At 43.2% G+C, this 144179-nt stretch overlaps 2 protein-coding genes, 1 long non-coding RNA gene and 1 other non-coding gene across 6 annotated transcripts in view; 1 reads left to right on the top strand and 3 right to left on the bottom strand.

Moving 5' to 3' along the window:
- Nucleotides 1-8660: 8660 nt before the first annotated feature.
- LOC124181505 lies at nt 8661-10162 on the bottom strand. Its single transcript, XR_006870481.1, has 4 exons — nt 9942-10162; nt 9769-9876; nt 9396-9600; nt 8661-8790 (listed from the first exon to the last, which is right to left on the bottom strand). It is a non-coding gene; the product is annotated as an uncharacterized LOC124181505 (long non-coding RNA).
- Nucleotides 10163-30529: 20367 nt separating this feature from the next.
- Nucleotides 30530-128742, bottom strand: LOC124179812 (toll-like receptor 6). Of its 3 annotated transcripts, none has more exons than XM_046564575.1 (2): nt 124302-128742; nt 30530-34345 (listed from the first exon to the last, which is right to left on the bottom strand). In XM_046564575.1, the coding sequence occupies exon 1, from the start codon at nt 127982-127984 to the stop codon at nt 124319-124321; it is 3666 nt and encodes a 1221-aa protein (XP_046420531.1). In that variant the 5' UTR covers nt 127985-128742; the 3' UTR covers nt 30530-34345; nt 124302-124318. The 3 variants fall into 3 exon arrangements, with proteins under 3 accessions (XP_046420531.1, XP_046420530.1, XP_046420532.1); XM_046564574.1 differs by lacking the exon at nt 30530-34345 and adding an exon at nt 105301-105762 and having other exon boundaries at nt 124302-128741; XM_046564576.1 differs by lacking the exon at nt 30530-34345 and adding an exon at nt 122741-122814.
- A 10941-nt stretch (nt 128743-139683) lies between these two features.
- On the bottom strand, nt 139684-139834 carry LOC124181762. The gene has a single exon (XR_006870567.1). It is a non-coding gene; the product is annotated as a U1 spliceosomal RNA (small nuclear RNA).
- A 3384-nt stretch (nt 139835-143218) lies between these two features.
- The window catches only part of LOC124180714 (trichoplein keratin filament-binding protein-like), a 1759-nt gene continuing 798 nt past the window's right edge, over nt 143219-144179 (top strand). The window contains exons 1-2 of the mRNA XM_046566459.1: nt 143219-143507; nt 143617-144179. The exon at nt 143617-144179 is cut by the window's right edge and continues 798 nt beyond it. Of these exons, the coding sequence (XP_046422415.1) occupies nt 143219-143507; nt 143617-144179 (852 nt within the window). The remainder of the gene's footprint in view (nt 143508-143616) is intronic.

Raw genomic sequence — 144179 nt, 5'->3', positions numbered from 1 at the left:
CGTGGGATCAACAGGGTCGAAATCACGACGGCAAAAGCACCTGCTGAAAAATGTCGAAATCTCAGGTTTTCGTTTTTTTGCTGTAACTTTTTATCCGCTGCTCGCAGCGTATCGGGACTGCGCTAAATCGATTCGTCTCGCAAAATTGCGTCCGTATAGTGCCAGAAAAAATTGATTCCAGCACTTTTTAAATATTAATCCTCACGTAATATTTTTGATATGTTCTGATACTGAAAATATTTATTGCTATTTCAGGTACAACCCGAGGTGGTTATCGGTGGTTGTTCGAGGTGGTTAGCGATTGTTGGAGGTGGTTGGGGGTGGACAAGGAGGAGGACGAACTGAACTGAGTCTCATAGCCCTGTTGACATAAAAGCAGCTATTCGATAGAAATTATAGTTTATAGTTTACACAGCCCATTGCATGATATTTCATTACAAATACATATGTTTCAATGTATTTAGGAATAATTTATAAAATATACGATATAATTGATGCACCGGATCATCGTCGACTTTAACTTTTGAAATGTCCTACCATTTTCGAACACCTCCTACCTCCCCCTGCCACCTCCGACCATCAATGGCCACTTTCGACCACCCCCTATCACCTTTTGCCAGCGCCGACCACCTCCTAACACTTCCGAACACCTCGGACCATCCTATTTAGCTATATTACCAGATTGGCTACGATATGAAAAGAGAAGAATTATTCATTTCGAAATGGAATTCTATTCGACGCGCGCTCGATGTATTCCATAACATTAGTATTCATAATTATTCCAACAACTTTTCATTTGCTCTCTTGATCTTGAATTTTCATAGGCATAGAATCGAAACGTTGTTTTAGCTGGTCGCAAGTGAAGTATCTGCGTTGGGTAGAGGAGCAGAATTGTTTTTCGAAAAGTATTCGGATGGAAAAAAATTCAGAGTAACTGTCACGGATGCGCTAATTTTGAACGAGATGAAATAGATGCTTCGTATATAAGACGGTATTTAACGCTGCGTAGTGGTTTAAAGACCTAGAAAGGTGATAGGGAGAGAGAGAACGACGCTTCTTAACACTTCGAGTGTATTTTAACACACATTTGAAAGATACGAGCGAAATTTTTCATCATCCAACTGTCGCAGAACGGCAGCGTTATTAGCCGACTCGTTCACTGAAGAATATATCTTGAGTCAACGGCTGACCATCGAAGGGCCTGGCCGCTTGAGTGTGGAATCGGCAGGAGAGATAAAGTGCGTATTTCTTGTATGAAATGTGAAAGCTAAAATCATTATACATCATATCATATCATCATACCTCATACATCATACATCATACATCATCATACCTAGTATTACAGTTCGAAACCAAAGTTTGAATTTTCGGATGTTCGGAAAGTGACGTCACCAATCTAAAATCGGCTAGCCGAGTTCCTCAGTCTGGTAACAACCGCGCAGTAGAGCGGACGGTTGAGAGTCGCGCTCCGCAAATTTCGAGTACCGGGTTCTCAACCTCCCGGATCCCGCGCTTCGGGTCCGCTACGTATTTCGAGTACCGGGTTCTCAACCTCTCGGATCCCGCGCTTCGGGTCCGCTACGCGGTGAAACTCGACTTCCAGGATAAGCGCTCCGTGGTTCCTGGTTCATGTTTACAACAAATTATTTCAATTCGTTTTTCGCGCAACCCCAAATTCGGTAGCTGTCAGTCCGCTGATAAAATTTCTCGACTTCCAGGATAAGCGCTCCGTGGTTCCTGGTTCATGTTTACAACAAATTATTTCAATTCGTTTTTCGCGCAACCACAAATTCGGTAGCTGTCAGTCCGCCAATAAAATTTCTCGACTTCCAGGATAAGCGCTCCGTGGTTCCTGGTTCATGTTTACAATAAATTATTTCAATTCGTTTTTCGCGCAACCCCAAATTCGGTAGCTGTCAGTCCGCTAATAAAATTTCTCGACTTCCAGGATAAGCGCTCCGTGGTTCCTGGTTCATGTTTACAATAAATTATTTCAATTCGTTTTTCGCGCAACCCCAAATTCGGTAGCTGTCAGTCCGCTAATAAAATTTCTCGACTTCCAGGATAAGCGCTCCGTGGTTCCTGGTTCATGTTTACAATAAATTATTTCAATTCGTTTTTCGCGCAACCCCAAATTCGGTAGCTGTCAGTCCGCTAATAAAATTTCTCGACTTCCAGGATAAGCGCTCCGTGGTTCCTGGTTCATGTTTACAACAAATTATTTCAATTCGTTTTTCGCGCAACCCCAAATTCGGTAGCTGTCAGTCCGCTAATAAAATTTCTCGACTTCCAGGATAAGCGCTCCGTGGTTCCTGGTTCATGTTTACAACAAATTATTTCAATTCGTTTTTCGCGCAACCACAAATTCGGTAGCTGTCAGTCCGCCAATAAAATTTCTCGACTTCCAGGATAAGCGCTCCGTGGTTCCTGGTTCATGTTTACAATAAATTATTTCAATTCGTTTTTCGCGCAACCCCAAATTCGGTAGCTGTCAGTCCGCTAATAAAATTTCTCGACTTCCAGGATAAGCGCTCCGTGGTTCCTGGTTCATGTTTACAACAAATTATTTCAATTCGTTTTTCGCGCAACCCCAAATTCGGTAGCTGTCAGTCCGCTAATAAAATTTCTCGACTTCCAGGATAAGCGCTCCGTGGTTCCTGGTTCATGTTTACAACAAATTATTTCAATTCGTTTTTCGCGCAACCCCAAATTCGGTAGCTGTCAGTCCGCTAATAAAATTTCTCGACTTCCAGGATAAGCGCTCCGTGGTTCCTGGTTCATGTTTACAACAAATTATTTCAATTCGTTTTTCGCGCAACCCCAAATTCGGTAGCTGTCAGTCCGCTAATAAAATTTCTCGACTTCCAGGATAAGCGCTCCGTGGTTCCTGGTTCATGTTTACAACAAATTATTTCAATTCGTTTTTCGCGCAACCCCAAATTCGGTAGCTGTCAGTCCGCTAATAAAATTTCTCGACTTCCAGGATAAGCGCTCCGTGGTTCCTGGTTCATGTTTACAACAAATTATTTCAATTCGTTTTTCGCGCAACCCCAAATTCGGTAGCTGCCAATCCGCTAATAAAATTTCTCGACTTCCAGGATAAGCGCTCCGTGGTTCCTGGTTCATGTTTACAACAAATTATTTCAATTCGTTTTTCGCGCAACCACAAATTCGGTAGCTGTCAGTCCGCCAATAAAATTTCTCGACTTCCAGGATAAGCGCTCCGTGGTTCCTGGTTCATGTTTACAACAAATTATTTCAATTCGTTTTTCGCGCAACCACAAATTCGGTAGCTGTCAGTCCGCCAATAAAATTTCTCGACTTCCAGGATAAGCGCTCCGTGGTTCCTGGTTCATGTTTACAATAAATTATTTCAATTCGTTTTTCGCGCAACCCCAAATTCGGTAGCTGTCAGTCCGCTAATAAAATTTCTCGACTTCCAGGATAAGCGCTCCGTGGTTCCTGGTTCATGTTTACAATAAATTATTTCAATTCGTTTTTCGCGCAACCCCAAATTCGGTAGCTGTCAGTCCGCTAATAAAATTTCTCGACTTCCAGGATAAGCGCTCCGTGGTTCCTGGTTCATGTTTACAACAAATTATTTCGATTCGTTTTTCGCGCAACCCCAAATTCGGTAGCTGTCAGTCCGCTAATAAAATTTCTCGACTTCCAGGATAAGCGCTCCGTGGTTCCTGGTTCATGTTTACAACAAATTATTTCAATTCGTTTTTCGCGCAACCCCAAATTCGGTAGCTGCCAATCCGCTAATAAAATTTCTCGACTTCCAGGATAAGCGCTCCGTGGTTCCTGGTTCATGTTTACAACAAATTATTTCAATTCGTTTTTCGCGCAACCACAAATTCGGTAGCTGTCAGTCCGCCAATAAAATTTCTCGACTTCCAGGATAAGCGCTCCGTGGTTCCTGGTTCATGTTTACAATAAATTATTTCAATTCGTTTTTCGCGCAACCCCAAATTCGGTAGCTGTCAGTCCGCTAATAAAATTTCTCGACTTCCAGGATAAGCGCTCCGTGGTTCCTGGTTCATGTTAACAACAAATTATTTCAATTCGTTTTTCGCGCAACCCCAAATTCGGTAGCTGCCAATCCGCTAATAAGATTTCTCGACTTCCAGGATAAGGTTGCTGGGTGAGTAAAACACTTTTATAATATTTGATGGCAATTGTAATTATATTTCATCTGAAATATTACAAACTTGTCACGTTCACAATAAATTATTTCAATTCATTTTTCGTGCAAGCACATATTTAGTAGCTATGGATAATCTTATACAATTTATTATATTATTATTTAATCAATTAATATTCTTATAATATTTGATGGCAATTGTAATTATATTTCATCTGAAATATTACAAACTTGTCACGTTCACAATAAATTATTTCAATTCATTTTTCGTGCAAGCACATATTTAGTAGCTATGGATAATCTTATACAATTTATTATATTATTATTAAATCAATTAATATTCTTATAATATTTGATGGCAATTGTAATTATATTTCATCTGAAATATTACAAACTTGTCACGTTCACAATAAATTATTTCAATTCATATTTCGTGCAAGCACATATTCAGTAGCTATAAATAATCTTGTACAATTTATTATATTATTAATTAATTGATTAATTACATTAATCCTTACACAATATTTTTGATGTGTTCCCATACTAAAAATATTCATTACTATCCCAGGTATTACCCGAGGTGGTCGGAGGAGGACGAGGAGGAGGACGAGCTGGACGAGGAAGAGGACCAGGTGGACGAGGAGGAGGACCAGGTGGACGAGGAGGAGGCGGGGTGGGTCGTGGGAGAGGACCGCTCCTCTCCTCAGAGGAGGGGAGGGGGAGGGGCAGGGAAGGGGGAGAGGAGGGCGGGGAAGGGGAAGGGAAGGGAAGGGAAGGGGAGGGGAGGGTGGTGGGGAGGGGGGGGGGGGGGGGGGGGAGGAGGGAGGATGGGTGGGAGGGAGGGAGGGAGGGCGGGGAGGGAGGGAGGGGGCGGGAGGGAGGGAGGGAGGGAGGGTGGGTGGCGGGAGGGGAGGGAGGGAGAGAGTGGAGGGCGGATGTCGATGCGAGTCCGTTAGAGCTAATAGAGCAGTACACACCCCCCCCCCCCCCCCCCCCCCCCCCCCCCCCCCCCCCCCTCCCTTCCACCCACGCCACCCGCCCTCCCTTCCACCCATCCTCCCTCCTCCCCCCCCCCCCCCCCCCCCCCCCCCTCCCGCCACCCACCCCTCCCCTTCCCTTCCCTTCCCCCTCCCTGCCCACCTCTTCCCCTTCCCGGCCCCTCCCCCTCCCCCCTCCTCTGAGGAGAGGAGAGGTCCTCTCCCACGACCCACCCCCGCCTCCTCCTCGGCCACCTCGTCCTCCTCCTCGTCCACCTCGTCCTCCTCCTCGTCCACCTGGTCCTCTTCCTCGTCCAGCTCGTCCTCCTTCTCGTCCACCTCCGACCACCTCGGGTGATACCTGGAATAGTAATGAATATTTTTAGTATAGGAACACATCAAAAATATTGTGTAAGGATTAATGTAATTATTCAATTGATTATTAATATAATTAATTGTACAAGATTATTCATGGCTACTGAATATGTGCTTGCACGAAAAATGAATTGAAATAATTTATTGTAAACGTGACAAGTTTGTAATATTTCAGATGAAATATAATTACAATTGCCATCAAATATTATAAAAGTGTTTTACTCACCCAGCACAAATCCTCGTCCTCCTCGTCCTCCTCCTCGTCCACCTCCGACCACCTTAAACCACCTCAGGTTATACCTTGAATAGTAATAAATATTTTCAGTATAAGAACACATCGAAAATATTGTGTAAGGATTAATATAATTGAGTAATTGATCAAATAATTAATTAATAATATAAGAAATTGTATAAGCTTATTCGTAGCTACTGAATTTGTGCTTGCACGAAAAATGAATTGAAATAATTTAATGTAAAGGTGACAAGTTTGTAATATTTCAGATGAAATATAATTACAATTGCCATCAAATATTATAAAAGTGTTTTACTCACCCAGCAACCTTATCCTGGAAGTCGAGAAATTTTATTAGCGGACTGACAGCTACCGAATTTGGGGTTGCGCGAAAAACGAATTGAAATAATTTGTTGTAAACATGAACCAGGAACCACGGAGCGCGTATCCTGGAAGTCGAGAAATTTTATTAGCGGACTGACAACTACCCAATTTGTGGTTGCGCGAAAAACGAATTGAAATAATTTGTTGTAAACATGAACCAGGAACCACGGAGCGCTTATCTTGGAAGTCGAGAAATTTTATTAGCGGACTGGCAGCTACCGAATTTGGGGTTGCGCGAAAAACGAATTGAAATAATTTGTTGTAAACATGAACCAGGAACCACGGAGCGCGTATCCTGGAAGTCGAGAAATTTTATTAGCGGACTGACAACTACCGAATTTGTGGTTGCGCGAAAAACGAATTGAAATAATTTGTTGTAAACATGAACCAGGAACCACGGAGCGCTTATCTTGGAAGTCGAGAAATTTTATTAGCGGACTGGCAGCTACCGAATTTGGGGTTGCGCGAAAAACGAATCGAAATAATTTGTTGTAAACATGAACCAGGAACCACGGAGCGCGTATCCTGGAAGTCGAGAAATTTTATTAGCGGACTGACAACTACCGAATTTGTGGTTGCGCGAAAAACGAATTGAAATAATTTGTTGTAAACATGAACCAGGAACCACGGAGCGCTTATCCTGGAAGTCGAGAAATTTTATTAGCGGATTGGCAGCTACCGAATTTGGGGTTGCGCGAAAAACGAATTGAAATAATTTGTTGTAAACATGAACCAGGAACCACGGAGCGCGTATCCTGGAAGTCGAGAAATTTTATTAGCGGACTGACAACTACCGAATTTGGGGTTGCGCGAAAACGGAATTGAAATAATTTATTGTAAACATGAACCAGGAACCACGGAGCGCTTATCCTGGAAGTCGAGAAATTTCATTAGCGGATTGGCAGCTACCGAATTTGGGGTTGCGCGAAAAACGAATTGAAATAATTTGTTGTAAACATGAACCAGGAACCACGGAGCGCTTATCCTGGAAGTCGAGAAATTTTATTAGCGGATTGGCAGCTACCGAATTTGGGGTTGCGCGAAAAACGAATTGAAATAATTTGTTGTAAACATGAACCAGGAACCACGGAGCGCGTATCCTGGAAGTCGAGAAATTTTATTAGCGGACTGACAACTACCGAATTTGGGGTTGCGCGAAAACGGAATTGAAATAATTTATTGTAAACATGAACCAGGAACCACGGAGCGCTTATCCTGGAAGTCGAGAAATTTCATTAGCGGATTGGCAGCTACCGAATTTGGGGTTGCGCGAAAAACGAATTGAAATAATTTGTTGTAAACATGAACCAGGAACCACGGAGCGCTTATCCTGGAAGTCGAGTTTCACCGCGTAGCGGACCCGAAGCGCGGGATCCGAGAGGTTGAGAACCCGGTACTCGAAATACGTAGCGGACCCGAAGCGCGGGATCCGGGAGGTTGAGAACCCGGTACTCGAAATTTGCGGAGCGCGACTCTCAACCGTCCGCTCTACTGCGCGGTTGTTACCAGACTGAGGAACTCGGCTAGCCGATTTTAGATTGGTGACGTCACTTTCCGAACATCCGAAAATTCAAACTTTGGTTTCGAACTGTAATACTAGGTATGATGATGTATGATGTATGATGTATGAGGTATGATGATATGATATGATGTATAATGATTTTAGCTTTCACATTTCATACAAGAAATACGCACTTTATCTCTCCTGCCGATTCCACACTCAAGCGGCCAGGCCCTTCGATGGTCAGCCGTTGACTCAAGATATATTCTTCAGTGAACGAGTCGGCTAATAACGCTGCCGTTCTGCGACAGTTGGATGATGAAAAATTTCGCTCGTATCTTTCAAATGTGTGTTAAAATACACTCGAAGTGTTAAGAAGCGTCGTTCTCTCTCTCCCTATCACCTTTCTAGGTCTTTAAACCACTACGCAGCGTTAAATACCGTCTTATATACGAAGCATCTATTTCATCTCGTTCAAAATTAGCGCATCCGTGACAGTTACTCTGAATTTTTTTCCATCCGAATACTTTTCGAAAAACAATTCTGCTCCTCTACCCAACGCAGATACTTCACTTGCGACCAGCTAAAACAACGTTTCGATTCTATGCCTATGAAAATTCAAGATCAAGAGAGCAAATGAAAAGTTGTTGGAATAATTATGAATACTAATGTTATGGAATACATCGAGCGCGCGTCGAATAGAATTCCATTTCGAAATGAATAATTCTTCTCTTTTCATATCGTAGCCAATCTGGTAATATAGCTAAATAGGATGGTCCGAGGTGTTCGGAAGTGTTAGGAGGTGGTCGGCGCTGGCAAAAGGTGATAGGGGGTGGTCGAAAGTGGCCATTGATGGTCGGAGGTGGCAGGGGGAGGTAGGAGGTGTTCGAAAATGGTAGGACATTTCAAAAGTTAAAGTCGACGATGATCCGGTGCATCAATTATATCGTATATTTTATAAATTATTCCTAAATACATTGAAACATATGTATTTGTAATGAAATATCATGCAATGGGCTGTGTAAGCTATAAACTATAATTTCTATCGAATAGCTGCTTTTATGTCAACAGGGCTTTGAGACTCAGGTCAGTTCGTCCTCCTCGTCTGCCTCCGATCACCTCCAACCACCGTCAACCACCTCCAACAGCCACTGATAACCACCTCGAGATGTACCTTGAATAGTAATAAATATTTCCAGTATGAGAACACAGCAAAAATGTTTTGTAAGGATTAATATAGTTAATTAATCAATGATATAATAAATTTTATTAGCTCATTTGTAGCTACTGAATTTCTGCTTGGGCGAATAATGAATTGAAATAATTTATTGTATACATGACAAGTGTAAAAAACTTTCAGATGAAATATAATTACAATTGCTATCAATTATTATAAAAATGTTAAATTCACCGACCACAAATCCTCGTCCTCCTCGTCCACCTACGACCACCTCCAACCACCTTCAACCACCACCAACAACCACTGATAACCACCTTGGGTTATACTTCGAATACTAATAAATTTATTCGGTATTAGATCACGTCTAAAATACTGTGTATGGATTAATATAATTTTTTGATCGACACATTTTACCAAAAAGATTATGAGAAAATTATAAAAAATTATAGAAAATTTCACTAGCGTATTGATAGCTACTGAATTTGGGCTTGTGCGAAAAATGAATTGAAATAATTCATTGTCAACATGACAAGTTTAAAAATTTTTAGATAAAACATAATTTCAATTGCCATTAAATATTATAAAAATGTTATACTCACCGTGCAGAAATCCTTGTTCACCAGGTAGCGGACTTCGAGCGCAGGAACCACGAAGCGCTTGCCCTGGAAGTCAAGTTTCACTAGAAAGTGGCCCCGGAACGTAGGATCCAGGAGAGAGACAACCAGGTACTCGAAATTTGCGGAGCGCGATTCTCATACGTCTGCTCTACTGAACGGTTGTTTCCAGACTGAGGAATTCGGGTAGCTGATTTAGATCGATGACGTCAAGAAAAAAAAAAATTTGGGTTACGTCACTTTCTGAACATCCGAACATTCGAACATCCAAACTCTGGTTCCGAATCTCAATACCACGTATGACATGACATGAAGTATAATGATTTTAGTTTCTACATTTCAGACAAGAAATACGCACCTCATCTTTCCTGCCGATTCCCGACTTAAGCGGCTAGGCCCTTCGATGGTCAGCATTAGACTGCAGATATAGTCCTCAGTTTACGAGTTACCTAATAACGTTGCCGTTCTGCGACAGTGGGATGATTAAAATTTTTGTTCGTACGTTCCAATTGAAGATTTGATTAAACTTACGTCGTTCTTGACGCAGACAAAGTTCAACTGAAACGAGAACATATCAATCCAGATATCAGGGTATCCGGACTCTTCACCGCGCACCTAACAGTCGTAACCTTGAAGTGTGAGATGCTATTTCTTTTCTCCCCTTGCGATTTTGATCCATGTCACACGCATCTTTGAAGATACCAAACTGCTATCGCATAGGCATGTACTGTCTCTGGTTGTGCCAGAGTGCGTGAGACTTGTCATGGCGGTAAAACTTCCCCTATTGCTCTGTTTGCGTAGAGCCAACCGTAACGTTCATGCTTCCAGGGAGAATGTGTGGCACGAGGTATACGGCTCTGGAAAATCCAAATAAAACTATATTAGCAAAGTTATTGCTGTGGGGTGCAATATCATGCATACCAGGTACCTTTCCTTGTTTTGGACAAATACGAAAACATCCCTACTGCGAAAGTCAAATAAAACCAGAATGCGTGCTAAAGGCTACTCGAGCTTCCCAAAGCCACAAGATCCAGAACATGTTATTTAATTTAATGACGATGTGATCGGAAAACATTTGGAACGTTTCGATGCGTTACATTGTCTGAATTCCGGAACTGATCCTTTCAACTATCGGTGACGAATGTATATGGCAAAAGAAATATTTCACCATTTGGAATATATCCTGCGTTCAATTCTAGCTCACGTGAGATCAATTCAATCGTTCTCCATGATTTCAGATCACCTTCGAGAACCTTATCGGTTATCGAGAATCTCTTCAGGGTGACGGCACCTGATCGTAGATTCTCCTTATTTTAGTTCGACGGTTCTTTCCACACTTTACAATTCTTTTAAACTATCAGCTATGACCCGTTACAATCAAAACTTGCAAATCCTTTTACTATAAATAAAAAAATTCACGAACGAAAGCCTTGCATCTAGATATACGAAGAAAGTGGCCGTAAATTTTTTTTTACGAGACAATTTTTCTATCTCGTATCAAGTACGGTGGCGCATTGAATTGACTGCAACCCATCGCGCAGTGAACACGGATTTATCGAAAAAAAATTACTGCACAAAAGACGTATAAACGGAAGCCTATAAACTCTTTCGGTTACACTGTGCACGACTCTACTTGTCTGACTCGACTTCGCCTCGAGGCGCGCATACACACGCGGGTTTTACTCCGTGCCAGGCAAGCCACACAACCGCTACCTGATACTAAATTCACTTTTTACGCTACCCGGCAGGCGAAATAAAATCTCCATGCATCCCAGCGCCACGAAAAATCTCAGATAAATATTAGGAATACGCGACGGTGGAGCGCGGTGTACTTGCCGTGAACTCTGCTCCGACTACTTTTATGATTGTGCGGATTCTCAGCGATGTCATGAGCTTTCGGCCCGTTGGCTTCTGCGGATCGTTCAATAATATACATATATATATATTATATATTTTTTTTTCTGTTCCACCTTCCTCCGTCTTTTTTGCACTTGTTCTGTCTGCTCGCAGATGAAACGTTCACCGAGACTATTCTCTTCGGGCATCCGTTTGCCATTGTCTCCTCGGTATAACTCGCCGTATAAGATATTTGACAAGCCTCGAGCAGCCTCAGGCTTCCTTCGATTCCCGTCTGGTTTCAACTCAGTAATCGCGTGTCTCCTATGCACAGATCTATAACTTATCGTCTGCTTATGGTTATAATCTTATCGTACGTGTGCAGCCTGTGTCACGGATGGCTCAGCGCCATTCTATCAATCAAACTTCCGCGTGCACGGGGTACTGCTTAAGGGTATCGATAAAGCATCAATTTAAAGTTAACCAACCCCTTCGAAGTTGGCCCATAAGAATTTCGTCGCGTATACCGCCTTGTGTCAACCACCACGTAGCCTTGGCGCCACGACGCATTATAAGGACGCGCTTATGCGGGTCGCTTCGTCGAGACTCCGTCAGTATTCGAAGCTCTCTCAGAGGCTGCGCTCTCATCAATCATCGTCGTGTTTACACGGCCCGCCCTCAGTCATCCTCCTCACGTCACTTTCCATTCCTCCGCATCGTCGGTTTTATCCTCTTTCCTATTTTCTACTTTTTATTCCTCCCTGATTCCTTTTCACCGTCGCCGCCTGTACTCATTTCGATTGAAAACACCAGCTGAGATCAATTACTCACAGTCAATACAAAATCACGTTAGATATACTCGCGTCATGTAAACGATTTCATCTGTGATCACTTGCGACACCTGAAAAGTACCCGCTCGAAAAAATTATTGCGTCCTTGAATGAAATGAAAATCAGCCGAACAATAAGTGAAATGCAGAATTTCGAATTAATTAATAACTTCCAAAGCTAACGAAATTCCTTGCAGCTATAATTGTAGCAGAATATCGTCAGACCGGGGTCTTCAGCGGTCTCAAGATGTAGCGAGCGCAGCTTCGTAGTTGCGTCAAGTTTGCTCTCCTCTTTGGGAAAGAAAATAGAGGCAGACGTATTCGAGAGTAGGAGAAACAATTGAACAAGCAACAGTTGCTTTCAATTCCGTTCTACAGCTTCATCTGAATTCTCAAGGATGTATAGAAGAGGGTGGCAAATTCTGAACAATCCTTGAGTGGTGGACGTTGAAAACTTCTTGCAGACATTTCCTGCGCCCTAGATATGTCGGAGTTAGTGCCGAGGCTAGGGCTGCCCTTCGTGCTACGCGAGTTGCTTGGCTTACGTGGGTGGCATACAAGGAACGATGTATAACAGCGCGGTAACAGCGTAACAGGGGCTTGAATATGAAAGTTCCGCAATAAATCAGGCATTATATGAAGCGGAACGTTCGGAGAACGGGGGCACGGCGAAAGAAACAAAAAGACGGAGAAAACTGCTGTACATTACCCTGATTGACTGTCATACACTAATAATAATTTCGGTGCCTCGCCGTAATGGGGTTATAGAATCGACTAACGCCTGTAGAAATCACTACTCTTTCTATGGAAAATCGTAATCATACGGTTGGCACGCGTAAGACAGAAGTTACGTAAGTCTCTTTGCGGGGTGGGATAAGAGAGAACTGGGAATGGCTGTTGGTTCAGTATTCTTATTTATTTGCTGTCTGGATCTTGTTTGAAGAAAGACGTCACGTTTCGACAAACAAGGTAGAGCAGCTGGTGGCTTAATGTTTGATGAATCTTGGATGAGGAGAGAACGATTTATCAACATCGCCAGTGTGAGCAGCAAGAAGATGAATTTTCACAAAACACAAGAAATCAACCGTTGATCAAGTTTCAGTCGTCTCATTTCTTGGAAAGTTTCAACAAAAGCTCCGTAATTACAATGAAAGATAAATTGTGATTCGAGTGCAACTTGGATGACTATGGCAAGATTATGTTTGCAGCCCCGAACGACTCTGTAATTAATTAACGGTCATTCTTCGAGATCCCGGTGAGCTCATTTATAGGGATTCAGAGTTTTGCAGATAAAAACTCCGATCCAAGATCGGATAGCGCTTGTATTTCGGAGTTTGTCTTCCAAGTTACATCCTCTTCCTAGCCATCGGATTCTATTCATCAGAATCCTTTCAGCTACTTCTAGTGTCGGGGAAATTTTTGTTGATCGAAATTATACTTTCTTCCCGCCATGACAATCAGCGTGGCGTATTACTTTCATCAAACCGCAATTTGGAAATATATGTATATAAAAATTGTCATACATGTCGCTTTGATCTTACGCATTTGCAGAACGTTCTATTAACCGTAAATTCATTCACAGTGATGTTATTCAAAGTGGTCAGAACCATCAGCAGGGGTAATGAATAATTGAGTAAGGGTTATTCCGAAGCGTATGGTTAAGGAAGCTTTTATTGACATTAACCTGAGCCTGGTATCTTCATCGCGAAAAAAAGTCCAACGTCGTTATTGGACTGCTAAATTTCACGTACTTGGTTTCTCATTGGGAATTAACTAGAAAGTTGAAAATTAAGTTAAAAATCATATTACCTACCTAAGAGAACAACTATAGCAGTGCATTATTTAGCAAGTTTGCGGTTGAGTACATTTCTGAAAAGGAAGCCGTGCTCTTTGAAATATTTTAATTTTGTGAGATCGTATTCATGATTCACGTCATTTCCATACCCGCAAGATATAAAATAAGCTTATTTGAAAGACTTTTTCTTTCACGTTCCGGGATTGAGATTCTAAAGCAATTTAGGTAATTTCATACAGACGAACTTGAAACGTGTTTCAAATAAAATTGAAGAAAAATTACGAGAAACGTGTGTAGTCGTGCAAGTACATAATTTTAATCACTAGAATGTATTGAAATACAAATAAGCAATTTACGAAAACGAAAATATGTAATTCCAGACTCCGTAAAACCATTCCTACGTTTCCAGCTTACGTATTGCGCGACGTAACCCATTTTCATAACGTAGGGAAAAAATAGATACGTTGCGTATACATTATAAACTTAAACATCACGCAGATCTCGTTCTTGCTCATTTGTCTATTTCAGCATCCGAAACGAGAATATTCCACAAGTAACTAGAATTTTACACGTGTTAGAATTAGAAGGAAGGAAATGGAGTCGGGAAAAGACTTGTGCGACGATGTCGCAGCTCAAGAAGACAGCATACATTATTCAAAAAATAAAGTAATAAGGGGGGTTTACTCGAGTGCGAGGAAAGAGGCCACGTAGTTCCATGGTGAGGATGATGCAGGTTCACGAAGTAGCAGGAAACGGAAGTGAGCCTGGCTGACGGCCATCAAATCTTTCTTGAAGTGTACATCATGGCAAAGAAGAGAGAACTTTTCAGTCTGATCGTCAAGTAGAACTGGCTCAGGTGTCAGTGTGAACGGATATCCCGGCATCCGTTTTATAAGCATCGATTTAAACGATGCACAGGCCCGAAGACAGTTCCGCAGTTTTGGAAATGATTTTCACAGCTTCGGTAAACTTCAATTGATAATAATCGCGAGGCACGGGCTACAACCTTATTTGTCGTTGGGCGACCCTCGGCAGAACTGACCCAATTTGGTTCGCTCCACCTCGGGGAATTACGAGCAGTGAAGTAGCAACCGTGTATTAATTGTTAGTGGAATAAGCATTAGCTACTGCGGTAGAATCTTCTCGCGGTTATCTCGAAAGTGGTATAGAGGGTCAGAAATGGGATCGGCGCGAGCGTGGAGAAGGGATGAAAACGGGAGCACGGGATCTCCGCGAGCCCGCAAAGTTATTACGAAGCAATTACCCGGAATCCGGCAATCTCGCAGTACAAAACTCGCAACGCCATAGCGATATCAAAGAATGCCAGGATGGTTGATGCAAACGTAGAAGAGAGAACGGCAAATTCTGCCAGGGTGATGAAAGGGACCGAGCACGGTGGATTAAATGATAAACCTGTTAGAGAGGGCAAAGATGATAGATGCATTTCTCGGAAATCTTTGCAGCTCTGCAGGTAAGTCGACTTCATGGTAATCGTTTTTACTCTGCATAGACGAAATAATACTGTCTGATAAAGTGTTCTTTGTTTTTTAATTTTTTTCAAATGCACACGTATATTATGAAGGAGAATTAGGTAGTCGGAGAAAGCTGTTACATTAATTAGAGTTCGCAGAGGCCCCAACTTCATCAAATACTGGATGGAATTAAAAGTAAATGGAATGGATAATTTCTAGGGTGAACAACTTTCTTGTCATTTTTGAAAACTTTCTACGGCGCAAAGTTTGAAATTTTATAATGGCGCCAGGGTCGCCCGCAGGTAATTTCTGCCTCTCTCACCCTGTCAACAACTGAATTAAATACAAAATTTCACAGTATTTCATTACCAAAGACATGAGGTACGTGTAACTTATATATTAAAGCCTTTTACTTATTCAAAGGCTTCTCGGAATTCCTGATCACTGAGAGAGCAGAAATTGCGACCTCTTTCTCGAAACTCTGATTCAGCTCTTTGATATCATCAGACAAAAACTGAGGATACAAATTTTCATTTTTCGGCCTAATTATTCCGGATACACAAAATATCACTTCAGACATCCGCGAGAAGTAAAAAACGCGGTCTTGAAACCAAGTTTCAACACAGCGCAGGTATACAATAATTTATTCTTTCCACACGAGCATGAGTACCCTCCGAATAGAATGCAACTGTTTGATTCCCAGGATATCGGTTCTACGTAAATTGAAAACTTTCCCCTTCCACACACTTTTTGCTCCTTCCGACCTCACCATCTCTAGAAATGTTCGATACTTCAACACTGGTTGAAACAACGTGTCGCATCTGTGCCCAAATTCAGGAAATTCCGATTAGGCAGCAATCGCATAAAGTCTTCAAACTTTGAAGTGAGTTATTTAATTTCACATTGGGTTGCCAACAGAACAACCCGGAGATCTCGTTGCGTTACCTTCGCGTACACAAGGAGTATTAAAGAAACGTAATTGCATGGTGACGGTATTTTTTCGTCATGTATACGTTATGCTTCGGAGGCTGGAACGACGCTGCAGAGGAATCGGGTTGATGCCGTCTCGGTGGGAACTTGGGCAGGTGTGTGTGATGCGGTATGTTGACTGACTACAGCTTCTCATGTTGCCCCCCTCCCCCCGTCGCTCCTTAAACCCTCAGGAGCTTTGCTTCGCGAGGGTGTGGCTAATGCACGCCGAAAGGGTTTACCGCGCTCTGCTCCTAACCTCGACGACCCCCGCCGCCCCTTACGACCTTCCGGCGCTCTTCCTGCTGCAGGGAAAGTGCAAAGTGCACTGGAAACTCCAGCTAAGCCACGCGCGACGAATCTCGGCAACACGTCGATGTTACGCGCGCGTATCCAGGTTGCGCTTGAACACAGGATATGCGCATTTTGGGTAAGCGATGAAGAACCGCTGACCGATCAATTCCATTACATCTCAAAAATAAATTTTTATCACGGTTTACGGTTCATCGGCGTGCGGGTAGAGTTCCTTGCTTCATAATACGTACATATCCTATCCACTTGTTAATAAGCGAATGAATGAACCATTTTCTTTTTTTTTTTTTCATTTCACAACGAGAAAAACTTGGATCGACAAAATTTTTTCACGCATTATTCAATGCATAACTAAGACTTGAGTCGAGAACGTGAGCCAAATTACCCTTGGCACAGTAATTACATTGTTACGTACGAAACTGACGTTGATACAGCCACTGCACCGTCCTGGTGAAACTGTTTTTTTTTTTTTTTTTTATAGAAAGCGCGTTACTGCCAGAATCCGGATGCGATCGCATTGTAATTAGACATTAATTATGTTACGTAATGAAATAACAATTGGGGTTGGCTGGTGAATCGGATATTCAGAATATTTTCCCAGTCTCATTTGCATGTCAAATTTCAGACATGTTAGCAACTGCAATGCTTCGGAAAAGCGCAATTAGGGTTGAAATATCTGATGAAATACTTCATCCGCTGAATTCACGTTGCCAAATTCTCTGTAATACCGTGTCTAGTGACAGTCATCGATAGTGATAAGTGCATCAAGAAGTAGCGGAATCGTTCAGCATCAGCTGCAAATTTGTATAAATGCCTTGTATAAAAAACTGATATGAGGACAGTATAATATTGGCAGGAGTAAAGTTTATTGGCTTTACGAAAATCAATACCAAATAGTAATGGTCGTTTCTTCTTTCTCAGGTCCGTTGATCGTTCAATTCCATCATATTGGATCCGTTGAGAAGGCATTAAACGGAAGCAGCAGAGAAACGGAGCGCAAGGCGTTAGGGGCTGTTCACACCAGAAACGACTGGGCGACGTCAATACGACGAAAATCCAGGTAGTAAAATGCTAATATTATTTCCACTCGACCAAAATCCCATCTCGCCTTTCTCATTTCTCGCGATAACTCGGAATGGTACAAAATCCCGCGTTGTAGGTGTCAAGATATTCAGTCCGGTGGAAACGAGACTTTATCGGCATCGGTGGTATGGCGGATGAAAAAGGAAGGGTGCTTCGCGGAGCTTAATAAATCCCTAATTTCAGCAAGGCTATTGAATTTCGCTTAAGACAGCGGTTGAATACCGTTCCCCGTTTTCCAACCAACTTCGTATAGGTGGGGCACCCTAATCTATTCCCGGTTAGCGTCCACGCGATCTCCTTATACCCGAGTCTCTGCCCCAGCAGACTAGCTGCCGTGGATTATTGCATGTGATTAACGCCGTCGTTATTACTCGAAGAATCTCGCGCGCGAATTGAAATAATTAATTAACCACGTTACGCGGGTGCATCGACGTATATCTTTTCAACAATCGTCAAGTGATTGTTGCAGCCCAGACTGAGCAAGTCTCGGATTCGTTTTCACCAAAGTTTCATGCGGGGGTTTCATTGACTGCGAATGCGACTTCGACAAACAAGCCAACAGAGTCTGAAATTGAGTTTTCTCTGTCGAGCCAATTGCCCAAAGATACGCTTTGTTTCGCGTGATTTCAACCAAGCCAGAACCCTGACGCTTATCCACACCGACGACTTGGCTCACGTTCAAGTTCTCAATAATAATCTCAGAACTCGTTGCTATGATCAAAAACTTCGTTGAACTGTTCAAAAGAGGCATAACATCACAACGGTAACGATTCAAAATGAAGTCTGCCCGCCGGGGTGAAATGAATAACACTCTGTGTATTACCAGCACATTTATTCCCTGGAATTCGTTCGTCGCGAACTAACCTGGAAGCCGGTTTCAAGCACTTGGTAATAATATCGGGAACGTAGATATGTTTTCAAATCCCCACGAGCCTGCGGCGGTTGAAAGAGTTGGGTAAAAAATAACATTGTGAAAAACGTAACCGCGAACTCACTCGTCGACGGAATTCTCTATTCAGCCTTTCCTATCGTTAGAACGTCTAAAGTATTCCGTGTAGTTATCTCAGCTCGGCGTTAAATTACGAAAGGATGAAGAAAACCGGAGTAAATTTCATACGACGGTGAAAAAGAGTATAACGGCCGACCAGACGAGGACGCGGCGGAAGCGCGGAGGCATTGTATGACTTGGCGACACCCTAATGACGCACCTTAATGAGATCAGATTCCCCGCTACGTGAACACTTGCCAGCATGCATTACTGCCACCCAGGCACTGTACAAGATCGGATCTCTATCGAGTGAGAACAGCTATACATACACCTGCAGCAACTACAAAGTAAGCAAGGCGTACGCTTAACGAAGTGAGAATAATGCAGAACAATGGGGCGATGGAGTGTTTCGAGAGGATGTTTTTCTGACGAATTGAACCGAGTCGAAACCCTTTCACTAATTCGATCATCGAATGTCCGCACTCCGATTGCGTAGAAATCCATCGATGGACACGCTTCAAAATTTTATCGGCGATATTTGAATGGATTGCTGAATCGAGCACCGAGTTGCCAGAGATCGCATTCAAGTACAAGCCAATTGACGGTAAACAAACGGCAGCGCCTCATCGATCACCCCCAACTTTTCCAACTATTATACCTTGGAGGAGAAACGCTTTGCCAAACTCCAGCCTCTCCGAGATGCGCAGACCACTGATTATGTCCAACTTCGCATAACGGGTCAGAAATGCGACCCAATAACCAAACGCCAGAAAATTAATCCCTTAACAAGTTCGGCCACTCGCCAGCATTCGTCGTTCCGAAATTCTCCTTGCATCCCACCGGCGCGCTGATCTACCGACATTGATTTAGGTCCGTTTTCGTCGGTGTGGCTACCAACCGCAACCAATCTTATTATCGTCTAGCGAATTTCCGTAAAGTTATTGCAACTATGTCGTAACTGCTTAGATACAAATTGTGAAATATGCATGCTCGGGTATCAAGCTCCGAGTTTAGAGACGATTTTACCTTGCCGCCCGTAATAACTCTCAAGGTTTCTCAAAACTTTCCAGCCACTGCTGATGTAACTCAATATACGTGGACGAACGGCCATTTTCGCTACGTTGATAGATAGTTCCTGAATGTTTGAAATCTTTGCAATCTACTGCAAAGCCATATTTACTGTAATCGAAACAAATGCCAACAAGAATCCTGACGGCCATGGTTAATGCAATTACCTATTTATTACATCTCGTAACAAGCAAGCGCTATTTCAAATATAGCTAAATTTATTCAAATCTATTCAGTCCTAATACGTAATGATACCCGACGGCACCTGACCCGAGTGAACTTATGAATATAACGGTGAGAGGATTCTGCGTCGCCACGTAGTTGCCGTAACACTTTGGATGATTTTTTCACCCCGTCATGCTCCATCGTCTTGAACGAATAATTTTAATTCGGATAAAAAACTGTCTGCACCATCTTTGAAAATGCTTTTCAACTTTGTAAATATGTACAAGTATTACGTGCATAAAGGCGCGACGCGACGGTACGTAAGCTTGGGTGCGGTGGCAACAGCGGTTCTTGCATTTTCATTTGTCACTTTTATTCCACGAGTTTCATAGAAACAATGTTTGCGCTTTAGAATAGCGTCGTTCTGCTGGTAGCCTGCATAAAATCTTTCATGTTGCTTTATTCGGGTCGTATTTTATTTCCTAGAGCATGTTGAGACGAGGTAGAAAAATATTGTGTCAGCCAATCGCGCGTCGTACTGAACCTGACACGTGTTACGTAATGAGTATAAACATGTACTCTGCCCATTTCCCAAAAACTTAAGAGAGAAATACATTTCTATTTGGTTCTCCTGTGAGACTGTATTTCTGCTTCAATGGTAAAAATATATTATTAGTGAATTATACTTCGAAACTCATTCGTTTACTTTCTTTCGTCGAACACGCGGTGGTGGATGTTGCCTAAAAGTATGGTTCAACTTCTGAAACCAGAAAATTACAGAGCGTTGTTTTACAGAAGCCTTTATGGGTTCTGAAAACCCGGGAAGGTTCATTATAAGAAGATAATTAATTATAACAATGATTACATTTGAACGTAATGTGTGATACGTCGCGGAAGCCCAGATTTTTTATGGCAGGCACTCTTTAAGGGGATGCTTTACTCGGTTTCGACGTAGAGTGACATATTTTCAAATATCTGTGTCAACGTATCTCAAATGCTAAAAAATGGCTCAACAGTCCAATACTAGATGCAACTCTGAATAAAAACGTGCCCAACAATTCTGGTGTCACTCAAAAATAAGAATATAACATGAAAATTCCGAAATCGTATTAATCGTTTATCGTAATTTCGTAGTTTTCATGTGTTTAATATAAGGGTTTGGCTCGGATGAATCGTTTAAAGGACCAATCTGAGTCTGCGTGAAGAAAATATATATTTGAAAGTTAATTACAATAAACCAGGTAAGATAGGAAAAGTAATTGAAATCGGACGAATAATCGTGGTGTTTTAACGTTAGTAGATCTGTATTGGAAGAATCTGAGAAGTATAGAAACAGTGTTAATTCGTTGTTGATCGAGTAGGTTTGTCCAGAGATGTAGGCACAAGTTAGTTATTTTCAAAGGTGAATATACAACATATCCACACTTGAAGGTAGCAGTACATATAATGCGATCCACGATTGTAAACGAACGAGTCGTTTAGATAAAATAGCGCGAACTAGGCGCTGCGGACAAGATTGCACGAACTAGGTGCATTGACGACAGTGCACGAACTAGGCGCTTGAACGAAAAATGCACGAACTCGGTGCGGTAAAGTAAAAAAGGGTACTCACCTGTTATTTAACCAAGATATAGGGTCTTTCGATACTCAAGGCTGATGTAAACTCGGCGGTGGTCAGACTAGCAGTGAGCGTCGCTCCGCGGTGGCGCTTTTATAAGAAGTGGTTGGTCGTATCATCGAGCGTTCGGCAGTCGTTCGGTGAAGTCACAATTCTAGGAATAGCGACTGACAGATTATCTGCTCCCTTGCCGAATTATACTCTTAGGTGATCGTTCATTCATTGTAGGCGGAAGTGAATTCGATAGTGTAAATTTATACATGCAGAAATTTATTAGTTTAATCACAATAAAAGAAAAAATATAACTGCAAGGTTACTGAACATCATGCTATATCTTTATTTTTGCCTGACGGCAGAATTGTTGGGCATGTTTTTGTTCAGAATCGCATGCAGAATTGAGCTCTTATATTTGCGATCCATGGACTTACGTGTTTCGAAATAATACGTCAGTCTATGTCGAAATCGGGTTCAACATTCCCTTAATCCATATTTCCCTGTGATAAAAATGGTCTTGAACTTAAAAAATAGTAGTTGTGCATTTATTGCCCAAGGAATCGGCTGGCTTAATTATTTGAACGCCCGTTAAAAGCTACGTATTTGCCGACACGACGGACGAATGCAGTGGTACTACTACTAGAAAATATCCGTCTGAACGGTCGGAACGATCGCAGGCTGTACTACTTTCTTCTTGGTGCGATACAAGCGTTCGAAATCCAAGAAGCGAATACCATTTGAGCATCGTAGCGACCCGCTCCGATGAGAGATACTTGAAGTGAGCTTCTTAAAACTCGGCAGGGTGTCACATCAAAGGAAAGCTCACTACAAATTCTGTGTGAAGTTGTTTGTTTCAAGCGACATGTCCATAGAGCGGAATAAATTGAGTTACCAACGAATGCCGGCGCTCCTCGCTAGATCTTCATCTCTAACAACAAAACGTCTCCGCAGCCTTTGCATTACTTTATTCTTCATCTTCCTACTTTTCAAGGTCTGAGGTTGGCAGTGAGCGGCTTTGTTCCCATGCAGCAGCGGCAGCAGTTTTTGCACAGTCGATTTTATTATTTAGAACGAGGGCCGTTAAGTGGAGCTTTCCAGAAATCGGTGAAATTTAATCAAGCGCTGTCTCCAGCTTCGATGCTCTCAGCAGTGCCAGTTTTGAATATACGTCACGGACGAGATTGACTCGATATTGAAAGGAGCCCCTAATGCTTTTCAACTGTAATAAATACGAATAATTTTCACCTACAGTTATATTGGCACGTATTTCGTTGCTTTCATTCTCTGTTTACGTGACTGGTATTGTTACTCTCAGATTCCCGTGCTATTATTTTTATTCGATTTTACTTCACACGGTGAGAGAAAAGAAAACAAGACTATCGGCTCGGAAACTGCTCCCCTCTGCTACCCGCTTGCGAACTTCGCCGGGTCTCGTGCGAGCAAGTGAATTGCCAATGAAATAAATTGTTGAATAGGCTATAAGCAATTCCGATACTGTCCAATAAACCGCGAACAAAGGTGGTCACTTGCATAGCAATTCATTGTTGGAACCCATTTTCACCCCACCCAAAGGAAAAGGAGCGGCGCACATTAGAGGGAATTCAGATTTATCACAATTTCGTGGAGCAAATAGGCAAAACAGGCAATCAACGATTGCGAGATAAGGCTAGTGCCGCGAATCGTTTCACCAGAGCCGCCGAAATATCGAATGACTGATTGATTGATTGATTGATTGATTGATTGACTGATTGATTGATTCCTCTGCCTAGCTCACCCGGAGGAAAAAGAATTCGCAACCGTAACGTCTGAACGGAACCACAGAGGTGGGAAAAAAGACATCTTGAGTGATTCGGATAGTCTGCCTCGTATCACCCGAACGGAAATTCATCGTGTCGAAGCTGCAGGCTTTCGTTAACCGTGCGTTCCTCAATCTCTCTCAAACATTTTCGCGACCTTCTTTCACCCTCGCGGATTTTTTCCGCAATAAAACATATCGCATGAGTAATCGTTCGTAGAAATTGGGTTCATCCAGCGGCTCACTTTTTCCAGTAGCTGAATCAACCACGAAAAAAGCGCCCGCCGATATTCTAAAAACTTTGTCAGCGTTACTGCGGAGTTGAAAATGAAATTGAGCGTGTGCATAATACTGCATATGAAAACTGCCCGGCGTGTTACTGCCGATATTGTACGCGGAGCCGTGTGCTAGGTGTGTAAGGACACAGTCGTAACGCCTATCGGCGTGCCGGTAGTCAGGCCGACGTGTTATTAGAGGAAACAGATGTGGCCGAGTGGAGACACAGCCTGCACGACTCGAATATTATTGCCACTGCAGGCTAAATATACATCTGCGAGCCAGACGCAAAAGGGTGCGAGTCAGATTTCGTAGCGAAAAAATCAAGCTGCACCAGGTGAATTTGATTCAATTTTCGACTTGAAAGTTTATCGTGGGTATAGTGGATATAATGGAATGGAATTAGATAACGGGTAATGTTTGCATGAAATTCCTGATTTGATTGATTTCGTTGGAACCCAACGCGAGGAGACACAAGATGATTTCTCTCGCTTCGAAAAGTAGGTTAGTGAAACGACGTCGAGATGAAGAGACACGATCCGCGTTTCGAGCACTCAATTCCTTTTCACAAGCCAAATTTTCCGTCACTTGGACGTCGAAGGGAGGCTCGGGAAACGGTGGCGCCCCAAGGATCAATTTACGAGGGAAAGCGTAATGTGCGTGATTCACGCATCCGGGCTCTTCGATTCTCGCCTCATCCCGTACTGAAATTTCGGAAAAATTCGCCTCCCTGATTTTCCGTCCGACGTTCCCTGACGAAATGAGACAATTATTGTTAATCCCGTGGCGCGATTGAGAGATTCGAAAATTACTTCGCTGAGCAGGTGAACGAAACTTTCGCCATGCAGAGTCAAAATGTAGGAATGAATATTCTCCACGTGAATTTACCTTAGATTTAACGCGGATTAAGCGTCAGGTTCAGCAGAAGGTTCCGGATCATGAGGCACAAAGGCGACATCTCAGTTTAGGAGTAAACACAATCAGAGGTTACTAAACGGGAGAAATGGGAACCATTCCGCAGAGCACACTCGAGTCCAGTCCCGATCACACCCAGACGCGGATCTACCGTTTGCCCATGACCGAACTTGCCACAAACAACCTCGAGGCTTGTTTTTCTTTCTTTTTTTTTCACCACAATCCTCGTGCTCGGCGGACGGCAACTCTTCCCAACTCTCTCTATCTCTCTCTTTCGCTCTTGGCTCGACTCACATCAGTTTACCTTTGATATCCTGTACGATTCCCGGGGGATTTCAGACCCAGGTCCCGACCGTCAAACGTTAAGGTGCCGGCCTGTTCCCCTCCGCTACCTCTTGCGCTCTAACCGCCACCTCACAGCTTTCCCTGACCCGCGCCTCGACCTCCTCAGAGCTTTGCCCCGCCCGAAAATCCGGGAGCAACACAAAGAGCGACGAAGGCATCGATAATTAAATTTCCGGACTAAATTAATGTTCGAAACTTACTTAGTCGGCGCGAGGTAGAATTCTCCTGACATATTGCCGCTGCGTCGCGACTACCAGCTTGGGTCAGTCTACGGATTAATTAATTCGCCTTAGTGAAAGTTATTCAACGTTTAGCCTACGCTCTAAGCCATTGCATGAATTCTGCTTTTGTCTTTTGCAACGCCTGAGCTTTCAAGTCGCGATCCCTGAGACGCAATGCCGATCCTATCTGGTTGGATTGGCAATACCACCTTGTTCACTGAGAATCGTAGACCTGTGGATTCAATACATTTGTTGCCCAATGGCCCGCGGGTGCTTACTCTCGGCCCCCTCGGTCCTACGTTTGTTCCTCGTAACGCCGCTCTACAAAACTGAGAGAATTCCACGAATGATCGGCGTTCCTGCATTTTTCTTCACCTATGAGGTAACATTTTTTATACCAGTACAGCAATCCGTGCGAACGAATCAATGACAATCTGCCGCAGTCGAAGTCACGCCGTACGGAATGACTCATTTTTAATTATACCAGGGTGGATTATTCGGCTGACACGAAATTGCTTGTCCTCCCACAAAAACTTACCGTATCCAGAAAACATGCGCATATATCTCCGAGAACAAACATCTGCCAGAGATAACGAACACTTACAAACTCTTATTCGACGGAGTCAGCTTTTATGCTGCCTCTGTCATCTCCTCAGATTCTCTCGTGTATTTCCACTAACGAGGAATCGCGATGCGTTGATGATTTTCACTAACCATAACGATTCGCAACTGCACCTCGATCATGAATGACGGTTAGTGAAAAATGAAAAATTATGGGTGTCATCCGGAATTTCACCGACAATCCGAGTCCACGGTTTTGAAGGGGGTTCCTGGTGGCTCTGGTTTATTTGCGGGTATCGGAATATCTGGTTCACTGGCAATCGGTGCGGTGAGCACAAATGCTCCGCGGTCAGTGCCGACGAGCAGCTTTGGCAGTCGCATTTTCGTCAAACATCTCTCTTCCTCCCACGCTAGCCACCCTGTTTCCTGTTTCCTGTTTCCTCCCTCGCAGACCGACCGACCTACTAAACAATGGTTAACGAGCCCTTCCGAGATTGACGTTTCAAAGAAAATCCGCGCCCCATCCTATATCCCCTTTCTAATAATGAGCTAAGTCAGAGAGATTCGCTAATTGCAGCAGACCGTTAATTTAAGGATCTATTGGCGATTTCTGAGAATCGAGAATATTGTGTCCGATTCGGGCCGAGCATTCGTTCAGCGTTTGTAATCAATGACTGCCGGGTGTTTTTCACCCCTCATCACGTAGTGGCTGATTCATCGGTTCGTTACTCCTAGTCAAAGCCCGCGGTGCGTGCGTCGCTGGAGAAATTCCGATCAGCCAGCTTCTGCAAGACATTGGAATGAAAGACCTCCCCCTAGGTACCCCAACCTATATCGGGGCGAAAAGACATAGCGTAAATATATGTCTTTCGCAGTTGGATTGCGAAGCAAAGTTAGCGGCCAGCCGCCCCACCTCGCTACCAATGATATACATTTAACGCGGCGCGCACATACCATAAATTCAATAAACGTACGATTTCAGTCTTATGGGCTGAGTGCGCGGTGGAAATAGTAATTAGTGTGTGGCGTGCTCGGATTACCGACAAGGCTGCATGGCGGCCGGGAATTTCCTTCGAATCGGTCTCCCATTCCTTCCCTTATCTCCGTCCGCTCTATCCTCCGGGTTCCCCCGGGACTCCGACCAGCCATCGCCAATACCCAATGGGTTTATTTAATTCCAATTGAATTTAGCTTCACGCGGTACGAAGGTGTCACTTAAACTCAAGAATCACCCGCCAGCCCGCCTGGGCACGTCGTGTCGAGTTACTCCATTATCTTTTTCCACCTCGCCTTATAGGGCGTGGCGCAAGGATTATGTCTCAAGGGGCTCGATGCACCGGCGGGTACTTCGGCGATAATCGAATCCAAGATGAATCATCCTGACGAGACGCGACGGATTCCGTGCAGGCAAACGCAACCGGCGTATAAAGACTGGATCTACGCGTCCTGCTCTATTATCGATACTATGCTGCACTAAGTTACGCATTATCGATAAAGCAAGAGTGCTGACGGGTGAAATCTAATTTATGATCAACCCCCGTGTGCAAGGTAAAGCACTCAACTAATGAACCGCACACTGCAGCGGCGCACCTACGAGCGTATAAGGACCGTGTTGGCTCGGTGCAAGACATGAGCACATCGTGAGCTTCTTGTAGTGGTCGGTATGAAGTAATTAACGGTTAACAGTGAAGTGAAATTGGAACATACGCATGCCTGGTTGATCAAAGCAGATACACCTGGGTGTAATGGGCCTGGTAGGAATTCGCGAGGCGTATATCTGATGCATATTATATTTGAGAAAAAGAGATAATTTAATACAACGATTATTCATCAATCTTAAAAGTTCGGCCGAAGGATGCTTGCTAAGAAAGAAGAAAAAGTTCGTTATTTTGCAACTGTGCCGATGAATATTGATGAAATTTTATATACGAAATCAATTACGCTGAGAAAGTTCTTATCCCACAGGCTCGTGTAAGAAATCGAAGAAAGACTCTCGTTTCTGTCTTCGTCCTTTTCCCTCGCAGAAAAACTTGATATAATAACGCCTGCCAACTATTTGTCACTTCGTTCCTGCAAAGCTGCTCGACTTGTTTTCAAGCAGGTACTTCCTTTGTCTTGCAGCCGTCATCTCCACCTTTTCTACCTTTTCCCGGCTGCTTTGGCTCTTCTCGCCCGTTTCCTACGTAACCACAGTCGCTCGCCCGGGAACAATAAGACGGTGACGTCTGCACTAGCCATTTTACAAATTTCATCGAATTATATCGCACCTTTCCACCTCTGGGTGAAAATCCGTCATCTAAATCTTATTACACCGTTATTACAGCTTCCTTTGTTTGCATATAGCGCGGTTTCACGCTCCCCAAATTACGGAACCCTTACCGCCAACTTCATCACACAAGATTAAGCCGAAGCACTGCGCTTGACATTCCAAATTCTACTACAAACTCTTAATGATTTTCAATAATTTGTATGTTCATGCGGATAGCCGGAGAAGCGAGAAATTTTTACTCTGTCGTGCTATTTGATTCACAAGAGACTTTAATTAAAGCGCTAAGCCCTGTTTGATCAGCTCTCGAGTAAAGTCCTCGAATTAGTTGGTATTGAATCGGGGATTATCCAAGTTCGTGGAATATAAAGGGAATGAACAGCGATCGGTTTAACTGGGATAAATGACTATCCATTAGACAAATCATCCGGCATTCCCTCCGGACTGCTTTGTGATTCAGCCAATGTCACTGAGACATATTAGTGATCGTTGCACTACTTCAGCAATGCTCAGTGGCTCGTGACAAATGCTCACTGTTTCCCTCAGCAACAGGAAACGAAAGAAAAATAAAACAAGTAACATCGACTTTCATTGACAAATTTCAAATTTGGTCATCCTAAACAAATTTCAAACTTGTTGTACAGTCGAAACGTACAACGGGTTCCAACGATCCGTAAGCCCGTCCTACTCCTATATGTGTAGAGTTATATTATTAGATACGATTCAGGCGATAATAGGTTTGGATGAAACTATACTTTTATCCGTGGAGCAAGCTCGTTTCTAACATTTACGAAAAAGTATGAAACACGATGGACCGACGGCTCTTTTGTAAAGCGATTTCTTCCTCCACCCCAGGAGAGAAAGGTGGAAATGGGAAAAGACGCGGGTGAGTAGACGGAGGGGACGATATCTTTGAGGTTTATTTCATAATTCATGAAAGCGAATAAGAAAAGCGAGGAGAATGGGGCGAACAGGGGACACGAAATAATGGAAAAATCAGAAAGGCAAGGCTCTCATTCTCTCTCTCTCTCTCTCTGTCTCTCTCTCGCCCCGCGGCCTTACTCCCCGAATGTTGGATATATCCCTCCACCTTAGGGCTGTAGAGGTGAGGGATAAGAGAATTCGGTGCCAAATTCTTTGTTTTGATGGATCAGCCGGTGGAGCTGTTTCATGAAGTTTATCTATAACATGAATAATGAAATTTCTCACTTGGCTTGGAGTCCCGTTAACCTTCCACTCGATAGTAGCGGTGCAACAACACATTTCAAAACTAAAGCCGAACGATTTATTTTCTGTTTTCATTGCCACTTTCGCCGATTTATACCTATCGCTGTATGTCGCTGAAGTATAAGGTCAATGTCCGGATGAACGCGGATCGCACGTGTGCCCACCGGGACGTAAGCTTCCTGCACTGGAAGGTTTGACCATCGAGTTACGTTATCAGACATCACACCTCCCTTGACTAATAGGATTCTGTCAACACCGCTGACGTGTCGTAAGCGAACATACGGTCGAGGTGCCTATTTTTGTCTGTGTCCGCTCATCCGTTGGAGCGATAATGCCAATAGATGCATGTATAGCTGCTGCCGCTGGCCAGAAAACTCGCCAATGAAAGGGGTAGGAGTTCGAGATACGCGAACGTTTCGTCCACACCTCACTGTCTGTCAGCATTTTATCTCTGATCCGTGATATCTGGTGGTAAGAAAAAATTTAACACATTTCTCAAGATGCAACGGGACTATCGTTTAATCGCGATAATCTGTATAAGAAAGCGTAAGCGGTAAATTGTCTCTGTTATCTCAACTTCCTGTTTTTCCAAGAGTAATACGATTGATCGAAACGTTCCGAGTGGGGTCACTGAGTCAGGGGTCGATGAAACTTTCTATTATTGCAAGAAATAATTGTTTACTTCTCGTCGAAAGCTAATTAATGAGGGGTGCCAGGAAGTGGAGAAACAACAGATAAGCGACAGTCACGTCGTCATTAACGCGAAATAATTTAGTACGCAGATGTATTAACACTCCATCATTTCGTTCCAAATTTTCGCAGTTATAGTATCGCTCTCGTTATCCCCAAACCGAGAGATGAATATCATCAACTGTTCGCAATCATAGAGAATCGCTTTTGGATTCAGCTTACACAGGAACAGTGATGAGTCCTTAATGGTCCTGCGATGTGAACAGGCGTCAGGCGTGCAGGCGGATCGGTACAATTCGCTCAGGCCATCCTCTCAGATTTACCTTGTTACATGGCTTACAGCAGCCGTGTTACACCGCTCTTGACTCAGCCCTGTTGGCTCGAGTCGAGTGCTGTAACGCTCCAAAATAATGGGCATTGCGATGGGCCGATTGCCCATCGTTTGTGCAATGCCACCCCGCTTCGAGTCCGCGAGTCGATGAACGAGCATCCTCTACTCATCCATGAACATGTCCAGGCACAGGTGGGCATCCGAATTTCGTGTTACGTGAGTGATTGGCTACACCCGTTTCACGGGAGAGGCTTCTAACTGTCTTCGTGAATGTTGCAGACTTTGATTCTTAATCGTAGCTTTAGAGTAAAGGGAAAATTGGATGAATAGTTGAAAATATTGAAAGCCTCGTGCAACAATTGATTAGAAATCAAGTAATAACTAGAAATCTTTATTATTTGTCGTGAATCGTGTTACATTACTTTACAATACAATATTAATACGGGTCGACTAAATGAGCAAGGCTAAATTATTCACGCAATAGGAATTGATTTTCATGTAATTGCTTCCTGTGAGATACAACGATGCGTGTGCATCTTAAATCAGTTGCTTAGTGCACAACGTCGTGACGGTTTTGTAAGAAAGAAAAGTGTGATTGAAGTTCATGACTTCTCAATTCTATGAACTCTGACGTTTCTTCTTCTTTTTTCATACGTACATACACACCGTTACAGATTAATGGATACATCGATGAGTATTCAGTCGGTACAAGTCCTAATATTAATAATGATAATAATGATAATAGTACAACGCGTATTACGTTATATATGTACAATTTCGATGTTGAAAAAAGCCACGTGAACGGTAACAACATTAAAGTGATTGAAGCGGTAAGTTGCAACGAACGCAGATGTGAGGAGTGAAAAAAAAACGTTTTCCCAGCGGAGCTTTGAAAAATGTGTTGAAATCGCACACTGGGAATTTTTTGAAATTTATGTCAGATCTTATTTACTCTATTATATACACATTGCGTTCAGATTAAATATACAAAGACAATTTTTTTTCTTTGGTTCTTACGTGATAGGATTACTAATTTGCATGATAACATTTTCTATACATATATGTACTACTATAGCTTATAGCAGTAATTAAATATTTGAGACGTTAAAGAGCAGTGAGAACAATAAAAGTTTTATAATCATACGCTTTTGTTATACCGGGTGAACGAGAATCAGGCTTACGTTTAAATTCATCATAGCTCACCGTACAGGCTATAAAAATAAGCGAATGACGTAAACGACGTTACTGTGTTACAATGGTTTGAATCGGCCAAAATTTTCCCGAAAATCAAACCAGCCATCTTTTTCCGATCACCCCGTATAACTAATAAGTTTTATGCATGACAACAAATATTTACAAACATCATTTATATTCGCTTTGTTTTTACTCCATCCTTCCTATAAACCTTTAACCATTTTTTAATTACATTGCACGGAAAATATAGAAGCTCGTTTTTCATCCCTTTAATCTTATAATTCAAGTACACCGTATCGCCCACCGCTATACAGCCAGAAGACGAGATCGCGCATATATTTGTTATCTTGTCGATAAATCGGAAAACGTGTAACGCGGCTGTTTAGACGTAAGTGCGGGGATTGCAGAATCGAATATCAAACTACATATGGGGAAACTACGGCTCACGCTTTACTGTAATCGTGTACACATTATGGTATTTATTTCCACTTGAATATTTTACGTCTGTATGTAAACGAAGAAGCAACAATTGTCGTCTAACTGCGCGAGGCCTCGAATTTTTCAACGGTAAATTTAACAGCAAGGTGTTATCACTGTGATATGAATGAAGCAGTGTTATCGTTGTCTTTCGAAGTTTCGTGAATATCCATCGTCGATCATAAGACAAATTGAATTTCTATTAGACGTAAATAAGCAGGCACTGAGTATTGTGGGTGAGTATTTCATTCATTCATCGATAAATTACACACTTGTCAAGATATCATCGTATTTTATGCCTATAAGTTGAATATAAAAACTATTATGTCAAGGTTAACATTTCAAAATTATCACTAATATTCTTTACGGGTTGCGTCTAACATCTACAAAATATCATTTTTCGAATCGTTGGAGTCTGGCTCAAATTTTCTTTATCTACCTCTATCGTCGATCATTCTGGATACTGAAAGCTGATAGTGTTCGGGGTAGGTATAATATAATATGTACATTGTCTTTTTTACACTATAATTATATTACATCTTATAGTATTGAATAATACGTAGTCTTCATTTGATCGGAGTATTCCAAAGTGAATAAGTTTTACCGGGGTATTAAATCATTATGCGTGTTTGACACTCTCTAATCTATTTACTCTTATCAGCAAACTATATCAGTACGTGTAAATATCACTAATGTCAAATAACATGTCTGATTACCGGAATCGAACTGATTTTCACTTTTTTTTTTCTTCGCTAGACGTATCTCAAGAATTTCACTGACTTGACAACAGATATATAAAATTTATTATCAAAATATCTCTTTATACCGCACCGCTAAAATAGTATATATACTAGTCACGGAGTAGTTTTCGTGATATTGAAAGATAGACAAAAGAGATCGTTTCAACTTAGAATTGTAATTCGAAGTTGCCCGACTGCAGTAACTTTAACTGTTGAAGTCAGTTGAGTGCTCAATATTTTTGAAAAGAGGTTCACGTCTTGCACCAAATCGATGTCTTACAATTACGGAATATGTAAAAAATAATGATTAGAAAGTATTCAACGCAATATCATCGACTACAACTGATTGTTCCGATGATTGATAACAGATACCACAGAATTGAAAATAACGAAAATAGCATCCTTTTCGGTAAAATTCCTAATTGATTAGCATGACCTTTTGCATGAATGTCCAATCAGCGTGATACGGAATGGCATTGTGCTATGTAGTTTGACAATCAAGATCTACCGTAATTCTGTCACTAGATTGCAATCTGATTGGGAGTTTCGTGTTTCTATCAGATAGATGTTTTGTAGACGTGATTGCGAGTAGTGCTGCTAGTGTAATTTGAGATATAGGTCAAATTTAGATAACTGCGCGCCTTTAAATCATAAATAATTGTAAAACGTTGAACGTCAGATATTCCAAATGGGATTTAAATTAGCCGTGCCAAAATCACGAAACTACTGGAACTGTTCAACCACTGACGGTAAATGCGTTTGCAGTATTTACTGTACACCACAAAGCACTGCGCATACCATTAAGAGTGACCCAGTGGTAACCTGTACCGATAAATTTCACGAACGAAATCGTAAATTACTTTTATCCGCTTTTGCCAAAAATGAAATCATACCTAAATTATTCCTATATTCAAGCGACAATACTTCAATATACGAGACAAATTGAATTTGAGAGAAGTTTTCAGTTCAGTGATTAATTAGAATACCCTTTTACTTGTGTTCACCCTGAAATAGCTATTGCGGTTCGATCTGGTCATTCAAATATGATTAAACATAATCCAGTGAACAGTGATCGAACAAAAACCCACAATAATAAAGAAGGTACAAGCCGTAATCTCATACCGTATTTCTAAAATATTTCACTGCAAAGGTTGGGATGAATATTTACTCGCAAACAGCAAGCTCCGCGAGCTCAAACAGTCCAGACATGAAGCTGTACAGAGATGATATTTATTACATTTGGACTTGTCGTCAATTAGAATAAATATCAATTAACAACAAGCGAGACGTAGAAATTTGACAATTTTTGTTAGTTACGTATAAATGTACGTACCCTTGGTGGTACGTAATGTATTATTTACATGGATCGATTAAGCTACTGTTATTAATTGAATAACTCCAACTACAAGCAGCTCGTTCAGTATCTATATCAAGAAGTTCATTTGCGTCTTTCTCTTTTTACAATAACACGAACATTCGCGTCAATATGTTATATCATTATTCGATACGAATCCTCAGCTTCCTCAGTCATGTCTTTTTATTCGCTGCAGAATTTGAGGCTCGGGCTGATTTGCTCGGTCCCCGAATGACCCCCGGATATGAGAATAGGGGCCAATTTCAATATCCACTTTCGCAGAACCTTGCACAGGGCGATTCTTTGCCGAGGTCTTCGTACTCGTCCGAGGATATATTCGGATTCAGGATATCCCGGCGGATCATGTGATAGCTGCAGCTCAGCTCCAATCGTTCCAACGGCCAGAGTTCTCGGCTGGAACATAAAATAGTTTCATTGATACCTCGCGGAAATAGAATTGCCTTCTGGTCGGCCATTACGCGCAAAATCGGTTGTACTGAGAGCGTTTGAGAATCTGTAGATCAATCGTACACTACGAACGCCTAACCGAGTTTATTTTCAAGCTAAGTGCGTTTTCTTTCGATTCGGTGTTTGTCCGTATGTCCGTGTATCCATGTGTGTGTGTGTGTGTGTGTGTGTGTGTCTGTCTAGAACCTACGGAATCTCTTATCCTGGCGGAGATTACACTTCACCGTATTGCCAGGAATTTCAATATTAAAAGCCGGAGTAAACGCAATACCAAGGAAATTACCATCGATTGCTTTCCCAACAGGATGCGCAACCGCAAGTTGCGATGCACGAAGGTGCAGCAGAAATAATACGTGCAGCGATCGCTGACACTCGCCGTAGGATTTTGCGTACAGTCCACAGATTCTTGTATGTTTCCATTTTCTTAAATAAACAGAAGAGGTGGAGAAAAATCTGCCCCTTGACAGTGTCAGATGCACAAAGGTTCGCAGAAATTTACGAACAAGAGGGCACCCTATACCCGCCTAGATTTATAGAGACACTTTGTTCGACTAACGTTCTCGAGTCATTCACGGTCGTTCGAAAGCAGCCATTGCGCCTAACATAATTACGACGTTCCCCCTTAATCTTCAGTTCGAATGCCTTGACGACTCCCTCATGGACGCTTCTCCACCCATTCGCATTCAAGCCCATGGTTTTTCCTAGTCCGATGATAATATAGCTGATAGTCACCGGTAATGACTCCGCTAGGATGAATCTAACCGCAACGTCTCTATTATCCACTCCCCGTTTCCTCGTCGTGTTTTTCCCCCCGCTCATCTCAAATATTTAAACCATAAACGATTAACGTATCGTCCGATTGTTTGTAGATGCCAATGAGCGAGGGTATTTAATTTTAAGACGCCGTAAATTCGACTTACTCAAAAGCGTATCAAATCCCTTCTGTTTCGAGGCAATTGTCCAAAGCCACGTTCTTCCGCCTTACAGGACCGCCCGCTGTGTAAAAAGCCAAAACCCCCCCGCATCTTTCTCGAAATAATCCGGAATCCGGGGAGCTTATCTTGGGTATATTGCCTCCCGGCGATACGAGGTGTCTTTCAGACTGCTTTGGCGCTACGTCAGAAGACCCTTTAATACTGTGGTACGGTTTAATCTTTTTTGCGGCATAAGGCGGATGAGAGGACGCCACACGTCTTGCTTTTGCCAGACTGAATCCATTTTCGCATACATAACGCACAGCGTTTACTTTGTCAATGATTTTCACATTCGTCTCCAACATATGTTCCTTCGTCGGGTTATAACATTGCACAAGTAACCACACGCGCGTGATTGATTGCGATGTTCGAATCTTGAACATCAAAAGATGACGAACAAGTCTGTATAATCGATTGAATTCGTGTGTTATATGTCTATATTTGTATACGCAAATACGGGGAGGACAATCACGAAAGGACAGCAAATGATAAAATCAATACACATCCGCAGAGAGTGAGAGAGGGAACGAGAGGTCGGACTGGCTGGCCAATTTTGCACGTAGCTACCACGCGCAAGGGTGTGAAATTAATTGTGTAATTTTATCATTATAACGAGAATACACTGTTTGATTTCTGTCCCATGAAATTTTGCAATTAATACCGAACAACTGCTGCGTAGGATGCAAAGGGATGAGAGCGGCGCGGCAGACAGTCGGGGGTTCGAAGAGCCACCCTCTCAGCCAATATCAGCCGAGTAATTGCTGACAGATTTATATATTTTAAACAATATTGACTGCGCCAGTTGGCGAGATTTCAGATTGGACGTAAATCAACAAATTAATAATCCTATCAACGGTGAATATATTTCACCTCCACAGCAAGTTGCAGTACAACAAGAGGAAATAGAATGGAAGTTGTAATTAAAATATTATACCTATAGTATGATGGTATTGTGAGAATTGCTTTTTAATCATAGAATTTTTCATTGCGATCAGGTTGTAACGCAGATACGAGTACACGTTGTACAAGATCGGATGTAACTGGAGCAATGCGAGCTGCTTTCAAAACTAATTTCTCAGAAGAAAGTTCAACGTCATTACGGTTAGAAAGCTCTCATATAAAATTCTGAAACGAAACATTAACAGTCTTACGAGTCAAACTTTGCTCCACTTAAATCGTTCCTGGTGTAACTTATTCGGATCTCTTTGAATATTGCACTTGGACTGATCGTCGTGCATAACCTTATACTTCTTCAAACGGTTTCAAACTCGTATCAGTGACGATTCGAATTCCGTCGCATTGTGGAGCCATGGTTCGTTTCACAGGGTCCAGACGTCTTTTTTCAAAAAATAATTTCTCAGACGATAGTTCGCTATCTATAAAAATAATACAATAGTTCGAGCAATCGTCCGTCATCCAAATAATCTGTGCTTTGACAAAACTCGGGAAATGCTTGTACCAAGGACGATTCAAGATGTTGTTATGATTATCTCCGAATGGCGTGCAAGAGACTCACCTAAGCACGGCGGGACTCAATGGGTGGAAGATCGCCTTTCCGGAGCCCCCACAGCAGAGCTTGGAGCCCAAGAATGGTCGCGTGCTTTCTTGATTGTAGCTTCACCCCATTCTTCGACATTCCGCGAAGCAGAAATACGGGAGCCACCGACCAATGGAGATGCAGGCAAAGACATTACCGAGAATCTCTGAACCTTCCGTTCCACCGGCTCCTTTCGCAAGGTAAATAAACGCTAATTTCGGCTCGCTATGTACACCAGCAAAGCCCACATAGCCACACGACTCGGCCCAATGAATATGGATGCTCTCTACTGTTAAATATGAATTATTTAGGACTGGCGAACTCACCAGGTCTAATTTCGCCCTGCACCGCGTGTACAGATTATAATACGCGTGGAACGTTCGCTGGAAAACAAAAAGTACTCACGACTCGGAAGTACCATTATATCATTGTACCACGAAGAGTATTATAATCATGACGCATTAGAATCCAGAACCATGTTTACCGTTACAGGGAACATAAGGACATCAAAATGATAATTGATGCCAATACAGGAGCGACGGCTAGACATAGAGGTATAATACGTGTATAAGATGCCCCCGAGACCAGGCGTTACGTATCCATATAAATCGTCGTAGGGGCCATTATCTCTAAGAAGGATAGAAACTTTTATCGATGGTGGAAGAAGTCAGGTACTTAAACTGGTTTACAGGTGCTCCATAGATTCCGTAGTGAAACCGCGGGCTTGTGAGGAATATTTTATGTGACGGTACAGAACCCCGCGCCAAAGCACCAACCTACGAGGATGCATGCGATGTACGAGTGGATGTTTGCACGTACACACATGCCGCGTGTGCATAACGTATAATCTGGGAGCGCGAGAGTGGGCTGGAGACGGAGAGGGAAGAATAGTTATGGAGGCATATGTAGCCGCCACGTACGCCAGCATCCACATTTCCGTGTCGACCACGAACGGTCTGCGGTCCAAAATGTTCTTCGTAATGTCCGCAGTTATTACACTACGTTGGGTCACGTGCGCTACGTTCGCCTACCTGACTCAGACGATTTATCTATGTGGTTGTACTCCGCATCCGTGTGTGTGTGGCTACACAGATCACACAGAAGTCAGTAAAGACCAAGACAAGAATGATATTTAGCTGAATACACCGCCCCGTTCTACATTCGACGGTGTATGTCTCCCTAAATTTATAATCGAGTCTCCCGTCATCTCTGCGTAAAGGTGGACGTACCTTAAATCTCTGCTTCTTTCGTTCGGTCAAATATGGTAGAGTCTCCTGACCGCGCGGTCTAATTGCAACAGTGACTAATTAGCTCGACGCATCGATCGACGAAGAAGCCTCGCGGAACTCCGGGCATTTATCAGCACGGTTTCGGTCCTTAACCGTGATCTCTCAGCTCTCACCCAGTCGTGTCAAACGGTGGAAACAATGCTACGTCTTACGGTTCCACGTCTCTACGAATTACTTTGATAGTTCTTGGCGCTCGACTAATCCAGTTTAATTGGGTCCAAAGGCTCACCTTGTTTACCCTAGGGGTAAAATCTTTCCCCGGAATTGACGTCCTGCGCAAACACACCTTATGCCGTATCCTCTATTGGTCCTTTCAATCTACACCACCCGGGGCAGGGATCCCTCAATTGCCTGCAGCGACAACGTTGTCGAGATTAACTTTTGAAAATGTACGGAAGAAAATATTTTCACTCCACAGTTCTGAGGTTCTTTTATCTTTTCCTTCATTTCATCATCAAGCCAAGATGGAAGTATAAGAAAGAGGAAGAACGACAAGAAAGCACTCTTACGGACGACTTCGAGACTGATTGGGAATGCATTGATTGTCGCATTCTCCGAGATGGAGCGTGACAACAAAGATATCCATCAAGTATTGCTCCATCTCCTGTAAATATCCCATCCGAGTTTTCCGCGCGAGTATATATCGATATAATGTAAAACGTGCGAGCAGCAGAGCTGTGCTGGTATAAAGTCGTGGCTGACAGAGAGGTTTTCTCGCGGTTTGAGAAAAATAAAAAGAAATGCACGGAGCCGTGCATAGAGCGAGATTGAGGGGTGGGAACTTGCATCGATACATACATCATATCGGAAGCGTGATCATTCGAAAAGGAGGTCGAGCCAAGACTCGGGTGCCGCAGGCAATCCTTTTACGTATGAATAAACTGAGGTAGCGCGCAATTATTTTAACGCTATAATTATTATCCTCGAGATAAACACCCATGGCGGATATACCGTGAATCGTTGTTTCCGGAGGGCTGCATGGTAACCACTCTGCTCTTTGTGGATGTGGCTAAACAGCGCTTGACCTATTCTCTGACCAGACTGTGCACGCCGCGAATGGCCGCAGAGGTTAGATTTTGAACAGAGCGAATAAAACATGGAAATTTGGGGTGCACCAGCAGTGGCACTAGCGGCCGCCTCGGTACAGTATATAGTGCCTGTATAAACCAGCTGTCAACGAATTATATATGAGACTCGTAAAACAAACGGTCCTGTGGGAAGCCGGGGAGCGTAAGCGGAGGATTTATGCTTCGGTTCTCTATTCCCAATTCTCAATATAATTACAGTTGTACCGTTATGCAAATAACGTGTTTACATCGCTGATTGAAAACGCCTACCGTCCGATCGTATTATACCTAATTCGTTGTCGAACCAAAGGAGGTCAACGTGGAAACGGTGCTCTACTTTATCGACTTCTAATCAACCACTTGTGGGGCCAATCAGCTTTTGTGATTGCCTTTCCGCAACTCTACTCGCGGTTCTCCAGTTCTCTCGTTCTCGGTACCTCCCTTACTCTTCTTTCTTCTCCCCATCATCATTCCTTTCCAATTATTTTTAACCTCAGTCGATTCTGCCGCCCCAATTCTTAGCTGGTCGGGTTCAACTGCAATTGATGCGGGACTTTCACTATAGTTCGACATTTGAAAGAAAAAAGTTAATCCTACAAATGGGGATAAAATTATTCGACTCAAACGATGAAGAGATCTCGTTTGGTCCGTACTCTTGAATTGAGACGGTGCCGTCGAGTCGTCGAAGCAACCGGAATATGAAAGTGTGTATCGTTCGATTAACACGGGAGTTACAGTTAAATAAACGCTTACGCCCAAATGAGTGCAGTGGGGTGTGAAAGGGGTTAAGCAGAGGACAGAACGACTAATGTCGAGACCCTTCCTGCAGAGCTGAATGCCTTGACGTAGCTGAGGGCGAAACGAGGAAAGAGAAGAGAAAACAGAACGGAGCGGAAGTGAGACGGGGGGAGTGAAGGGTCTATGCCAAAACGGGATGAGCGGACCGGGACAGAGCAAGCGTAATATATGTACGCCTGAGAGAGCTTTGCGTTGTTCCATGGCGAGAAGGAAGGTGAATGGGGGAGGGAAAGCGGGGCGGGGCCAGCGGAGAGGGAAAACCTCCTTCTTTTCTTCTCCACTTCATTTCGCAGCACCTTCAAAATACTGGCTGTCTTGGAAAAGCCCCATAATCATAAATACTGTACACCGTTATAACGCGCATATACCATTAATATTGCACCGCGTGATTTGCGCGTCTATCTCATCCGGGTGGACTTGCCATTACGGAGGAAACTCGCATGGAAACGTTTCATTCTCTTTTTCTCTCTCACCTCAACTCGGTCTTTATTTTTCATACCAAGATCTATATTGGTTAAGTGCATGAGATTCACAATAGATTGGACGTATTGTCATTCGGATGTAAAAAACGAGCCGTATCTCAAACTCGAGCCAGTTCTGCTCGTATTTTCCGATTACTCAGACATATGTATGCCAACCCGTTCCATCCCTTGATCCCCTGCCACGTAACTGTACAACTGACAAGTAAATGTTATTTGAGGGACTGATTTTGTGCTAAACAATGGTAATGACGATCCACCAAATCCTCATCCGGTGTTTTCAGCTGTTCTCGTTAAATCAACCAGTGTTTCTCCTACCATCTATTTATACGCAGAGCCTGGTCCGTTTCAGACCTTTGACGATCCTGGTCGGGGCTGAAGAATCTTGTTGCGGTCGATTCCAGTTGATTGTCAACGAGACTAAGCGACACGAATCAGCAAATCCGACTTTACCAGCATTATTGAATCGTGAGCTTTCCGAATTTTGAAAAGACGTGCGTAAAAGCAGTGTCAAAGATTTCCAGTACATAAATCGCTTGCCTGCTGATACGGAAAATTCCTATCGCATAAAAAAGCGCTGTGATAAAATTTGCTCTCGTGAGTACAGAACCACTTCAAAATCCAAAGAATAGAAACTTTGTTCAAATACAGAACGGAACAAGCAGATATAATTGATTTGCAACGTATGCAAACCGTCGAATAGTGCTTCCATTTTACTAAATCCAAAGCTTAAGCTTGATTGCGGTTTCATTCGCACTCGCGTTTGAACCATACCTATATGCACGATACACGTGAGTAGCCTAGAAAGCGTGAGGTAAACAGAGCCTCTCGCTGATCAGCTCAATGCAACATTGCGAGCATCATGAGAGCGAAACGAGTCACTGTAGCAGAGCGGAGTATAATCACGGGAAAACTAGCGAACAGTAGCTGTTATTATGAGTGCTCTACGAATTGCTGATGCTGTGTTTCCCCAGCCGTTGCGAATATGCACACGCGCACGTATAACGCGTGTGTGTATCGTAGATACGAGAGGGATTTCGGATGTATTACGGGCATTTACTTTGTGCCCTCGTCCTCGTTAGAGGCATGCCTGTGAAAGGTCGATCGTTGGGTTATGGCGGCGATCACATATTGATAACATTCGGACGACGTAACATTGTTAACCCGGAAAAGGTCTACCGGCTGGATGTCTCTTTGATTGGCGGTAGATCACCCCTCGGGAATCAGGTTAAAGCAGCCGATTTGAAGTCGGAGCGGCTGCCACTCTAAATTACCAGAGTAAGGAGACATTAGTGGGCGCGAACACGTAGCCACCGTGAAATACAGAAAGGGAGAAGGAAGGAGCGAAGGAGCAAGACTGGGTCGACGCAGAAGGGGAATATACGTGCAACGCGATGGAATCGAAGGCCTTCGATAGGCGGCAAACGGTCCTATATCGGTATTTTCATTGGTATACATTTATACAAATACAAATATGAATATACCGTGCCATCTTGATCTACTGTGAGAAGTGGCTTTGCGGGAACGGTATGCAAAGCAATGGCCTGTTACCTGGAAACGAGTGATTGCAATGTATACGATATGTACAAGATGCGTATTGGCAGCTGGTGGATTTGAAGGGGCTCGAGAACGACAACTTATTGTTAGCGGTGGTATGAAGGACTTAGTGTATCGAGGAAGTGACAAACGCGTTGGAAACTAATTAAATGGCCCTTCCGGCTGACGCAACGGGATCAAGGGAAAATAAATTTTCGGAAGTAGCAGGGAGGGAATGTGCACGGCTACTTTCCTAGTACCTCGATCTCAAAGAATCCGAGAGAGGACGGTATTTATACCGTAATCAAGTACAATCTTAATTAAAATCCTTAACAAACTCTCAAAGATAAAGCTCAAATTGAAATAATACCTGAAAGTTGATTCTTTTAATCACGAGATAGGATCGGAGCATTAACATTCACTGAACTTTTTGGTGTTCACGCTGTGTTGTGAACCGAATACAACCCATTCCCTTCTTCCATTATCTTTTTTCTTCAATTTTCACAAAGATGTTCAACCTGAGGATGCTTCGTACCGGAATACCTCTCTGTAATTAACAACGTAATGGAAAGAGGTTTCAGATTCGGTGGAATGTCTCGTTTCGAATAGGATATCGAGTGCTTGTACCGGTTTCATCTTCAGCCTGGCGTTGAAAATTGCTGAAACGTGTCTGGAAGAAAAAAAATGGGAGAGCACCGAATGCGGTCAAAAGAGCGCGACAGGCATTTCACAGTAATTCACGGGGTGCAGGGCCGTCGAGGAAAGGGTGTCAGGGTTTCCCGCAAGGAACCCCGACACTACGCTGGTGTGTAAAGTGCGTAACGCGCAGAGTGGATTTGGAATTCGCGGAATGACGCGCGAGTCGACAGGGAAACCGAGAACTGTGTCAAAGTGCAAACTGCAGACGGGTGCGTGTGATTTAAGGGGTATGGAAGCAAAAAGCTTGTCCGCAAAAGCGGGAAGCTTGAGCTTAAGACGAGAAAGAATTTCTTCTTCATCCTCTTCCTGTTATTGAGACGTTCCTGAATCAACAGAGCATCCAGAAAGACGGGGGTGCGAACAAGCTATAGGTCACAAAAACTCTTCAGTCCTTGCGAAAGTATGGCTCCTCCATTCTTTTTGACATCCAGTTCTCGCCCATCGTGAATTCAGCTCGCAAGTTCCCCTGAAGGCTTTTCTTTCTCCATAGGTCCGCGCCTTGGACCCGACACCACTCTCTCCTGAGAATCTTGTTCGGAAAAGTTGCCACTCTCTTTCATATTAAAGCCTGCGATAACTCAATAAGTCCGAAAATATAGACCACGGTAACGTATGGCTCTTTTTTTTTCCTCTCTCTATCAAAACTATAGAGAATTCACAAAGTGCGGGCACGGACACAGGGTATAAAATTGAAATTAAGACTTGGATATTCTGTCATCGGGTTCGAATATATACGATTGCGACAAATCAAAGTGTTCTCAAAGAAGTATAAGTCTCGATAGGGATCTCTCAGGTCCGCGATGTAGTTTATGAAGAATGAGAGGAAATAAGGGAATGAAAAAAAGAGACACAGAGAAAAAATCTCCCGTCAATAGTAACTAATCTTAAACTTTGTGACATTTATCTTACCAAGGATTTTCAACATCCTCTATCTATCAAAAAGTTCATATAGAAGGGTGAATGAATAACAGCATTTTCTAAACAGAGAGGAGAAAAAAAAAGTCGAAGAAGATAGATGCCAAGGAACTCGACAGCGTATCGAACAAAACCGTGGTCCAGACGAAACTCCTTCCCCCCGGAACGACTAAATCAAACTCATTAGATTATTGTTACCACTAGCGGTCCTCATTAATACTAAAGGTAAAGTTTGCGAACCCTAATCAAGATCCATCACCGGCAGCCTAGCGCAATCAAATCGTCTGATGAAAGGTCTACTTTGATTTCACCCCCGTAGAGAAAGTTTGTTATCCAGGCTCATGATCGCTCGACTGAATTAAGGCAAACACCATATAGTACGTAACGTAAGTCATGGTTGTGAGCAAAGTACAAATTATAACGGTTCGCTGTTCAAAACACCAGCGGTACTGCTTAGTTTAGAAATATCTTCACGAGGCAACAATCTATTTGGATTTGTTGCGATACGTTTCTTGTTCATTCGTTCGAAGGTAAACTGCAGGCATCGCGTGAAAGCCTTCAGAAGCTTCCGTACACTGGCGGTTCATTGTATACAATAATGATGGCCTCTAAGTACAGGTTCTCAACACACCATGAAACGACGTTTCAGCTTAACTTGACCACTGTGAAACTCCAAAGTTTGCCATCTCGTACGCCAAAGGGCAGATGCTCTCCAGATTACACTTGACCATACTAGCTGAAACTCCCTCGACCCCGTTGAAGCTCTATAGTCAGAGTGGCTAACTTGTGCGAACTGAGGGGTGTTAGTGACTCGAGCCAAGTGTTGTTTACTGTAATTTTCCACAGACCCGAATTTATGGTAATTGAAGTGATTGGTAACGTAAGAGTTTAGAATAATTCCTCTTGCTGACTTCAATACGAGTGACTTGCTAAGTGTGCACTGTATGGTATGATCTTCGTTCGGGTGAATGTTTTGTAAGCTGATTCATACAACCGTGTGCACTTGTTAACAATAATGAGAGATCCGAGTAGTTTTTAAGCGACTTGCGCTATGAAGTTATGTAAATAGAAATTCGGGTAAACATAAATTTTGTAAATTATTGTTTAGTCAAAACAATGGGTACTGACCGGATCATTGGGGTATCAGAGGTGACCAATGAGCTAGGAGAATATTGACAATTTTCATATATATCCCGGACGAAATTTAACGGCATGAGATAAATCCATGAGCATTACGGGCAATTGATGCACAGATCAGCTTATCGTTTTCAATTAATGGGAATTGTTCAGCTACTTAGTATAAATATGCCAATAAGCTTCACGCTGCAAGGTGGAAGAAATATCAATTTCCGAGAACACTGTACATAGGCCAGAATCCCATCGCTGTGATCCGTTTAACTTTTAATCACTTTGCGGTGATCCGGCTGGCCGGGCGCAGGCTGCAGCAGGAGCTAGCGAGTTTCCATTTTCATTCGAAAACTCCGAGTTTCATAGGGTGCGAGGCAAATACGTCAAATGAAAATCCATTCAATTATTCCATATTCTGTGTCGAAATCCTCTCAATTTACCATTTCACAACTTGAATTGTATAGGAATGGCCTCCAAGAAGTACTCCAAATCATGAATTGTGAATTTCAATGACTGGTCCCCAAAGTCGGTCCATTTTCTTCTGTCGAAAACTACTATTACCTAGTCTGCCTATTCTGAATGGAGATAAATCGTTTATTTCGTCGTGTAAAAGTTCGTAAAATGTTTCAGGGAGTGAACCGATATCTTTTTACCGTCGATCGCGAGCTTTAGAACGGTTTAGCTTAGATTTCCGGCCACGTACAGAGATCAATTTTACAGCGATCAGCTATTGGTCACCGGTAGCGATTATCGGTTCTGAAATACTGGGTTACGGTTGCCGGATGAGGGGATTTGCTTCATGCCAAGGAAAGTAAAGATTGAAATTCCGGAGAGGCTGATTGACTCGGAGTCTAATTGGACTTCTCGTTCCCGTTCCCGTTCCCGTTCCCGTCTCCACTTCGGGGATGAGGGAGGCGCACCGCAATTATCCGGCACAGGGCGTAAGCTCTCCAGATTTGGGTGATCGGTTGTTTCGGACACTTGACTAGTCCCTCGCCCTCGGGCTGGCTGTCTGGTGCCAGAAGCAGCGTGAGGATGGAAGGAAGAAGCGGCGGAGGAGGCGGTGGAGGGATGAGCGCAAGAGAAACGGGACTTGTTTAACGGATGCGGATGCGGAGCAGGGCGGTGCAGGGAAGCGGGGATCAGCAATTAATCTCCCTGGCAAAAACCGCAGCCGGATTATCAGCCCGTAAATCCCTGGATAGAACCGCCGCGAAGGACGTCTAGAGGAACCGAAACACGAGGCGCCGGGCGTGTACCCCGAAAACATGCTATTTGATAGAACAAAACTCGGCTAGATTGCATTCCTGATGTCCGAATACGAACGGAGTGAAATTCAGTGCCGCATCGGAAACATTGCGGTGAAGATTTACTCGAAATTCCAGCGAGTGTGACAAATTCGTTTCCATGTTAAATTCTTTAAATTCTAATCGTCGAAACTTGGATTCATCAACTCTGTAATATGTTTCGAATTTGTAGAATTCATTAGAATCAATCGATGATTCGACACTTCGGTGACTCGAATCATTCGAAACCAGCTTCGTACGTACCTGTAATGGTCCACCCGAATATCGTCTATTCGAAATTTCGACCCGCACTCTGACTCCTTAGATCAATCACAATAATGCTTCATATCCCTGGGGGTGAAAAAAAGATTGCCAGCCGTAAATTCAGCCATGCGGTATGTATGAGCTCAGCGTTTTATTTTTTAGCATACATTTACGTTGCGCGCATAGGTAGGTGCGGTACTATCTCTCTGCCCAAAGTTTTCCGCACAGCTGCCAAGGCTTTAGCCTGCAGTGATGGCCGTTTACATGCCCCGTTGAGCCTGCTATAACGAAATTGCTCCGGTATAACGACGTTTCTCACTTGTTTGAACGGCTTCTCGTGCGGTTTGTTCGTACCATTAATTACCTCTTCGCTTGAGAGACAGACGTAACTTGCATGCATAATTAATCTGCAGCTCAAGCCCTCGCGAATTCTGTCGAATCTCGCGACAGGCACCTGCGTCAAAAGCCTATCAGAACACCGTTGCAGTACTGGGGAAAAAATTACAGCTGAATCGATTTATCATTTTATTCCAAGGTTTATCCGCAAGCGGATTTTAACGTTACAACCACTACACGTTTCATCACACAATTCTACCGAGTATCCTCAACTTTACTTGCACTTGCAGGTTTGACAATGGGCAATTCACTGACGAACTCTTATCGATGACACGCATGAATTATGGTGTCTATTTCCGACTCGCAATTCTAGGAAACTTCGGGAAGTCAACGTTTGGCAAGTGTAGTTGCTGCAACCGGTTCTATACTACATCGTTTTGCGAAATAGAGAGACAAATAAATCTCTGCGGGACGAAAAGTAAATAAAAGTATGCAACAAATTTATTACCGGATCTGGACTACGTCATTTGCATGCCGGATTTTACTTTGGCGAGAAATTTATCGTCGCTCGACGATCGCCCTCCGACACACATATCAAGAATCGAAAAATACCCCAAACGCTGAGTCACCGAGGACGATTTACATATCGAATCCAAAAGAGACGGTCCACCGATAACGAAATTTGTTCTCTGTTTTAGAAAGTTTTGCTCGGGAGACCTGCAGGCGGACTCGTGACGAGAGAGCAAAGAAACTTCCGCTACACCAAAAGAACGGCAGACTTTAATTACCGAAACTCCTGAAAGAGTATCCGCTCCCTATCTAGCTGCCTCTCCTCTCCTATATAGCTCTCTGAGAATAACTGCACACGGAAGCAAAGACGGTCTGCCGAGTTTCCAACTGTCCAACAGGTCGATACTGATACTTTCTTTCTCACAGCGGAGAACTTCTCTTATTTCTCTTGTTTGTCGCCAAAGTATTTAGCTACGCTTTCTTCTTCCACTTCTTCTTTCTCTTGTTTCTTCTCTTGGCACTCTGGTTTTTCCTCATCAGACTTGCAGCCAGTCGCGAGCTGCAGAAGTAGTCTTGGTAAAAATAGAGTCTATAACGGATGGACCGAGATCTCTTCCTGCTTATATACGTACCTAAGTAAGAGAGGATGTAACCACCCGCCCGTCGTAACGTCTTTATAGACCGAGTCCGAAGGGAATATTAGGCTGAGAGCAGCTGACATGAAGGAAATGAGTTTATCGTCGGAGACGCGATCCCCTACTTTTCCCATTACGACCCACCAACGACTTTTCATAATCTCTTTTCCTTTTTCCGGACCCTATTCTTAACCATGGCGCCGTTGTTGAACGAACCTCTTCTTCGGACGCGCCCATACATATCTTGTTCTCCTTACTTTCGTTCGGGGGAACGATCCTGAGTCAATTTCATCACCTCGAGATTGAGGTCTTCTCGCAAGGATTTCATTTCTAAGAATAACGAGGGCGCAAGGATTATGAACGGAAATCGTAAAATTCATTAACAAAAGATCTCCGGTTCCAAAGTAAACTGAAAGTAGATCAGCTGTTCCCTGACTTTGTATAATCAAGGTTTCGAAGAGAGAGAGAGAGAGAGAGAGCGGCAGGCCTAAAGTTTGTACAACTTTCGTGGCTCGGAGAGTCCTCTCAAAGATCCGCAAGCACTTTCACATATACACAAGGAAATCGGTTAAGAGACGGCAAGACGAAGGGGTAGTTCAAGCGCCACGCCCTCGCCTGGCTGTTTGGCCGAATGAGTGGATCTTTGGAACACTAGGTCGTTTGATAGCTGGATCTCTCGATCGGCGAGTCTGACTGCCGGTAATAGTTTTACCTCCCCGCCGGGCCAAAAACCCCCTCGAAACTTCCAATACCATAACTTACCTCCCTCAGGATTCCATTGCTTACAATGGGCAGGCATTCTGCTTGCGTGGCATTCGCACATCGACCGCTACTCAATTGTCCCGCACTCCTGAGAGCGGAGTAAAATCGCTTCCTCCAACTTTTCTTCAAATAACCGTGGTGCAGGCAGGGCAACAATCGGTCATGGAATGGCTCTCCGTCGTCCGTGCCGAGGATAAGATAGCTGCCACCGAAGATGGAGATACAAGACACGTATGAGGCAGAAGAGGGATTTTCCTCGTTTCCACATTTCCATACTACGACGATAGTAGTTCCGTTTCGCCGAGAGGAAAGGTTCGATTTAACTCAAAGTATTTTTCTCCTCGCTTCCACCGTATACGTATAATGTTATACCTTTCTATTCGTAACGCATCAAAGACGCACCGCTGCCAAATTATTTTTTCCGCTCATCATCCTGAATTTTGCATGCGGTAGACGCGATTCATAATCGGTGGGTACTCAAGCACTTTTTTCGTTACTGTTTTTTTACTTTTTCTTCATTCATCTTTTTTCTCCCCCACTCAGACAGGGGTAATTTAGTCCAGCAGTTTACAGCGGGGTGAAGTAATATTCCCGTGAACAGGTGGGCCCCCGTTTGCGTCTAATGGAAGTTATTATTCACGCTTTGATAAACGGTCCATGAAACTATATCAGCTGTTGCAAAACGACGCGACGCGACGGGACTATAACGCAAGACTGGTCTGGCGGTTGATATCTGTCGTATTTACCGACGAATTGTACACCGCGTATGAATCGTCGTAGGTGTAACCAGCTACGTGTTAACTGCAAGAGCAAACAGGTTTTTGGGGGTAATCTACCATAAAATAACGCCCTTGTACCCACCGTGAATATAGAACACGTGCTCCGACACTCGGCTCTCGTATACCTACCTATACACGACTTTGCCACGCCCACGATACACACGATTCAGTGAGCGCGGAAAATCACTTTGCAATTGCCGTTTTCTCGAGAGATTTCGAGTACCTTGACGGTTCTGAATTCTCTGAAGCGAAATATATTCGGTACAGTCTTGTCTTACCCGTAACCTTGCCAAAATCTCCGCTCAATGAACAGCTGGACTGGTAGGGCTGTTATCACTCTTACACTTTCCCGGATACGAGTTGCCTTGACTAACAATAAGTAGCGGGTCAATAAAATCACCGTCGACAGCAAGAAAACTCGTGCCAAACTTGGCTGATCTGATTATTGTATATTACGAGCGGTAGGATGTGCGTTTCTGAGAATTGTTCAATGTACCCAAATTAGTCACGCATTGTTGATAAAGCTCTCCTCGAATCGTTTACCCATAGGTATATACAATTAGGACCTTCCCAGCTTCCGATGAACATTCCTCCCGGCAGCATGAACCTTCGCTGAACCCGAACATCACAATACAGTCCCATAGATAAGATATTGGTTAATTAACCGAAAGGGAACTAATCTCGAATGTACATTAGTTGGGTACAAATTAGCACTTAGCCTTGAACTGTAAGAGCGAATTCAATGTTACAGTAGCACACGTGTTCCGCAGGGGTTGCGATTACTAACAGGAAGTAGGTCGCGTGGGAAAGTTTTAACATGAATTAATTCGATATTCGTTCGTTGCCGTTACTAAAATATGCTGCCGGAATATTACCTTTCATACCTTTCTTCACCAAGCGAGAGGCGTGTATTTCACTGCAATTATAAGGAAGAGGCTTTCTGCGATATTAAGCTTCAATAATTCGCTCGTAAGAAGGGGCGGCGTAGGGAGGGCCTGAGTCGAAAATCCTCAGGGGATGATTGATCCCTTCGCCAATAACCGAACCGGCCTCATCTTTAAGGTAACCGACCATAACCTTCGCTCCTCGGCTCACCTTCAAGTTTGAACCTCAATTTCTGGCTTGAAACAAACGCTCCTTAGTCTCAGTCATCTATATCCACTGACTATCCCTGTCCTTTGCAGGGCTCGAAATACGAGGGCCGCGAGTTATTCCGAGGAAACTTGAGAATCAAAAAGGGGTCTTCGGTAAGGGCTTGGCCAAGTTTAACGGGGAAAGCAGCGACCTCGATGCCTCGCAGCACGTGGCAGTTCTTAAATGTGAAATTAAAGACGCCGCGTTGAAGTGCAGGCGCTGCCGAGTTCGTGTCTTCATCTTCTTTGAAGTACTAATCCTGCGTACATCTAAAAATAGCGTCGGGAAAACTTGACGAATGATTAATTGGCGAGAAAGAAGGTATGACGAGAAAGCAAGGAAGTGGTTCGAAAATCATTTTGAGACCGTTTTATCGTATATTAAGTACTTTGAGAATTCTGTAAACACGGGGATATCTCTCGCGCGTTATTAAAATATAATTCCTGACGCGCGGCTTAGAAACCCACCTGCTCGTGGATGAAGAAGTTCTTCTGTGAGTCCCTCTTCGAGTTCTCTGGATGGCGTCGCCGCAGGCACGTCGGTGGCGCTTGTGCACTCCTTCCTCTAATTATCAAACTTAGCCGCAAACCCTCCTGGGTCGCGTTTAACCTACATTTAAATTATATCTCCCGAGTCGTGATCAACTTCCTGATGAATAATCTATCCCGTTCCAACTCGGATCTCCGCCAGTCTTATAACCTTAGTTTCCAACCGACCGCTTCTCGACCTTCGCAAGAATCTCTCACTCTCCCCCCCCCCCCCCACCCTTCTCTCTCTCTCTCTCTCTCTCTACCGCTTTCTCCTGGCATCTCCCAGCATCTCTTCTCCTGTGCGATCCTCTCATTTTCTCACTGTTTTTCCCCACTCCTCTTCCACCGTCCTACGGTTCAAAGTTTCGATTACGTTTGCCATGCTGAATAAATTCCACATTCTCCCAAAGCAATCTAATTAGAATAAAACTTTGCTTAGTGCATATTGGCCGAGTCGCAAGTAACGAATGCAAACCGGTACCACGGCCCTAACTTAATTAGGAGGTCGCAAAAATTAAAAGACAATGTTTCGTGCCCAGCTATTCCACGATTTTACGAATTTTACCAAGAATCAACGGCGTCGTTCTCACAGACTTTTTTTGAAACTGTTGTCTGCAATTTACTGATTGAACTGTATACTTCGAAGCATTTGCTACCAACGAACAAAAAATATTGCAAGATTCGGATTTTTTCTATCCGTTTTAGAGTCAACGAGCACATCTCTTCAATTATTTTAATTGGGGGTTTCCCTATTTTCGGATTCGGCACTCTGTAGCAAATTTGAAAATTGAAGTTGCATCAAATCTGGAATTAGCGACTCATCTGCGGTCATGTCCTGAAACTTGATACGTCGATTTGTTGAATAATTTAGGCTTATTTTTAATCGTGCTTCATAATTTTTATCTCGGACAACATTTCAGCCGATAACAGTTTCAAATCTGACGCGTGCCGAATATACGCAAAAACGTATTACACAATCAAGGCATTTGTTAAAGAATCAACGAATCGTGTAACTGCTTAAAAACATGCGCAAAGGGGAAGCGGTTCTGATACGCGTACCAATATCATAATAGTATCACGATAAAGTATGATAGCGGGTTTTGGGATGTAAAGGGAAGAGGTTTCGTCAGCGAAGGATGGCGCAGCGTGGCAGACTGAGTTTCGATAGGATTTATCCCCATTGTGTACGAAAGTGGTCCAACAAAGGGAATTATGTGTAAGGACCCAGGGAAGACAATGTGCTTTCACGGATGTAAGACGCCCGGAGGCTTTAAGCAGTAAAATGTTGCGCAATATAATGCCCTTGGAGATTAGGGTAATATTGCCGCGTACACTGTACAGTACCGATTAGTACAGTTGGTTCCCTTCGTTTCATGGGCTGGAACCAGGGAAGCGGGAAAAGCGCGCTACGCCTTCGCATATTATATCTCAGAGCTCGAATCCCTGATTTATTGAAGGGGCGCCGTACAATACGTTCGAAAATTAAAAACACTTGACGCAACTTCGTTGAACATTCAGGCAAGTGGAAGGGCTTATCGAGGACTTGTTTTGTTTGAAGCAAACGTGCTCGATCACGCGAGTCTACGCAACAGACACGGGAATAAACGTACTAGTTTTATGCCGCGGTGCCCGGTGGATATTACTGAATTTGAAAGCGAGCTTTTATTCATTAATCACATGATCTGTAGTTATTCGTAAGTTAGTTCAAAGCAATTACAATACAAATATTTAAGAAAATGAACAACAGATGAAGAAAAAATAGAGATAACGCAAGAGACGCTGAGGTTCCATTCATCGCTTGGTTTTCTGGGGATATGTTTATCTTTACGGGTATTTCAAAGGGGATCCCCGCTAAGCTGGATCGATTCGTCAGCCTCACGTATAGATTTGGGTGTTCTTTTTTACACCCAAGTTCTATTTTTCGCGCAATATCACAGAAAGGGAGAAAGGAACGGGCAGCGCTCTCGGGCATCGAGCCGTTAGTCACCAGGGAATTATACCCACGGGTTGCGTGAATAACACAAGGCTCATGGGGCCCTGAGGCAAGGCTGAGTCCGTCGAACGATCGCTGAACGGTCGTTGAACAGTCACCGAGGGTGGCACACGCGGGTTTGACGGTGCCTCGGGGGCGGAGGTGAGCACATACTGACGACCCGTTGAAAGGCGACCTACCAAGTAATAATCCCGGTGCTACGTCCACCCTCGATTACGTCTTCGCCGATCGGTGGTCCGTCCGCTCCTCTATTTTCTTTTTCCGTTTCTTCTTCTCTCGGAGCAATCACTCGCTGACTTCGAACGGAAGATTTTGGTCCTGAGAAAGCCACCGTAACACGGAGGAGTATAAAAAGTATCAGAAAATTCTATCGCGTCAAAACTGGTCTCTGTTTCCGTCGTGCAGATGTTACTGCCACCTTTTGTCGTACGTCGGGGGTCTTCGGTGTGTGTGCTTTCCATCCTTGATGTGTTATGTGCGGGACACGAACCCGAGAGCCGACGACTGGAGGAAGGTAGCGAAGAATCGATGCGGCTTGAAAATAAAAATGTACAAGACACGTGGCATCCCTCGCTGAAATTCCGCAGGTCTCCCCTTCAGTGGGACAAGGACGATTGCTCGGGAACAGTGACCGACGATCCATGTATCTAAACACCAGTGTACCAAGGTATTGGATTACGCAGAAACTTTTCGCTTGGCTCCCGATTTGCTTTCTAGGTAGAATTGATACAGTTTTAAAAATTTCGATCTCTTACCGGACCTTTGCGACTTAACAGAGACCCTCAAACATCTACAATCACAGCGTTTCATATTGTGATCTTCCTTTGAATCTCCAGATTATACGGGAATAGTTTCCTCGAATCATCAAATTAGTTCCAGGCTCATACCCAACAGTGACACAACCCCGATATCAAATGATGCGCCCAAGGGATAATCCATCACTTATCGGACCAAACCGCTGCGAGGTGAACCCATACGTGAGTTAAATATTAGTTTGGATAAGCGACATCAGTACAATGTAGAAACCGCAGTGTGCTAAAATTGTACAACGGTATAATACGTACGAGTTGGAAGTTCCGATATTCGAGCACTTGACAATAATTGCGATACTTATACGAATATATCGGGTACATAAGGTGTCGAAGCGATAAGAGCTTGAATTTATATTAATCTGTGCTTTTTACACCGAACCCAACAAAAAAAAAAAACAAACAAAATCAGTTCGAAAACGAATTCTCGAATGAAATGTAAATGCGTCAATTTCTCGTAACGAACGCCGCGTCGCTAATTACACCTTGATTGATCGTAAATCAGAAGAATCGCTTGACAACTTGGGTAAAAGAGGCGGTGATAACATGAGACATGTGTAGCCGGATTGACCAAGTCCAACAAATTGTGACTAAGAGCGAATTGGCTGTAGGAGCGATCATTCGAGGAGAAAAAACGTTAGGTGAGGGGGATGTTCGGGGTACGAGGCGGATTTCCACGAGGCAAAGAGGAGCCTGGATACGTGTCCGGCCTTTGATCGAGCCGGAGCACGATCCTCCGCGTTGCCTTGCCCGCTCAATCAATGAATTGGAAACGTACATGCCTTGTATGTGAATGCGATACGGATACCCCTCGGCCCCGTTCGTCCCCCTTTGACGAAGAGTGGTGGTTATCTTGTACGAGTCTAGGTTACAGCTCTGCCAATTCGGTGCGCCTTCGCTGCCGCCATCGGGAACCAACCGAAATTTTTTATCCTTGTCCTCGCAGAGGTTTTATTAGCAGACCGAACCCAATCCAGAGAAAGAGAAAAAGTATCGGAGTATCGAAGAACGTCCGTCAGAGATTGGCAAGTCCTAATCTCAGACGAATTTCAACCGAGTTGTTACATGTCAACATCTGGCTGGCACTTTGACTGCTTTTTGTGCTATCGTAAGCTTGGGAACTTCGTCCAATACCGAGAATCCTGATTGTGACCGTTTTCACGCGAGTCCAAAGGCGCTGTGCTGATAATTTTTCTCGTATTCTAGACGTTATCTCCATAAAACCTTGTTTCCAAATCCACTCTCATACGGCCGTACTGTGCACGGTTTCCTTAATAAATCGGTTTCCTTTAAGCTAGCATTATTCAGATAGACTGAGGATAAATCCGACATGCGTGAACCGAATGTAAACTCCGGGCTTCCGAATAAGCCGGAAAGATATTGTCGGGCAAACGTTCCGACGTGAGATCACGGTTTCACGTGAAACGTGCAGCCGCTCTCTGCGGCTACACCGCTATTACCGAGTTAAAATTTCTCCATACAGCGTCCTGCAGCATGTCAGCTAAATCCAACAACCGATATCCGTTATACAGTGGCGTTTAAAAAATACGGGGGATTTAAATTTTCGTTACATGCAACTCCGTCATGCAGTGAACCTGGATCATTACCTGCAACGGGTCAACGGGTTAGTTGAAAAAGCTCGTAAATGACCGGCGCCAAGCTTTACGGAGCGGTGAAAACAATGAATATAACAATAACGCTTTTGGTCCTGTTCCGTTTCCGGTTGAACCTGCGGTATAATTCCGCTTAGAAAGTACTTTGAAAGAAGCAAAGAAAAAAACCTATCCGATTGGGAAAGATAAGGACAACTTCCCAGTAATATATTAAGCTCAACCTGTTTATGGTAATCGGGGTAATGACCCACGTGCTAATTTATCTCGTAAAATTTCTTGCTAAAATAGAATAGATACAGGGAGCGGAGTTTTTGCTGCTTCTTCGTTTTCTTCCATTTCACTGCGGACTCACGCGGTTCCGATTTCGCTCCTGGATTTTCCCCCTTGTCTTCAAATCACACATGTAACACGCCAATTTTGACGTTGATGCTCCCCAATCCGATGGGGTATTCGGGTCAGCGTATCAGACGGTAACCTGCTATAACGGAGAAAATGTCTCAGCATCAAGCGGGATTCTGTATTCAGTACGCAGAGCAGACGCCGGCTAGCGTCGACAGGCGAACGCCTCGCGGCCATATTGCTGCGGGCAGCATCCGTCGGAAACAATGCTCCCTCGCCTTTTCGCCACCCCTCTTCAACCCCGGTTTCAACCTATCATCTGCGCTGCTCTGACAATCTTTTCTCGTCCGCATTTCCGAACTTTTTTTTTCTCCCTTTGTCCGTAGAATATCCGCGTCCACGTTTTGTAATATGGACTCTGCACACTCCTCAGGAATTTATACCGCTCTGTTGTACCTCATTGAACGTGGACTGAGACTCTCGGTCGAATGGAAATTCGGAACGTTTATTGCGTTTTGGACTAACCAATTCTTGAGGCACAACGGAAGAAGTTAAATTCATAATCAGTCTCTGTTGTTCACACATCGAAATTAAAATCTCAATCCAATTTGACTTTTTTGACGTTTCTTAATCGGCTTGTACGACTCTTCACATTTAATTAAATAATATAAATTTGCAATCCTAGATGTATTGTCTTCCTACTTCATCGTAGTACGAAAAGATATAGATATGGACCAATTTTTTTTGTTCAGCAAAGCCGAGCTCGATAGATTCATTAGTTTTCGGGGGAGAGGCACGCAAGAGTTGTGAAAAGAAGAATTGCCCGAAGCATCTTTCGGGTTTATGAGAGTAGAATTGTGTGAGAAACTTCAGGTGGCGCGTGCAGGTAAGAGTTTATGGCTACTAAATTTTGATTAAAGATAACACGGTGATTCATTCGTGGTCGACACGTTTTTATCTTCAAGTAAAACCTCCTTGGTGACGGGTCGTCGAGGCCGGCAAGGAATTCAACCCACACGCTCAGGCTTCATCCGAAACTCTCTTTTTTTTCGAAGCCTTATACTGCATCGCTTGACTCATAATCAGGATTGGAAAAATTGTCGTAAACAATTACTCCCCCAAAATGACGTATTGTTGTGAGAAGAATACTCGAGGAGCAAAAGAGGGACTCTTGAGACTTGGATGGAAAATGGCGATGGCGGCGCCGTTGTCAACGTCCTCTTAGATGTCCTAGATTCCTTTATCGCTTCTCAATGAAAGGCTGAGAGCTTATGTACTTATTCTCCAATATACCGGCAAACATCAACCGGCTGGTAACCCCGCTTTATCCGAGGACAGGAGTCTCCACTTTACGTCTTACTAACACACTGCCAAATCAATACAGAAAAGGATTTATGCCGGCATTGAATAAGCAGCAGTTCTGCAGTACTGTAAGTCGGATGAGCCATCGGTGATTCTGACAACTTCCGCGCAAGCTGTATGCATATACATTATACAAACAAAACTCGAAATATTCAGTTTTATGGTCTCCCTACGTCTGATTCGAAATTCATTCGAGCATCATACATCAGCAGACGCCTCCGCGAAATTTATTCGAATCAGACGTTTTGAAAAATTCCATCCATGCCGATGCTTGCAGACTTTCAGTGATAGGGTCATATTTCATGGAGCGTGGTGAAATTCATTTTTCGTATTTATAACCACGGTGATCAAATGTGGAAATGTACCGACGATAATATATAATGCTTTTGCCAAAGTCACGTGTGAAGTTGATTTAGTATCGGTGATATCTGTAATGCCAAGTACACGCCTTTCAATCATCAATTTATATTCAGCCAACTGCAGGTTCAAATATAAAACATTGATTTTTCACGTTTAAATTAATAAGGTCATTACTTTACTACATTGAAACTACGAATCCATCATTTCACGGTAGGTGAAATTAAAAAAATCCCACGATTACCGATATATGCTGCATCAAAGATATCTGACAATTAGAGATAAATTACCGCACAAAGAAAAATCTGTTGAATATGCATGCGCGATGGTATCTACGTTTTCAGCACTTTTTTTCAAGTTAAAACTTGAAGCGCATTCGTAAATGTAATACCAAGCACCCGAATCGGCGTTCTTACTGAATCCCTGCAATTTCTACTCCAACAAAATTCTATCCATATAATTACCGTAGCACTTGTGAATCCGATAGGTTCTTTTCTCTGTGTAGGATGCTTATTTGAATTTTATTCGTTCCCACTTGATATCATGGTTTACGATTAGTATTCAGATCGCGAAAATCTTTGGCTTGCCGGTTGAGAATTTTCATTTTCAAATACGACCCAGTTCTGCGATTTACGGACGAACAATTATTAGAATTTAAATACGTTCATTGCAGATTTTTTTCTCAAGCATATTTCTAGGTGAAGTAGCATTATTTCCATTTCATTATCTCACTGTTATGACATTAGGAAATTCCATTCCCAGAGCATATTTTCCAGGCAATAACACACGTGTTACGCCACGACCTACGTTTTTCAAAATTTCAACTTTTTTCTGATCTTTACTGGCTTTCATATTTTCACGAATAGACGCATTTGCGATTATTCTATTTTTCTTACCGAATCAGGTTCTGCCCTGATTCAATAGAATTAAGTAATATTTGGAGTCGTTTTAAATAATAATCAACTACGTTACCAATTTTAATAAATAATCGCTTCAAACTAATAACAATTCAGTTATTTCGTATTATAATTAATCGTGAGTGAACTTTGTAGACATTTTTGAACAATAACTTTTCGACGACAGAAATATCCAAATTCTAAATTCACAAATTATTCTGAAGCTTATCCAGTGCTGCATTCAATACTGTCAAGTAGCTGTTCGCCTCTGTGAAAATGTGTTGGCCTTGATAATGGACGCTGGGTATCACGTAACCATTGGTTGAAAACGGGGTATAATGATATCGGGTTTTATTTCATTTTCCCAGTGAATTTTTCAATTCTCACGTAAGATGCGGTCTCCCGATCACAGAATAGGTACCAACTGATCCGTGGGTAATGGGCACGAGTAAAATAGTGAAACAAACCTGAGTCATCCGATCGAAGGCGGAGGTGGTAGACACAAATTTTTCACCGGGTCATCGACTCGGAATAACAAATTACAAGCGCGTTACGTAGTAGACTAGACCCGAATGAGCAAAGCCAGTGAATCGAATGCGAGGAAGCGATACCAGATCGTCGGAGTGACTCGAGAACGTGTCCTTCGCCCCTCGAGAGTTCCTTCAAGGACCGCGGTCTCGGTTGTATTCAACCGTCGACGATGACCCCAGCAACCACCTTGTGAAATTGAATGGACGATGCGTGCGTGCAGTTACGATAACAGTTCCAACTTTCACAGTTTCACACCTTCCACTTCGAAATTTATACGTGAAAAAATACTGCTTTCCTGCTGTTCCACCAGCCAGTGGCGACTCACGGGGATTTTTCATCCGTGCATTGTTCGTGCAAATCTCAGCAAACAATTTTCAACAAGCTTAGTCACTAGGGACTGAACTGGAAAATTCTTTAGTCAACTAAAAAAAAAAAAGAAAAAATCTGAGCTTGCATTGCTTATTTCTCAGAATGTCTTGGAGCTGAAACTATTTTTTGTAATTCGGTGAAAGACGAGTTTCGATCAAAACGAGATCTGATCAATGAAGGTCGTCATTTCCTTTCATTCGCAAATACCATCCGCATATTTCATCAAATACTCCGATTCTGCGTATCAAAAAAGAAAAAAAAAAAACAAATCAATGTTCAAAGCGATACCAAGGACTCATAAAATCATGTAATTAACTTCGGTAACAATTCCAGCTCAATTTCTCATAGCTAAATATCTCTTCTCTTGTGAACTGGAATGAACAACTCGTCTTCAAAAATGAAAACGGTAACTTGGTCAAAGACTAAAACAAGCGATGAGAGTACGGATGAACTGGTATCAAGAGATATTAACGGGTCAGAAGATGGATAACTTTAAATATGAATTCACGATACCGAGCTTTCATCGAAGACGAAATCCGATCAGTTGAGTGTGAATTTATCGAATGACCAAGGTGACACAATTGCGCATCGTAGGCCAATCCTTCCTTCATTTGATACCTGCCTGTATCCATTATGTTATCCGCACGGAGATGAAAGTTGCGGAACGCCACGTCATCTCGGCCTCATGCATCTCTCGCGACAAGGCATTGCCGCACCCTACCTGCTTTGCCAAGTTTAAATTTGGCGCGTTAATAAATTTCGCCGGTATAAGGTAGGTGTGCGGGGTTCGAACGGCGCGTTCGTGCTAGGACCGGATTGTCCCGCTAACTCTGTGACCCTTCCTATAGTCGGACGCAGGGGTTGGGTTAGGGTGGATGGATTTTAGAACGAGTCTTTGATCTGTGGGGATCGACCGACCCGAGACCCTGAGAAAACCGGAAGTGTTTCTACTGCAGCTATAAAAGCTCTGCCATAGCGCAAAGACGGTAATCATCTATTGTTTCCAGAGCTCGAAGTATAATCTTTCAACCCGGTGACATGTACATATGTATTTCTATATGTGTTACATAGCTTCGTAGGTACGAAAGCAGAAAGAGAAAAAAAAAATGGTAGAAGAGGAGGAAGAGATCTATGAGACTACAATGGGCAGGTGGAGGCGACTCAGAAGCGCAGCCACATAGAAAATGCACCGGGAGTAATTCTGGGAGCGCGAGAATTGCGGCTCACGCCAAAAGACTCATGAATACTATTCTCGCGATAAATCGGTCCTCGGCTAATTGTTCACCGCGACTTTGGACCAATTGTACCGCGACACCGGCATTTTGTTCTTGGTCGCGATAGGGAATCCCATAAAAAACGAGACAATCAATCTTGGGTAACCAATTAATAAATTCAAGGAGGTTAATCTTTTCACGTCCAATTATCAACTGAATTTATATGTACCTGAAACATCAGGTCAATTTGTATCTTCTCCGTTCGCGTCCGGTCAATAATCGTCGAAATAAGCGTGAAAATCGTTGTTCCAAGTCAAGAGACGTGTTCTTGCTTAGAAAATTGGAGGAGATCCGGAGTAATTTCGCGAAAGTGCAGATTTTAAACCCCTCGTTTGGGGTTTTCCGTGCTTTTTGCAGTCTTTCAAGAGTTCCGACAACTCCTCACCCCGCGCTATGCGATTATGAGGGTGAGTCAAAAGTTTGTCGTAGGTAGGTGGGAATAAGGTATACCTACTTTGCTGAGCATAATATCACAAAGTAAGTAAGTAAGCGTCACTTTGCAGGCAGTTAACGCGGCGCCTACGGGAAGAGGAAAGGTAGACGCGATATGCTCGCGGGGTCATACTCGTGGATGTTTTATCTTGCCGGGGCCTCGACAAGCCCGACGCCCGGTGTCAGACCGCCGAATGTAAAGCAGGTGGGCCAACGCCGGGTAACCTTTACGATCTACAAGACCCCGCTAATTTGTTAGCACCCGGGCAAGAATTTAATTCATATTTTAATTTTTAGGACTTGTTAAGTAAGTTGCTCCAGAGTTAGAATTAACTGTTGCTATAAATTTCAACAGTCCTCCACCTCCTCCACCACCACCGCCACCACCTCCATTGCCCCTTCCTTTGACCGACATAAGCTTCTTTTCCGCCCGCTCCGCGCAACTTTCGCACTTTATTATCCAACGGAATTATTCCCTATCGCGAAATGAGTCTGAGGGCTGCGAAATAAAATCAGAAATTACCAAATTTCTCCAGTTTCCTTCATTCCATTTTACGCATAGCCCAATTCAGCCTCATATAATTTCAAAGGCAGTTTAAATCTCATCTGGCTTGGAATGTACAATAAAAATTGCAAAAATCACAAATACATTGGTAAAAAAATTGGAGAAAACTTCAGTCCGTAAAATAATCACCCGATTATATATATTTGGGATTTGATACTTCCGATTCATTATGCAACTTCAATATCCCTCAACAATCAAAAGTCACTGTTCCGAACACCCGGATATTCATTTCGATCTCAGCTCATGAAACATCACCTTCCTTCTCGACTCTCTTTATAGTTAAAATATGTGACAGAAACAATGCTGACACTGCGGATGAAAAGTGGCTTCTAGCTACGGAGGGAAACACAACAGCTGTACCGCCAACAGCGGACACTTCGTATAACTCGCATCCCTGGATATTCGGGACGCAGAGCTTCGCCTCATTCCGATGCAGCGAGTAGGGAACGGTTAGTATGAAATGGCGGGACGAACCTCGGCCACCGTATCACAAAATTGTTGTAGCCTAAAGCTGTAATGGGAACCATCCGTCACAACTCGGGACTCGAAACTGCGGGATGCGGCTGCAGCTGCAGGAGCAGCTAGATGTCGAAGTCAGCGAACACCACCGTTCACCTGGATAAACGAGAAAGGCTGGACGTCCCACAGTGGCGCGGCATTTTGCAATGTGTCCTCGCGTGATATCCCAGCCTGTATTTCGCACCGACGCGACGCCGAGCGTCGGTTAATCACGGTTCCTCGTCCCCGCGAGGCATGGCCATGATCGGTATGATTCCGGTATTGCTGCATCAGGCCGCAGTTGCAATGGGAAAATGAAAAAAGCGCGGTGACTCCGGGGTGTTGCTGGGATGTCGTCCAATCGGCAGCATTGCCGTTATTTATCGACCCTTTTATTTACGGCCATGGTGGTCACTGATTCATTGACAGATTCGGTGTTTATATGCGCACCATAAAGTTTTGCCCTCGGGTCCAGCAGGTGTTGGCCGCTGGGCGAGTGTTCTGACTTCCCCCACCCGTTATTGCCACAATATTTTATCCTCATTTCTAACAATCGCTGTTTCGGATGAATGCCTTCCTTTTTTTCTCCATGCTGCGTGCTCGTGTCGTAACTTTTGCAACTACGTCACCGCACTGAGAAAACATTTCGTTCGTTACCGTTACTAGAGAATAATAGTGGAATAGGTATCGTTACAATAACTGTTTGAATATTGGACTCACAATAAAACGACGTAAAAGCAACTATTTTGTACATCTAGAGATGTCATTACTACATTTTCTCGTACTAATTCCGATGCAAAATCAGTTTGTTTGGTTTATTGTACTTTTTTAGTTAAATAAGACCTTGAAATCAATCTATCGTCGCAACAACATCAAATTTTTACAATAGTTACAAGAAAATATCGTAACATTGACCATAATTAAAAAGAACTATAACAGGTACTATATTTTGTGGTTACAGGTATGAAACTAATTTTTATTTTGTGCCCAAAAATATATTTGTCGGTTGTGATAAAAACGGAACTAGTTGAGGACTGTGTAGTAACCACAACAAAAAACTTCTCTCGGTGCATTAGCTAACAATAGTTATTCGAAATACGTCACATTCTGTTTAACTTAAATTGATTTCCATCTTCCGCCAATCTTCAATGTTCATAATTCGATGAGAAATTATGATCATATCTTACCGTGCCAATTATGCCACCGTGAAAACACGTTTCAAACTAGCGAGTTTTAAATTTTTCGACTGGTCGGTTGACAGCATGGGGGGGGGGAGTTTATTAGCTGTAATTGACTCAACGGGGGCGAAGGAATAATTCCTCACCAACTTCTCGAATAAAATTCACAAACTTTTCGACAGTCACGGATATTTTAATATGTACTTTTCCTTTCTGCCTCTTATTCGGATTTACATCGAAGATATACTTCTACGAACAATTAATTTATATCGATGACATACTTCTAGGAACAATCTATTTACTATACGTATATTTAAGCATACACTTTTAGTATATCGATTGGATTTAATGGAAGATTGGCGACTATTAGAAAAAAAAGGTGAAGAACGGTGAATGAGAAACAGGAAACAGGAGGAGGATTTGTGGAAGGAAACAGCTAAGGAAGTGGAAATAAGAATCTATGAAATTTTTCTGGCGTCTATTAAAAGCCATTCGGTCTTCCCCTTCGGGCGCGACAGTTTTTGTTGCCCGTTCCCGTGTCCTTATCCCCCTATTCCTATCGTAATGGCAATTTTTTTGCGTCACCTTGATATATCTGATATATTCTACAAGTTAGATTGCAAAAACGCACGCACGAACTTTGCCCCGGTCTTCTGGTGGAGTGGCAAAAATAGCGGAAGAGCTTTGGCAAGAAGGGTGGGGAAGCGGATGAGGGGCAGGCCGAGCTATAAGTTATGCCGCGACCATAAATCCAGGCACTTTTAAATGTCTTGTATTTTCCGTGGAAAAAAGGAGATTCGAACTTAGTTGGAATTATTTTCCCACCTACTTTTTTCGGTGCACCGCTGCAGGGAAAATTGTTACTTCATTAGCCGCCCGCACGACGAGACAGTTTTTTGTGATCCTCACAAATTACTCTACACGGCTGAGCGTCGTTGTACACAAGCGGTAGTTTCTTACAGGAATTTCGTCGGTGAAGCTATGCTAAAAACGCTGCGGAATAATTTTGAAGCGAAACTCTACGCGTGTAACCCGGCGTAACTTATAACCACATGGCGTTCAACTCTCGGCCGAAAATCGTTTTATAGATCGTCGATCTGGAGCCTTGTTGTTCGTTGGCTGCAAAATCCCATGACCTTATTTCAATCAGGCCACGTTTTGAATATATTATCAATCCTAATTACTCTAATTAATTACCCAGAATGCCGTTTACTCGGGCCGGGTGAATCGGGTAATTTCGCGGAGTTATGGATCGATGGATTCTCGACGCCGCTCGAAGGTACTTGTGCCGTACACACACCCGCTGCCCCTACCCACCGTAGGAGTTTATTCTCCATGAAACAAACCCCGCTGATAACACTCCGCGGGGTACAAAGAGGCCAGAGGGGTTCGTAATTGGTAGACATTCGCCCCCGTGGCTACGATCGGTGGCATGACAAGACACTCTCGCTACAGCCGGCTGGAAAATGTTCCAAGCCCACTTGGAGGAAAGAAGTGCACTCGGGTGTATCACGTTCGGCTTTTCTTTGCGTGGCTACAACTTGGCGATTAGATAGAATCTAAGAGGGCGGCCAACCAACTTTTTCCTAATCTCGTTCTTCGTTAGCGCAATAATACAGACCGTGATTTTCTGCCGCGCCCTTCGCCTCTCTTTTTCGATGGTTCGGCATCACATTTTTCGGGTCAAGCCTGCAATATTTTCCGATACCCGGTAGCGACAATTGTTTTCCAAGTTCTTTAGCCTGCGCTTGGAATTTCCAAACATTAACGATTCCGTGGCTACAAACCCCGTCTAATTTCCACGGCTAAATTTCAGGCCCTTAGTTTCCTTCAGAACTTTCGTCTTTCTGCGGGACAAAAGTCCTCTAGAAAGTCGGCTGGCCCCACGGATGTATATATGTATACCTGTATCTACAGTCGTCGTAAAATAGGATAGTTTCGCGGACGATAGATTTTTATTTCAACACTATTCCAACAATAACGCGCGACTTTTATCATTAAACTTCCGACTTCGTCTCCCTTCTCGATCCTCGAATCACGCCATGCACGATTCGATCCCATGAATTTCGGTGAACATAATGGAGCAATAACCAGCTCGTAACGGCCATTCTGGCTGATGAAAAACCCTGCAGTTCCATCTCGCCGTTCTCAAGTCCCGTTCGCTACACTCTAAGTGGATAATTCCGATTACCATATCCAGCCATGGACGCTTAAGAGCATGGAACGCGGTTACGGGCATCGGGGGTGCATTATCAACTATTTGAGTATAACCCGAAACAACATCGACCAACTTCCCTGCCGAACTTAGCCACAATCACATGAACTAGCCTCAGAGACTAATTGTCAAGTTCGTGGAAGTTATTTCAAAATGTTCTATTTCATCGTGTATCGAACATTCTTCGTATCCTAGTTACGTTATTCTCGTCTGCAGGCGATGGGCACGAATACCAGCCATCAACGACAGCTGGGATACGAACTTTTCAAAACTAATCTCCGAGATGGCAGCGGCTAGATTATGTTCGTGCCAGAAGCTCCCACTTTTTTCCAGCTCTCCCCTCCTCCCTCCCTCTCTGCCTCTCTCTTTCTCTCTTCTAAACTGAATCTGGCGTTGACATATTGGTATTATGATTGACTGGAATAAATTTCAACAGTTTTTTCTTGCCGCTTCTATCTCCTCGATGTATTGATCAATCGATTGATCTTATTTTGTTGTCTCAACGAGAGATATTACGACAGAGTTTTTCTTTCTGCGTTTGACGCGTCTCGAACCCCCGTCCGATGATATTTTACAGGCCCGATTGAAGCTGCGGCTGCGTCAGCGTCATGCAAGTGGCTTTTGGCGAGCGAATCTCTGGGTGATCTTCACGCGAGCTTGTAGCTTCGGCAACGCGACGAGGGTGGCAATATGGCAATTTCCGGGTGACATGCTACGGGTTCGTGCACGTCTGGGGTGGATGCATAAAGCGGCAGCGCGCCTTTGCTCTTGGGCCAAAGTGTCTACCGAGGTGCACGAGACTTTGGACACGGTATACGGCTGAGATTCGCAGCCCACAAAGAAAAATGTTACCGAGTTACCCTCTCGGCTCCTCTCACTTCTCGTGCACTAAAGTGGTGGCACATCAGTGTCTCGCTTTCGCGTCTCCAAGGTGCTGAAATTACGCGGTAACGCTTTCGCTAAATTTGGCATCCTCCTCTTTCGGCTCTGCCTCGGCTTCTGGATATCCAGCAGAGTAGCGAGATTCTCATTGCATCGCCTCTTACGGCTCGTATAAATCATCGGCTCACACGGCGATGCAATTTATAGACAAGACGAATCAGCGGCTGCGATATGCACGGCCATCGAGCAGCCTTTCCTTGCAGATTACACCTTTTTCGATTAGAGGAGACTGAGGTGAAAATAACCGCTCTATTTCAAATCTATTCGAGTGAGTGAAACGGAAGTCAATTTGTATTTTTATTGATTGATGTATGAACACTTGTCCACGTACACCATTCAGTGTCTGGTTTGCACGTTACTTTTCACCTGTCTGTCAACGATGCGAAGTATTTTCTAAAGACTTGCATTTGGTCCTTTAGCCTATACCTTAGGTGAAAAGAATTGTCCTTGCACAGTTAAGCATTACCACGTTGGGGATAAAAGAATCACTCTCAAGGGAAAATTAATCTACGTCAGAGGTAAAAGCCAAGATCGATATACATGTTATATTTTATTCTTGCTCCTTAGTGTTTACATCGCGTAAACAATTGAATCTCAAATGATAAAACGAGAAATCAGTACAGAGACCAAATTATTCTTCTTCGGAAAATTCGGCATTGCCGTTTGATGATAGGTCAGGCTACAAGAATGAATCGCGTTCGGAAGCCTCTCTTTACTACACGCTACAATAAGACAAAATGCTCACGGTAATAACAATCTCAATTCGCCAATGAATGGGTATTGAAATTGTATGTTGAAAACGTACAGCATTGCCTGCAGCAAGAGAGTTTCAATCTGAGGATATTTGAGAGTCCGAATGAACTAAAAATCACTAGGTATAACTACAAGTATCTGCTAAAACTACTCGAAACTTCACATATCAAGGGAAATCTAAGGCGTATTGAAAATCCAGCCTCTCGCAGTCGGTTAAATTGATGCCAGTTTCAAAATACGAACCACTCTTTGAATCTGCTCAAACGATGGCCTATACGTATAGACTGGTTACGAAGTTGGGAAGCAGTGACCTCTTAAATCGTCGGAATGGACTGCCATATCGTTACTTGGGGCGGGTTAGACGCTCGATGCCAGACGGACGAGGAACCAGTAACGGCAGGCCTGCTTTATTGGCACCGTAAAGATTGCGACATCGGTTTATAAACGTTAGGATGTCGGAGAACTGCGAAGGGCCACCACCTATAAGTTTTATCGACAAAGCCTGTTAATCCGAGCGCGGTACCTCTAGCAGACGGAATTCCGTTACATCGGGGAGTGAAACAGCGCCGTTCGACTCATGGATAAATGATCAACTTTTACCGTTCCAATTTTATTTCTTCATTCGTTAATTTTCACTCCCGCTGCCGGATGCACAAGTTATTGTTGGTACTTTACAGGTTACGACCCCGTTTTTCGCACAAAGAAACCGCTAGTACTGTGTTCCGGTGGGGCGAGGAAGAGCCACCTACCCGGGGAACGCGTGCTGGGAATATATAAACTTCATAATACACCGTGCGATATTCTTCACCTACTCCGATCTTTACATAAATATGTTCCTGTTGTGATGCCCCTCCCTTTCAGCCAGCAGGCATTCTGTATCACACTCGCTTATTTTCGCTCACGTAAACGCACTCGCGAAAATTTGTCCTAATAGAGAATTTCCTCTTCTCAGAATTGCGCACGATTCGAATATCGCACGGATTTCATAAAAAAACAGACTTTGCAACGATGCGGCTCGAATGCATAAAATTCAGTTTATCAGTGTCTCAACTTTCCCAAGAAACTCCTCACTGTATTCATGTATTCTCGACCTGCAGCTGTCGCAAAGAGTTGCATTTACTCGCGAACGATCGCTCAAAAATGTACTTTTACTCAACTGTGCTTTCACCTCGTACCATGCCGAGACTGCGGTGCATGTTACCCACAGCGAAAGAAAAAGCGTCGCACACAGCAGGTTCTGTCGACAAACGCGACAACTCAACGAGTTACTTTCATCTTCGCCATTGTTCCTCATATTTTTGCACCGAGCACACCCGTTCGTGCTGCTCAAAAATACCAGACGCTTTCCCTAGTTACACTTCAACCGCAAAGCTTTCTTAATGGGAAGACGTTGGGTCCAGACACCAGAATGAATCGCGCAAGTTGTACGAGTTTCTCACAATCGGCCAGACGTTGGAAACGAACATTTGTGGGAATTAGGGCGTACAATTCTGATCGGTTTGTCCAAAATGTAGAGCACAACGAGTATTACGTCATTTCAAACTGCATTGAATTCACCGTCGGTTAGGGTGTCTGGTAAACAAAATTCAAAAGCAAATGCTTCATATATTTTCCAATATTGTTGTCACTCTCATAGCTGTCGTTTAGAGTCACCTTCATGTCACCCAATCTTACGAACTTTATGAAAATTATCACCTCGCATTAGGACTACTCAGAAATTGACATGCACAATTTTTTTCATAAGCTCGAAGCCGGATTACCAGTCGGCAAAGTTCAGGAAGTTGTAAAAGCGCAGTATCTGATCAGAACGAAAGATACCCCAAAAACACGTTAAGTTAAACCGGGAAACTTTGAATTTTCGATCGACCGCGCTCCGAGGCTCATATTGGAAAGCATTCGGAAAGTACTTTAATTTAATTACTTACTCCCGCAAGGAGCTTGATCTGCGGTACGGGACGAGGACGGGACAAAATCCTTGAGCAAAGCAAGCTACTCAGCCGGGGCTCACTTAGCATAAACCGCTCCTACAATTTGCACTCCTTCCCCTCCTCCCGTCTTCCTTCTTCCTTATTTCCCTCCCCAACTTGCCTTCCTCTCTTTTCTCCCAACCCCTGAACCCCGACCCCTGATCCCACGATCTCTGAACCAGAGAAGCGCTTCACCCCCTACTTCGGAGCAACTCTTAGCCTGTTTTGTTTTCTCTTACCTCCGCTACGGTATACTTGTTAAGACTATCCGAGACTTACCCTAGTTCCGCAGTCGAGCCTCACATTGAGCACCTGAGCATTCCCGCGTTAAGGACATAACCTGAATCCAGACTTTATTACACGGTGCAAAATTATTACACGCACTACGGCCAAGTACTTTATCAGTACAGTGTTTTCGGTTTCACATTTTAATCTTTTTCAACGTGTCGAAGCCTCGCGAATAACGGAAATTGCTACGTTTGATCAATGATTTAGTTTTTTCATTCGAACCGCGGATACGATAGCTACTGCATGCAGATGCGGCCAGGGGAGTTTGGATTTTTCACTTTGTTTCAATTTAAAATAATCGCATTCGCAAGTCCCATTGGGAGTAGATAATCCGTGATCGAGTTACCCCGTTCATCGTTAGCTGGTCCCAATGCCAATCAAGTATGCTCGTAAGCGATATTCTGACCCAAATAAGATCATACGTTGAATAGACGAGTTCAGAAAATCGATAACGAATGAATACTCCTCGGAATAATGATAAATCAGAAAAGTTGATTCCGGGAAGGCAACAGCTTCTAAACCTGAACACAAAAAACGTCGTCATTGTGACTTATTATGGAGCTTAATGTATCTCATTATTCGTGGTGAAATTAGATAAAATACCTTTCTTTAAATTTTCAGAGATAACTCTTTATTCCACTGTCAAAACACCAATACGCTTGATGGGTACGAAATACTTTGGAGAAAGGAATGACTTATCAAGAAAAGATTTATTTACTCTGATAATGAGGATGAAAAATAAGATAAGGATTTCGTTAATTACCCTGAAGAGCTTCTTGAACTTATCATTGGAAATAATTTATTCTATTGAAAAAACACATCCAGAATAAACAACGGCGGACTTATTGTTCACTGGCCATTCAACAGACTTTTTGATCAGGATAGAGAATATTGAATAATTAATTGTGTCGAATTTACACGATCACGCAGTGAAAGTGAAAAATACTTTTCACTTTTCTGATCGAATGGCCACTAGAGAAACTACGGAATAAATTTTGACACACAAGCGCCGTGTGTGTGAGAATCGAGATACATTTCGTACGTGTGTTAATTCAGGGAAAGATAGCAAGGCTATCCCCTCGGAGGCATAACGCGAGAAATCATTAATGGAGCGAATCTCTAGTGGTCCAGAGCGAGGGGCGGTCACGTCGTTCACAGATTGCTCCGTTGGGACTTCTTCTCATACTCGATGGTATTGTTTTCCCCGGTGATTCATCCGGGGCGACAAAGCGAGTGATAATACTCGAACGGTCGCACTCACCTCGGCAAACGATAGCAAAGTTAATACCGACGAAGCTCGAACCCTCGCCAAATTGTCCGGTGCTATTATTACGGTCGGAAAATCGTCGTGTATTCTCTCTTGCTAAAAATATGGTCAGTATATTTCCCAGAAAGGTATTTCGAATGCTCGTCCATATTCATTTGTGATCTGGTTAAACGAGGTTATTGCGGAATTCCTACAAACATGTGAAGATAGAAAATCCCGAGGATTCCAGTACCGTTTTGATGGAATTAATTGAGTTTGATTTTAATGAAACAAAACACCACCTATAGATTATGCGTAATGCGGAATTTTTTAAACATTGGGAACGGTATTTTTTGTACGGCTTGCTTTAGTTTATTTCTTACTGTTCTCTTCACTTCACTCTCGGTATTGATCGATTTAGAACGTCAGCTCCCCGGACAAATTTTGACTATCGTATGAACGATTAGAATATCGCATGAATTTTATAGAAATGAACGCAGCTTGGAACCACCGAAATAAAAACGCCTAAATATGTGTATGTAGTTTATGCCCTCGCTTAATATTTCCCAAGCATTGATTATGAAACGGCATTCTGGCAATCCTCAAATTTACTACGTACAAGTGTACTTCTCTTTCTTAAAAAATACCTCTCTGTTATTACACATCAGCTGAGAACAATGCCGCCAATACAGTAATCAATTTTCATGTCCATTGATTACATTCGCGCGGCTCTTTCTTTCCCCACACTCGGAAATATTTATTTTCGTTATTTGATTTGAATCAAAAAAAAAAAATAAATGAAAAAATACAAATAATATGAGTAATAAATGAAGAATAACAATCGACCCATTGTTCACTAGTACGTGCGTAATTGTTTTGTCATATTCGACCGTTGTCATCGCTATGATATTCAAGTGAGGGTAAAATTCAATTTTATCAAGCATTGTTACACTCGAATAATTTGTTATACATACATTTAACACATGTATGCATAGTGTATCGCAATTTCAATCTGAAATATAAATTAACTTGGCTAAATATTAATTGAAAAACTAGCACTGTAATGAATGAGAACGTGAAAACTCTCCATTTTTGTTTCTAAGATGTAACGGCTCTTGTCTGTTTACCAGCAAGGATTAGCCAAGTGCTGTCTAGCTCTTACGAAAATTGTAAACACCGTCCCAGTACACCGAACGACGCCCGTCCGAACGGATGTGACTGAATCGTGCGTTCCTTCGCTGACAGTCAAACTCGCAAATCATTTTCTTCCAGCTTTTCGCGATGAAATTTATCGCACCCAGGTGCATATATGCAGTTGTATAAAGTTTCAATTCTCTTTTGAAACGTTTTTTCATTTTTGAATGAACACTTTGTCGTTCAGGTCAAGTACAAGCTTGATTTTTGCTCGTTCTGTTGCTTTTCTGATCGTATGCTTTCCAAATTTTCTACATCTGCGGAAAGAATGAAAAGCTTGACTTTCGGTAAACAATAATAGAAGAGGATAGCTTTCGCAAATTTACCCGTTACCTGTGGCACGTAGAGTACACAAAATCGTGGGCGAGGTTAAACGTCGCAATATTCGAGTGACTTGATGTTAATCATGTGTGAAATAGTGAGCCGGAAGGTTGAGGTTTGATACAGATTATACGCAAACATCGGTATTTCGACGTGTTGACCCAGCGATGATGAGGGTCAAAAGAAGTCTGGCTCCGAAGGTACACGAGGCAAGGGGCATCCTTCGGCAGGTCGTGAATCGAAGGACTTTGGAATCCGCCAGCAACGCTTCGCTCGCCACTCACAAAGGCTCGTCATAAAAATTAGGGTGAGTGTAAATTTTTCTTCCGGATCGAAGGATCTAAGAATACTAAAATTATGCCATACTTCGAAGAAACTGAAACAGTGATGTTGATGACTGATTAAGATTGAACGCGAAGTAAACGATATTCGGCTGTTATAAAATTTCTATGTATGCGGCATTCCAAGTTAACTCGACCAATGATTTTCCCTCATTATTTTTTATTTCCGTCAGGATTCTTTATTCGATTTTTCGATCACGATAAAGCATTCCTGCCTTTTTTCACATTTTTTTTAGCACATCAAACACCTCGAAGAAACAAAACACCATGCTGCACCGTTGCGAAAATTCTCAAAAAATTGTTAAAAATTTTGTGTTCAATTCTGAATCTTGTGACGCAAGGACGCAGAGTTTTTGATAATATTTTCGTAATTCGTTTCGAAATGTTGAACTATGGTTTTTTTTCTGATTCTTCACGATATTTAAAGTGCTAAACAAGTCACGAAAATTTCTAAGGAAAAATCTGTAAAAAAATTCAAGACCGCTTCGTTGCGATCGGAGAATCGTATGAGAAATTCTGAAGTAGGTAAATCAAAAATGGCGCGGGAAAATCAGTGGTCAAGTTGACGTGGAATACATATTATTGTGCTAAGGATACATTTCGGTAGGTTCACTTACAGTGTATTTCGAACTGATTAAATTTGTAAGCCTTCGCCGTTAAAATTGTGCGGTTTTCAACCTCTATTTGGCATTTTGCTAAAATGCGACTGAACCACTATTGGTATTAGCACAATACGAAATGATAAAAAACACAGCTGACACACATCGATGTAAAGATTGATAAAGGAACAGGGGCTCGACTATAAGATTAGTAGTGAGAAGGCATGAGAAATCTTGAACACCGAAGTTATCCGCAAATTCTGTTCTCTCCTGGTTCCCCCGAACTCTGGGGTTCGGACCAGGCCATTCTTGGGGTAAATAAAGTCTGCGTAAAAGATGTGGTCGCAAAGAGCCGGCGACTCAGTTCGAACGACCGTCGTCCTTCGGTAGCCGAAGAAGAGCTCCTTCCCCACGGTTACTCGTCTCGGACGGTCGTTGGCGGTCGCGGGGGTTGGACAGGGGCAAGCGGGAACGTCGAGGGGGTGGCGGTGATTCATGGCCTGGGGACCGCAAGGCGGCAGACCGGATAAAGTTACTCCGGTGGACCGCGTGGATAAATTCCGTTACGAGTTTCGATCCGCGCGCGATTCAAGAATATTACACAATACAGAAGCTGCTGCGACGTGCGGTGAGCGGTGAAACGAATGAGAGCGTAAGAGCGATTCGCTCGCTAGACGGAAGGTTGAATATGTATGGACGTGCGGGGCTCGTACGAGTCGCCTGGCAGTAAACTAGTCGGGATCCGAGGGTTTAAACCGTTCCTACATAAAGCTGGATAAATCAAAGCTTCGGAGCGAGTTGAGACGCGCGATCGAAGATTTTATCAACCAGACCTGCGTGGGTGTGCGATCGTGTGTGTATTTCAGAACACCGGAGAAAAGTTCGTTTGAACAAACGTCGGATTAAATGACAGCCTGAAGAAGTTTCCTGCTGTCCTACAGGACAGGTTTACTCTCGGCCAAGATAAGCCGGGATGAAATTGGTCCAAGAATTGGAAGTTATTTTCATCTGGCAATCGACGTTTCTGCTCTTTTTCCCGTTTTTTCTGATCCAAGCACGCTCCTTTAGCTCGACGCTGTCTCATGACAGTGTAAAACTGATTTAGGCCAATGCGAAACGATCAGCAAAGCGGCACGAGAAATGCTCGAATCAAATTGTTTCTGTCCGAAACGCGGCCAAAATCCATCCTGCGCAAGCGTAAACATGGTTTATAATGTAATTTTATATACTCGGCAACTTTTTCACCTTGTAGAAATTTTGTAACGCGTTAAAATATTATTCAGATTTTATTCCGTAGCAGATATTTTAACCTTTCTTGTATTATACATGTACCGAGGGCTCTGTTGAAATAATGAGGTTAATAAAGTTCGCCTCCACTTTTCAAGACTTATTCGTATCGTATTGACGCTTCTCTCACTCCCACTCGTGTAATCCAGTCGAGTGGAATCTAGTATTATACATATAATATCTATACGTATATATATTGAAGTATAATATTCATCTAAGTGAGTTATGTATACATAAGGATATTAGAAGATCTACTTCGCCTCTTCTCGTTCTCGGAAAATTCTTCCGAAACTGATGGTTTCGTATCACAAAATGCGATCGCTAATTACGCGATAAATCACCTTTAATTGGGCTCCAAATCTCATTTTGCCTGCGCCGATATCTTTTTATAACCTTCTAAAAAGACAGTCGGCTTCGAGGATTTATTTTTATCTAATTCTCAATTCCAGTATATTCTTTGAAGTGAAAAATGAAGAAGCAAAGAAAGGAACTCGCGTTATAAGTGTGAATGCAGTTTCCTCAGCTGTTTTGTTAAAAATCCACGATCACTGTTCCCGCATCATGTGGAGATTCAGTCGTCGATAACTTGCGTATATAATATGTTTTCAGATGTATTGCAACAATATAAGTATCCGGTTATTATGCCTTGTGGGAAGGATACTATATTTTCCTTATCTCCCCGCGAATACAAATATGTACGTTACGCCAACTCCTCGTCTTGACAAAATCGATCTTTTCAAGAACTCTTAGTTAGTAAATCGTTAATGAATATTCGTAACCAAAAATGTGACGTTGATAAATATTTCGAAATCGAGATCTTTCACGTTTTCAACAGTGCGGCGAAAGGGGGTGGAGGGGGCATTACGTTACGTTAGCCCCCTTCCCCTCGCACCGAGTTTGACAAATGATTAAAAATTCATGCGCCTTGTTCAAAACCGTAGGTAGATTCGTGAGCCAAGAAAAAACGAAAAAAATCATGGTCATTGAATAAAATTTCAAAAAACCTGCTTCCAAATTTGAATCTTGAAATCTTCTTCCATTTGAGTTTCGATTGGTTGGTGAATCCTTGATAAAGATTCGTAAATCGTGCATTATCGATCGTAAAGTCTCGAGAACAGATTTACGATTTTGGAAACAAATTTAAATACCTATATTCAACATGTGTATTAAAAACGTCGAACCTCTCCAACTATATCTTCTTATTTATCTTCGATCTTATTCAGAAACTTGTATTTCTTATCACCCAAGTTTGACCCACGTTAAAGAAAACTTGAAAAATCTCGATTTCGAAATATTTACCAAGGTCACATCATTGGTTACGAATCTTTACTAACGATTTACTAACTAACAGTCTTTGAAATGAGATCCCCCATCTCGGGGGGCTGGCGTAACGTACATGCGAATACAGCTGATTTAGGATGCAGGAACGACATCGCGGAATAGGGTGTTGCTAAATTATGCACGCATGCGTCAGTATGTGCGTCTTCCTCCACACATATACCTGCAATAGGGAGGTGAGAACGTCGGGGTGAATTCTCGATGAAAATCCAACGTGGAACGAGAAGATAACCCCGCAGTGCAGCTCCGGTTGTTATACGTGTAGTCTGGCGTTATTTTAACACGGGTTAGCCGAACTCCTGGTCACGAAATACATTGCTTCATCGGGAACGTCGAGGTGAATGCGTGCGATAAATTACCACCAGTAAGGTGGCGGGTCAAAGGCAATTCTGCACCGCAAAACCGTGACGACAGATCCTCCGAGAAATACCGATCCTTAAATTGAAACCGTTTCGCGGAATCGCTGATCCCATTAACCGACTCGCCCTGAGTTTCGCCGCCCCCGCAACACCTCGGCTAGGCAGTATGAGAAACCGCAAGATTCACTCCGAGGAACCCGTTAATATCGAGCCAGTGACATCCTGCACAACAGGAACGCGGATCGCCATGTACACCAATGAACCAACTAATCGCAAAGCGTTCCCTCCCTCTCCGCCACCTCTCGGCTCTATCTAACTTCCCATTTTCATATCGCGTACATAACTCCTGGAAGTCGCCAGTAAATCAGCCGGTCCTGGTACACGCGATGATATAAGAATACTTCTCTGCGGGTGGTGGCTCGGCGGCTTGCGTTGAGCTGATAAGGAGGATTAGGTGGCAGAGGGTCGCGGTGTTCCCCTCGAAGTTACCGGGGCCCGGAACGGGCCCCAAGGCCGCCCCTCGGAGCCGCGGTACGTGCAGGTATAGGAAACGTACCGGGAGATGGCGGACGGTTATAAATGTCGACCGAGATGAAGAAGTCGGCGAGTAATGACGGAGCGAACGCTGCTGCCGTGCGCTCAGCTCGAGAGACACCCTTACAAACTACCGAGGCTTAAGTAAGACTGTGTGCTCGGACTTCATTTTAAACCATGCAGCGCCTACCGCGCCTCGGAAATTCTCTCCGCGCTTTCGGTCTCTTACGTTTCTTCGTTCATCCGTTCATTCCTTCGTTCGTTTTCACGATATATTTGCCGGGTGACGACGCCGCGCCTCCGCCACGTAGGTATATAATATATATCAACCTGGCTAGCAATTTCACTCGTTTCTGCAGCTATCGTAGCGCTCCTCGCTAACTTAGTTCGTCACGTTCCTCGACTCGTTATTCGGTATTGCTGGAAATCGATTTTTTTCTCTCGTTTCGTTACTTTCATTTGCTTGGCTCGTCTTCGTTTCATCCTGCTCGCTCGACTGCGATATCCAATTTCAGTCTCAGTCGTTAAATATCAAAGAAAATATTGTGATATCGGTTACTATTTCACTGCGTGATTATTTGGGAAGAAAAATTCGTCCAACTTGTAAATGTTTATGCTTTTATGCACTCCGTGCTTCGGCGGGGAAGTTTTAACGGTCTACCTGTGATTTCTCGGGCCGCCAGGAAGAAAAGCGTCTAAGGTAAAGAGGAAAAAGGGAAGGACAAAAGTTTTGAACCCAAGGGCAGTGGAAAGCTCCGGGTACCTGATGGGACAGGGTAAGGAAGATGATTTGTTTAAATCTGCCTCTCATATTTCTCCTTCTCCGCATCTCCTCTCCTCCCTTTCTCCAGTATCGTTTCGTCTTCTTTCTTTCTTTCTTTCGCACCTCATCTCCTTACAAACTTCAACGTCGTTCTAACCCAACTTATTATGTCCCATATTTTAAGAAGATACGTATTTCTATGTCTGTATGTTATACATATGAATATTCCTAAGTCTCTGCACTCTGGCAAGGCTGCTGCTGCCGCTGAACCTTCTATTTTGCTGAACTTTTTTTCCTCAGCTACATAAGCTATATGTAGACAAGCCAAGTTATTAATATGCAGGAAAGGTTTACATTTTGAAATGAGTTTTCGTGGAATCTATTATCAAAATTAATCGAAAATTTTTTATCGTTGAACTAACGCAAAGTTTCTTTTAACGACTCTTTGATGCGTCAACATTACAGATTACCTTCTATATTTTACGTAGTATCGTCCAATCCTGAATTTTTTTTTTTTTTTTTGGTTTTTATCTCGACGCGCATACTCACACTTAAAATTTTACTGAAAACAATATTCATGCTCAATGTCCTCCCTCACTGCAGTCCTTACCTCCAATTACAATGGCCGAAAACATCGCAAATAGTTTCAAGCTCCAGATAATTATATGTCATGGTTGCGTTGGTGGACATTTTTATGAGATTATTCAGTAAAGAATTACTCCAATTACACTTATTGTATTTCGAAATAGATTTATATCATTCGAATGTAATTCAATTGAAGGCCAGAAGAACATAGAAGAACATAGAATCGGATTCAAGCTTTGAACTTAAACTTAAATTTGGCGGCTTGGCTGTTTAAACATTCCCTGTTGACCAGCAACAACGATCTGGTGCCAGTACTTTTTTGATTGATTATAAGACGTGAAGCCTTGTCGCGAAATATCAGCAGAATGGACCACAAAGGGTTGAATTAATCGGGTCGCGGATGATCTCCAATTGTTTACTTACACCCTCGCCCCAAATTTCCCAAAGCACGTCTGAGATACAATTACCCAAGTCAGAAGGTGGGGGGTGAAAGAAAACGCTACACGGAAGCGACAATTATTAAACTTGACGGTATGATTAAATATCTCGTTCAAAACTCATGCATGTATTCATGGAACTTTCTCGAGGAAAGAGTGAGAGAGGGAAATTGGGGGATGGGGGTGGTGGAGTATAGCACTGCGGCGCTTGTGGGACGAAAACATCGATCCGTGGAGGCGGAGGTAGGGGTGGAAAGGCGAGATACGTGACGTCATGACGCGACCACGAGGCTGGCTGTCGACGACCTCCTCTTCCCCCTTCCTCCTCGTCCTCCTGGCCCTCAAAAGACAGGAGTTCGAGACCCCCGAAAGGCGAAACAGGAGACTCTGTTCGCTCGAGGATATAATCCTAAGACTGTGAAATACGGGACGCCGCGTCGTTATCGACATCTTGGTGTACGTGTAGGAATACCTTGCAGGGTGTTTTCGAGTGTACAATAAATGTAATCGCTTTTCAACGATTTCATCTTGTTCAAAACTTTCGTGCATACGTCGAAATTGTCGAGTTAAGAACGCAGTTTGCATGGTTCTACAACAACAGCGATTCCCGGTTTGAAATCTCAGATTCGTTCGTTAAATTCATTAGAAATTACAAACGGACACTATGAATGAGAACAAGACCGACAAGGACTAAAACTTACCGATTGAACAAAAAAGCTCGACTTTTTTCAATACACACGATCCGATGATCGCATTTCTAATCCTCGGAAGCTCAGTTTAGTTCGTTAAAAGTTTGAACAAGAGAGACCGGGGCGAACTACCGTATTGAAAAAATTTCCAACCAGCGAACAATACCTAGTGCGAAACAGATACGTCTGAATTGAAAACAAAAGGTTACGTATAAAATATTAAAAAAATTGGTGGAAAATTATGAAAGTCGATAGTTTTTGTTTCAAGTTCTCGCTACTACCATTGCATAATTGGAACTCGACAAATATTCAACAAAATTGTGTAGAATCTAGAATCTTCGTTGAACGGATAATTTTCTCAATAAAATTTGAATCGAATAAATTTGACCGCTTATTCGGAATTCAGGATATACGTAGCGGAAGTAGCAGATCATTATTTTTACGAGGTGACGTTGCTCGCAATTACAAATACTATAGGTACTCCGTTTTAAGATCGTACCTAATAAACACAAGAATGATCCATACCGACGATAATCTCAGCAGAGTTGACGATGAGTAAGAAATAAAAGTCAAGGAAATGGTTTCAACGGACGATGAATCTTGGCCCGTGGAACTTCAGGTTGGAAACTCCTGACGATCAGTTTCCACACTTGCATCCGTGAAGCATTCGTTAAACACAAGAAAATGGCCCGTGCACATAACCCATATACACGTATCGCAGGACAGTGAGAGAGGTAAAGAGCAAGAGACATGCCTCATAAATAAACAACTACCGTTGCAGCGGGATTAAATCTTTCGGTTGAAATGTTAGACTGGAATAGAAACTTGCATTTCTACAAGAGCGACGAGATCAGAAGGGAATGCATTAGGCACGTAAATTCAAGCGAACATAATTATTATATTGTGATTCAGTGACTGGTCACAACGCAAGTGATCCTTGTTGCTGCGAATTTATACGTTAGCGACGATGTTGCGAGTCGAATTATTACAGTAATTTATAATTTGCGCAACGCCTGAGAATCCGGCGAAATTTCTATCTCATTGCTCGGAGTACAATTCTTGGCTGGTTTTTTCACCTCTCATTCAACGAGTGAATATCAGTCGAGGGTTTTCCTAAAGTTGAGAAGTAATAAAAAGCTTTCACAGCTAGTGCGCTTTTTTTGTTCGTAGATATCACGTTCGGCGAACTTTTATTCTCGAGTCTCGATTTTGCCGGGACCAAGATAGCTTTAGTATTATATTCCTGACTATTAGCAAAAAACTACCGAGATGGCTCACCAGTCGAGAATCGTTTATTGTTTTACGATCCCTGCTCGCGAAAAAGTTATTTTACGCGACCCAGGATCGTATCTGAGAACTCTTGCCGTCTTGGAATTTTATTATTATCCATTGGACGTTGAACTTACAATACCCTGTGTATTTTTACCTCTGAAATTTTTTGTTCCATATTTTTTCTCGCTTTTTTTTCAAACTCTATAACTATGGAATTTATGAACACTTGAAGACGCGCGTTCCTAACAAATTCGTGCTACTGTGGCTAGCGGGAATGACAAATATCCAAAAGTCTAAAGCTACCCAACTTTAACTCCAGAGGTTATTTATCAGAAACTGGTTTTTCAAAGTGGTGAGGTCCGTTTCGTACATGACACTAAGATCATTACGCACTCGACTGCCTCTTCAACTACGCGTGGGAGGTTAGTAAAATTCTTGAATCAATGTGAAGTGACAACAAGCTGTACAATATTTGAATATTTTGCTTAAAAGAATTGTCAATGAGAAGGTTTTGGATTATTCTGTTGGTTTCATTTTTCAACAATATCAATTTTTCACCAACCGTAATATTGTTCACCGACTCATTTTTGTATGAAAATTCTAACTCAGTGAAATTAAAGTGAGAGACAGGTTTCTCTTCCAATTTGCACAAGCTTCAAAGTGTTGAACTAGATTTCAATAAAATAGGGAAAAATCCAAAATTTATATCGAATGTGCCGGGGAGTTTTCTACGTTTGTCACAGAGCATCACAGTGATCTTACAGAGTACTTAGACGACTGAGAAAGGATTTGTCAGAGCGTGAGCTAATCACGAGCACAAAGGCAAATATTAGAGCGAATCACTCACGTTTGCTCCCGAGAAGGATGCACTTCAGTGATACACAATTACCCAACTCGGCTGTAGGGGGCTGATTCTAATTTACAGCTCTCTGCTTCCTGTCAGGTACTCTGAACCACAAAGAGAATATCTCGCCGGGTAATCACACTTGTACAAATTCTAGCTCCTCTTTCTCCGTTTCCAGTGAAAGAGAGGAAGAGAGAGAGAGATAGAGAGGCAGCGTTCTCTTTGTTCCTTATCGTAAAACCAGTTACTAATGTGGTGCAAAGTTAATTTCATCTAATCTCGAGGAAAGTTTGGGACTAAGTTGGAAGCGCAAATCGAGCATAAGGATCCTCGGTTCTTAGTCGTTGCGTTCTCTGACTTTCACCTTTCTTCATCAGCCTCTGTCTCATATACTCCCTATTTCTCTCTCTTTCTTCTCCAATTTTGCCCGCAGCCACTCTCCGTCGTACCAGCCCCTCGGTAGGCATAGAAAACAATTAATTCGTGGCCGAGGGTCGCACCCAGGGTCGACACCATGACACAAGAACAGCCCGGTTCTATCGGTTCGTTTCGTAACGTTACGCTGTAGTTGGTTTGTTTGCCTGTATTGTCACGGATCTGGCATAATAAGAACTCGGTCTTTTACTAGCTTATTCGAAAAACAACCTTCCACCTCTTGCGCACAGAAACAAGAAAAAATGAGTATCATGGGTTCGATAGGAGTAACAACCCAAAATCAGGTAGTTTTGATTAATTATAATATACGTACGAATAAAGTATACCAGTGCATTACATCGAACAATATTTCCGCAAACCTCGGTTAGAAAAAATCGAAACAACAGCGGATGGCGACGTATTTTGATGTAAAACTCGGCCTTACAGCCATCGCGATTCCCTTTGTCTCTCCCTTTTGTATCCTCTTGTTGAGAATACAAAAATGAGGAGCGAAATTTGAAAGCAAGAAACTACGCGAACCGGTCACCGGAATATTGTATACGAAGCGCCATAATAATACGAAGCTTTTCGGCAAGGATCCGCCTCCCGCCTGGGGAAAATTCGAGGCTTATCTCAAGAGGCCGTGCAGTCAAAGAGATCCTGTAGGAGCGGCCATTGTTCGCGTTGAGATTTAGCGCCGCCTCGGTCCCGTCCTTAGTAATTTACACGCAATCCGGAACGCCGGCTAGTCTTGTGTGGGAAGTAGTAAAGCGGAACAAGTCATCCTAGATCCCCCATGACGTATGGATCGAAGGCTGTTCTATTGCAGGTACCGTATATGCAAGGACGCTGGATGCACTGTACTCTGTGCACTGAGCCGTGAGCCAAGAAGATTTAGTGAGATATCCCTGCACCCCGTGACCCGTCCTCGCGTACCGTTCTGTGAACAGGCCAGCCTTATACGCCGGAATCAAAATTGATATCAACACGGATTCTGATAAATGTGTAGCAGCGGCTTCGGATCGAGATTTGCAGCTTTTGCTATCGTGACATCTTCATATGAGTGTACAAAAACTCAAGCTGATTTAAATTATTTGTACGAAATATATTTACGCAGCCAGGATCGCCACACTGGAGTTTCGTGATGTAACCAAATTCCACTTCAGACGCTTTATAAAAATTATCAATGTACCGATTTCACGATTCCAGTACTTTCATCTGTGAAATAGATTTAAAAAAAGATATTTCGATGAAGTATAAATTTACGACTGCCAACTATACCAACGAAAAATGATATCTTAGGTCTCCTGTTTGTTTTACATACGTTTTGGCTACAAACCGTAATTCTTCAATCTGATTATGCGTCCTGTAGAGAGTAATTAGCTTCTCGCGGGCTTGAACCAATTTATTATACCTTGATAACGTTCTCCGTTAGTGTTAGACCAGAACTCGATCCGTGCTAACAATATGCGGCTAAAGGCGACAGAAGTTAGCAGTATTTGTTCCTCTCGCTATTTTCGGAACAAGTTCACGCCCCCTAATTATCGTCGTACGTACATCATCACCAGTTTATCCTCGTAGATCGAGACCACATAAAAAATTTGAAATTAGATACCAGGCCGAGAGATCTGAGGCAAACCTACTCTCTAAATTTCAATCAGTAAAGATTCACTGAATCCCGGTTATAAGTATACCACTGGCAAAAACCAGTGCATATGAACTGACAATTCGGTAACTTTCCCCTGATACTTCACTGACTTCCAGAGTATATGTATACACTGATTTTCTTTAGTTATACACTCATAACTGATTCACATTTCGAGAGTCCGTTTGCTGAAAGACTAACAGCTGACCAAACACATTGAGTTGTGTTTTACTTTTTCGATCTTCGCGACAAGTTTATCAATAATTGACTAGGGTTCAGTGATCGCGAAATAAATGCCAGAAGCCAAATGCGCAAGGGATTAGAAGGCGAGGAAGAAAAGGATCCAGCTGTGATAGAAGTCAGATTCCGTCTGTTCAATAATTTAGCGCATGAAATGCATCGAGGCGGGTGCAATATTGCCTCTGGTCGTAAGACAAAGGCTGCAGGCGTCGCGATGGATTCTAATATAAGGAGCCCGAGAGGTCGACGACGCTGGATGGAAAACGAAGGAGTCGACAGAAGCGCGATGGGGGAGATATGCTCGCACCCTCCGCGCAATGAGGAGCGCCACCGCCGTGCCGATATCCTTATTGCTTCAGAACTCTGCCACGGAGGAACCTGAGGAACCTGAGGAACCTGAGGAACTCGGAGAACCAACCCACCGTGATGAGACCAACGATTGAACCCATATATACATCTGCCTATCGCTGACTTTTCCTCTGAGGGAAAATACTTATGGCCCGGTTAAAATTCTCGCTACTGCATTTCACTACTTCAGCACCTCGAGAATGGAGCATTTATCATACTCAGCTAACATCCGTTACCTTGTTCCTCGCTCATAGACTCTAGTTATAAACAAATGGTCCTACTGAAATCGAAGAATAGTATATTGTGTAACAAGGAAGCAAACTCCCCATCCTTGTTGTACTCAATTTTTTGTATAACAAGAGTATGTCACACACGTTTTCACGAAGCATGAAATTGGGGTTATGGTCGCGTAATGTCAGCTTTGTTTGCGAAAGCGCGTGCGCGCAGTACAGAAAAGGCTACTTTAAAAGTAAACTTCTAGGAGTGGTGAAAATGGTTTCTTCTGTACTTCGCGCATTCGCATTCGCAGACTAACAATATGACGAGAATGATATAAAGTGAGAAGAAAAGATTTTCGACTGGTAGTGGCCACTTTGACTGAATCTTTTCATTTTTGGTACTTCCTGTTGAGAAATAACGGTGCTGTTAATTTCTTGGGTTTACTGGAATCTCCTTACTAGAGTCTTTGTGTTAGGCGACGTTCTCCAGAAAGTTGAAACAAAGCGATTTCCTTTTCTGCGACGGCTTTACATGTCAGGTTCTCTCTCGACTTTGCACGCTGCAGAACAGACGTCGCTGTGATACAGTATAAAGTGAACTCCGTCTTTTCTTCGTTATCGTAACAAGCATTGGGATACCACGAATAAACTTCTAACTAAATTGAACTTTCTCGTCACGTTATATTTCAAAGTATACGGGAAGCATCTATAGAAATAAATGAGGAAATTCTCCCTACATATATTGTCTACACTGTACTACACTGAGCTATAAGCCAGCATAAAATAGTGGTGTAACGAACAAAATGGCTGGGTGAACTCAGAACGAGATAAAATGGAGCTAAATCAAAGCTATTGAATATTTTTTTAAATTCCGATATCGCTATTTCAGCAAGCCGTGCCTGTGCACAATAAAATAATGGTTTAAAATTTGATGAAAAGCAGCAGGAACGTTTTTTAAAATTCCAACCGCAAATTGATATGGTTACCGGTTATTACAAATCATTTCGCAAATCTAGTCATTTTTTTCTAGTCAATTATGTACTGCTGACAATGTATCGAAACACGTCAGACAATGGTGAAACAATGAATAGTGCTGCTTGTTCATTGCTGCAGAACACCGGCCTTGCACAAGTAAGGCTGATTCCAGTAGTCCGGGTCAACGTCACGCGCGACGTAACGCCCGAAGCTAAGTTTCAAGTATTAATTTCATTTGGCAATGTCACCGGCTCTCAGCTGACCTGTACTGGCTCCCGGCAAAATTTACCACAATCACGATGGATCTTTCTCTGTTTAACAGCGACGATCTAACAAATAGACCAACCCACCAGGTATAAATACTCTTTTGTTAAAAATTCGTGTGTTATGACTCTTGATTGATTCTCAATATGTAACTTGAACGGTAATCGGTAATGCTCAACTTTTGACAAAAACTGTTCCTCGAAAAGTGAAGGAAACAAGTCAGAAGTAGTTAAACGAACTGATTGTGGTGTAAGCAATTATAATCAAACGTCTGATAAGACTTGAACAACTGTGATAATGAAGAACGTTGTTAATCCGAGCCATGAGTGTCCTAAAATGATTCCAGACTCAAATGAACCCCGTCTCGAAACAATAATCTTGTAAACTCTGTGGCAAAATGAAATGTAAACATTTTTGCGAGTAGCGAAGGATGGGGTTTGGGGAATTGTGAAAAAATTTGAAAAGTTCAACGGCATGTAATTATCGTCAAACAAGTTGAGTTCTGCCTAAAAACATGAATGTATAACCCGTACCGGCAACATCATCAATCATTTGAAAGAATCGGTACAACCAGACTTTCATTTCAGCATGCAGGGGATGACTGAGACTGACGCAGAGGAGAACATATCGTATCCCTTCTCTATCGATCAATCTCAACAGCAGGCAGGAAGGATAAAGAACAGAGGCATCTCGATGAGAAGTAGGAGCTTATTAATAAAATTAATCAATAATTAAAAAAAGAGGAACAGCAGCACGTGGCGCCATTTGAACTTCTGCTCGACAAGCTCTTCTTCCGCAAAGTAAACACCACTTTCAATTTGTTACTCTAATCCTCATTCAACTCCACAAATTAAATCCGTGTTTAGTCAAGTTTCAATTTCGTTACCGCACTAAATCCACTGGATTTTTCTTCACTTCGTTTTCCTACGCGACGTTGTACAATCACTTGGTGTGTACTCTCGCTTTGAGGTTTCCTATCAAAATCCAACTCATTTTACAACAGGTAGACTCTTGTCGAAGTTTCTCGGCTTTTGATAAAATCACGTTCACATTTGTTCGATGCGTGGCTTACAATTAATCGCCGATGGCAGTGTTGATAATAATTGACAGGTTCATAGGGTCGAATAGCGAGCTCATTTCCACTGATCAAATTAGAATCTATTCATCTCTTGATCATGTTCAACGAGAATGCATTTATTCGGGAATGCATTGCTGGAAATTCTGGCCGAGGTTCTAATTAACGTCTGCATCACCCAACGCGTATAACTTTACTCCTTTACGGAATACCATGGACGCGTTTGAGAATCGCATTGCGATAGTTGGAATTCAGGCGGGGAAATTCTCGCGATCACATTCGCAAGACATCTGCACTGACCTTTGCATAAAATGTACTTCAACCTGACGCAGCATCCCGAACTTACGGTGCAGTAACTCGAAACAATCCCCCGTGAGTTTGGTGGTTTGACAAACATGTGTGCGTTTGTGTGTGCGATGCACGTGTAAAGTCGATTATTCAAAAAAGGCGAGTCACCGAGGAGGGGTTCCAGCTGACAGTGAGTTCCACCAGCAGGCTGAAGCCGCAGAATTTGTCTCGACAAATTTCCTGGCCCTACCGCGTCAATGCGCGGTTGCTTTAAGTAAGAGGCAGGGTTAGGGCCAAGTGAGGATCACCAAGCGGCCCTGGGTTATATCCAGCTCAAGACTCGAATGTCCGTGAAACTTCCGGATGGTTCCACCGCGTGACGAAGGAACTACCGCGAGACTGGTGAGAAAGTAGCAGCTACTATCTAGAGGGATGCTAATTCAAAGTAAAAGTGGGCCAACCACCTACCTCAGATAATGGAGGGCTGCTGACTTGCCAGCCGCCACCTCAATCTCCAACTCCCCTTTCACACGGATGTTATAACAGCCGGCTCTCTCCCCCCCCCGAAAAGGGACTTTGGGACTAACAGAGCCTGTCGTCGATTGGCATCCGAGAAGCCGTGCTTCGTTCTTCTCGACTAGTTTTATTTAGTGCGAAAAGCTATACGTACTTATACTTGACCTGAGATGAGAATCGGAGCTTTACCCGCAAAAAGATATGAATAGAGCCCTAGAAATATAATCCTTTATACGAACTTTCAGGCAGTCAAATATCATCGATGTCCTACCCTTTGTTGCTTACTGACCAGTTGCACGTTATTGATTTCAGCATCAATTTGTCTCGCATTTAGAGAGGCGTGAGGATGTATTCCTGGTGTACGAACGTCTGTCGAAGAGCGTCACATGCTGCCGGACGATTGTACCGGAAATTAAAGGGGCAACGAAATCAGCGACCTATGGACCCGCAGCTGGCTGGCGTGGCGGTTGGCTCTGGGCAACTATTTCCGCGGCGTTTAAACATCCTATTAATCTTACACCAGGACAATCTCGCGGTGTTCTCGGAACCCTGAGTAATTTCCGTGTAATGGCGTATTTTTATCTCGATCCGTTTGCGGTATTCGTTTTTCACACTGTTACCGCTACGTGCCGTACCGCTCATTTTCTCTTCTACAGAATGTAAGTACGTAGGTGTGTCGTACGCTAGTTCGAAACGAATGAAATTTGCACTGTACAACGGGGCCTGATGAATGCGTATTCTAAGAGCGACAAAAAATCGGTCGAACTTCGTAGTCAAAAATTCCGTAAACCGTTCCTCGATGGCTAAAATTCATTGCACCAGTGGCAGTAACGAATCGATCCAGTTAACCGATTGCACTAGGTCTATTATAAGTGCCTTCGCCAATAAGCGCGAAGACGCGCAGGAGCTTCGGATTTTGACGGTAATCTATTATTTGCGAGCTCTATTGATTCACCCTAGGTGGTATCAGGGGTTCTCGGAATCCTCTCGTAATCCGCGCTCTCTCTCTTTTAAATGAATTGCCCGACTCGCGAATAGGGTTGCAATTTCGTTCACTATTTTACAAACGCGTGAGATCTGAGATATCGACGGAGTAATCGTAATGCAGACATTTAATCGTTCCGCGGGGTATAAATAGTACAATACAATATCCGTCGTTGCAACGAATCGAGATCCATGGGAATGCCATGCAGAAGAAGGATCGTAGAGTGTAAGTTCACGTTGGGGTGGCATTTACCATCCCAAACTATTCTTCTGAATTGCATTGGGCCTTATCAGCTATAATCAATTACTACACCTGCACAGTGACGGAATTTGCATTGTATCTGTTTGCATGGTGTAATGACGGACTTCACTGACAATGGCTGAAAGCGGAAAAAGTTATAATAACGAGAGTGAATATAAGGAACCGTGAGGCATACGTTCATCGCTATTAATATCGGAGAAATTGGATGTTCGGTCTTTTCTTCTCGTGATCCTGTTAACCGAATCGAACGAAATTTAATAAAATTGGGCGTTGATTCAATTATTTTTAATGTCATAATTTAAGGGCGTCAGAGCGCGGTGCGGCCTCCACGTCACTCGCCCCCTTCGACATAATAGCTTTTCAATCCGAGGGCTTCATTTAAAACATGTTAATTCTTTCTCGACCGTGCCCTTCTCCCAGGCGTCGCGTCGCTTGGTGCGGTCGACTCGGCTCAGCTTGGCGCACCCGAGCGTAATGAGAGGTGTCACTCACAGCCGGTTCCACTGCTCTCTGCTCTACCGGCCCCTTCGTTCCTCCTCCACCTCCTCCTCCTCCTTCTCCTCTCGACTCTTTTCCTTCCTCCGCTTTATTCCTCCTGCTCACCCTTTTTTCTCGCTCTGTTTCACCTTACACCGAGCGTGAGGGTTGTATTGCTTCCGCCCTACCCTTTATTGCCTGTAGGAATGAAGGATGCGCGATCACTTGTTTCGAGGCAGTACCTCCACCAACGATGCCTTCGTTGCATCAGAAACGCGAAATCCCGTTTGGCATTCGGCCAAGAAAACAAAATCTATTTTTAGGAATTTTCAATTTGGCTCACTACAAGAACCCTCGCCTTGAAGCCGAACCAACTCGAAATAATTAGACGACCAACTTTACGACGATACGCTGCACTTCGGATAATGCAAGACCATGCACTGATGCGCAACCAAATAGAAGCTGCATCCCAGCCAACTCGACATACGACGACTTCACTTCGGGCTCCTGGAACTTGTATCAATGGATTGTTCGACCGTCTCCAGTCACGAAATTCGAAGTTACCGCAGTGTACGTAAATTTTTAATCCATTCTAGGGGTTCAACCTTTTTTCGTTCAGCCGGAGTATCAGCCAACGACCTTGCGGTGTAAATCAGTGAATTTTGACTGACTTACGTTTGAAGAGTTCAGGGGCATTCCTAGCGCGCCTTTTCAATACCCGGTTACACTCCGACTGCTTGCACTGCGTGGTACGTCAAACTTTGATTTTCCTCTCCTGAAATCTGATACCCTCAAGCTAAACTAAACTCCCGAGTAATATCCTATATCCTTAGAGTTTCGAGCTCCTTTATAAATCTCCACATGATCGCTTTCCAAGTTTCAGACAGTTTCGTTCAGTTTCATTTAGTTGTTTAAGCTATTAATGGTCGATATATTTTCGACTAATGTATGTAAGGTGATTACAGCCACATGCAGTATAACAGCGGTAAACGCATAGTCGTGTTTTTGACACGTAATGATGGAAATTCGTCACGCTTAACTGCCTTGTGTAACATGAGAGTGGCAGGTGTTGTCGGAAGTCACAGAGGAACGAACATGGCCGAGGATAGACCAACGTTTATGGGAGATACGCAGCTTTCGATGCGGGAATCGGGCCGAAGGATTAAACAGCGCATGTGGTCCTGTTTCGATCCGTCAACCTTGGGTACCTACACGATATTTGAATACATTCACCTTCACCCGGCAGACGAAGTGCTTATTCAACCGTTGCAGCTTTCACAAATAGCTCACATTTCTGAATATCCGTGGCAAATAATCCACACTTTCGAATGGAATGCTGTATTACTTTTTAGTTCCAGGCACAAAGTGGTTGTTGTCCCAGGTCCGTCTATTCACAAGGATGGTTACGTACCGACAATTTCATTTCAATGAATTCCCCTCAACGAAACTCAGATTTCTGTCACAGGCTAACAGGATTCTAAGCAGAAATAATCCGTCAATGATACTTATAATATATATGATGTACTTGAAATGAATTTGAAACATATACGGCAGCGTCGTATTAAACTTGTTTCAACAACTCTGGAAATTACATTTCTTTATGAATGAAAATATGGTGCTGTGTATGTTATTTGCAATTCAAAAGTACAGATTTTGTAAAAGCTTCGTATATGATTTTTTTTCAGCTAATTTTCAGCTGTCCATCATTTTTCACTTGATCTGGACGCGATAGGAGCTGCAGAAGTTATTAACGAATAACATTTTCTCAACCATTTTCATCCATTGCAGTACCACGCCTTGTTAATAACAGAACTTGAAAGTTTTATGATTTCAGAAATCTCCTCGACACGTACCATTCATCAGCTGAGACCCGCGGTCGTTAAAAACTCGGAGAATGAACGATGTCGAGGTTCAGCTGCTATCTGGCAAAAACGGATTGCAGCCCTGACGCGGGCCATTCAACGTCATATAAATTCTATACATTCTACCATAATTCCTACCCCTATTTTCATCCTTTCTATCCAGATTGTGGTTTTGGTTCAAAGGAACATCCCGGGATCCCCGACAAGCTCCAGTGCGCCGAAAGGGTAGTGAAGTAGCTGCTTCCCCGCGGCCACGTTCTCTTTAAACAAAACGCGACCGCTAAGCTCTAAGTCCGTGCGGCTCGGGCTGCGGCACGGACTCTGCAGCCGTTTGACGGTCACGTGGCCTCAGGATTGCGGGCAGGATTAGAGCGCATAAAAAATCATATCATCGCGGCTTGGCTGGCTGAGACTGCCGTTTTCCATCTGGGGTGAGGAGGAGGCATGGGTGTGGGAAATTGGCGGATACGCCCTGCCCTCAGTCTGGTTTCCACATGTCGCCGCTCGCCGAGGGGAGATCGCGTGACGTTGACGTCAACAGCGGGACGTAATCCGCATACTTCACACTTCCGAAGTACGTAACTCGACTCGCCTTGTCGCAGAAACCAAATTGTAGGTTTGAATTTGTTTGGAAATTTTTTAAATCGTTACGTGATGATCTACAAAAATTTTTGAATTTCACCATGAAAGTCCTTGCTCCTTTTGAAATATTTTTTTTGTTTTTATACACCACGTAATTTCATCCCAATTGTAACATTTTTACAGAATTTCTATGAGGATTGGTAACACCGATTCATAAACCGACTGATTGGAGACGAAGTGAAGAAATAGCGAGGACAAACTTGACGCAATGCAACGCGGTTACATAGAAGTGTTGCGCCCAAGTCCTCGAGGTATAAGGTAAATGCAATTTCGAGAAGATGTTTACACTACCGCGGAGAAATTTATTGTACGGGTTTCTCGTTTACCCTCCGATACCAGTTCACTGCAGAAATTGCCTTGTCAATATCCAACCACGATCTAGGTTTCCTCGCCTTTAAGGGAGTGAAATCGGTTTTGAGTATACCGAGGTAAGCAAAGTGGCTTGATACTACCAAAATATATTCAATCCACCCCATTTTCTTATTTTCCGAAGAAAGAAGAAAAAAAAATCTCAAGCGAGATCTGACTTCGATTGCCTCTATCCGGATCAGGAATACTCGCCGTCTCTCGATTTTATCAAACCCTAACGTGGCGAAGTCGCGTATATATATATATATATATATATATTTGGACGGGGTGCTAAACTCACATAATGAACTTTTCGCCCGGGTTTCATTTCCCGACTGAATCGTGTTACTTATATAGTGCGTTATTTAAAGTAAAACGATGGCAGCATAAATCAGGGGTAAAAAGCCAATGGATTTCAATTCTGGATACACGCGGAGCGTGCGAATGTTTAATATGCTGCGGTAATAGGCAGTAAGGCGTAAGGCGGGGGCCAGTGGGCGGTTTAGAGGGCGTCGGAACCAGCCATGATTCGAAAGGGAAAAAGAACCCTTGCGCCATAAGTCACTGCGGTCCTGGCCTTCGTGCCTTACGTTGTACCGCGCGTCGTGTGAAATGAGCAATTTTAACGGCACCTAGCGGGGCACCAATGGACGGGGGTGCCAGCTTTTGACCGGCCTGAAAAAGCCGTACGGCTTTCTATCGGTTGCAATGCGTTACCGGGTAGAATGGGTTTGGCCGGGAGCAGATCGGCAGAAAGAGAGTCTCAATTCCGAGAAAGGCACTAAATTTGATTAGCTTAGCGTCGGGGACTTGCAGCAGAACGGAAGGCAGAGAAAGTAGAGAAGGAGATGGAGAGAGAAACAGAGAGAGAGAGAGAGAGACTGAATCCTACGATTTACGTTTTCTCGCAAGGCCAAGAAAACGATGGCGGGTGTATTATTGATTCCTAAGAACGAGGAAAACCTTTCGTCGACTAAGCTTTTGAGGGAAACGTCGGGGTAGAGAGGAGAAAAAGAGAAGAGGAAGAGGAAGAAGAAGAAGAAGAAAAACCCAGATCTCGCAGTTTTATCGTCGAATTTCTCACCCGACGATCGTGATATTCGAATTATATTCGTCCGTTCGTGGTGATAAAAATGAAAAAGTGGGGAATAAAACAACTCTACTCAGTCACTTGAAATTTTAGGTTTGATTATAGCGGAGTAGGCTTGCGAGGGTGGAAAAAGGGGATGAATAATTACTGGAAAGCCGGCAACCGGCGAGTGAGGAAGTTGCCATCAATAATATTTTACGTGTCGTGAATCCGACTGTATACACTTATATTTCACACAAACACCGTGCACGCAGAAACCGGGAAACCCACCGCGTGTAATGGAGATGGAGGTGGAAAGAGATCGTGGAGAAAAATTAGCAAGCGAGAGAAATGAATTATTTATACCACTAATACGTTGACCGACGAAAAGCTACGTCAAAGCTTCTTTCTTACTGTTGAGCTGAATCTGTGGTTAAATCACCCTTCGTGATTTCCTGTTCCGCGGTTCAAAATACATCACTTTGACTAGTTTCATGTAAAATCAAATAATTAGTGAATCAATTTCTCATTGGAATGAGCAATAAACGAAGTATCAACACCCCATATAATTGGGCTGATTGGCAATTACGAATTTATACCGTTAAACCCACACAGCACTCAATAAGGCTTGTATGTGGAAATGCCATTCTTACTTTTCGCGCGAATACATGAATCGACACACGTTTTTTCGGTAGAAAAATTTTATGAACGAACATATTTTGAAACTTGGTTAAAACTATTTTCCAACTATTTAGCTCGAAAAATTTTGCTTGAATAACGACATAAATTCAAATAGATTGCTTGCTTGCGATAATTTTGATCTACCAACGAGTTGGTTAATAAAAACTATTCAAGTAATAAAACTATGAAAACGTCAACTAATTTCGTGACACATAGAACGTTAATATTAGAAAGTACTAGTTTTCAACCATGAACCACGGGGATTTTAAATTATCATGAGACTAAAATATCCCAGGTATTTGTATTTCAGAACTTCTCATCCGGCACGTAGAGCTTAAACATGAAAAACTATACTCAAATTCGTTCGTTGAATGAATTTTCCTCCGCAAGCTCGACGTCATTAGAGACGAAATTTTTTTATTACCTCGACTTTATCCCTGAGGGAATTGGATTGCAATTACTTACATGCGCTTTCAAATAAAACGTGTTTAAATAACGATGGACAAGCCTGACAGTTGCGGCGAAGGGGACGAACGGCTTATCGAGCAGTTGACGTACGGCTTTGGATTCTCATCCACGCGACTTGAGTCAATATTTGCATCGCTAATGATTTATTTCGCAGAGGCCGCCGTTTGTATGACTAAGTTATTACCTATGGTGTGATGCTAAAAGTCTACCGTTCGTAGGCCTCGTGGCTGCGCGCCCCACTCGCGTCCAACCCCTACATCGTCCGTAAAATGAGCCTGAACGCACGAGCTAATACCTTGATTTACGCGGAATCATTTTCTCGATGGACCGACCCTCCTAACACCATTAAACGCTGGCGACGGAGCTAATAAACCAAGACCAAACTGGGACTTGTAACACTTATTTATTTCATCCTTTATCGGACGAAAGAAAAATCCTATTTCTGGAAAAACGCTTCGTCAATTTTTATTTCATTCTAAGCTCTCTAAAACTTGCGCATATGATGAGGATTAATTTGATTTTTATTTTTTAGACAATTTCTCCAGAGTTTCCGAAGCAGTAAGACAGAGAAGTTTTTTCAAACGCAGTGGTTTCAACTAATTATATTTCTCATATTTATACATATTCTACTTTTATGTACTAGCTTGTCATTTTAAAACGCAATGGAGTCGAAGAATACTATATGACTTGATTAACCAAAAGGTTATTCGGGTATTCGCAATCATATTATATTATTGATACCTTTTCTTTTGCTCTTTTTTTTTTTTAGTTCCACAAACTTACCTATGATACTCATTCGTTCATTGTAATTTATTCAAGACCAAAGGCATCGAAATCCTTTATTACATTATTCGTTTCTGTTTATGCATTGAATACACGATCAAAAATTATACGCCACTTGCCGAACTTAGCTGCGTGCATAAAAGTATACCAACAGGCGGATACGATCACATTATATTGTGACACCGTATACTTGAATACGCCTGCGCAACGCAACCGGTCGCATCATCCGATCACCGTACGTTTTCAGAAAAGTGTAGAAGAATGCATGTTGATAAATTCATTGATCAAATTATTATTCAATGGTGGGTGGATACCATCATAAATCCAAGCGACTCTATGACCCTAAGCTCCCAGAATTTTAATAACGTCATATCAAATAATCCAGGTTTGATTAAAACGCGTTTACCCTAATCCAGAATGATTGTCAGCTTTAAGCGCATGATTTTAGGGCAACCGCTAGAGTGCATGTTGAAATCGTAAGACAGTAACGAATGGGATTATTTTCAACCAAGGAAGTGTAATCTAGGAAATGAAACTCCCCGGCCAAGTACATATATATATATTATATATTATATATATGTATATATGCATATAGACATCTATATACTACAACGGGGGGGATGCAGGATGTGAGTCACCCCTCAAATGTATTATATGACTTTGATTAAATCGTAACCACGGCAAACAAACTACTGCAGCTCGGCGATAATATCACCACAATGCAGACGGCAGACCGCGAGGATATTGGGTGGGCTGACCGTTATGCAAATGGTAGTTTATAGATGTTGAGCTCAGAGCCGGGGTTCCGCCTTGGCAAACCCACTCTGGCCATATTCCGACGTAACCGCAACCCTACTGCCTCATATGAATATTTGATTGATACTTTTCGATTTATCTCGGTTTGCCGGGCTTATCAAACGCGTTTTATTAGCTCGAACCTTCCAGATGTTCTCGAACTGCTCAATTACGACTATTCGTTAACTTTCGAAATAAAAGTTTCAAATCGCACGCATCAACGTTTGACATACTCGTTTTATCTGATTCAGAAAGAACTGAAATTCCACAGCTCTTGACCTACGTGAAGTTTGAATAAATCGATCGACGAAAAAATTTTTTTTACGTAAGTGATAAGAGACATAAGCTTACGCAGCATTTTGTTTCAATCGCACTCGTATTAATTCCTTGAAATTCATATCTGTACCGAAGTTTTCACTTCTAATATGCAATCGCTACTTATCTAGAATAAATGGCCCTCCGAATATTATCGGAGTAAGTAAATTCGACGCATACTTGTTATCAGCCATTAAGGTACAAAGAACAGCAGTAGGAAGTCCGTTGTACTTCGAAGAGCGAAATAGGTTAGAAGAATACACGTATGTCAACTTTTCCGTCATAGAGAGGAACGTAAATATATTTCGGTACACGAGGGTTATACTTTATATACGTGGATCGGTACATGGATGGGTATAACACGGAGTCTGCAGAGGGTGCCCGAAGTGTCTCCCGATCTTGCTTTAGCATGTCACTTTGTCCCTCCTGCGGTGGAGACAGAAATAGAGAACCAAGAGCTGGCGCTCCGAGGACGAACAGGACCAATCTAACAAATTACCCATCCGCTCGCCCCCTCGCCGCCAAGCCATTCACCTAACTTCCTCGTTTTCGTCCTTGTACGTCCCTGCACCAAGTTCCGTTTGTCTCTTTCTCCAGGTCTCTCCATTTCTCTTTTCATCCCGCCGCGTCTACGTCAGACGAAGAGTTTCGAGCTGCTTACACGTTCGACACCGATGCGGTCGAAACTAATGCTTTTAAAATAGAATTATAGACCGAGATTAGATTCACATGAATTATTTCGATGGTTTCCCTATCTCTCGGACTCCATTTTGCTAGTCAGTACGAGAAATACATTTCGGTTGAGACTGCCGTTTGAAAAACGTTTTAATTTGTGTGCGAAAGCAGATTTTGTTTGTATGGTTTACTTTCAGCTTTGATGTTGAAAATTGACTTTTCAATAAATGGCGATAACAAGGTTATATGCTGGATGGAAAATTCTTTCGAATAAATTCATTGAACAATTTATGAATCGAATTCCTACGGTAAAGTGATCCATCTATCCTAGATTTTACTCATTGTCAATTTCAAAGTGATTTGAAGTTTAAGTAACTTTAAGTCAAGTAATATTCTCACGTTAGCCTGCCATCTTCTATTGTCGCTTGTAGAGTAACATCGGATTTAATACCTCTTGATACCGGTACATGTTCCTTCTTTTAGATAGTGTGGTTCAGTTGTCGGCCAACATTCTCGTATTTCGTTGGCGCCATTTGCTGCATCTAAAATCGTATAAGCTGTAAACACTGAACCTCGTCTTCCGTCGTGGAATATTCAGTCAGTATATTCTTATAGTTTAAAAACAGAATGACAAATCTTATAGCTCTGGTAACCAAGCAATTTCACTGATACCACATTTAACGAGTATGGCACGGACTATCTCCGGAGATGCCTCAAACCGCCTCCACTAACATGTCTGAGCCTTTATCACCAGTCGAGAAAATTCTCGTTTGTGGAAGTGAAATGAAAGGTGGAAGTTCCTCCCATCGAACACACGTCCAACCGAGAGGCCGTGTTCCTACTCCAGATAAGCAAACCTATTAAGCGTTATGATAAGAAACGCGAATGTGCGGGTTGTTTTTTTTTTCTTTTTTATTATCCGTTTACCTTAACCATCGGCAGGAATTGGATTTTGAACTGGTCCAAATTCCTTGGGCTGCGGTAAAAAATCAGTCTATTGCGCTTCGATTACTTTGACAAACTGAGGAGTAAACCAAGCTGAATTAAATTACGAAATTCGATCAACTATGAAACAAATTGTGGAATAAAACTTTTTGCGTTTTTCGTCGTTGGAGAAGCAGTGTAATTTTCACATACAACAAACAGCGAACAATAACGTATGTGAAGTTTTAAGGGAATAAATTGATAAAAAATATTTCTGCTTCTCCTTCCAGCTGTGTGTTCGGTAGAATTTTGATAATCTCTGTTAATCCTCGAGAGAATCATATATACGATCAAAATTATCAATCGTAAACAATTGCGATTGTACACAACCATTTACAGATCCTCGCTGAAACTCAGTAATACAACAGCTGTTATATCAATAACTGTATAGAACAAGTGATTCACGAATCCGCTATTAACCCTCATTCGAAACGCGCGTTCAATTGCAATATCGCCAATCGATATACAGCTCGTAGTGGATGATATTCTCTCTGTATTTTTATGAAGTGCTAATAAAAAAAAAGAATGAGGCAGCCAGAAGAACAACAGCTGTAGCTTTATTTGAACGCAATTGGGCTCGCGGAATCCGCGCGTAGCACGGAATGAATATTAAAGTGATATTTTATTCCTCCAGTGAATAACCCATGGCTGATGTCCGTTTTGTACACCATACACCTGCGTCCACAAGCGCACCGAGTGTTTTTCCGAGATAAACAATACCGGGTTTCGTACCGAAGCATGCGTACCCGCCTCCCTTTTCCATGCAGGTGAATAATATATACCTAACGCGTGTACGCAGAAACGGGTGCGCACATAAAAGCCATACGGGTTCCGGATCCGGTTGTGTGTAGTACGACTTTTTCAACCCCCCGCGTATCGCCTCTTTTTTCTACACTTCTTTATAAATTATTTCTATTTTATTTTTTACTTATTTGCAAGTTACTCTTTTTTCATCTTTCGTTCTGCTTCGCTCTGTTATGTTCCGCATTTTTTTCTTTTCTTTCTTTTTTTTTATTCTTTATCACCAGCGTTTTTACCGCACGCTCAAGCGGATTCGCGGGCAAAAAATTCGCACGTCAGGTAAGCCGATAGAATTATATACAGGGTGGGCCAAAAAAATTGGACCGATTTGAAATGCGAAATAAAATCCGAGAAAGCGTTGACCGATTTTCGAAAATTTTATGTTACTTGAAACTAAAAGAATGACTCTTTCATGTCGCGTTTAAAAATTTGAAAAAAAAATTACAATTTGTAACAAAAATTTGAGGGAACAATCACTATTTTCTTAATTTTACAATGATTTTTAAGTATTCTTTGCCACGACTGAAAATATGATGCTCTAGGTGATTCGCCAATATCAAAAAAGGCAGTCGTAACGACATCTCGAAAAATCAAAAATGCTCGTTATATCTGCCTGGTGTTGGGTGGTTCGTCGTTGGCTGAATCAACTTTGATCAAGTTCTCGACATCGTTTGCAACCGACTTTTTTGATAGTGGACTCTGTTGACAATGGTTCCTAAAAACAGGAATTTAATTATGAAGTGCACGTTTTGATTCTAATTTCGCAAGAAACGTTTCATGTCATGTGAATAGAATCTTGGAGAATTTCTAAAATGTAAGAATCAATCTTCGAATCACAATTTAAGAAGGAAATTAAGTTGAACATTCTTTAAATTTAATTTTCTTTTCAGTCTCCCAGCAAAGTTTTTAAAACCTATTTTTCAAGAGCGTGTATCTCACCAACCAATAAAGAATTATCAGGTTTTCAAACGCGAAATGAAAGCTTCGTTCTTCTACTTTCAAGAGAAAAAGTTTTTGAAAATCGGACAAAACCTTTGGATTTTATTCACGTATGTAATCGGTTCCGTTTTTTTATTTGTTTATTTATTTACTTTTTTTTTTTCGGCCACCCTGTATATATATTCATCTCGTTTTGATCTCGCTACAGAGCACACACGCCGCCTCGGTATATTGCTGTTTCCGATAAGGTAATATTTGTGCCGATAAACTTTCGGAACCGGGCGAGTTTGCCCGGTAACTACTCAAATAGGGCCGGAATGTTATGCAAATCTACGATCATATCCGGTTCGCCTTGATTACACGAGCAGGCAGCCCTGCCATTTTTTTATTCACAGTTTTATCTCCGGCTTTCGGGTGGCTATTTTTTATCATATTCTGCAGATTTCCGTCAGTTATTTCGCAGTTCGTATATTTTTCTGCCCGTGTCCGATATGCACCGTAGTATTTTATTCCTCTCGTATACCGACCGATGCGACAAGTGTTAAAAAGTTTCCCCTGCCCAGTAAACGTTGGCGTATGTCCCTAAAGCGCGGATTCACTCGGGATACGCGAGCGGCGGGAAAAGCAGGGTGGTAAAAAGCGCGATTACAATTCATAAATTAGGGAATAAAAATCGCCGGGCGATTTATCCTTGACTCGCTAAAAAGCTGGTGAGGAGGGAATTATGTTGAAAATTCGCGGCAGTTGCGCTGATGGCAAGGTGAGTGAGCTTTTTTTGCTGATAAAAATAATAACAATTTCAAATATACGTTGGAACAGTATCGAAGCATATAATATTCACTCATGCAGGCATATAACGATACTGCAAGGAACTCACGCGGAAAGCCGTTCCGCTGCCGACAACGCGGATACTTTACCAACCGCCTGATTCACATTCTGACGTTTCGTAATTATAATGACGTTCACCTCATTCGTTGTACGAACACAAACCGTTAATTTCACAGTAGTTGAGAGCAGTAAACAAGGTAAAATTCGTTTAGATTTACTGAAAACTTTGCTTCAGCTGCGGTGAACGAACAACTTTTTAAAAATATTTAGTCGTCGTCTCGTTATTTTTAGTCGAGCAAAAATTGCCTGTCCGATAGAGAATTTGACTTTTGCGGGTCGCACGAATCAATTTTCTGGTTGCAGCTGCAAAACTTATCTTCATTTCATACCCAGAACTGTATTATTTTGTTACAGTAAAAAATCTAAATAATGAAGAACTGTACGTTAAGCACATCCAGATATTTCTGTCCGTGCAGTTTGTTAATTTTTCCCATGCATGTGTTACTGGGTCGAAAACTTCACCCCTCCATGTGTGAAAAAAATGATTGGTAAAAAATCGTAATCTCAACGCTCCCGCTCATCAACGCCCTGAAACAGGGGTCCTCGCGTAAACACAGGAAATCGTCGCGAGGCGTTAAAAGGGGGACACGTCGCTGCGAGACTGAGGGCGAGGCAAAATTATGAACCCTCATTGAGGACGCTGACAGGCAAGGGTGTAGTTCGTTAACGTAGAATGTCAACGCCACCTGTTGGCGAACAGCCATTTACGTTTGTATCTGCGTGTCCGTTCGTCAGTCTGTATTTAAGTACGTGTCACTTATTACAAGATTGGCTTTCCCTCCTTCGTCATTGCCGACTGCGTGTAAACTAACGTTTGTATCTTGCGAATGTACGTGATAAATTACGATGCAAGTCTTTTTTATATCAAAACTAAAGCGAATCGCATATCTCTGATGAAACCTCTGATGTCACCCGTTGAATTTTGTCGAACTTCCAATCTTGATTCAATACCAGGCTATTTATCTCGATGAATATATTCTACCACTACAAATGCAATGGGGTTCTGAGTCCAAAAATGTTTTAGAGGAAATTGGAAATATTTACATGAAAATGACCAGTGTTATTTCGAGAGTAAAAAATTGTTTTCTCCCCATTAGTAAATCTGCAGCTGCGAGTAGAGTATCATATATGGCATCAGAGCAAACTGTTCTTCTCTCGTTAGCGGATTTTAATTGGAACGTGCAGTTACGCTACGAGAGCAATTGCAGAGTTTTCAAAAAATTCAAATATTTTTAAATGCTCCGAGTCTTTCTCACTGCCTATCCGGGGTGATTTAATTGGTTTTTAATTGAGCCCAGTATTAGTCCAACGGCTGTTACTATGACCACATCGTATTCAATGATGATTTCGATGCAGTCGACAAACCTGCTCAACAAAAGCGAAAGGACAAAAGGGTACTTAAATAATACTGTGGCTTTAAAACTAGAACAGAAGTATTTTAGAAGAACTAAACTTAAATTGGAGATATTTTTTTCAATTCCGTTAGTGCCGTTTTGTAAAAATTTATCAAAATGCCGGATCCTCGTTACATACAATTAAAAAAATAAATCGTTCGTATCAGGCCTTACTTTTTGGAAAAGAAAAAATTGGAAGACAATTATTATTCGCATTCCAAGTTACGAAGTATAATCACGTCATGAGTCATAATTAAACGCAGAAAATTATTACTCAAGTGCATCGCATGTGTCCCGACGGTATAAGATAAGCTTAGAAATTAGAAGTAATATAGAATAATTTCGTTTGCGAATAAAAAATATCTGAAACTAATATTTTTACTTTGTAGATACAGCGCGTGTAGAATGTAGATATATCCATTCATATACGTAAACTGGGTTAACATATGGCGGTAATAACGGTACGTACCTGTTACGGATGAGGAATTTCTAATTAAACTCGAAGCATGTAAAACGCTAGTTTTCCGCCGGTGCATGTACAAGAATGCATAGATATGACGTATATTGAAAGAATAAAATAGTGAAAAATGAAACGACACAGAGAGAAAAACCCGACCTCGTAGCAGCTGGCCATAATTAATCGAACCAATACCTTAAAATGTTATAATTTTCGCAACGCTAATTGGTTTTCGAAAGCCCCCGTTCATTTTCACTCCTATTTCAACCCCACCTTCTGTACTTCCGGTTATTTCTTTTACCCTGTTTTATTTCAGCAATACGTACAATCGAACGACGCGGTTACATAAATTCAGCGCGTTATACTTCGCCGCCTTTTTCAAGAATTACACTTTTGACGAAGCTTGCTCAGTAAAAAATCCTCCATGCATATAACATAAACCTAACCAGGAAAATTCGAATTTTGAGCTTTGAGGCCTGGGCTTAACGCCTCGTATTGCACGTCCGCAAGCAGCCGAGTAAAAGAAATTGCGTAAAACGCACGGCTCGAATGGCATTTTGATTTGACGGGGGTATCAGAAACATGATTTCCTGTACGAGATGAACCTGTGCGAAAGTTAATCTGTAATTTTTGCGAAATCTTGATCAAACCGGCGCCGCAAAATGACGGTAGTTTTTGCCAATGCGACTTACGTGCCTCGGTGCATTGGACAGCAACTCAATTTGTCGTCGCGTCATATCCCACAGACGCCTCCATTATGTCCCGAAAATTATAGCTGCGTAGCTGGAAACTTCGTACCGCTTTCACGTCTTTGTGAAAATCTGATAGCCAGGGGTGAATTACGTTCGATAATAGATTCCCCCGCAGCTACTCTCGCTCATCAGGCTGCGACACACGTGCTTCCAACGATGTGGCAACGATGAAATCAGCTAGTGACTAACCAAACTTCCAAATAATAACAATAATAATTGATAAAAAATACGCCGCCCGGTTGAACGCGTGATTACTAATTTTATGAAATTACTGAACTTGTATATTCGTGCACTCATTGGTGTATGTGTTTAGTCGGCATTGTATTATACCTGTTCAGTTATTACAAATCCAATAGTTGACAATTTGTGGCGAATTATTACCGGCCGCAAAACGAAGTGAGTTAAAATTTGAATTCGGAAGAAATGAAATTCACGAAGTTTTCTTTTTCAAACGTTGCGCGATTTCGAAACGACAATCTAAAATTTTTTTACGTTCATTGAGATCCTATTATCGTATATAATTAAATCAAACAATCATCTTTAATAATAGAATTCAAAAAAGTTAATCACGCAAATGAAGAACCAAAATTTCAGCTTAAAAATTTGAAAATCGCAATCTTGGGTGTTTGCACGGTAAACCACATCCATTATCATACTCATACACAAGTCAAACTGGTATCTAATACCCTGGGGTGAATTTGAGCTAACCTGTAAGAAGTGCCGAGGTAACGTGCGTATTTTCATTATAATAAAAAGAACGGTTTTCCGCTTGCACAGGATGTTTTCCTTAGCTCCGACTCTCTCTTCTCATATCTCTTCATTTTTTGTACTTTTGCCTCCCTTCTCTTTCTTCATTTAATACATTTAAGAGATATTCACCGACCTTTGCATCGCCTATACTCACTCACATCGTAGTCTTGGGATCGGCTAAGAAATAAAGTATCGCCTGCGAAGGAAAACCACAAAAAACTACTCCCGCCGAAGAAATATAAAATCTTAACAACCGCCGGTATATACGTATATGTACGTATTCCCAGGGACGAAGAGTTTATTTTTTATTTAAATCATTTTTCAGCAGGCTTACGCGGCTCTCACGTTCTCTTGAAAGTAGAAGAAGAAAAAAATAGGTATAAAAAAAAAGTAATTCTGTACGGCTGTCTGGAGAAAGATCGCATGCTTCTGCGGATCGTCTGCGGCACGAAACGAGGAGAATTTTAACTCGTCAAAACAGATCTAGCGTAGTATGCTCAAACTTATCGTGGATATTGTTTTTGGTCCGCGTCTAGAGGTGTGAAGGTAAAAATTTGGCCAGCAATTACAGCCGCGTGACGAACAATAAACGCGCATCACTCACGCCGATGATGTGCAATCAAAAGTGGCGAACGCTCGACTGGCTGGAGGAAAATGATAACTCGGACGGGAGAGAAGAGCCCAACCTGTTGGTGGACATGTATCAAACGGCAGGACGTGTCAAGGACACTCGGTAGTCGGTTCGTACGTAAATCAGTTGAAGTATGCTGGAGCGACCAGGAAGGATGGCAGAGGGTTGAGGGTTGAGGGGCGAGACGCTTCTCCTCTTCACGCCATCCTGCGGCGTTGCAACGCGGTCCATTAAGTCATCTTGAAGTAGCGCTGGCTTGCTTACTCGATCACTTTCTCCGTCTCATTTTCGCTTCCTCGCCATTTGTCTCCCTGTCTCCGGAAGCGTCGCCACGCGGTGAACTCGACAAACTCTTCGCTAAATTCCAACCCGTTCCCATTATGGTGACGGAATTTTTTTCCACCCTCTTTTTCTCCTTCTATTTTTCAGTTCCCCCTATTTTACGATCGAAATTATAGGTCGGTGCACTGGTGGAAATATTCAACCTGTATGTAGTCTCGATCTCAATTTCTCACAGAAAAAAAGGAACGATTATACTTTTTCAAGCGGCCAAAATTTCCGCTTCTCTTGCCAGCCCCGCTGCGGGGAAAGGATGTTGCTATCATTAGGGCAGCACAGAAGCTCAGGCCATGATTGACTTTATTAAGCTTATCGAGACAGTGACAGTGACGAATAGACTATCAGTCTTCTCTTTTAACTGGTATTAATACCTACGTTGATATAAACAGGAAGCGAGCCGTTGATGGATACTTTTGATTCACTCGTTGTAAGCATTGCGAGGTGTTGTTATCTTTAAGATAAAGAAAAAATCTACCAGCGTGAATTCTGAGGGTTTTCATTGCACGTATATTTATTAGACTGAGTTTTTATACCTTGGAATGGAAATGAAATGAAAGAAATATTGACATGAGGAGCAAAGATTTTTGGCCAATCCTAAAAATCCGAATTTTCGAATGCAACATTCGTTACTAACATTGGAAGAAATGTAGCATAATTTGAATTAAAAGGATAAGGACGATCCTGGATTAAGTTCATTACTATATATATTTAACGATCGTTATTACAGTATTCGGTGTAAATAAGCGTAATAAATTATTAAATCCATTATATCGATTGAAATTCAACCATGTGTATTTTTTATTCTAGTTAACAGTAATCGTGAAACAGTTCTTTCAACATAGGTAAAATATCGTACAATCTATCTTATCAAGCATTAGTTTGAGTTGAGTCTTACACCTGACATTTAAAAAAATTGTGACAGAACTTCAGTAATATTTTACGTAGCTCGAGGTGACAATTTTATCGACATAACCTGTTCCAAGATCACCATCATTTTTATTACCTAAGTGTGTTGAATATGTACAAATATACAAATTTCTGAACAATTGAGAGTACAGGATTTCACATTGTACAAAGCAAAAGAATCTTCTCGATAATAACAAGAATGACGGTACTATTAATGATAATAATAATAACCATAATCATAATAATAATGTTAATAATAATAATAATCAGTCGAGGTTTTGGGCGTTGTCGGCTTATATATTTCGTTGTGGACGAGATCGGGATTAAAATCTGGAAGAAAAGAAAGAAACAGAAGTGGTTAAAGTAAAATACCAAAATTAAGAACATTAGAATAATATAAACAAGTCAAGGTTTATAAGTCATAAGACCGACATTGCTCACAGTAATAAGGCATATGTAATAATAAGTTTTTCGTGGGGACTTAACAGCTGAATTATAACGATAATCTTATTAATAATGATAATCATAGTAATAAAAATAATGATAATGTCATCTGAACAAGCTTCAGAACGTAACACAATCAAATTCCAAAGTTAATTACTTCCGAAATGGAACATTAATTTTTTCATCAGTATGAATAGCTCATTCATTCAGTGTCGATCTGCCAAAAGCAGAGACGTGAATTGCTGAGATTTCGGTGAAATGTATAAATACTGGAATGCTAAAAATCGGTTTGCTATTCGTTCGCAAAGCGGGATAATGAATTCTCAAGCGTATGCAGGAAGCCTGATATCCTTGCAACGCGAACTGCGTTGGAAAGAGCGTTTCGAACCTTAACATTCCCAATGTTTTTTTACTATGCACAACCCAACTTGGAGCAAAAATTAACTAAGTCAAGTAAGTTGTCTGCGGTAGAAAGTCTTCGTGTATACGCATACTTTACGATGGCTTCACGCTACCTCGTTACCCTCTCTGATTTAACGAAATCTCAAACGAAACCGTAACGAGTTGAGACAAGTTGGCGACGCCAATGACCCAGTACGCTATTCCAGCTCTTTTCGCCTTTCAATCGAAAAACGTGACTTTGATGGCTCTCCTTTGATCTTGAAAATGCAGACCACGCGAATCAATTTATACTTGAAAATTCTGAATTGAATTGTCGATTTGAAAATCAAATTTACAACGATTGCCGAAGAAAAGTATATTTCATAGCTTATTTTGCCCACCCAAGCCAGACTTGATATCTAATGCAGTTGCAATTTTTTAAACTAATGAAATTCCGTACTGCGATTGTGAAAAAAAAAATTCGATACCAACTTTTCTCCGGCAATTATATTTATACCATAGCATCGCCGCGACACGCCACCAAAAACAGTAATTATCAACAGCCGCCACTTCACAGCAGACAGAATTGAAATCGGTTCGCGTACTTGATGATACTCAAAGCGCGCTTTCACTCAAACACACCGTTGACCCGAAAATCACTCGAATTTGTTCGATTCCGAGATCCGACCGTGAGTTTTCACTCGAGACGTACAGCATTCACACTCGGTAGGTTGTTTATATAATAACGTACAATGTACATAAGAATTCTGTGCGTGGATGACAAAAAATTCCGTACCCATCGTGTTTGACAATTTTTTTACCAAATTTCCTTTTTTCTTTCTTTGAGTGCCCCGTTTTTAGTGGCTTGCATTACCAGCGTGAGAGGGGACACAGGGTAAATATTTTGAGCCGGTGTTTGAATAAATAGGACTGAATGGACGGCTCGGCTCACACATAGCAGGGTTGATAGTGGGCCCGGGGCCCGCTACTGGTTCGGCTACCGGCTTGGGGACATTGGGTATAGGTATACCTGAAGAGGACAGGTTTTTTTTTTCCCCGGTCCAACAATGAAGTGCGGGTCTCCTGCGCTTCGACGAGAGCCAGGCTCGTTTTATTTGTTCACCTCGTCACATCTGCGTGCGTCAATCGGAGGGACTGGCACTACTTCCTTTCTCCGGGTACAAACGCAATAATCAAACCTCTCGGATCTGGACGTATCCTCCTTACACATCCATCCCGACATCCCTCGTCCCTTTTATCAAGGATTCAAAGAAAGCAGGACGACACGACCGCGGAGGGAGAAAAACGGTGAAGGAGAGAGGAAAAAAAATAATGTCCCCCAACCGCGAATGCACGTTGCCATTAATTTCTGCCACTCTTCAAGCCCGACTCGTTTCTCCGGCTCGCACACAATTGCACTGGGACAAATAGTTCTCTGCAATGGGCGACGTTCTGTTCGCTTTAAAACGCTCTATAGTAGAGCTAAAATATTTCAATTCAATTCCAGTTTACGATATGACCACGATTTTTTTACACGGAGAGACTTTTGGTATCAATGTTTGATTTATTGCTTCTTCATAGTGACGATAAAATTTACAAAATTATGGATAACGAACTGTAATAGTCATTCCTACAATAATAGGAGACCATAGTATTTCTATATGATTTGTTATTATCTCGACGAACCAGAGTTAGTACAACACTGTACATCTTGAAACGATACTATCCATTGGGAGAATTTGGAGTAAATACGTTATTGCTTCGGTTATTGCTGCGAATATGAAAATTTTTCCGTCAATTGAAGTCTACGGAAAGGTAACGAGTACGTAGGTATTTGCAGTGGAAGAACTCCGCTTCTAGTCCTAAAAGTTATTCTCGCATTGTCTGTACGAGGGCTGGCGATTCGCGAAAAGATTAATTATACTTCAAGTCTCGACTCTACAACAGGGCGAAAAGTTGAACCCTTCGTTGCGACGGGCATGCGCCTTGAACTTCGCGACTCCGATTGTTGTCCCACTTTCATAGGCAGGGTGGTTGCCTTATTCCAGAGCGAGTAGAAATCACCTGGTGAATTGGTAGTACGCTTTCGTCCCCCATCGCTGGCCCTTCACTTTTCGGAAAACGTAGTTGGGGCAAAATCTCAAACAAAGGAGAGCGTCGTTCGTTCTTGTATTGCCCGTTTAGTTTCCAAAATGAGTAAATTTTTTTATTGAGATGTTCAAAAGTTGCACCTCGTCGAAATGACGAATTAATTTATACCACGTTGTTTTTTTTTCCAGAGTCGGTAAAAAAGGTAAAGTGACTGTAACTCGACTCCTCTTTTTTTGTCACTTTAAATAAATGTATAAACTGTGCAATTAGCCTGGTATAATTGGAAATCCGAGCTTTTCCTCGGTTCCTTTTAAGTCGGGATGGACTTTCGTGCGCGTCCTCCGACTTTCGCTATATGATACCGATTAGCCCGGGGGTATAATAATCATCGGCATATTTGGCCGGTCGAAAACGTTAAGTACACAGCAGCTGTCGGGGTGCCAAATTGAAGAGAGATTCCGTGCTTGCGTAACGGAGATGACTGCAGACCGGCCAAGTTTCGGTGGCTGGACTTCTGAACCCTCATTTAGCCGGGCGGTGTCCCTTCACTAATTTTAATAGCCGACTTCCGTGACCAGCTCTAGGTCCAGTGCCTCTCAACCGGGCGCGCCGATCGCATCTCAGATTGCCGGCCGGTTGAATTTCAAAGGAATTCGAAATCGGCCGAGGCGTCCAGCCGGTGTATTCACGTGAAATTTGCAAACACGGATCAGCTGTCGCACCCGGTTAATTATCCCCCCGCAACTTTAAACAAATTCGATTCTCTGCGATTACAGTCTGCACACCTCGCTTTGCTGCGATAAGGCGGGACGCGCGCACATCGTCTCTATGGACTGACAGGCCTTTCCGCACGTACCGGACGAACGATAAGCGCCGACAGCGTGAATGGCCCTGGAGCATGGCTCACGTAGCTGCCCAAAACCAAAGTCACGCAAGCCGGTGGGTATCTACCTGGCGTCATTAGGACCGGGATGCGCATATGTCACGTAGCCACGCGCCATGCACGCAGAAGAAGAGCCGACCCAGCTCCTGGTCGCCTGTCCATGTGCCGGTTGGAAACCCGGGATGGACCGGTGTGTAGGCACATCAGGGAATCTAGATTCCAGAGGCTAGACGACTAACTACCCACCGCGACTAAAGTTCGTTCGGTAAAAGCTACTGTCGCTGCCGCCGCCGCCGCCGCTTGGCTATTCAATTTCCAGGCATTCACTGTGGGGCACAAAAAGAGGCTACCGTGTCACGAGCATATTGAATACCTTCTCGGCTGCTGCACGGCTATACAGACAACGGGCATTAAGAGTGCCGAGATTAAGAGAAATCATCCCAGTCAAATTGCTCGTTTCGTCCGTTTGGGTGGTCAAGTTCGATGGCCTGCAGCTTAAGACCCTTGGACGAAAAAAAAGTTCTTAAAAACTTGTCACGCATGGAGGAGCATCTTATTGATTACAGGTTGAAAAAATATCATTCGTATATTCTGGTCAGCGGCGGCTGATTGTATCTCATTTACACTCGAAATTCACTTCATTAAGAATTAGCGTCAGATCTTTTCAATCGACAAACTATTCGAATAACAAGAGATATGTAGGTACGTACATTCCTACTTTTATTTGACATCGGGATGCGGTAGTACATATCAATAGATCTTTTCCATGGTAGAATTATTCAAAGCTTTTTGTGTCAGATCGGGAAAGCAAATTCACGTATCTTCAATATTCTTCCATAATTAATAAGTCAAGAGATGCCTGACGTACCAGGCACAAAATAATTGGTTCTATGCAACTCCGTGCCAAATTTTGGAATTAGGATAATTCACTTTGATCATCGATTTTTAACCTTCGAAATTAATTTATTTACATGTATAACTTTTCCGCTCACATGAACTACGAATATAACGGAGAAATATTATTTTTACGAGAGAAGCTGGTACGGAAATTTTTCATCTCTATATCCAATGACACGGCGTCTTCAGAATGCATTACGAGTATGTTTCCATTCCTCCTGGCTCGCCAATTCTATTACTTGGATTTATGCATTGGTCGCCGAAACTGCGTTCAATGGAAATAAATCCATAATATGGCACAGCCCGTAACAAAAGCAATTCATTGACAAATATTTCCATTCAGGGCTCACCGCATTCGCATGACAAACGGAGTTTTCGTGGTTCCATAACAATGGCTGCTACAAATTTTTGTCAATTCACATTTAAGCTAAAAATATGTTTCCGTCATTCATGATTTCGTTATTCACATATCTATTAGGTGTGAAATTATACCCGTATATCTATGCGTTTCTCTTTTAGGACACGTGCTAGTTGTCTTCCCGTTGCCAAAATTCTTATTCGCAATTTCCGCCCCTCCGGCTCTCTGCAGTTAATTTGAGCGTGAACGTTTTCAAAACCACATCACCACAAGCTAAGAATTTACTCGCCGAATTTTCAGGTCCCTTCCGGTATTTTGTCATTTGTACCCTCCAATTTGCCATTCTCCGCAGCGGTTACACTTTTCAAATTACAGCACGACCCCGGCCTGCCGTAAGGCACCCCTCGACCCTCGCTGTCCTCGCGACAATTCTCGACCACGCATAACAATAAGATAACCTTCTCCTTCTCTATGCCGGAGAGGTAACTAATGCAAATGAAAATTGCGCCTTTGGCCAACCGCCGGACTGGGTTGCCAACACCAGGACCTATCTTTTTCACTTAGTTCAAGGCTTTTGGATCACAAATGGCCTGGAGCCGTTCGAAGCAGCTCCCACCGAGTCTGGCACAATTTTCAATGAATGCCCGGAGGTCGAGGGAACCAAAGAAAGCGGGGAGATCCTAGTGTATCAAGTAACAAAATCTTGAGCGTACATCCAACACCTGCTACCCGCCTGCCAACCCAACCACCCTTCGACCTGACTTTGAAAATGTTTCACACTACAGTGGCGACGGTAAGAAATTTGATATTTTTGGCACATGTCCTTAATTGGAAAGCGGAGCTAGCGTGGGAGCCTCGCTGAGTGACTGCCACACGATTTTTCCTCGCACGTTATCTCGTGTACTCACTCGTCAGAGTCTCTCGACAAATCAGTAATCGGGGTGAATGACGTCCGATGATTGTCATCAAATTGACAATCGAACAAGAAATTGAATGAGGAAATTTCAAAGCCAAATGTTACACTGTTCGTGTTTTGCAATAATTCAATAGTAAACCAATATGATAACCAGTATAGTCGATGAAACACTGGCGTATTGATATTTCAATGCTGATACCAACGATTCGAACTAAATATGCAACGATAAGTTCTTCACTTCCTATAACCGTAAAGATTAAAATTTTCGTTATGCTGTATTTTTCATGGTATAACGACACTGGTCACCATACTCTTCCATTTTGTGTTACCGGAGACGATGTACCGACTGAAAATGCTAGTTCAATATCAATTCGCGTAAGGGACCCGTAGGTTCGTTCGAAACATCAAAGCCGTGGTTGGGTTGAAAAAAATAGTACACGAATATTCTCTATCTCAAAACCATGTACCGGCTGATTGAAGTACGTTGCGCGTTTTGAAACGGAATGTTAAATGGTATGAAATTTTGCGTTTCCCTCATTTTTAACTGCTCATCATGCTTATGGTTCTGGCTTTGTGCTTGGACTTAAGTTACGATCACAGTCTGAAGTATAAACACGTACGATGATAGAGTTCTGGGTCATATGCACGAATATTTTCCTTCACGACCGGGACTTCAGCGGTTGGTCAAAGCATAACGGTATGCTATAACAACAATATTCCGCGTGTTCATCATTCCAGAAATGTCACCCTTCCGAATAACAGGGTCTTTGATCCCGGAAAATTTGAGTATTTTCCCAGCCGCGACGAGCGGATAACGATTTAATTTATGGATAGGCGAGAATCCAATCTGCGGTAGGCTGGGGAAAAGTATGAAGAAAATAATATCCGTGCAGAAATTTTGACATGGACAGAGGCTCGGGGATTCATTGTATTCAGCAGTTGCGACGTTTAAACGAACAATACGGTGAATCTGGTTCTCAGCAATGCCGGCACATCTACAAAGTCCGCAACACCGCCAAAGTTGGGGGTACGCGTGTGTTCAAAGCCTCGCCCAATATTCAGGCCTGAAAAGCCGGCCGTCCCGGAGGCTGCGTCACGGATGAAACTGGTCCACCTTGACATGCAGATTACCGCCGAGAGTTTATGAAAGCTAATAACCAGGGGATTGCGTTAGGCTCTGCGGGACGATCTCGACAATATTTTACACTGATTCTACAGTTGCGTCAGCGGTCAACAGATATAACCATAGATTTGGTAAAATTCTGCCTCTGCAGCTGCCACGATAATTACTTCGGGACACCTGCCCCTTTTGTGAGTTATTCGATGGTTATTGCTGACTGTGCAATCTTTGCCGGAATTGATTGTATTTGTCAACCCGCGGTCACCGCGCTCATTAATGCCAGTGACGTTAGAGAGGTTGTGGGATTATTTGAAAGGTCACGTCACCCTGTTTTCTCATCTTTCTATTGTTAGTTAATCAATTTTATATGCTTCTTAGATTATTCTATGATTTAAAAATGATTTATCAATTTTTTGCGTCAAGGTGTACGAGAGTCATGTAGCATTAAAGCAAGCTTAATCAATTCACTTCCAACTTCGTGATCAACGTGTTGAAAGTAACATTGCCATGTCGCAATAGGATTCCATAAAATGTATGGTGTGATTTTCACGTCATCTAGATTGACAACCAAAATAAATCCAATTACATCGTTGATTACTGAAATTGATTGTGAGTTTGATGTGGGTCAGTTCAATGACTAGAAATTTATAGTTTCATGCATCCGATTTTACTCTTTTTGCAATACCCAAATCCGTTTGATGTAACATTCAAGGGTATTTTGTGTAGTCGTGTATTTAATACTTATACATTCGGCACTGAAGTTTTCACAAGCTGTGATAATATAAGCGTATCGGTCAATTAGTATCGAAGAGCACTAATCTTAAGAGTTATCAATTTGGTCATAATCATCGCCATACTGAAACTCGAGCTGCATCGGTATAAATATCGTGTTTTGGTCAACCCGGATTAAGCCTAATCCACATCTAGCGATGCCGTGCTTAGCGGCGTGTAAGCACGCCTTAATTGAGGATCTCGTAATTGTTGGGGATCAGTCGCTTTGCATAAGACGGTTCGAAAAGAGTACCGCAAATCGAATTATATTCAGGCAGAGCGATAATCGCTGTAGTCCTCCTTCGGAACAGACTTGGAGAAGCGCGTAGTTTTTTACGCTCGTGTCATCAGATAAAAGAAACCCGACATATATTCCCTGCGGAAGAAGTGACCGTGTGTATTTTATCTCTCAGTTTAGGATGGGCGTAGAGCCGGCTGGGCAGGGAAAATTGGGGGTCTAGGATTCCCGTACGAGCGCTTAGGATAACATATTCGACGCGTGGACCAGGAATACGAGAATGAGAGAAACGCGCGGAGACAATACTCCGACAGCCGAGGCTTTCTTCTCTCTTTCTCTCCCTCTCTCCCGTGATATAAGTCATATTCTTCTGTTATCTCTCGATAATTTACTTCCCATATCTGTCCCATAACTCCGGCACCCTATATCCACCCCTTCTCCCCCACTCCTTTCTTCCAACGCCACCCCCGCTCTCTGTTTCCGCCCACATACGACATAAACAAACCCTTGGATTCTGGTCGAAACCCGGAGAGTCTGTGTATATAGAGTCTATATGTAGAAATCAAGATTCCCTTTCTCGCAGCCGCACTCGAGGCTCTTCACCCTTTCGCAAATTCAAAATCGAAGACGTATGATTCATCGAACGTTACATATATACGCACAACTTGCATCTGTACGTATAGTGTACTCGTAGTATTTTCCTTAAGCCCTACGCTGCACATCTTCTGTGTTAGAAACGGATATATGGACAAAATTCAAATTCAGAATCTGTACTCGTAAAGAATTACACGGACGTATATTCCTCGCTAATTCGTTTGGACGCAATGTTGTGTGACTCGATTGTTTTTACGTGATTTTAACCTATTTTATTTTAAACCCACTTTACAAAGTCCGAAAATAAGAAAAACAAGAACCGTTTGCCCTTTTCGAAAGGGTGAAACTTTCCTCCAATCCGAACCTGTCGCGGGGTGCGCAATGTAGGTATACTTAAGTTCGGTTGTTTTTTGGTTTTCATAGATCATATGATATATCTTACAAGCTATAAAACCCTAGCACGGGACATTGACGTGAATAGAGGGTGAATATCCCGACATGGTTTTATTGAGACCGCAGGGAAACCGCGCGCAAATTTTCAAAGGCGTCTGGATGCCCGTTGTCGGAATACAGACACATCTACACGTATTAGTCATACACTATGTACGTACATATATGTATATATGAGGCATTCCATACGATCTGTACCAACGTTGGACCCTCACTATTTTCGATATTGTTCGAAAATTTTTATTTGGCTATGATTTCAGGAAATCAACACGACTCATGCGGTAATTTAAAAATGTGAAAAAGTTTTCAAAAATTCTGGAATGCCCTCTACATAGATTAGATGTAGATATAGATCATGTGTATAAGGAGAAAAGGGACCCGACATACACTGGCGCCGAACTTTTATAGGGCTCTATTTATAGTTTAGGTCAAGTTTGCGCTGACTACGGTGAATCCCCCATGCTGCTGCAGTATAGCGAGAACTAAACGACCCCACAAAACCAGCCAACCTCTATAACCGAGCGGGGGTGGAAGGCGGAAGACGGGGCGGCATACCGCCGTACAAGCGACGCGTAACCTATAGCACAGCCATCCATCACCGGTTGCCGCATTCTCATATCACGACCCCGTCCTAAACCTGTTATGGCGAAGGCTCCGCGGGTAGAATTCGAACTCTGATCGGTTATTCCGGCAGAATAGGTAAGTGACGAAAAAGTGTATACCGCGTGAGTTGAGTCAGGTTTTCCCTCGATCGCTGCTGGGAGGAGGAAGAATGAAAATGTAAAATGAAACGTGGGTAAATAACGGTAAATAAAATGTATGAAAAAAATGGGAAGAACGAGATATTCGAGCGATGGAAAGTGCGCGAATGGTGCAGCGAAGCTGCGCTCGACGCTTCGCACAGACGAAAATGTGTACTTAATATGTAGGCCAAATCATGGTGATGCAAATAATAGTTCAACTCGAATCAAAATTAATGTAATGAAAGAAACTAGTGAATTAATAAACCACATCGCAGCGATCTGATCAATAAAGTGATGAAAAACAAAAAAAAAAAAAAAACAGATCGAGGTTCCGTTCGCAATTTCAAAACTGCAATTTTGTAAATAAAAAAATACAAGAGAGCAACAGCAAGAGATTGGAAAATAATACAAACGTAGAGAGAGGTACCATCAATTTAATTAAATCCGACCATTGAAAAGGAAGGAAGCGATTCCGTCGAACCGGGAATATTCGCACCACGCGTTTAACGCTCCTGTGCCTCTTCAGGCAGATTGCTTGCCGTGGTCGGGAACTGTTCCTGGATGTGCAGAACGGGAGGAACACTCTGGCCATATGGTTGACTGTCCCCAATTACTAGACGTAATTGTGTCCAACTGTCTACAGATGGATTCCATATGGACGTTTCGCGGTGTCAGTTCGTTCTGACTCGACCGTATGTAGCGATGGCCTCAGCACCCCGCGTTTCCGAACAAGGGAAGAGAGGAATGAGAGGGGGGAAAAAAAAACTCGGAGCTCTGGAATTTCGTTTCGAAATGAATAAAATCCGTTTCACATTACCCTTTTTCCACGATCCAAAAACTCTTCGTTATGTAGATGAATTCACCCTTGCCTGTTATTTATTCAAAACATTATGACGCGCTGTGAACAATTTAGCTGAAATGTCTGCTTCAGTTGTCGAATTATGCGAATATTGTGTTCCGTGAATGATTTGTTCAAGCTGTGCTTGCTATCAATTTGATAGACTCTCGGGATATTGCTACTGCTAAATACTAAAAGCTAATAATCAGTTCCACACATTTATCCCTGCGGCAGGAATTGTTCCGCAGAGTATTTCCGTTTTGTCTGTTTGCACAATTATTCAGGTAGACGTGACGGATACTCGGTGAGTGTTGGAAGAGTGATTTACGTTTCACTTTTGCTTCAGGAAATGCTACACAGCTCTCGGTGCGTATTATATTGTACCAATCAGTCTCATCTTGAATACTTTCCACTTTCTGCCCGCCCTACGAAGTAGAGGGTTCCCCGCAGACACTGATGAAGCAGAGTGATAATGAAATCTGCAAAACCAGTAGAATTCACTCTTAAGAGTATCATCGAGAATGACGGTGAAATTTGCAAACCGAATGAAAACATCGATGAGACCATCTGGGACGTGTAAGACGGACTACATTGACATCAGACCGAGGGGCTGCTCACTTAGGAAATCATTGAACCATTTTACAAAAAATCAGATAGGCAATCGCTAGGAATCGCTGGAAATCTCATTGATTCAGGCGTTTCGAAAATCGCGTAATCACAAGAAATCGATTCCTTTCGGAAATCGATGAACCACGGAATAAACGAGTGAGCAGCCCCTCGCATCAGACTATGAAAGTTTTCCGAGTATCTTTGGGTCTGATTCCGAATCCACGGGAAGATGCTATCAGGGAAAATCCTAAATTAGTCCTTAACATCGGTTGAAATTTTACTACAGAACACGTGTTCCTACAGCAATGCATCACCGATTGATTAGATCATCCAATCTCGCAGATCAAAGATACGCTCGCCCTGCGAGTAATTCGAGAGCCCGGAAGTGGACGCGAATGAGAAGTGTCTGCCGTATGCCACCGTGTCCGTCGACGAGTTGCGGAGCGTGAAAATATCCGATAGAGAAAGTAGGCCGGAGATGAGACATGACACTCTGTAAAAATCAATAAGTGGATGCTGTGGGTGCGATCAGGAGGGGCTCCTGCGGGAGGAAAGGGCGGGACGCGTTTGATTTAGGTGGCAGTCTGGGTGCGGGCCGTATTTCCCCATAATGCGGATTTCACGGGGAGCTGACTGCACATCCGTAACTGGAGCCGTCCGACCGAACGTACGCGTTCGCATTCGGACCGATACACGTACTCGTCTCTTGCCGCCGCATGCGGTCCTTCTGGCCGCACGTTCGAGGCCGCGATCCCGGTGTTCTGCATGCGGGTACCAGCTCCGATAATATTTGCTTAATTGGCATTTCTAGTCTGGTTACACGATCAAAGCAGTCGTGAGGCCTTCGCAGGAACCGCCGACTGCCGTGGCAACAAACACTGATCATTTGCTGTGATGCAACCTATCCACGCTTTACGTGCAGGCGACATTGTTGGCCGCATGTTCGAATTTCGATATAATCCGGTTTGGAGTGTAAGCAACGACCGGGTTGACACAAATTCAATCGTTCGATATTTTGACTGTTCTCATAAAATCACCAGAGTTTAAATATCCTCGATTTAGTGACCGAAATACAAGTAGCCTAATCATTTGTTTGGAAGTCGAATGTATGACGGGAGCAAAAAATTTCCTGACTACATGAATGTTGTACCGTACAGCAGAAAAAAATTTATTTTTAAACCTCTGGGTTTCCGGCGATTCTCCCTTTTTTGTTGTTGTTTTCATCATCCCTCCCGATCGAGCAAGAAGGCGGCCTCAATCTGTTGTAATTCAGGTGAAAAATGTTCGCCCATCAGGGCGGATGAATTGCGTTAGGTCCGGGATCTTGATGAGAAAAAATCTAGCAAGAAACGGGAATTTATCAGTCCATCGGGACATCGTTCATGCATTTTTCCCATGGCTCGACCAAGCCGCAGATCATTCGGTTAGCAAGCACCCGGGAATCCCGCCGTCCAGTCGCAGTGTCAATTACTTCGATCAAAAATCGCGATTAAATGCTTTCACCTGTAGGGTCAGAACCACCGCCCATAGCCAGCTCAATTATTAACGAGACACATCCCTCGCTGATAGATTGACAAACGATTAATGAACGCACCTTCATGTGCACGTTGACTCGTGTTTCAAATCGTGCACCAATAATTCTCTCTTCAGGTTCTATTTCAATCAATGGGATCAAGGGAGGAAGGAAAATCATCTCTTACAATTCGGCAGAAAAGTATACATGAGATAAAATCCGTGGATGGATCGTCGATTATTTTTCAACAAACTAATCTCCTTCCCGCATGTCCTGCACACCTGGATCGAACGCTGTCCTGCCAAACAGGAGTTCGAAGGCTGGCCGAGGATTTAATGATCGAAGCACAGCAGGTGCGCATTTGAGAGTCAAGATTTAGGAAGTGCGTTGAAAGTGATCGACGAGTAGTTTGGCTTTCTCCCGCGGTGTGAAGAAGGTTCCGGTAGCTTATAAAAGTCTGCGTTGAACGCTAGCGTCCCTCGTTACTTGGACGAGATAATCTCGACACGCTGCTTCATAAATCGCCATTATCTAAATAAACGGTCCTATTACTTTAGGAGGCGATAAGCGCCCAGCAGGGACTCTGTCGAGCGATCATGCGTCATATTTCACGGATCCGTAGACACGTCCGATTTTGGTGCAGCTATACATGCCGGGGTCGTGATATGATCCACAAGATGGAAGTTGACGCATCTCTTCTTGTGGCTTTAAACTTGCGCTCCATCGTCGAGACTGGTTATTTATATATACGCCTTCATCGCGAAGTACGTGCGTATTAATCGAGTAGCGGTGTTAAACCAGTTATAAGTTGCATCTAGGTACACACCCATAGGTAGCGCATAATGCGGTTGGAAAGTCACCGCAACCGTCGACCGAAACTTTGATAATTATTAGAAATTGTATCGTATCGGGGAAAAGTTTTTATAAAAACAGAGCTACCCGCGGCCACAACGCCGGATACAACCTTTTTACCACGACCTGCAGGCTTCAGCGGCACGTCTGAGCGCAGGCCAAACCCGCGAGAGCGTTATGAACAAACTTTTATTTCTGTTCAGGCACGCGTGTTTCATATTAACGTTATTCCCCCCTATATTTTTTTCAACGTCCTTCGCCCTCTCCACCTTCCCCGCTCTCTTGGCCCTCTCTAACGTCGAGGCACGAGTCCCTCTTGCACGTTCTCTGCTTTTATTACTCCCACTGGTTATATAACGGTAACGTCTTCTATTCCTCTATCGGAAATTGTCCTCCCCCGTTCAAATTTGCCTGCAGGGGATTTTCTGGGCCTGTTTAAAATGATTGAATACAATGAAACGGAACAGTTTCAAATACGAGTGCTTTTCTTTATAGTTATTTCTCCTTACGCAGAGCTTTATCGCCACGTGGGCCTGAATACGTCGAGACGAATCCTTCGGAACGAGAAAACGATTTTTAAAACTCATCGCGTAAAGAAAATTCCGCAGATCCGAACGTTTCGTGCAGAGGAGCGCAGGTCTATGAGTTGGAAACTTATGTGAAAAACTGACGTCTGAACTTCGGTCATGATCCTATTAGACTGAGAATTCAGCTTTCTAAATTCACTTTGGAAAATCACCGATCGGTTGAGCCGTAGTCAGAGTTCGAGCCTTTGTCAAGAGACCCCGCTGCGTATGGAAGGCTAACTATAAGCTCGTGAAAACGAGAATAGTAGATATTTCGTCCAATGGATACACGCTCAAGTTCCTAGTTGGTGACCATCTGTCCGTTGCGTTTATGCCGTTTACCCTTGGGTCAGAGTTCGCCGCAGGGGGTGCGAACCAGCCCTCGATAAAAACGGCGTTGATCCGAGCTTTTCTCTACTTCTAATCTAAGCTCCGTTGTATGTTGCCAGTGTGTTTTCTATTTCGACAATACCTTTGCAACTGGAGAACGATTAATTTCAATGAATAAAGTGTGTAACCAGAGGCCGCGTTGTGCGGTCTTTTTACTACCGGGACATTATCTCATTGACGGTATGATAAAATGGATCGTATAAAGCCCGTCACATTGTCGGTTCCATAATGTTATTTTATTTCGCTCATTTCAAAGTTACCGTTATAGTTATCAAGAGACTTGCCGAGAAATACAACGCAGAATCCAGGCTAAAGTTTTTATTTTGAATAGGTGCGAGCAGAAAGTTAGTCGATGCTAATTGCTCGAATACAGATACAATGAAGAGAATGGACAATAATCGGGCATGAAGAGGCGTCGGTTGTTCAATAGATTAAATTCTCATCTCGTGACCAACTGAGCAGAACGGCTAGCTCAACTGATCTTTCTCGCCTTCGGATTCTGGCACCCGAACGAACTTTTCCCACCAAGAATTTTTCAACTTAAATCCTTCCAGCTTTATAGTCTGCGCAGATTTAACAGGGTGAGAAAACAATTTTCAACTTATCTGTTGTAGATCTCTGATGGAGGTAACTTAAGTCAAAAGCCAAATCGTTAATGAAATCTTCATCCAGCCCTAACTGCAGATAATCAGGCCAATTATCACACAAATGATAATTAGCTCCACTTGATGGTTGGTTAATTTATTTCGGAAATCCGATCTCTGAAGCAAAGATTAAGGTGATGACGTAATTTGTCATATGAGAATACAATTGAAAAGGTATGTGTATGTGTATACATTTCCAAATGAGCCAGGTCTTCTGTATCGCTAGTTCAGTGGAATAATTATAAGTGACTCAAGCGGGAACGCTCGAAAATAATTTGAAAAATATTATAACTCGCCGGTTTCCACAGAAGCGAATTTATTCCAAAATATTCATAAAATAATACAGAGGCGGCGGCAGAAACGAGGCCGAGAGAATTGCGGCGTTTCGTGAGAGAGGGGCGTGAAGAGAGCAATGAGAAGCTGAGGTAATGGTGTTACAGTTGCTACGATAAATTTCAAAGTTAATTTTTGCAAGGTTCACCAGGAACGAGATTTCTCGACGGAATAATGGCTTTATTTGACTTCGACACAACGGTAGTTAGTCTCACCGGCGAAACAAATTTTATGCCCGAGGAATACTAAACGACCCATGATAAGCTCTCAGGTTTTGGCATTATTTTCACAATGATTAGCCGCGATGACGGAACAGAGCGTCGACTAAACCGGAGCATCATCATTTCGCATCACAACTTCCAAGAGTCATGCACGTCTCATAGGTCGACTCTTATCTTCGACAGACACGAGGACGCCACCATGTAAAGAAATATTCAGACTTTTCCGGTTTTTTTCCAACGATGAACTCTTTTTCAAAACTTTCACAAGCGATGTTCCGACTATTTTTCACCGTCGTTGAAACATCCACCAAAGGTACACAATGTGAATAAAAATTGTGTCGTAGAAATATGTAACCGAAGAGCGTGCGAGACTTTGCCGCGTTTTATTCTCGCCTTTTTTTTTATTGTTTTTGTATCTTCGTGGTTTTATTTTTTCTCATTCGAGTATCGCTCCGTCGAAGAGAAAATCGTGGCGACACTGGAAAACTACCTCGGTAAATCAAGCGAGTACCGAGAAACGAGGCTACACGTTGGCAATAAAGTAAGTTGCAGATACTTTAAAGAGTTTATTGTATTTATTAGTCGTAATCTCATATACGTTTGCCAATTTGTCTCAAGAGCCTCATACCAGCCCTCTAACCCAAGGGATAAAAATAAACTTGCGATCGACCTCGAACCCCTTTGTTCGACAAGTCTGGCTCTCGCACATTCCGCTGGTTGGTGTCTTAACGCAATCTTTGTTGTCTCGGGTGCATTATGGGTCTTGGCTAATGCCGGGCGCGATTCTCTCCGAAGCTTATCCAGAATCCGGGCGAATCCACCCCAATCCAGAGTCGGTGAATGGATTTGTTTTTGGCGAGAGGAACGCAGTAAAAAGGCCAGCAACTTATTTAAGGAGGGACGCGTACGAAGTGTTTCGCTTCTTGCGCCCAATCTTATTTCTTTCCGCTCCCGATCGGCTTACGAGTATTTCTGATTCTTTCATTCGCTTCTGCTGGGCACCAGACATCGCGTTGCTCTTCTTCAGAATTGTTTTCTTTTCTTTTCTTTTTCACCCTTGGCTTTTTATTTTCTATTCCAGTTTTTTTTTTTTTTGCTTTTTTTGCTTTTTTCCATCTTCAGCAGACAAAACCACACGCAACTTACCACTGCAGGCAATCGTCTGACAGATCGCGAAAATTCCCTGAGAGCTTACTATTAGCCACGCGGGATTCATGCTGGCGGCTGTGGAGATGCGTCGAAAGGAAAAGCGTTATTACGAGAAAGCTCTGCTTCATAATGGGTTGAGCGTTACGGAGCAAAAGCTTGCTGAAAAATAAAAGCGCTCCAGCTTAAGAAAATAAAGCTGGCCTATCCCGCTGAAAGAAACGTTGTTTTGGCCTGTGAGAAAATAAGTTCTTCATCTCAAGTATACCTTCATTTAATCATTGACGAAAATATTATCGTTCGTACGCCAAATTCCTCGATTCATAATTCCCATTTTATCTTGCTGGCAATATTCAACAAAGCTTTTACTAGCGGCGTTGGATACTGAAAGTAGAAAAATTCGAATTGTAACACTGACTAATCGTAGTGATATTATTCATGGGGTACCTACACAGTCCGTGATTCATAAAGCCGCGTTATTTATCGTCAAGTCAACAGGCGCTTCAAGCATGCGATCGATCAATCTAATCAGCGTGTCTCCTTTGACGTCGGCGTTTATAGAAATAGAAATATCGTTTGCCGTAGACCGGGGACTTAAGTTTGTCGAAAAACAAAAAGGTCCCGGATATCATCCCTTTCCCCCCGTTGCATCGTCGAGGAAAAAAAAAAGGTGAAAATATTCCCCGGAAACGTTTTATTATTCAGTCAAGTTCTTAGCCGGATTCAGAGGTGGAGCCATCAACGCCGGGCTCCCTGTTTCTGGAGGAGACAGTTAGTACAATTTCCAGCCTTGGTAGATCTTTGTCTCTGGTGCTAAACTTTTGCCGCTGGCATTCTCCTGTCTCCTTCTTCCTCGTCTGACGACCGCGCAGCGCCTTGAGACTCGTCAAATTTGCATGCCAAGTTTTTCTCCGTGAAATTAGTCGAGTCAGGAGTCGGTTCGAAACGACGGTAGCGAAGACGCGCCACTCTTTCCAATTCCGAGGTGTAAACACTCGTCTAGCTGCCGCGTGCTTTTTAATAATTTTTTCTACAAAGTTTCGACGCGGTCAGGCACTCGATGTGATTTGTAGATCAAGAACCGCCGAGAGTTTACTTTAATGGTACCATACCTAGTCCTGATACGACGATCACGTTCGGGTAAATGGAGGTTAGCCCGGTGAGTACAAGGCCGTTGACTCAGGTCGTAAAACCTGGATAAATTGCCTTATTTAACCACGTGATCCTTTGTAACTGTGCGACCCTTGTAAACCCGCAAAAGCCAGCCTAATAAGATATCATCTAACAAATTTTGCGGGAGAAAAAAATTTCTTCCTCATCTTTGGCAATGACTTCAAGTTAACGTATAACGAATTTTTACTACCTGCTACACGGCTACCTGACTCTACATACACTGCAAATCCCGTCGGAACTCACCGCCGACTATAATAATATTCTTCATCTTGTTCGTACTTTATTAGCCAACCGGGTGCAGTCAGCCGTTTTGGCCAAGATTTACAGTAATTATATGTACGCTGGCTATTCACCGCGGTTCTATTTGCTAGACTCGTAAGTCGCGTATATTCAGCTTTGTATAATTTACCCACCTACGCGAACGAATAGAAGTGGGACGAATAGCTGCAGGTTGTTTCGTTCTCGTACTCAGGAACAAAGATCTCCCTGTTTGGATTTGTAACGTTAATTTGCAAGAACTATGTAATTGTGGTTTGCGAGAGTCATTTTATAGTTTCGTCAACGATTGTTCGTGTCATTGTTATTCTCCCAGCTGCTTCGTGGCAAACGAGCGAATTACCGCCTAGACCACGTGGGTAGGTGATCGGATACCTTGAGCGATGGCGTATAGTTTGAAAATATGTTACAATGTGACTCACCTGCACTGAAACATCCGCTACGCCCACAGGTGATGCGGCGGCGGAGGGAGCGGCGGCGGAGGAAGTCCCCTGTCTAAGGTAACCAGTGAGGCGGGTGGATCAGGCATTGCGAATCTGAGCTTTTGCCAGAAGAGTTTCTCGCCCCAGGCGACGACCGTGTGGGAGGCAATTCGCTTCCGCAAATCCGAGTCGAGATCCTGGGGACTAACACCACCAACCAGTAGAAAGATAACCGAGCGTCCTTTGTCCCTGAGGATGCTTCTGAGCGCTGCTTTAAACTCAAATCTCGCCCATTCGCCATGGATGAAGTTTCTCGACAGAACGAGGATGGTTCGTCGCGAGGAGTCGGCCGCCTCGTTTACGGCATCGGCGACACTCGAACCTGAGCCGAGGTCGCGGTAGTGGAGACAGAGTCTGTAGGACATTTCGAGGCCGGGGGCAAGGGACCTCGATACGAACGCCTCGTCCTTCGCCGAGTACGAGATATACGCGTCGAAGGGTCTGTCGCTCTCCTCGAAGGCGGCGGTCTTGTAGCAGGCTCTCAGGCCGCATCTGCCCGCAGCCCAGGCTCTGAGGGTCTGCCTGTGTCTCAGGGCTCCGCAGACGAGTCCGATCAGCGCGAAGAATAACGCCGCGGACGCCAGCAGAAGAGGAAGGTAGCCCTCGAGAGGGCGTGTCTCAATGGCGGGAGTAGCACCGGACAACGCGGCGCAATTTATCACCGAAGAGTTTCCGTGAATACCAAGGGGCGACCCCAGCGCGCAAGAGACGCGGGCTAGATCGGTAATCTTGGCCTTATGAACGGAGACCCATTCCCTGAAGCGGCCTAAATACCCGCACTCGCAGCTCCAGGGATTATTAACGAGCCCGATGTCCACCAGGTAAGGGTTCTGGGCTAGCTGCCAGACTGCGAATGTCGTTAGCCGATTGTTCTCCAGCCGCAGAACCTCCAGTTCTCTCAGCGGGAGGAAAGTCCCGTTATCGATATGAACCAGGAGGTTGTTTTGTAAGTACAGTTCCTTGAGGCCGGCCAGAGCGGCCAGCTCCAATCCTCTCAGCGTGATTATCTTGTTATTTTCAAGATGAAGCACAACCAGCCGCTTCAGTCCGCTGAACGTGTGGTTGTGAATGGACACGATGTTGCTGTTATTGGCGTAGAGAACCTGCAAGTTCTTTCGTCCAATGAAGGCGTGCGACGTCAGCTCTCCGAACTCGTTGCCGTCCAAGTAGACCTCGGTAGCGTCCATGGGCAGACGTCCTGGCAAGTTGGTGTAGCCGGACCGCGAACAGTCGACGACGTTCGCCGACCACGATTGGTCGTGGTAGCAGGTACAATTCGTAGGACAAGTCATCTCGCAGTCGCAGGCGTCGAAGTCGCAGCAGTGGCAGAGAGCGAAACAGTGCGTTTTGTAGGTGCAGAGAAACTGAGACGGCGATGCTTCGAGAAGCGGTGCGAACGACTTTCGCCTATCGTAAGGAAGCCGGCAGTACACCGATGCCAAATCCATAACTTTCGGATGCTGGCGTAAAGTTAACGCGTTTATCCTCTGCAGCCACTCCATGGTGCAGTCACACTGGAAAGGATTTCCGCCAACGTAAAACTCTGGCAAAGCTCTATCGGGTGGCACCGGGGCGAGTTGCAGCGCCGACAGTTCCATGCTCACGATCTGGTTTGCATACAAATCGACCCTGGTGAGGTTCACCTTAGCCACGAACGTGTGCGGTTCAACACTGTGGATGAGATTGTCATTGAGGAAGAGTAGCTCTATAGATTCGGGCAAAGAATTGGCCGGAATCTTGGTTATTCGATTAAAGGATGCGTCCAGGGTTTGGATCCGGAGTCCCGGCGGGGCGACGCCCAGGTCGGAAATTTTGTTCTTGTGCATATCGAGCCACTGCAACTCCCGCGGAAGCAGGGTGTAATCGAAGTGCTCGATTGCGTTGTCGGACATGTTCAGCCACAGCAGACCCGGAGCGTTCATGAATATACCGCTCATGTCCCGAATGAAGTTCGCGTCTAGACGAACAGCCTGAAGCGCTGGACTCTCCCCGAAAGCACCGCTCTCCACTCTCTCGATTTTATTCCTAGCGAGGTTCAATATTTGCAAGGCCGGCATCTCGGCGAAAGCTGCTTTCGTGACGTTCGCTATTTCGTTTCCAATTAATCTCAATCCGTACAAACTAGACATACCCTTAAACCCCGGATCAACCAGTCTTTTTATCTGATTTTCGCCCAGATCTATCGTTCGCAGCATCCGCATGTCCTTCAGAGCTGCCGGTATGCTGTCCAAGTTATTACCCGACAAATTTAGGTCGCGGAGACTGGAACAGTTTCGAAATGCGTCCGGATGTATCCCTTCGATGTGATTCGAGTCAAGAGCCAGCAAAGACAGCGCGAATAGTCCGTTCAATGAGTAGGCATCCAGGTAAGTCAGGCGATTATTTTTCAGCACGAGAGTGTGCAGGTTACTCATCGGCGAAAACGTGTCCGCAGGTATGGTTTCGAGCTTGTTATTTTGCAAATTCAAAATCTGGACGGTGTACAGATCCTTGAAGAGCGCCGGGTCCAGCGTGGCTATTTTGTTCCTCGACAAATCCAGCAGAACCAATCTAATCAGACCCGAAAACGTGGTCGAGCTGAACCAAGCACTGGTCAGTGAATTCCTGGACAAGTATAACGCGACGAGCTGTTTTAAGTCGGCAAACAAACCGGGCGCGAGAACACTCAGTGAATTATTCTGCAAGTGGATTTCCTTGATAGTGTTGGCCGTGTCTCTGAACAACTCGGCGGGCAGGGCGACAACCCTGTTGTCTGACAGATCAAATATCTCAAGGCTCCGAAGACCGAATAGCGCCTTGTCGTCGACCATATTGATCTCGTTCCTCGCGAGGCGCAATTCCTTCAACCGTCTCAGAGTGGAAAATCCTTTCGAAGGAAGCACGATGAGGTGGTTCGAGGAAACGTCAAGGATTTGAATGTCCAGGGAACACGAGGTCGAACTCGTCGGCGGTTCCTCGGAGTCGGCGACCAATGATTGCGGCTGGGGTTCGCTGGTCTCCCGAAAATTGAGCTCCGTGACATCCTGTAATCTGTTGCCAGACACATTCAAATATACCAACGCCGACAGGGGGCAAAACAGACGGTCCGGAAAGGACCATATGTTGTTTGAGGCTAGGTCCAATTTTTCTATATGAGGCGTGACGGCGAACGCGTCCGGGAATAGTTCCAAGCTAAAGGCAGGATAATCGTTGTTCCGCGTCCTGATGGCGAGGTTCCGCAAATTTCTCAGACCGTTAAGAGCGCCCGCGGGCCAGTTGGCAAGTTTGCATCCGTCCAAGTGAAGCTCGCGGAGTTTGTGAAGGTGGGCAAAGCTGTCCTCGCTAAGTGAGCTTTTCGTCTGAATACTGGTGTCGCATTCTATTTTCAGCACGGCGGTATGTTCGCTCGGTATCAGGCTAAAGTTCGTCGTGTCAAACTCACTGTTTATCGAGCGAAGCGAACAGGTCAGCGAAACTTCGTCCTCCGAATTATGCGAGTGCCATGCACAGTCCTCCGGCGCAGCATATCTAAGAGGCTCCGCGGCGGCCTCGCCGACGAACAACGCGAAGCACACGGCCGTGTTGTAGCTAACCAATATCCTGATCACCCAAAAAAGCATCATTTTCATCACAATTTCCCGCATTTCGAACACGAGTCGCGCACCGTGTCAGCCGGTGCTCGATTGTCTTCCGTTGATGAGAGCAAATCGAAACATAACTTTGAAAAAGGAAATTGGTTAAGAATCGCACTATCCTAAGCTTCGAATCCGGCCCGAGTAGTTCACTTCGGATTAGAAAATACGTTCCGCGTCAATGCCAGAGTCGCTGCTGTAGATCGCGAAAGCAAAGAAGCCCGGTATGACCGAGTAATAGAAATAACGATCCGTATGCCACAAAACCGAACATTTTCTCTCAGCAGCGAATGTTATCCGTAGATAACGGATACCCGAATCAAGACTCGAAATCCTTGCCAACTTTCCCTGTACTCCGAAGATTCGAAGTCGACAGCATTAATCCCGTGATCTCGGGGCGAGTTCCCTCTCCTCTAAGCCTTCCAAAAACCAGGGTGGTTCAAAGTTGTCATTCGTCCTCGTCGGCCCTTCTCACCGCGGGCGATTCAGCAAATCTCCTCGACGAGGGTATTCTCATGATTCGCGAGGCACAGTCGCCCGATCATCAACTCCAGGCCGGCGCTAATCGCCGCGATAATTTATCATTCCCACAACCGACGGATCAGTGACACCTACGAGGTACGTCTGGCTCCATTAACATCTCGGCGAGGCTGTGCTCTGACGACGCGACCGTTCATCCCGACGCGCGGCAGGAGACTGCTGGCTGTTCCAACTCTCCCGTCCGACCGGGTCGACGGTGCCGCCAGAACCACCAGAACCGCCAGAACTCTGCTCCGAACCCCGCTTCGCGGGGCTGCCGAAGCACACAGCATCACTGCAGCCGGCGGGGGTGGTCAGCGGGGGTTGTTCGCCCCGAAGGCATCCGACGACCGCCGGAAAACCCCGACGGGGGTGAAAACGCGTGGTAGAAAATCCAATATAGCCGACAAGAAAACTACACGCGGGGTGTCCGGGTGTTGGTGGGAGTGTTTCTACGTGCAGGAGGAGCGCAGTCGTGCGTCTACTGTGTGGTCTAGCACATGCTAGCTACACCTCATCGCCCTGTCTGTGTGCCTCTATGTATCCCGGTTTCACCGCTCGCAACACGGGCTCATATTTTCATTTGCAAGCGCTCCTAGCTTTCGTTCTTTGCCTTGGTTATACTCCCGCCAACCCCCCTCGCGCCCACGCTGACGTGTTCAAGGGTAGTTTCTTCGTGCTTCATGACTGAATCAAAATTTTCACCTGAAACTCAATATTCGCGCGACGTTGGCTGCGAGATTGGAAATTGCAGTTGTTGCTACCGCGTCTTTATACGTATCTGTGATTTGTGCCTGTATGGTATTCTGTCAAAAGAGATGAACCGATCGTAATAAGTCATGTGCGAAATTCAACCTTGGCCGGAAAATTTTGCTCACCTTTTACGAGAATGTGAGCGAGAGAAAAGGGTGAAATCTGTGTGACTTTGAAGAGCAAACAAGGCGGACGCATGTAAAGGCTATTTTTGGTCCCGTCTCCCTCTGCCTGTGTTTCCTCTCCGCTCGGCTCAATGAAAAAGTTCCTTTCCTTCATTTGTCCTTGTTAAGCATGATGTATATCTGTACAGGGCGAAGCTTCGCGCGAACGAGCGAGTGAGCAAAGTTTCCATCGAGCTTCCCGCCCCGCTGATGGTAGAAAGCTCGTTAAGCGACACCGGTTCAGCGATAGAAGAATATAGACGAGCTGCTTCCAAAGACAAGGACGCCCATCTTACATAACACTCTCCCTCGACGCTTCGTTGATTAAAGAATTTTCAGACGCGGTTTCCGAGTTGGCCATCGTTTTTTCACCGAGTTTAAATTACGCTTTAATAACCAACGGTAAATATCAACTACATCTGGATCATCGATGGAAATGAAGAGTTTAATTGAATCATCGTTTACTTCGAAGCGATATACAAGCACGCGGTGTATCCGCACCTGCGAAAATCTACCACCAGCCGGCGTGTCAAGGAATGGATTGGTTTTCATTGCTTTAATGGCCAATGGCGCGTAGCGGTTCTAATTAGAATAGCACAATCGCACCTGAAATGGGATCGTTGTGACTGTTACGAATTGTGGGCGTCGTAGACGAGAACAGGAGAGGGACAGATGCGTGGAGAACGATGGAAGAGGGAGGGCTGGAAAGGTGCGAGAAGGATAATAATCCTCGGGCCGATTGAATTTGTATCCAGCTGTGCGGGGTGCTGCCAAGGGATAGAGTGACTCCACGGACTGGACCTCGTGTAATACGCCGAGTCGAGCCAAGTCGAAGCCCTCCTGGAGGGCGGCCGTGCTTCCTGTCATTGTGCCGTTAATGCCCGCCTCCACTTGTTGTTTATTCCCTGTGATTGCTTCGGCCCACTAACCAGATATTGCTCGACGTAAGAATTGTCGTCTGGTTCGAACGGCGGAGATGATGTAAGAATGTTGCTTCTCGATTGTTTCGTTTTCTCGTGGAATATATGAACACAAACGATATTTTTTTTGCGGGGTCCCAACCGTATGAGACAAAATTTATTCACATATTTATTTGTTATCTTCCATACAACCCGTAGTAAATGTGATTTCGTTTCAAACATGTCGTTATGAATTTCTCATGAGTTTAGCAAAGAAAATATTACCTTTTTGTCTCTTCTACTCTTTGCAGGTTTTCGCGCTTCAAACGAAATACTCTCTCCCGACGCGGGAAGGAACAACTGGCGTTATTCTTGGATGTAAAGTAAGGTAATCCACGTTATTTCCTGCGCGAGTTGTAAAACTTTTTACAAAATGCTAGAATCCTGCAGGCTTTCGTAAAACGGCACACCGCTGGCCTGTTACGGAAACTGGGAAAAAGGAAAAAGTTGTAATTCAGTTTTGCTCAAAATTTTTGCAAGCTTCGCGCAAAAGGTGTAATTATTCGCGGACAGGATGCAGTACGAAAAATATATATATCGTGCAGAGATATACGAGTACGACTGTCCTACGTAGAAAAATGGCAGGGATATTCCCAACCAAGGTAAAAGTCTTTCTCAAATGTTCCCCCTGCTTTTTTTCCATCTTGTGTCCTCGGGGAGTTGATTATACAGGAAGACGACCATGTTGCTGCTTTTCCTTTCCGCTGCGAGGAATAACGAGGTTGCGTCAAGAGTTCCTGCAAGACTGCCAGTTACACACAGTTTTCGGTCCCTAATTAGGATGCGAGAACCGTAGAAAATCTGACGTCAGTCGACCTAGATTAGCCTTTCGCTTGGACGGTTGAGCGAGGGAGCGGTGAGACTCGGGGGTGTGTGAAAATTCAATGAATATGATTTCCTTACCTCTGAGGAAATTACGAGTATAGATCTCCGATCCTCGCTTTCTGAGAGATTGCCAAAATTGATTGGCAACCAACCGGAAATCACTTCGGGCAAAACAATGTTGAAATTTATTTTACCCCGCGCCGGACCCAATTTATATGGAATTCGATTTTCGCCTCAGCTGATTATTGACACGGATGATCCACCCTAATGACTCGACGGTAATTTTGCCTTTTCAAACTAGATTCCTTTCGTGAACGAACCCCTCGATCGTTATTATAGTTATATATACTTCTACCCTGCGGCCCTGCGTTGAGATGCGATACACAAAAGCATATTGTTAGCAACGGAATTAGTGGCTCCCTGAGTTGGTATGGGTTTTATTTTGTGGAATGACAGACTGTCCGGTTGCCGCTCGGTTCGAAATGGTCGAAATACCCAACGATCTCTATTGAATGAGTTTTATTCGTTTTTCGTACCAACAACGATAAAACCGCTTTGTGTTCCTATGATTGCGCGGGTAGCTCGGGCTGGTGCTCCACATTCCATCCTGTCGTTGCGTTCTATTTCATCCCGTAGAGCTTTAATTTGAAAAGATTTGGGTCCCAGCCAAATTGGCGTTACGACCCAATTATATAAGTAATTATGCCTCCGAGTATCTCATAATACATAATGCACTTCCCAAGTACGGTTCATTTCTTTAAGTCGTTTGTTTTCCCACTTCTCTAATTTCTTCTTCTTTCACCGCGATCCCTTTTCCCGAAGAGACGCGATGATTGCATCTTGCCAATTAAATATTTTGCCACGAGAGAACGCGTCCTTTAATTACCTGCACGTTCGTTTAAAGAAAAAAAATAAATTGTTATTGCTTGTTGAATTGAGGGAGCAGTAGAGTAAAAGGAAATGAAAGAACAAAAAAAATATTCGGTAAAGTCGTCGCTGAAAAATGACCTGTTTTATTTCGCGCGGCAATTATTACAGAATTCTTCTTAATAATGGAAGCGGAAAATTCGCAGACGCAGACCAACCTAATTAATGAGCGCACTAAACTCCCAGATGAGTTGTTGTTACTTTCAGCCTCTCTGTTTTCAGCTTCCACTTGTTCCCTGTTGCACCATAATATTCGCAAATGATCGTGGCAGCTGTATTACTCCAATCAAAATATAATTGTATAATAAGTTTTGTTTTCGTGTTATCGTATGGGCGAATTTTGATCCAAGTTATTTATATCGTTAGATGATTCATGAAAGGCAATGAAAGTCAGGACTCTTGGGAGGGAAAAAATGCACTGTTATCCATATTTTCTCGTGCCGGCTTGTAGTCACCGCCTCGCAGCGATAATTCGTGTCCTTCTTAGCGAGCTTGCGAGCTCGTTTTAAAGCTTGAACACTGCAGGTGTTGTGATACCCAATTTTCATGAGTATAAGAATATTTAATGCCTGGAGGGCTGCCTTAGCAGCAACTAACTGTGAATATGAATCGAGAAAATAAAGCTGCAAGGCTCGTTGACCAGGCAATAAAATAACCAAATACACCGGGTCGTCATTCGAGCACGCGTACAAAGGGACCCGGTGCATGACGGGGAAAAGTTGTTAGAAAGAAACGATGGCTCGAGCAAACATACCCACCTGAAGTACCGATCGTCCGAGACCCAGAGTGCTGGACAAACATGTCCGAGTCGCATCGTGTCACGACCTGTCGTCTCTGCTTCGTATGTCTCGAACTCGTTCTTCGATTCGAGTGCTTGAACGGTAGTCAGTAATTATTGTCCATTCTGACAGCTTGAAATTTTATGATAGCCAAAAGCCAACGCAGTAGCGTGCAGCGCTGATTTTCATAAACGGAAAGCGTTGAGCTCGAGCAAGCTGCTCAATTCACGACTCTTACAGTCGCACCGGCATCCGACTTGAGACTCCCAAGTGCAGTCCATGGGATTGCGTAACTTCATTACCGGAGAGTCCTGATTAAGACAACCTGGAACCCGTGAAAAGGCGCACTTACTGCAGTTTTGCAGGGAAGATTAATCTCTTTCATAGTTCAACTGCCTTCCTCTTGGTGGTCCCAGTGCCGCCAGAGATGAATTCGTTCGTCTCTACCAAGCGCGTCCAATCTCGTAATCCCGAGCGCAGATGCACTGTCAACGAGTAGGTACCTTGTAAGGGCAGTCCGAATGGATCCGAAACCTATCCGCCTTTATGGGGGCACGCATGCGGTATATATCTCGCGCACATGTAGGAGAAGTTGGCCGTGCGTGAAGGTTGGGTTCGCGTATTGAAATTCAAAAACTATATCGAATCGCTGAAATTATTCCAGGTCGGTCCTTTCGGCGATTCAGGACTCCCATGAAATTCGGTACCCGTGAGAGCGCCTAGACTCAGGACCAGAAATCGGCGGAACGAAATCACGACAAATGATTGCTCCGTTGCGTACGATGCATCATCATTTTCGTGGTTATTTCAGGTTCCGAATTGATGGCTGGAATGAAACTAATTCGCCATTGTCGAATTGCGCAATTGCAGAACGCGTTCAAGGCTTGGAAATGGTGGGACGATCCGTTACCGATTTTTCTGCGTCCCTCCTTCTTACGTGCCGCTCTTTTTCTTCCGCTATTTTCCCCCTCTCTGAATACACATATTACGTTTCTGGACATACTTGGTTCTGTTTATTTGACCCGCTTGGGACGGCAGGTATTTCCATTCTATGGATCGTCAAATATATTCGTACAAAACGGTGAAGAACGCTCAAAGCTCATCCCGACTGTTCTATCTCAGGATTCTGCCGAGTGAAGTCATGATCTAGACGCGGCTCCGAATTGCTAAATGAGACCATTATTGTTGGAAACAATTTAAATTTAATTTCACCCGCCAGATCTTGAAGCCGAAATCACTTCCTCGGATGGCGAATGCGTTAAGGTGACTTGCACGACAGCGAGAAAATGCTCGGTAATTTAAAAGAGATTTTTCGAGGATCCGGAAGGAGAGTGACTGAAAAATTTAGTGAACTCTTGGTGCAGTTGAGTCTTGATTACGGAAAGCTTCGAGTGATACGGTGTGTCCGTGTGTATGTGTGTGCATATGTGAAAGAAACGAAATTCTGCGCTGAGTCGCGCGACCTCAATCGTTGCACACTGCCTCCGCGTTTTCAGAATTGCCGATCGCCGATCCTCTGAAGGGTTTCTCCGTTGTCTGCAAACCACTTCTACACCACATCCGAGAAGACTTCACAATAAGAATTACCACTGTCTCGAGAGAGGATTCGGTTTTCAGTTCGCCTATGCACCATGCTGAATGGTGAAGTTTCCATGCTCTCGTCTTTTCGACGTTTCCTCTTTTCTGCACAAAGTCCGCATGACACAGGAAAATAATGAAAATTCAAATGACCTTTTCGCCGTGATCAATACACCCTCCAAGGCCTGTGATTCAATAAACTTGTGTCCAATTTACCAAGCTATTTTTCATAGTGAGAACGATCCAAACGAGCGTTTGAGCTAACTTGTCTGAATGAAACTTGAAAATCGGCAGCACAGTAATTTCATGATCAACGGTCATCTTTTTCAGAAACTGATGAGCTCAACCGATCATCAGCCTTTCGAGGTAGATGAGCCTCGAGTCCGTTTCGTTTGCGATAGGCTTCAGAGTCCCGACTACAGATACAAATGAGAGTCCTGAGAGTAGCCTCGCACATTACCCAGGAAAAACTTGATCGCCAAGACTGATTCAAGAAGAAACAGTGAAAAACATTTAGATAGACTGACTAACTGTTGATCCTTTTCTCATTTTCACATGTGAAACCCTGTCACTCGAGGTGACACAAAGTTGAATACGAAAGAGGAAACATTGCCAAACCTCTGTACCTACACTTTGTTAATTTGCTTTGTATAATCGGCCGTGGCATTTCACACCTTGGCTAGCTTGTGTTACGCCATTCGCAAGACTTTTTCCCTATCTGAATACGGTCGTTGGACGGTGCCTATCTGTACCTACCGCTGCCTATTCACGGACCGTACTTCAGGGCGATAAGGTGGGCATACTATAACGGTGTATAGTCTGAATGAAATATTTTTCAGATAAGAGAAACAGGACTTTATTAACCCGGCCGATATAAATGACTATAATGTTGCAGATTTATTAATGGGGGACGTGCTTTGCGTTGTAAGCCCTCGAGCACGGATGTAGGTCTCGCCTTAGCCCTCCGTTGTTCATCCCAAAAGTCGAACGAGTAAGAAACTCGAATCTCGTCTAGAAAGAGATTGAGCGGCTCTTATTTACCGTATAAATATTGATCGCGTTCAGAATATTAGTTTACCGTGGATGTGATTAACCCCACCAGCTAATAAGACGCACAATAAATCCTCCCTTTCCAATCTCACATTGCCAAGCCGCAGGCAGTTTTCACGAATATTGCAAAAGGGGGTGCAAGCATTTCGTTCAGAAAAACTTCCGTGTAGAATTTTTTTTATTCAATTTGGTGGTTATTACTATTATTATCATGCCTCAAGTTTCGTATATCTACTTATCTTCGTGTGGTACGGTGTTGTTGCGTACAAAATGAAATTCGTATCATATGTTGGTACGTTAACGCCCTGAGGTTATTCCCATCATGTCAGCCAGATGAATTTCTGCTCAACTCAATTATAAAGTTAGAAATAAATACTCGGCAAGAGATAGGGCCATGCATTGATTATGAGTTCGTTGAACTAATTTTCAACTACTAGAGAATTCTTCTTTAAGCATTTACTCGGAGTCTGAACTCTCAATTTTCCAACTCAATTTTGCTAGAATACTCCGAGCTCTAAAAAGAGTTCAAAAGATTTCAACTCGAAGGGAGAATAGAGTACAAATGGTCATAGTTTCCCGAAATAACTGCAATTTTAAACAGTAAATATGATTATTCTGAAATTAGTTCGAATGTTCTTGCAGTGAATTTCATTTCATCCGGAAACTCGACTAATTTATGACCCAAGAGGTATGTAATATATTTATAAATCGTACTCTGAATTATTCCGCGTGAAAAAACACGAGGTAACGTTTTTTGTTTCTTTTTTTTTTTAACGCAAAACACATTAGTATAACTTTACAAGTGAGCACGTACTTCCGCAGGAACATTTGTACGCGTAATGGTGACACAAAGTCGAATTTAAAAAGCTCACCAGTTAAGTGCGGTAATTTGCACATCCTTTATGTACATACTTGTCGAGCTGACAATTTTTTTAAATAATTCAAAATAATTACCGACGAGCTAATTGCGGCGGAAAAATTGGACCTTGTGCCTCTCCGTGATCCTCCAATATGAAAAGAAGTCCCATGAAAGCTGTGAAAGCTGGAAAATTACTCGAGTCTGAAGCACAGAAGCTCCGTGAAATAAATTGCTTTTCGTACATCGCCTACAAATTACCCGGTAAGGAAACGCTCAAAGAATCTGACAAGCCGGACGAAAGGATAAACCGAGAAAGGTTAGGAGTCAGTGAATTTTCGAAAGATTCAATGTCTAGGCCACGTTAATCATTCTACATCACCTATTGAATTCTCCGCGTGAAAACGATTTCGGAATTCGTCATTTGTCAACGCACATTGTTCCACGCTTTGCTGGCTCGTAAACTTATACAAATTTGTAATATTTGCAAACCACAGTGCCAAGTATCGGAGAACAATTAACCCCGACCTCAACGCGAAATCCAATGACGCGAATGACATCAGCTCCTCGTACTTATACGTGATCCTAGACATCGCTTCGTCGACAATTTATAAAGCAAAAAATACCTTCGAAGCCGCATGGCAAAGGTCGATGTATCCTTGACGATTAGCCGAAATGTGCCAATGATGAAATTCCATCGGTCGCTTGGTGTTCTTTGAGCAAAGTGAAGAGACACATGTACCGTGAAATTCGACGCAATGACAATATTGCGTTCATCGAAGCCGACTAAACGAAGGAAATTCGTCACATGCAATAAACATTGCCGGAATACCGGATAAGATCTGGGCGTACCCAACGTGTTGAATCGCCACCCGGAATCCATTTGGAGTCAAGTCTCGACCATCGTGCAGCCAAAGTGGCAAGAAACAATCTCTGTCTGAGGAGGGTGGGAGAATAATTGAATCTGTAAAATAGTGCGCCGCGAAGTGCTGATTCGGATAAATTAAGGAAGGTTATTGCTTCTTGTCGGGCAGTGCAAGGGGTGGTAAAGGAACTTTGGCTCGTCTTCGAGCAGCCGTTACATACGTAGACTCGAGCAATTCCTATAATATGAGGGAGAAAAGGACGATATCTCGCTTCTCCTGTGCAGCTGTATACAGCGCATGAATTTGAAAAGTTTCCGAGATCTCGGTTTCCCAGAATATGCAATGAAAAAACGAACAAGTTTCATTCTTCGTACCTTTCTTTTTATGCTACTTGGGGTGAAAAAAGCACAGCACCACTCGAATGATTCGGGGCGAAACGAAATGTGAAAGGAAATTTCGAGGTGCTATCTCACACGCATACACACGTACGCACTCGTAGACACACCGTCACTCATCCCTGACACTGCCCTCTCGCTTCACCCTTCAGCTGCTATAACCGGGGTTAATTGGAAAATGTTACAGACAGCCGTGACGGTTGGCAGACTGTGACAAACACTTATTACCATTCACGAAATTAGATCTACCCAATTTTTCCTTTCTTTTCTTGCCTGATACTTCGTAAGGCAGGAACGCCACTCGACGATGAAATTGCCTGTGCCAAAGAAAGAAATTCTCGGAATCAATCCTAAAAAATTGCCCGCCCTCTTTCCCACCCGTTCCGCACGTCTCCAGGTATTTCGAATCTCGTGTATCCGTCGTAGTTTGGTAGGAAAAATACGTGCGTGATTAACATTCTTTTCTGTTTCACTGCCGCGCGGGATTTAGCCGTACGGCGTACCGCGACGGAGACAAAGATTGACGGACGTTGAATTCACGTAGGTACCGTTCAATTTCTGACGCAATGCCGTCATAGTGCATGCGCGTCGTCTATTATGCATCTGCCAGACAGACCCACATGAACGCGACTCCCGAGAACATTGCACGTTGTGTAGAAATTGCACAAGTGACGACGCCAGTCGACGGTGCAGCCAGCAGCTAACAGCCGAGGCTCCCCCCAGTGTCTGCATGCCTTTGTACAACATCCCGCGGGCCTCGTTATCATCTTGATGAGCAAACTGCTGGTGCAAGACTCTCCGAATCTACGGGCTAAACCGAATGCCCAGTGTAACGAACATCCCCCCGACATCCTGGGGGCGCTTGCAGTTTCATGCCTCGAGTTTCCGTTGCTGCTCTGCTGTTGTACACTAATAAGCTTTCCATCGAAGCGCGCATAATTCACTTTAATATTGTTCGAATCTTAATTCATAGACTTGCCGCGAGGAACTCTCCTTATACCCTTTGAATAACGGACGGTAGAATTCTCAGGGTGAAATTCAGGTCATCCGGCAATTGAACAGTCCGTTATTTTCATACTTGTCTACTACCACGTCTAATTTTATTCGGGCACTTTCGACGTTATTACAAATTTTATATTTCTTATTTTAGCTGGAATATTATTGTAACTGTCTTGCCCGTGTCTTCTAAGCTTCCATTAAATCTACGTTTTTGAAGTTCATAAAACTGGTCGCTTACTGACATGGACGTGACCGGAAAAAAAAGAACGATAAATTTCATCTGTGGTAGAAGAAATTGGTAAAATTTATTCAGAAGTATTTTATTTTTATATAAAAATCGTCATCGCAGTCTGTGTTTTACGGTCAAGCTGCATAAGTTTCTAGGACTACAGTTTTCTGAGATATGACTGGGTAACATTCCATCTTGTGATACTTGTATTCTGTTGACAGTTTCACTTTTGTAATACATTTTCCCAATTCCATGGGTGCACGGATACCACAGTTCTGGATACCTAAGTTGTTATACCTTTAACAACGAGTATAGAAAACTGAGGAAGACCTTGCATTCGCAACAATACCATATCATTGTATTTGTGCAGTTTGATTAAGGTTTCGTAAATACGGACGTCGACCATACCTCGTAAAGTTTCGTGACGTTAAGGATAAATGCAGGGTATGACGCGTAGAGAAGATATACATCGAGTGGAATTTATCGTTAGTTACTGAAACTACAGAACAAAGTAAGTAACGCGCTTAGATTAAATCCCAGTAGAGGAAATAGATAGAAGTTGGAGGAGCTAGACGTTAACAGTCGGGAAATTCGTAAAGTTTTAAAGTATCGTAACACGTGTGTGAAAGAAGTTTGAAACGGGACAAGTGCATCGCACCGTTCATTGGAACCGTGACCGTATTACTTTAACGCTCGCCTTACCCAAGTTTCTGGATTACCGTTGTTTCCACGTATCTCTTCCACTTCTTCTTCGTTAACCAAACTCAAAACAAAAAGAAAGAAGTGGTTGAGTTTCATTTCGACCGAACGACGCGGGGACTGCGCGACCGCAAGAGCCCCGCACTACCAAAAATTAAACGCACAAATACCCACGTTAGGGATATTTACAGGGTTCAGCAGTCATGCCTCACTCCCGGGGGAACCACCATATTGATCATGGTATCCCCTACGCCAGGTTAGTATAGTCAATTTCATATTTTTACTCTTCTTCTACTCCTTCTGTCGTGATTTCACTCGCGAGAAACAAATGCTTCGCAACTGTCGCATTCAACGGTTTGAAATTATCTGTAACGACATATCGATCGTAGCTCTGCGTGACATAAAGTCTGTGACATAAAAATAAATTCGGTTGAGATTCATGCAGAAGGTATTTAAAAAATGGTATTTCAACGCTCGCCGATTACGAGCATTCCATATTTTTTCATTACTATCAAATTTGATCAAAAATAGAATGAACCTAGGCTACAACAGCATATTGCGATAAAAAAAATACCGTGTTTCCAATGAAACCGCGCACTTTCGTCGTTCATTTTGTGTTGGAAATAGCAATGTTTAAAATATGGCAATAAATATATGCCTGAAAAATTTCTTATTTCATGGTAAATGGACAAAGCAAAACCCTGCGCTACATGCTGCAATGATTTTGTAGTGTGTGGATAGCTGGCGTAGTTTATCTGACTTTTCTCCGGAAGAACAACCGTTATCAACAGCCATGATAGTAATTTTATGCTCTCGATGGATGCAGCCGGGTTACGTAGAGGGTGTAAGTCAAAGAGTTTATATGCCATCGAAGATCGTTCCACCGAAGATTTACAACCGGAGCAAACCTACGAGGATCTGTTAAGTAGCAAGTACGTACATTAGTTATCAGATAAGTCAATGGCCGAGCTTTCCTCCTACCCGATAATACTGCGCTGTTGTTGATTGAAATGTAATTTTAATCTCGGCGTGTGAACCAAATTGAGGGATCGAAGTACGCCTGTCTTGCCGTACAAGGTATACTTTTTTCCAATATGCCTTTCAATAAGGTTGGAATGATTTACGAGCACGGTTTCTTAGAGTTGTTACGTATCGATTATATCAGCTGTGATTTCATCAAGGAAAAAATCGATTTGAAATGCAAAGATAATTGTACAAGGTGTATCGTATGCTGCAATAGGTATTCGAACACAAAGGAAGAAGTAGAAAGAAATTTCCTTACTATGAAAATGCTCCGTGATAAAAATCACGCGTAACAGCTGTAAAATGATGTTTACGAAATAATTTGACCTGCTGCAAGAGAAGAGCGAAAAATATAAAATAAAAACGTGTACTGGGTTATCGGATTCCCGTAATTGAATCGAGCTGCAGGGGGAATAATTTATATTGAATTTTTAACAAAGAAATAAACATTAAAAAAGCGAAACTCATGTTCCAATTATTTGTGCAACACCGTGGCGAGGGGTTAAACGAATCTAAACTGTATAATGAGCCAAGACCAGAGGTCCACGTCGCTAATGGAATTTGAATTTACATAATCCAGATTTATTTCGGCATTATAGGAGTATGAGATGAAGAAAAAACTGGAGGAAAAAAAACATGAACCATAAATCAACAAGCCCGTAGGCGGAGTGATTTTCCGTTGGGGTAGTCAGGGATTTGATAATTACCACGAGAAAACAAATAGCGTGCCTACCCAGCGGCGCGGGGGGTGCGGGGTTCAATTGCACGGCTCCACTCTTACTCTCGAAGTTTGGCATGTAAATAAATCGCGTCTCTTTTCCCCTGTTTTCGTACATTTCCTTTAATAACGTCGCGCCGCCGAAGGATCAACGTGCGGGAAAAATATTCGCGGGCGGTTGCTCCTTAAAGGGGTCCCGTCCGAGTCGTCATTCTCGGATCGATGATTCCTTTTTCTTCTCTGTGTTTATACCCCGCCATAATGCATTTATTCATTTATCCGTGCATCATCTATGCGCATATCGATCGTGGAAAACTTACACGAATGAATGAAATTTAATAACACGTACTATACTGCGTCGCGTATAGACGAATGTTCGAGATTCCGAGAGGAGCTTTGGTCGCAGGATTCTATTTCGAATCCATTCCCGACTCTTATTTCTTTTCGAATATCCTACGGCCATGCGTATTCTCTTCGGAGAACTCTGCGCACTTTCATCGCAAGTAGTTAATACTACATTGTGTATCGAGGGCGGAAAGAAAGCGCGTTACGCCCTTATTGCACCCGGAATCTTTTTGTTCAACCGCTTTAAAAATTCGTCATTTCACGCGTCTAATGCAGGTGCAAAATAGCACGTTTCAGGCCAATTCGAAAGCGCGCGGACGAGGACTTTCCGCTCGGTTCTAGCACCGCTTCCGAATTGGCCTGAAATGTGCAATTTTGCACCTGCATAACATTCATGAAATGACAAGTTTTCAAAGGGGTGGGACAAAAAGATTTTAAAAAATCAAATAAAACCTGATTTAGCGAATTAAAATGAAGTTCTGAAAGGCGCATGTTTTATTGAATTAGCCATGCTGAAAAACTTTTCTCTTCTATATTTCAATGCAGATCAGCAAATTGCCGCGTTCTCTTTCAGGAAAAATATGGCCGCCGTGCCAGTTCCACTATTCTACCTTCTCGAAAGCCCTCTTTTCAAATTAGTGGAGCTTACACGTGTGCCTAATGTCCGAAATAATGGTAAGCCGAGTTTTTGAAAGAGTCCAACACTTGATAGCCAAGTACTTTTTTCTGCGGGTAGAATTTCGAGATATAAAAGGTATCGTAATAGGATTCGTATTCTCGAGTTGCCGCACTTTTAATCCGCTTAATATAAGGGTATTTTAGGGAAAAGTTTTGAAAATTTAATCGTCGCTAACTGGTGTTCATTTTTTGCATGTCGGGTGCGCGCTAAATTGAATTATCATTGTATCCCGGCAACAAAAGAGTATACTGCTGTTTTTCGAGCATTGCACGTTCGCGATATTTATTTTACCGTGTAACAAGACATTTACCTAGAATATGAGCCAAATTTTCATACACCTTATAAGTTCGACTGATAGATCCGCAATATAAAAATGACCCTGGATTTATAGTTTAATTTAAAGTGGCTCCAGTTTAATGATGAAGGACCATTATAACATTATAAGAGCTAGTCTTTATTACCGTCAAAGTTTAAAACCGTCTAGACTATAGACCGCGGTATAATTTATAGCCCATCTTTTTCTCCCCTCTTTTTTCACGTTCTGATCCATAAATTTTGTTATCAATTATTTTTTTCAGTTTTTTTTTTACTCCTGTCAGTTTAAAGCCTTAGATTTATTGGTTAGATCAAAATTTTATTTATCTGTGTGCGTATTTCTAATATCATACGTGTGTGGACTCTATGCAGTGCATCGAAAATTTTCAGATAGTAACGCTTGTTCAACGAATGCATCGAAGCCAGTGACAGGCACCGTCAAATGGCCGTCACCTTGACGACGAAAAACAGATGGGTATCGACTTAACCCCGACGCACTTCGTGTCGGAGCATCAGCTGCGTGTAGTCCATAACCTGGTCCGGTCGTGTTTCAAATAAAATTTCAAATATGAATTTCGGTGAATTTTCTCCACCGGTTTGCGCGGCGCTGAAGCCCCGACACAACCCGATCGACTATCCGGGAACAGCGAACGTGTCTTGTGCCCACAGAATGCGCGAACCAAACTCGAACTGTCGGTACGTGAAACAGTTTTACGAACTGCGAAAGTCTACGGAGATTGACCCAACCAAGGAGCTAGAGGACAGGCAACTCGTCGCACTCAATCGTCGATTCGCCTTTGAAAAACGTACCGACAAACGCGTGCTGAGAGAGAACATTCGACGAAGCGTTGAACAAGGTATGTAAGTGCTGTCCACGAGTAAATCATTCCTCTTTGATACCCGTATGTTCTTCGGTAATAAACGATAAGTATGTCACTATAAGAGATAACCTCTATGTGCTCTAAGGAATGATGGCGTATGAGGATGGGATAAACAAACGACGAGAAAAACTTCGAGCCATGATCTTGGTCGAGGAGGCTGCCTTCACGAAGGAGATCGTCGACCAGGCTCAGCATGGCGGGGACTCCAAGATAAACGAAATGAGGGCGCGGGTAGAGGAGCTACGGAAGAAACACGAAGAGGAACACCAAGCAACCGTGGCCGCTAAACGGATGCAGCAGTATCTGGCCTGCTGCCTGGAAGCGCGCGAGAAGAAGACCCAGAAGTTGACGAGGGACGCGAAGCTCTGCAACCTGGCGCAGATGGCTGAAAATGAGGCGAAACGTAAGGCGGAACGGGAGCTGGACGCGCTTTGGCACTGCCTGATGCTGAAGGAAGTGGAGGCGAAGAAGGGGAGGGAAATCGAGGAGGCCAGACGACGCGAACTGACGACAAAAATGGTGCGAGGCACGCTGGACGACCAGATAGCCGGGCTGCGAGCCCTGGAGGCTGAGGGGCGACAGGTGAAAGCGGAGCAACAGGAAGCTCTTCGACTTATGTGGGAGAACATCCGTAAAGAGGAGCAGCGC

This window comes from Neodiprion fabricii, chromosome 4 (assembly GCF_021155785.1).
Source record: "Neodiprion fabricii isolate iyNeoFabr1 chromosome 4, iyNeoFabr1.1, whole genome shotgun sequence".
Taxonomy (NCBI): Eukaryota; Metazoa; Arthropoda; class Insecta; order Hymenoptera; family Diprionidae; genus Neodiprion; species Neodiprion fabricii.
This window is presented reverse-complemented; position numbering and strand designations above follow the sequence as displayed.

Bases quoted from the DNA above. Each gene is read 5' to 3' on its own strand.
- LOC124179812 (XM_046564575.1), bottom strand. From the start codon at position 127,984: ATGCGGGAAATTGTGATGAAAATGATGCTTTTTTGGGTGATCAGGATA.